Source organism: Syngnathoides biaculeatus, chromosome 4 (assembly GCF_019802595.1).
Source record: "Syngnathoides biaculeatus isolate LvHL_M chromosome 4, ASM1980259v1, whole genome shotgun sequence".
In the NCBI taxonomy this organism is placed as follows: Eukaryota; Metazoa; Chordata; class Actinopteri; order Syngnathiformes; family Syngnathidae; genus Syngnathoides; species Syngnathoides biaculeatus.
In genome coordinates this window covers 34,314,780-34,453,169 of record NC_084643.1, presented here as the reverse complement: position 1 = coordinate 34,453,169, position 138,390 = coordinate 34,314,780, and the positions used below count along the sequence as shown (strand labels likewise).

General features: G+C 42.5%; 3 protein-coding genes across 5 annotated transcripts; all 3 read left to right on the top strand.

Moving 5' to 3' along the window:
* The first annotated feature begins 20,863 nt into the window (after positions 1-20,863).
* Positions 20,864-29,039, top strand: prdm8b (PR domain containing 8b). 2 transcript variants are annotated; one of them, XM_061817528.1, is made up of 4 exons: positions 20,864-20,987; positions 23,441-23,674; positions 25,417-25,648; positions 26,251-29,039. In XM_061817528.1, the coding sequence occupies exons 2-4, from the start codon at positions 23,450-23,452 to the stop codon at positions 27,492-27,494; spliced, it is 1,701 nt and encodes a 566-aa protein (XP_061673512.1). In that variant the 5' UTR covers positions 20,864-20,987; positions 23,441-23,449; the 3' UTR covers positions 27,495-29,039. The 2 variants fall into 2 exon arrangements, with proteins under 2 accessions (XP_061673512.1, XP_061673510.1); XM_061817526.1 differs by lacking the exon at positions 20,864-20,987 and adding an exon at positions 21,842-22,035.
* An 11,291-nt stretch (positions 29,040-40,330) lies between these two features.
* On the top strand, positions 40,331-45,853 carry fgf5 (fibroblast growth factor 5). The gene is made up of 4 exons (XM_061817935.1): positions 40,331-40,513; positions 40,585-40,817; positions 41,384-41,487; positions 45,254-45,853. Exons 2-4 carry the CDS (start codon positions 40,631-40,633, stop codon positions 45,635-45,637), a joined length of 675 nt encoding a protein of 224 aa, XP_061673919.1. The 5' UTR covers positions 40,331-40,513; positions 40,585-40,630; the 3' UTR covers positions 45,638-45,853.
* A 3,151-nt stretch (positions 45,854-49,004) lies between these two features.
* cfap299 (cilia and flagella associated protein 299) lies at positions 49,005-138,178 on the top strand. Of its 2 annotated transcripts, none has more exons than XM_061818485.1 (6): positions 49,005-49,179; positions 53,663-53,787; positions 71,162-71,252; positions 123,598-123,740; positions 133,466-133,505; positions 136,886-138,178. In XM_061818485.1, the coding sequence occupies exons 1-6, from the start codon at positions 49,072-49,074 to the stop codon at positions 136,976-136,978; spliced, it is 600 nt and encodes a 199-aa protein (XP_061674469.1). In that variant the 5' UTR covers positions 49,005-49,071; the 3' UTR covers positions 136,979-138,178. The 2 variants fall into 2 exon arrangements, with proteins under 2 accessions (XP_061674469.1, XP_061674468.1); XM_061818484.1 differs by having other exon boundaries at positions 49,007-49,179; positions 133,376-133,505.
* The last annotated feature ends 212 nt before the right edge of the window (positions 138,179-138,390 follow it).

Below are 138,390 nucleotides of genomic sequence, written 5' to 3'. Positions count from 1 at the left end.
ACTCCTCGAGGGACACGGTCAAATGCCTTCTCCAAATCCACAGAACACATGTAGACTGGTTGGGAGAATTCCCAGGCACCCTAAAGGACCCTACTGGGGGTCCATTGTTTCATGGCCTCAGGGAAAACAATATTGCTCCTCCTGAATCTGAGATTTCACTTCCCAATAGATCCTCCTCTCCAAAACCCCTCAATAGAACCTTCCAGTTGAGGGTGAGGAGTGGGAACACCCTGCCGTTGAAACACACCCTCCTGTCCACCTTTTGAAAAATGGAGACGGCCACCTCAGTCTGACAATCTCAAATAGGAATTGCAACCGGTTACAAATAACCGGTTTTCAGATTTTTTAAAACCGAAACCGTAATCGGACTTTCGAAATTGGTTAAAATTTCCAATCATTTCTTCCGGTACTCCACATTGCGTTATTTTTTCAACATCATTTCCACTTTTTTCAAGTTTCGCTGTTAGAGTAAAGTTGGACTCAAAAGAACATTCAGTTAAATCAAAGAAACATCAAACATGGGATCGGGGAAACGCTCGGTATACTTTCATGCCCTTTCTGAAAGTCCGAAAGAAGAATGTTAACATTAAAACATTTTTACAAAAAAAATAACAAAAATTTAACTTCCACGAGTGCGTTGTTGAAAGCCACATTCAACAAGCTTGTTTGTCGATATTGTATACAAACTACCCCATTACCGCGGAGTAAATTAACGTTCGATGGTGTGGCGCCGGAGAAAAGGAGTCGGAGGCGGAGTGTCGGACACAGGAACAAAACTTTTTTATTGGCAGACATCAAAACACTTCTCACATAACAGGGGGAACTCTGTGAAGTCGTCACTCCGGAAGAGCAACAACAAAAACATTCCGTGCGGAACCCCGCACCCCAACTCGAGGTCCCGCGGGTGAATTACGTAAACACCACAATTGTACCGGTTTTAAAACCGGTTAATCGTTTTTTGCTACAGCTGTTCGGTTATAACAGGTTATGAAAGTAAGCGTTTTTTTTGCGATCCCTAATCTCAAAGCATTGTCCCTTATGTCCATGTGATGTTGCAGAGGCATATCAACAAGGACAGCCCCACAAAATCCAGAGCCTTTAATAACTCTGGGAGAATCTCATCCATCCTTGAGGCCTTACCACTGAAGAGTTTTTTTAACCACCTCGGTGACCTCAACCCCAGAGAGAGGTGAGCTCACCTTATCAGACTCCAGATTGCTTCTTCATGGGAAAGTGTATTGGTGTAATTAGGGAGATCTTTGAAATATTTGGCCTACCGACTCACAATATCCTGGGTTATAGTCAGCAGCCCCCCATGCACCGATACAGTGTTGATGGGGCATTGTTTCCCACTCCTGAGATGTCAGATGCTGGACCAGAATTTTCTCAAAGCTATTCGGATGTTTTTCTCCGTGGCCTCATTGAACTCCTCCTATGCCCGAGTTTTTGCCTCGGTGACCACCAAAGCTGCATTCTGCTTGGCCAGCCTGGACCCATCAGCTGCCTCAGGAGGTCCAAAACTCAAAAAGGCACAATAGGACTCATTCTTTATCTTGAACCCGCTTGTCTCCACCAACAGGTTTGGGGGTTGTCACCACAACAGGCACGGACCAATTTACATGAACTGCTGCGGCTCACTTTGGGATTTTTGAGGGAATGAATTTGGGAAGCGAAAAATAAAAATCTTACGAGAATAAAGTTGTATTTGGGGAAGAACAAGTCAGAATATTACCAATTTAAGAACCCTATACACTGTGGCGACCACGAATGGGACAAGCCGAAAGGAAAAGAAGAAGATTTTTAAAAAAGGTTTTATCCTCTGGTTTTATCCGATCTGGATAATCTGAAAAAAGTAGTTATTGAATTTTTTTTCAAGCAATTGAGAATTAAAGTCATATTTTTATAGAAAACATTTTTACACAGAAAATTAAAACAAAATGTCATGAAAATAGTCATAAAATATGATAAAATATAATAAATATATAAGCATAAAGTCATATTATTTTTTGTTTTTATCCAAGAGTTCTTGAAAGAATAAAAATTTTTGTACTACTGGATATACAATGTTTAAAATTCTCTTTGCTCTTTACTTTGCAAGGGGGGAAAGGAGTATTCAGTATTTTTTTTTAAATCTGTGGAATGTTATATGAATAATATTTTATTTTAAAAAAATAATTCTGCAAATTTAAATCAATGTAGTCCAATTTTTTTTTTCCTTTTTTTTAAAGTTGTAATGGTACACGTATAAACCACTTTTGGAGAAACAGTACAAAACAGTCTAACGCCTTTGGGGAAAAAATATAAAAAACATCTTAATCAATAAATCCCCTTCCCTTTTCCATACCGTTTATGCTCTCTAACGTTGAGGATCTTTGGTCGACAGGCGGGGTATACCCTGACCTGGTCGCTATCCAACCACAACCATTCACACTCATCTTCACACATATGAACAATTAACCTACTATCCATTCTTTGGGGATGTGGGATTAAACCAGCAGTCCTGGAGAAAACCCATGCAGGCACGGGGACAGCATTCAAACTCCACACAGCCTAGGAAGGATATGAACCCAAGTCTACAGAACTGTGAAGCACATGTGCCTCATCTTTAACATTTTTTGAAAAAAAAAATTTGAAAAAAAATGGGGGAAGAAACAATTTAGAATTCAAATACTTTATAAATGTACATAATGTTAAGAAACATAAAAATTGGGTTTAATTACCTTTTGTGTGAAGAGAAGTGTGAGTGACACGCACAGGGCATCATGGAGGATGGAGGAGGAGGCAAACGTTTGACAGCTGAGAGAAAACATACGTACAAATGTATGCACACATACAACTTGATTCTACTGAAGTTACTTGGGGCCCATGGTGAAGAAAGATGAAGAAACTTGTAAAAAACACAAACAAAAAACTCGTGAAAAAGTTGTAGTTTAGCAATGTGTGCTAGCTTGTGACAGCGTGTGAAAGCGCTAACGCGTGATTAGGTGACACTTGACGTTCCTCCTAGCCAAGAACATGCTACGGCGATGGCTAATTGGAGAGCAACTTTATGACGCCATACAAACCAAGATACAGCATGTTTACGTTTGGTGGTGCATATCCAATGCCCATTTTTTCCTTTTGTATCCTGAATTTTCCATAACTTAGAGACAATATTTTTTCTGATGAGGCGTTTCATAACCTGAGTTTTTTTTTCTAAGTAGAGGTACCACTGTGTCATCAAAATGGAACTACTTAAAAAGCAATTCCAAAAATTACATATACAGTAGTTTTCCGATTTTTCTATTATTATTTGAAAAAAGTAATGATCAAAGGTCTTCAGTCACACTCCTAAAAAACTGACATTGTTTATTAGCTCCTTTACGACCACAGTAGACCACTGTTCAGTTTGTGTAATGTGTGGGGTAAAATGGCCTAATTGGACAGCGCAACATATCTCCATATTGACACACATTTGTCCACAAACACAGACCAGCCCAACCCCACCCCCATCAACCCCACACTCGCGCACAGCAACTTGCAGACGCAGGAATGATGGATGGATGGCATTTATGTGCGGACTCAACTCTTCTGTTTTAACTAAACACATTAGCAAGCGATAACCGTTTTCCTCCAAGGAGCTTCTAACAGCCACTCAACTAATTATGAATTATGAAAGTTATTAACGTTGGTCCTCTGCACTTATAATTGTTTTGTGACTCCTCACCACTTGTGAACCCATAACAAATCAATAGCACAAAAAATGGGCAAAAATAGTATTTATAATATTTTCAGAAACATCCATTCATTCATTCCTGAGCTGCTTACCCTCACAGGGGTTGCAGGAGTGTCGGAGAAAATCCCAGCTATCTTTGGGCAAAAGCCAGCGTACACCCTGAAATGGTCGCCAGCCAATCACAAGGGACATAAAAACAAACAGCTATTCATACCTAGGGGCAATTTTGAGTGTCCAATTAATCCATGCTTTTGGGACGTGAGAGCAAACGCACACAGGAACAGGGAGAACATGCAACCTTCACAGAGGCGGGGTTAGGACTTGAACCCCAGACCTCAGAAATGTGAGGCAGATGTGCTAACCAGTCAACCACTCATTCACCCGGCTTGAACAACAATACACAAATATTTGATCAAAAATATTAAATGCATCTGTACAATTAAAATTGAAAAAAGCAAAGAGCTTGTGTAAAAAAAAAAACAATTAATATATATAAATAATACTGAAAATTGCTGCAAATTTAGGCAAAAATATCAGTAAAGAAATGTAAAATTAGGAGGGTTGACAAGTGACCAATTCAGTGACAACTTGTTTTGTCTGTCTGGTTCATTGGCACACCCCACAGTAGAGGGTGACGGGGTGAGCAGTCAAGTCGACCCCCCCCCCCCCCCCCCCCCACAAAGCGAGCTGATGGGAGTATGAAAATTGTGCTGTAATTCTTCCTCCTTGTGCTGTTTTGACCCTTGGAAGTGTTTCAATTTGCAGGCAAAATGGACTAAAACGCCATCCATTTAAGTCCCCGTTTGTCGTCGCAGCGCCGTCCCCCCAAATAATTGCTCTTGATTCCCCCTTTGTGTTTCACGCTCGAATCCCCTCTGACATTGCAGCATATAAAGATGCGGGCGGTCTCTGACAGGTCCCCTCGTGATGAACAAATTAAGGATGGACTTCGCCTTAATCTGTCTGGAAGCTTCTTTTTGCGGCCCGACGTCTTCACCAGTGGCAGTTACGCTTGCCGTAAATTGGACATGAGAGAAGTCGGCGGCATTTAATACGAGATGAGGGCAGAGAGTGGGGGGCCGTAGGGGGGGAACAGGTGATGAAGTCGTCGCCAAATTACCGTCTTCTTGTTGCCTTGGTGACTGATTAGGAGAAACATCCAACCTCACACATTAACAATTTTCTTGCATTTTATCTGTTCAGAAGCTTCCTGAAAGCTCTCTGAAATTAAACTAAAAACGAACAAAAGTGATAAAAACATCATTCTCAGACAAAAACAAATCAAACAAAATTCAAATTAAAAAAAACAAACAAATAATTGAGTAAACCAATATTTGACCCAAAATTAAAAATAAATGAAAATAGTTGGGGAAAAAAACAACAAGGTGAGGTACACCCAGTGGGAAAGAAAAACATGTTTTTAATACAAAATATATTTTAACTCATGACAGAATAATTTAAAAGAATTTCAACAAAAAACTTTTACTTTTGCTTTTTAGTATTTTAGTATTATTTCAAGTTACTGATAATAGAGGGTTTGTTTTTTTATGTGAAATGTTTTGCCACCATAATGCCATTCACATTATAACTTAATTATCTGCATTCCCAAATTCTGTTCACTTTTGATTGACACACCAAATCCGTTTCTAATATTTGAATCCCCTGGTGTTGATAAATTATATACATTGAGTATTGTGTTGTAATTTTCCTAACATGCAGCGACAAGGCTTTTCCCCCGAGGCGAGAAAGTCGCTTATTCCTCAACGGGCCTGAAGTTGGTGAGGAGAGACACACGAAGGGAAGATTTGAGAGTGGGCTTTGCAAACGCAAATGTGGGTTTGACTGAATGAGTACGGAGGAGTCGGGGGGCAGAAAAAAAAGCGGATGAGCTGTGGCTTCACGCGTCAAGAACGCACCACGCTGATGGCGGCTGATTGCTGAGGAGGCCCACCACCACCACCACTACCACCTCCGCTCCCTCCTGTCCCCTGGGGGGCCCAGAAGACTTTTTTTTTTTTTGGAAAGAGAAGCAGGAAGTCTGAGTCGCTCGAATGGGCAGCAAAGAATCCTAAGAAGCTCGTCACCTCCAGTGCGAGAGCCTCGGGCCAGCTTCATCTTGCCGATGTTTTTGCCAGCCTGTCACCAAGTAGGAAGTACTGCATTTTCTCCTCTTGGCTGACCTCGCATTCAACTTCAACTATGTTGCACTTAACTAAACACATGCAGGAACACTAAGCGGCATTTAAATGGAGCCAAAAGACATGGGAAGTCGGCCATTTTGTTTTGTAGCAGCCATTTTGGACTTATTTTGGCCATTTCCTAGGGGAACTTCAAAGACAGATGACTCCTAAACGGGTTTTGAAATGTTCAACTGAGCAATGTGAAACTTGGTAAGCATGACAACTGTCCATCCATCCATTTTATGAGTTGCTTATGCTCACAAAGGTCGCAGGAGTGCTGGAGCCAATCCCAGCTTTCATTGTGCAGAAGGTTGGGGATGACCCTGAACTGGTTGCCAGGCAATCGCAGGGCACATGAAGACAGACAACAGTCGCACTCACAATCACACCGAGGGGCAATTTAGAGTCTGCAATTGATGTTGAATGTTTTTGGAATGTGAGAGTAAACTGGAGTGCCCGGGGAAAACGCACACAGGCGGGGCTGGGATTGAGCCCTGGTCCTCAGAACTGTGAGGCCAATGCTCTACAGCCAAACTAAAACAAGCAAATATTGCAACAGCTTCTTTCCTCTTGCCATCTATCTCATAAAGGGACTCTAACCAGATGTTTTGTTTCAAAATACATTAAATACCTTTGGAGATCAGTGCTGAAAACATATGCAGAGACTTATATGTAGTTCGAGCATCTTTTTCCCTGTTGGAATTTTCCTGATTTTGTGGGCTGGGCAAAACACAGGCTCGTCACATCACATACTTTCTCGTGAGAGTTCCCCGCCTTGTGTGTATTATAAGTCCAGTGACGTCATTTTGCTTGGCTACTCAGTTGTGAGTTGACTTAGCGCCCATAACAAGACCCGTTATCCACTCCAGTTTGCAGTTACCAATCCAACGGTTTCTACACCCAGAAAATACGTCTTTGCTGGATGCTTCAATTTACTGAGAAGCTCTGTTTTTTTCAGTTTCCCAAAAAAGTGAGGATGTGAAAAAAAGCGAGAATTATTTTTTTACCACAACATCCTAACTTCTTTGGAATTGGGTTTATACAATTTCATTGTAAGATGCTGCCAATTTTGTACATCTCTGTTGGGACACGTCCACATTATTTGTGCTTATTATGTGTCACTATTTGCATATTGTTATTGATTATTACTACGCATTAATGTATTTGAGAACTCTGCACCATTTGCACAATCCTCACTGTTCAGGATCATTGCACTATTAGTCATTTTTAATTGCTTGAGGACTGCATAGTTTGCACAATTGTCACTATATCAACTTTATTACACTAGTGGTACACTTTCATTACTCAATGATTTCACATGTTTTTTTTTTTTTTTTTTTATGTCCTGAATGAATATGTTGTCATATTAGAGTGGCTCCAACTACTGAGGACAAATTGCATATATCTTCTGGAACATACATAGCCCAAAAAAAATGGTTATGATTTTGATTGTGGGTTGTAATTAGTGGTTCTGAGGTGCTTTGAATGCATCGCTCTGCACATTGTGAGGAAAATGCGAGTGAAAGAGCCTCGGGGTGAGCTGATTTCTAAGTACTGTACATAGTTAACCTTGCTCGTTTATATTAATTCCATTCCCATTTAATTTTAATATAATTAAATTGAATGTGAGGCAGCACAGTGGCACAGCTGTAGAGTGTTGGCCTCACAGTTCCGAGGACTGGGGTTCAAATCCTGGCCCCACCTGTGTGGAGTTTGCATGTTCTCCCCGTGCGTGCGTGGGTTTTCTCCGGGCACTCCGGTTTCCTCCCACATCCCAAAAACATGCAACATTAATTGGACACTCTAAATTGCCCCTAGGTGTGATTGTGAGTGTGGCTATTTGTCTCTCTGTGCCCTGCGATTGGCTGACAGCTGGCAGCTCGGATAGGCACCAGCACTCCCGTGACCCTCGTGAGGATACGCGGCTCAGAAAATTGATGCATGGAAATTGAAGGTGAATCCCACCGCAGAAAATATTTTTTTTACTCGATTTTTGGCAAACCCTGCATTTGATAATACTGTACTACCCGAAGGGTTGGCTAGCCCTAAGTTCAGGAAAACTGCCATTTTGGTTCCAAGTTACCATTTCACAATGATTTTGGCCATTACAGGTGTCCTTCGAAAATGAACTTGTTTGAAGAAGTTTGGAATATCCAGCCCCTGATGCCGATTTCACTTAGCAACATGAAATATAGTAGCCATGTCTATCATGAGTGAACTCACACAAAAAAGGCTCAAGAAACCAGACAGATGGACAAAGTTCAATTGCAAATACTTTGGGTTTCTGTTATCACAAATCAGCAGAGCAAGGTGGCAGTTTGACAAATCATGATAAAATACCAACCATTATACTCCCACTGATACTGAAACATTGAGTCACATTATGATGAAAATTGTTTACATAAATAGATCAAAAATTAAAAAAAAACTATGTTGGGCAAAAAGAGCCATATGCTGCTTCACCAAATGTAAAGACAGAGAAAAATGCTTGAGGAAGTTGGACTTTAGGAAGTAGCAAATGCTTCCACCTCACACAACTCACACTTCAGCACACTACGCATATTCCCCCCACCCCTGTGTAGTAGTGGAGTGGCATTTGTCGTTGAGCTAACGCGACTTGAGTGTGCGGTGCGGCAGCTCAACGTCCAGCAAAATATTGCTGAGATTGGCCCAGCCGTGCTGGTACCGTTAAGTGCGGCCATTAATCCCTCACACGGGCCAACCCATCAGCACTGTCGCAGACCCTTAATGTGACATTAGCGAGCCTTTGGAGACGAGAGCAGGACCAGCCTAGGAAGGGGGGCACAGAGGGGCGAGCCAGCACCCTTCCATCCATCCGAAGCTCTTATGTTGGCTTTTGGGAAAACGGACGCCGGGGCCGCCTTGGCGTCGTGTCAGCCCCGGTGGTGCATAATCGAATTAAAAGTTGAATGAGATGGGACAAAACTGAGCGAGGTTGGACGGGAGGAAGCTCGTTACGTGATGGAGGACAAACGGGAGACGAGCGAGCGTCCGACAGCCTCCAACTTTAGCATTTGCAAGTCCAGTATTGTTCTTTTATGATGTATAGCGGGAACTTTTCGAAATGTTTGTATGTAAATAGATATTAATTTCTCCGTTTATTAGAATTTGAAAACATCCTTGACTTAACCAGAAGATGTAACACACTCTTGCCATGCATGGATTTTGAAACAATTTTGCAGCAGAAATTGAGTGGAACCTACAAATTTGAACGCAGTAAAGGTTGAACAGTTTTCAACATTTTCTCTGAATATGAGCAAAAGTTACACAAACGGCTGACTTCCTTTGTCTTCATGGATGACTTCTTGAGTCTTTTTTGAATACAATTTCATGTTGCTAAGTTTTATACCAACACATCCAAGTTTGCTTTGACTGCACGTAATGACGAAGATTGAAAATTATTCACAATTTAGCATCATCATTCTGTCTATTATATTTGATATATAACTGAGTAAGACAGGGTTTGGGTTGCAATTTCAAAAAATTCACTAGATGTATGTTCAGTTTTGAAGATGCCTGTAAATGGACAAAATGACCCTGAAAATGTTGCTTCAAACAAAAAAAAAGCAGATCTTGTTTTTTTTTTCAGCCATAGTTTTTTTTCAGTTTTTTGTGGGGCTCCTCATGATAGACATACAGTATCTATAAAATTCCATGTTTGCCAAGTCAAATTGGTTTTGGGGTGTGAATTTTCAAAAACCATTTGAAGTACCACTGCAAATCGTCAGAATAGACATGAAATGGCTATTTCAGTCAAACATGGCAAACTCAAACATGGCTTCCTCAGTCTTTTGGTACTGATCTTCCTTTAACAAAGTCCATTTTTCTAAATATAACATGCTTCAGGGCACACATTTTTTTTTTCCTGTTTTGTCAAAGTACTATCTTCTTCTTCTTTTCCTTTCGGCTTGTCCCGTTAGGGGTCGCCACAGCGTGTCATCTTTTGCCATCTTAGCCTATCTCCTGCATCTTCCTCTCTAACCCCAACTGCCCTCATGTCTTCCCTCACCACATCCATAAACCTTCTCTTTGATCTTCCTCTCGCTCTTTTGCCTGACAGCTCCATCCTCAGCATCCTTCTGCCAATATACTCACTCTCTCGCCTCTGAACATGTCCAAACCATCGAAGTCTGCTCTCTCGAATCTTGTCTCCAAAACATCCAGCTTTGGCTGTCCCTCTAATGAGCTCATTTCTAATCCTATCCAACCTGGTCACTCCGAGCGAGAACCTCAACATCTTCATTTCTGCCACCTCCAGTTCAGCTTCCTGTTGTTTCTTCAGTGCCACCGTCTCGAATCCGTACGTCATGGCCGGCTTCACCACTGTTTTTATAGACTTTGCCCTTCATCCTAGCAGACACTCTTCTGTCACATAACACACCAGACACCTTTCGCCAGCTGTTCCAACCTGCTTGGACCCGTTTCTTCACTTCCTGACCACACTCTCCATTGCTCTGTATTGTTGATCCCAAGTATTTGAAGTCGTCCACCCTCCCTATCTCTTCTCCCTGTAGCCTCACTCTTCCCTGTCCACTTTTCTCATTCACGCACATATATTCTGTTTTACTTCGGCTAATCTTCATTCCTCTCCTTTCCAGTGCATGTCTCCATCTTTCTAATTGTTCCTCTGCATGCTCCCTGCTTTCACTGCATATCACAATATCATCTGCAAACATCATGGTCCAAGGGGATTCCAGTCTAACCTCATCTGTCAGCCTATCCATTACCACTGCAAACAGGAACGGGCTCAGAGCTGATCCCTGATGCAGTCCCACCTCTACCTTAAATTCCTCTGTCACACCTAAGGCACACCTCACCATTGTTTTGCTGCCATCATACATGTCCTGTACTATTTTAACATACTTATCTGTCACACCAGACTTACGCATGCAGTACCACAGTTCCTCTCTTGGTACTCTGTCATAGGCTTTCTCCAGATCCACAAAGACACAATGTAGCTCCTTCTGACCTTCTCTGTACTTTTCCACTACCATCCTCAAGGCAAATAATGCATCTGTGGTACTCTTTCAAGGCATGAAACCATACTGTTGCTCGCAGATACTTACTTCTGTCCTGAGTCTTGCCTCCACTACTCTTTCCCATAACTTCATTGTGTGGCTCATCAACTTTATTCCTCTATAGTTCCCACAGCTCTGAACATCCCCTTTGTTCTTAAAAATGGGAACTAGAACACTTTTCCTCCATTCTTCAGGCATCTTTTCGCCCGCTAGTATTCTGTTGAATAAGTTGGTCAAAAACTCCACAGCCATCTCTCCAAATTGCTTCCATACCTCTACCGGTATGTCATCAGGACCAACTGCCTTTCCATTTTTCATCCTTTGTAGTGCCTTTCTGCCTTCCCCCTTAGTAATCATTTCCACTTCCTGGTCCTTCACTCTTGCCTCTTCAACTCTTCCTTCTCTCTCATTTTCTTCATTCATCAACTTCTCAAAGTATTCTTTCCATCTATTTAGCACACTACCGGCACCAGTCAACACATTTCCATCTCTATCCTTAATCACCCTAACCTTCTGCACATCCTTCCCATCTCTATCCCTCTGTCTGGCCAACCTGTAGAGATCCTTTTCTCCTTCTTTCGTGTCCAACCTGGTGTACATGTCTTCATATGCCTCTTGTTTAGCCTTTGCCACCTCTACCTTTGCCCTACGTCGCATCTAGATGTACTCCTTTCGCCTCTCGTCAGTCCTCTCAGTATCCCACTTCTTCTTCGCTAATCTCTTTCCTTGTATGACTCCCTGTATTATGGGGTTCCACCACCAAGTCTCCTTCTCCCCTTTCCTACCAGATGACACACCAAGTACTCTCCTGCCTGTCTCTCTGATCACCTTGGCAGTCGTCGTCCAGTCTTCCGGGAGCTTCGGTTGTCCATCGAGAGCCTGTCTCACCTCTTTCCGGAAGGCCGCACAACATTCTTCCTTTCTCAGCTTCCACCACATGGTTCTCTGCTCTACCTTTGTCTTCTTAATCTTCCTACCCACCACCAGAATCATCCTACATACTACCATCCTATGCTGTCGAGCTACACTCTCCCCTACCACTACTTTACAGTCAGTAACCTCCTTCAGATTACATCGTCTGCACAAAATATAATCTACCTGCGTGGTTCTACCTCCGCTCTTGTAGGTCACTATATGTTCCTCCCTCTTCTGGAAATAAGTGTTCACTACAGCCATCTCCATCCTTTTTGCAAAGTCCACCACCATCTGCCCTTCAAAGTTCCTTTCCTGGATGCCGTACTTACCCATCACTTCTTCATCGCCCCTGTTTCCTTCACCAATATGTCCATTACAATCTGCACCAATCACAACTCTCTCGCTGTCTAGGATGCTCAGAACTACTTCATCTAGTTCCTTCCAGAATTTCTCTTTCAACTCTAGGTGACATCCTACCTGTGGGGCATAGCCGCTAACATACATTATACATAACACCCTCAATTTCAAATTTTAGTCTCATCACTCGATCTGATACTCTTTTCACCTCCAAGACATTCTTAGCCAGCTCTTCCTTTAAAATAACCCCTACTCCATTTCTCTTCCCATCTACTCCGTGGTAGAATAATTTAAACCCTGCTCCCAAACTTCTAGCCTCACTACCTTTCCACCTGCTCTCTTGGATGCACAGAATATCAACCTTTCTCCTAATCATCATGTCAACCAACTCCTGAGCTTTTCCTGTCATAGTCCCAACATTCAAAGTCCCTACACTCAGTTGTAGGCTCTGTGCATTCCTCTTTTTCTTCTGACGCTGGATCCGGTTTCCTCCTCTTCTTTGTCTTCGACCCACAGTAGCTGAATTTCCACCGACGCCCTGCAGGTTAGTAGTGCCGGGGGCGGGCGTTGTTAACCCAGGCCACGACCAATCCGGTATGGGATTCTTTAGATGAACGCTCATATTTGTTTGGCACAGTTTTTACGCCGGATGCCCTTCCTGACGCAACCCTCTGCATTTATCCGGGCTTGGGACCGGCCTACAGATTGCACTGGTTTGTGCCCCCATAGGGCTGCATTTTTGTCAAAGTACTATAATAACATGAAATACATCCATTCATCCATCCATTATCCAAGCTGCTTATCCTCACAAGGGTCATCGGCCAGCTGGAGCCTAACTCAGTGAGCTTCAGGTGAAAGGCAGACTCCACCTGAACTGGTCACCAGCCAGTCACAGGGTAGACATCAACACCATCACAGAGCAGGAATCGATCCCACACTGCCCGCACCAAAGTCAGGCGTGTGTACCGCCACACCATCAGTGACTGGGTACATGCGATACAAATTTCACAAATTAAAACAGATCGTGATCACATCTCCCGCCTCCCTCAGTGACTCCCAGGGGTCCCTTACTGACGCACTTCCCTTGGAGGAAGCCAAGAATATGCGGGTGATTAAAAGCGGGTCCCGGCGTTTGGCGGCCTTCCTGCTAACACATCTTTCGCCACACCATGCCTCATTTAGCAGGACAAAGGAGACGGCAGGGTGGCGTGGCGGGAGGCGGGACGGCTGCACGTGAGGTAAATCTGCTGTGAAATCTGTCCAGGAATGAGGTCGCGGCGGTCTGGAGTGCCCGGACCCCCAGAGGGTCACGGGTGCCGCAGGGCTATTGCAGGGTTTGTTAAGACTTGGGATGGGGGGGGAAACAATACCCAGAGCACCCCCCCAACACAGAGACACAAATACACGCACACATACTCAATGAAGAAAAGGGGGTGGGAATTGACAGCGATTATCATCAGATGCCGCTATCCATGTCGGCCAGGGTCAGAAGTTAAAGGATCCCTGGTGACTGCCGGCATGTCCCAAGATCCGGAGCACGCAGCCCCCGTGCCACCTAACCTTGCTAGCCCCCATTAAAGCAACCCCGACACCCCCAAATCCCTGAGGATTGACTCGCTTTCTATTAAAAGCATTCAAATCCCATCAACCATGTGCTGACCGGGAAAGTATGTCAGTTCACAATTCTGGCCCAGAACTGACACTAAACCAATTCAAGATGTCCCAAACCAAAAGTAATATAATCCTTTTTTTTTTTTAACTAGTTAACAAAACATGTTTTCACGAAGTACTATGGCTCAGAATGGAAAATATGATATTGTATTGGCCATAATCTTATTAAAGGTGATTTTATGACATGCTGAAATAATACCCAATCACACCACACGTTAATTAATCTTAAAATACCACAAACTACACTGCAAACCACACAGAAATCAATCATAACACACCTCCCATTTTTTGGATAATCAACCTTAACACACCTCAATGCAATCCACAGGATAATCTTTTCGAAAGCACGCCACACTACAGGTTCATAGATCGATATACACCGTGAGATAATGACTCACGATCATCTTTTGAGGCTTTCGGTGGGCTTGGACAAAATCATTGGGCTAATAGAAAAATGTTTTCATTGGTTTGTCAAATCTGAAGTCTTGTTGGTAAAAAGTCAAAACGATGATAAATACGACAGCTATAAAAAATGTAATGTAAGATGGTTGAATAGAAACATGTGGAGCGCAATGGACAAATAAAACATGTCAGCACATCAACAATTAGCTTGTTAACTTGGTCCCACTTGCAGCAGCGTGACTCACATTGACCACGCTAACACAGCTGCGTGTGTGTGCGTGTGTTTGTACACACATTCATGTCTGTGTTGACATCTCAAGAATGATGTGGGCCCGCACTGAACTAAGCATTTATGTCAAAACAAGTCCTGGATGCCCCCGTGCAAAAGCTTCACACAAAGATGAATGTTTGTCACATTTTACAAGAACCTCTCTGCCCTCCCTGATGATTTTTTTGTTTTTCTTTTAGTTTTAATTTTTTTAATTTTTTTTTTTTTACTCACTGTCACGCAGTTGTTTTGAGTCTCTCTTTGTGATCAAACTCACTGACGTGCTTGTGGGAGGACGAGCCTTGCCCAGTCCTGGGAGCCTGGGAGGAGACACACACACACGTATACAAAAACACATTTGTGCAAACAAGACATTCTTCCACATGCACACACAATAGTGGTGGTTAGAAATATTGATTCAGCAAAGCATGGAGATTTTTCATCCTGCAATACGATATCCATCCATCCATTTTCTGAGCAGCTTATCCTCACAAGGGTCACGGCAGTGCTGAAGCCTCTCCCAGCAGGCAACAGGCAGGAGGCAGGGCACACCCTCAAGTGGTTGCCAGCCTATCGCAGGGCACATGGAGACATACAACAGTCGCAATCGCAATCACACCGAAGAGCAATTTAGAGTCTCCAATTAATGCATGTTTTTGGGGTGTAGGAGGAAACTCACGCAGCCACGGGAAGAACATTCAAACTACACACAGGGAGGGACCTGAATTAATCATGGTCTTCAGAACTGTGAGGCCAATGCTTTACAGCTGTGCCACCATGCTGCCACAATATTATATCGATTCCACAAATCTGATGAATAGATTCTCCTCCCGACCACTACGATGCGCTATAGGTGTGGTCCATGGCTACAGACAGCAGCCAAACACAATGGCTACTCAAGCAAACACCAGCTGCAGCAGTGTCAAGTGAGCGACTTCTACTTTTAAATCACATGCAGCCACCTACACACAGATGCCTTTACACCAGGGGTGTCAAACTCATTTTCCTCGCGGGCCACATTGTTGCTCCGGTTTCCCTCAAAGGGCCGTTGTTACTGTAGAACAAAAATATTTAATCATCATCATATTCACATCATCAATTTATGAACTAGTTTTGGAATCAGAAATCAAGGATAATGTGTTTTTCAACTATTCACATTTGGTAACACAAAAATGCTTGTAATATCTCAACTTTATCATGAATGATATATGACCATTTGAAATTTTGGTACAGATTTTTACAAGAATCATGGAAATTGACATGCTAGATGTGTCTTGGCGGGCCACATAAAATCATGTGGTGGGCCAGATCTGGCCTCCGGACCTTGAGTTTGACATCTGTGCTTTACACACACACACACACACACCACACACACACCACACACACACACACACACACACACACACACACACACACATGCAGTGTACAGACACAAACATATTGCTAAAGATGCACATCACACACACAAACACATTTTTCACATATGCAGTAGATGCAGATACTTATACACATGCATTTACACGTGTACCCCAAAAAAATCAGCACAATCACATACACACAGATTTGCTTTTGCATAAACATATTTGCCCACCCCTTTTCACACAAATACACACGCAACACATGCACACAAACAGCTGCACAGAAAAGCATTTAGAGTACACAAACACTGTGTTACGCACACACGCGCGCACACACACACACACACACACACAGCGTAACACAGCATGTGTGTGTGTGCTGGATTTTGTTGTTTTACTGCAATGTTTGCAGAACGTGCGTGGGTTCGAATGAGGGGGTCGGCTACCAGGGGCGGAGTGGCACGAGGGCTGCTGATGTTGTTGTTGAACGTGCGAGGTGTCCGGGGCAGGGAGCCGCTAGCCACTCCCAAAGCCCCGGCCGGCTTCTGGCACGTCAGGTGCGGCCCGGCAACACATCAAAACAAGCCCTGGCGCTTTGGACATGCCGGACACGTTCAAATAAACTTTGTCATGAAAATGAGCGATGTGGAGGGCTACACTAAACGTGCAAAAAGGGGACAATGAGAGGCTGGCAGGTTTGAGCAGTTGTTGTTTTTGCTGCTTCCAGCTCCGATTAATACATCGCTTTCCATTATCCCTGAAATGGCCTACAGCCACGGAACAAACCACTCTGTTCATCAAAAGTCCATTTTCAAAAGGCCAAAAACCTACAACGGCTAATGCGAGGTAATGCTGGGATTGGGAACCCTGGTCGAAAACATGGCGTCCATGAACCATGAAATGGGGGTTCAACCAATGACACAGCAGTGCGGTGAGTTCAAACAGGAGTGTCCAGACTCCGATCATACTAGCGGGCTTTTATTTTGAAGGTCCACTATTGGTCTGACGGTGGTGTCATTGCCATGACTGCCCCAAGTGTTGGTGGGCAGATGGGGGAGGGGGGGTGGGGTGCTTGTTCTATACGTTGTCAAGTGACAGAAGATGTTATAAGTGATTTAAAATGCTAACGTCCATTGTCTAAGACCACAAGAGTCACAAGGGTTGGCGGAAGTGCCGGAGCCTATCCCAGCTAGCATTGGGCGAAAGACAAACTACACCTTGAACTGGTCGCCAGTCAGTCGCAGGGCACATTTCGACACCATCACTGAGCCGGGAACCGATGCCTCACTGTCCGCACCAAAGGCAGGCATCCGTACCGCAACACCATTACTGACCTTAAAATGTTCATGCATGTACTTCATCTGTCCTTTTTATTTATTTCACATTTTACTTTCTCTCCATTAAACTATTATTCTCAAAAAAATATTCATATTTTACCATTAAATTCATTTGCATTGGATCATATGGGGAGTATCACTTTGGTTTTCATATGATTCCATTTTAGTCAGATTTTTTTAGAAGAGATCAATAAATCACAAAAACTGGAGTTAGAGTGTCCTGGAAAAAAAAAACCTTTCCCATAACTCAAAGTATTTGTACTTGGTTACTTAACCCCACTGGTGTCGATCTGAGAAACTGAAGAAGAAACTTTGAAACGCAGTCGGAGCCAATCGGCCCACTTGTGCCAGACGAGTTGACGGCGTGATGGGCGGGGCGGTCCCGACATAGGCAGACGTGCACATTTTGCGTGTGCGCGTGTTTTTGTGTGTTTTATGGAGGACGCCCTGAGGCGAGACAGGGTTGGAGACATTAAGCGTTGCCACGGCGCCTCAGTGGACCCCTCAGCCTTGAGCCGCTCTGGCAGCTGGACTGTGAAAGAAAGGATGGAGGCTTAGGTTTTAGGAAACAAAAAAAGGTTGTCAAAAATGGATGTTTGTTTATCACCCTGAAAGAGGACCTGAGATGTACTATAAACTATTTTGTTTCTCTATTTATTTATCCATCTATCCAGTACACACTCATTTGGCAAAACCTGCTGAACTAATGTCATATATTCATATTTTTCTGATTGCAACGAAATCTATTTCATTCTGTCATGTTTGTTATATTACTTTATGGCTTTTCACTGTTTAAAGGCAACCATTTTTTTTCCTGCGAGAACATTTTTTAAATCTATTTGTGTTTGTGTGGGTGCTGTATGAATTTATTGAAAGATTGTGTCGTATGATTGTGTGTATGTTCTTTTTGCATGCAATGTGTGAGTGTTATGAAGTAGATATTTGGGTTCAATGTGTTGTGCAGTATGTGTTTTGGATGTGTATGTGTTTGTGTGCATCAAGTGTGTGTGCATTGCGTGTTGTGTGTGTACTATACAGTATATATAGCCTTTGAGTGTGTGTCATTATTACACATATGTATGGAAGTATTTTTTTTAACAGTGGTTAACTTCTTATTGCACTTCCATTTCCATATTATTTTCTATGAGGAAAAGCAGGATTCTAAACGCAAAATGACTGGAAGTGGACGGGTTGTCGCGTTCCTGGTGTGCATTTTTTTCTCGGCCCACAATGTAACCATCTTTCATTGCACACCCCGCCTTTCCGATCTTGTTCTTCTTCTGTGGTGATATGAACCCTCGCCAGCCCTCCTCACTCCTCAAGCATCTTCCTCCCCCTCCCGTGTTGGGGCCTGGCTGTGTTTTTGGCAGTTGCCGCTGACCATCACGGACGTCATTGCCAATTTTAGTGAAAAGTGGCACATATGGCAGCTGAAGTGCCATATGTGCCCTACACAATATTTCTTGGCCGCGTTCCCCCTTTAGATAAATTGCCGGTTTAAATGGAGAGAGAAAAAAAAGTGGCTCATTATTAATTCATCTTTTTATAAAATCCCCTTTTTTCTTCCTTCTGAGGTATTTCTGATATTTTCCTCATGATGACTGCCAGTCACGAATGATGGGTTCATCTTGTTTGTGTACTCAACAAAAGCAACTATTTTGCTTTGAAATTGTTGATATTAACATGGACTCATTACAACATCATCGGATGTAAGAACGACAATCATGTCATTAGGGTTCAATTAGTCTTCATCTGTAGACCATATAAGGCCTCTAAGACAGCGCGGGGTTTTTTTGTGTGTGTTTTTTGTGTGTCTTCGTGTCTGTTGTATACATGTTTTACGCTGTATACTGTATGCGTATGTGTCTTGTGTATGATTTTTGTGTGTGTATGTTTTGTTTGTCTGTGTTAGGCTGATGGTTAGGTCAGTTATATATGATGTACTGTAATGTATGTGTGTAATGTTTGGCTGTACTTGTATTTCAATTGTGTGTGTGTGTGTGTGTGTGTCTTATTATACATGTGTTGTTTTATGTAATATATAATGTATACATATATGTGTTGTTGTGTACATTGTGGTGTGTGTGCTCGTGTGCGCGCGCATGCATGTGTGTTTATGTGTTTGCATATGAGTGAATGTGTGTTTTTTGTATGTGCATTGGAAATGTAATTTCGGTGTGAATGTATCGTGCGTTGTATGCATGTTTGTGTGTGTTTTATATCTTTTCATATGGGTGTTTGTGCAGCATGTGTGTTTTGTGTTTGTGTTGTATGTGTGTATACACTATGTATGTCTGTTCTAAGTTAATGTACAGTATGTGAGTGTGTTGTACAGTTGTGTGTGTTGGATGTGTGTGTTTATGTATGAATGTGTGTATTGTAAATGTGTGTTTTTATGTGTACATATGATATGTTTTATTATATTTTATGATATGATATGATTGCATTTCTGTGCTGTATGTATTAGTTTTTTTCTGTGTTATACATTTGAATCTATGTGTGTGTTATGTATGTATTATGAATGTGTATATATTTCATTTAGGAAGTCTATCTGCCCCTCATATTAAATCTGCGTGTTTTGTGTTTGTGTTGTATAAAAGTGGATGTTGCGTGCAGGTCTATTGTGTTTTGTGAGAGTTGTTGCATGTGTGTATGTAATGTTTGTGTATTTCATAATTAAAAGTATCACGTGTTACATGTATGTTGTGGTGTGTGTTTCTAATGTGTATAGGTGCATGTTGTAAGTGCATGTTAATAAAGTGTGCGATGTATGTTTGGTATTTATTTTATTTGTGTGAGTTATATGTTTATTTATCTTGTGTGTCTGTCTGTGAGGTGAATGGGTTGAATGTTTTGCATCATTCAAATGTGCCTTACTAAGGTGTTATTGTTATTATGCTGTTATGTGTTATGTGTGTTATTAGTTACTATTGTGAATACATATCTACATTCTATCTTCTGTTTTTTTACTCTTTTCAAAACTCCAAAGGCAAAAGTGATGATAATCAAAATAATGTAGTCATGGTTAACAGGGACGATTTTACTATTTCATATAACAAAAATACAAACAGAATATTGAGAAATTAACAGGGATTTTTTTTTTTTTTTTAAATAACATGACAACTCTCCTTAGGCCAGCACAGTTTTGTTTTTATTTGAATCTAATAAAAGTTTTCTGGTGCATTCTGTTTGTTTTGTCATTTTGATTTATTCAGAATAATCCAAAAAGATGAAGGTCTTATTTGTTTATGCGGCGCCGCCATTGATCTGATGGATTTATGATGCAGCACAAGGGCAAACACCTAAAAGGACGAGACATCTTCAAATTGTATCATTAGTCGCCTCAAGTGGATCTTGAGTGGAAATTATTGAGCTAAAAAAGTGTGTGATTACACTTTAATACCATCATCAATTTGTCATCATATTCCTGCCTTTAAAAGTGCTTATGAATCATGCACTTGACATCAAGGTAAAAAAAAAAGGTGGAAAAAAAAGGGAAAAAAAGCCTCAGTGGTCTCACGCAGCCGCGAGCATTATACGATGGCGCCCCCTGAGTGCGCCTTGGGGTATTGCTGGAGACTTGACCGCCCCCACGTCACTCTGCCTGGACGCTGAGCCAAGCAAAGCCGCATTAGGACCCTCCTGAGTCGGCTGCATTTCGCGGGCCCCCCGGTGCTCGGAGGTGGATCCGAGAGAGGGAGAAGTTTGAGTCGCAATTCGAGCGCCGACGTGTGTAATAATAAAGGTAATAAGAGCTCAGTTTGGGTTGATATTTACGATGATGTATGAAAATGAATAAATATGCAGGGTAGCATAGCGAGGCCGTCTGAGGAGCCTCCGGAGTCGGCTACTGTTCGGCGGGTGGGGAAGCTTATTGCAATTTAAGCGTCATACGAAATACATTTAGGTCAATATTCCTTAGAATATACGAATAAGTGTCGTGGACCAACAAAACCCGATTAGGATGTGAAGCCGCCTGAAGATGTTTCTGAGCCGGTTGGTGCCATGAAAATAAATAAACAGCACTGGGCATTTGACCACCGTCACGACTGAGTAAAGTGGGGCCACTTGAGGAGTCCCTTGACCCGGCTATATGTGACGAAATGGACCGCTATTCAGAGACGGAACTTGGAGGCGGAGAAGGTTGTTTTAACTTGACTTGCCAGTTTGACGTCATTAAAAGTCTAATGGGTGGCTGAATAGGGACAAGGTAGACCACCGTCATACGAGCGGACCCAGGCCGCCCGAGACGCCACCTGAGCGGCCGTCTGCTCACGTGGCGGCCCGCTGCATGGAGGTGCAAACTGGATGCGGAGGTGAAGATTTTTGGGTCTGTATTCATCATGAAAATCAATAGGACCAATAAGACATTTCCCGGGTGAAATTAGAGTTCAAATTTGATTTGCTCAAAGTGGGTTAGTGAGCACCCAGGCTTTTGATGAGAATTACAATAATAACGAGGGGTGGGCCGGGCCGGGCGGGGAGGGGGGGGGGCGCCATCAGAAGAGCCGTCAAGCGGCCAGTGAAGAGTTAAAAGGAGGAGACACGGACTGACACGCCTCGTTGGAGAGATGATGTGCGGCCAACAAAACGCGCGAGTCCACAGCCCTGGAACAAGTCGTCGTCTCATGCGCGAGCGCCACCGGGCCGGAGCCGGACGGGTCCAGCTTCTCATACACTGAGGAAGCCCCCGCAACCTTCCCTCTTCCTTCTTGCTGTTTTTTCTTCCTTCGCATTCGTCGGTTCTTGCAGCCCCATCTTGTGGAATACTTGCTTCCGATTCTGCACAAGAGGTAGGGGCTGAATACACACTGGGGGTTGTTTATTGGAGTCGGGGGGGTCGGCAGATGGGCTGACTTGGAGCCCGATGAAGCCGGGCACGGCTGCGCTGCAACCGGGGACGGCAGGGAAAGCTTTGCGAAGTCATTTTCTGAAATTTGAAATCTTTCCATTTGATGCACAGGAAAGCTGCTGAAAAGTATGATTTTCATTCTCAACATTTGAAAGTCTCATTTAGTTTCATTATGAATCTATTTTAAGTGAACATATGAGCATCCTGCAGGGAACGAAATCCTCGCACAATGCAAAATTCGAATAGCGTTAACGCGCACGAAAAATGCAGAACTTCTGCAGTTGCCACGCGATTCAAATGAGTTTTATTTAATTTGAAATAACAGTTAAGTCAACAAAGCATCATTTTTGTTTCGTTTTAAATGTTCAAAATCATTCTTGCTGCTTTTATTGCGCGCGTCAGGTGCGAGTTTACGAGATGATCCCCGCGTCAGAGAGAGAAAGAGAAAGAGAGAAAAAAGAAGAAACAAATCATCATCATCATAATGAAGCGCTTGTGCTGCTTTAATTACTCTCTCCCACGGCGGGTGGAAAGTGGCGGATTATGCAAATGAGGCCGCTATAAGAAGCGGGGAAAAGGGGATAAAAGGAGAATGGATGACTTTATGACGGGATCGGGATTAAGATGTATTATTTTTATTATTACACAAGAATTACACTCCCGGACGTGCTTTTGTAAAACCACACGGAACGCCCTATAAACCATATTACACGCATATTCAAAACAAACGTAGAGGATTAAGGATCGCTTTTAACTGTGTTTTTTAATCGTTTTCTTCACTTGAGAAATTCACTCAGAATATCTATAATTGCAATTGTACGCAATTTATTTGAAATGTTACATGTAATAATTATCATTAAGTTTGTGTTACACTGAAGAATGTAAAAAATGTGTGCAACACCAGATCTACAGGAACAATATTTGTTACCATTTATAGGTAGTAAAAAGAAAAATTTTAATCTTGTTCTTTTATTTTAACTGGTGTCCAAATGTGTGAAACGACAAGAAATAATAATAATAATATTTATAATAAACATGCGTGTTCTTAATAGTCAGCAGCCAATGTTGGTAGTTAAAAAGACGCGGTACTTTTTTGTTTCATTAATGTCAGTGCTTATAAAAAGAGGTTGATATCGTCATGAGGTCGACATTGCAGTAACTTTTTTGGGGTGTTTTCCTTAACATCTACAAATCATTTTTGAATGAATATGATTAAATACGGAGAGAAATGAAACCGATTTCAGTTAGTTGCGTCCACAAGATACCATTTACTGAATTTCCCTTTCCTCGAATTCTGCTCATTTCTTTGCAAAATGATGCGATGCGCTGAATTTGTCACCCGTCAGAGGCCGGCCATGGAGGAGTCCAGCTCGCAGCACAAGGCCCAGCTGTGGGACGGCGATGCCAAGGCGGTGCAGCAGTGTCTGACCGACATCTTCACCAGCGTGTACACCACCTGCGATGTGCCCGAGAGCGCCATCTTCGGGCCGTGCGTGCTCAGCCACACGTCCATGTACGACAGCATCGCCTTCATCGCCCTCAAGGCCACCGACAAGCGCACCGCACCCTACATTTTTCGGGTAAAATTATTTGATTTCAGCAGCGATGATATCATGATATAGTCAAAAGCAATATATTGGCTGGGGGGGGGGGTTATAAATAATCTCGTCCATCGATATTTGGATATTTTGCCGTTCCGACCATGGTACTGTACTGCAATAATCTCATAAAGAAAGAAGAAAAAAATCTCTAATCTACAGTACAATGCAACAGAAAGGAGGGGAGAATACAATTCAAATAATTCAATTATAATGGAGGAAATCAACATGGAATTTGTGATATTGCAATATTATGAAGGGAAAAAAAACTAAAATGTACATCATGATATTGATCATATTCAACTTGTAGAAACTTTCTTAATAATAATGGCATATTTTGCCAATGATATCACGATATAACGATGCCCATATTTGTGGGCAGAAACATCACAGGTATATTCTGATGTATATTTAACAGAATTTCCCCAAAAACAACAAAAAGCGGTTGCAAAAATTGTGTTGCATCTGTTAACACAAGACCTGGTGAAAGCGTTGGTATCAAAATCCGATGTTGGTCCCGACTGTGGAGCTGGACCACAAAGAACCAAATCCGCTTTCAATGTGAATTACCAATGTGAACACACAAAAGGAATCTACTCTTGTTTCATTTTTTTTAAATGATGATGATCATTGGAAAGTGTTCTCGATTCAGATGGATGAAGTTGTGCAATGTGCACCCAAAGAGTTCCACATTGATTTAATTGAATTTAGAACAATCAGAACTGAAAGTGGATTACAAATATCGTTTTAAAAAATCTCTCTTTGGAAATTTCGAATTCTGAAAAATCTTTTTGAAATTGATCAAATGTGAAAGGAAGAATAATGAAATAACTTCTCTTTAACGCAATCATTTTTACTATCTGCTATTTTCACACACTAACAAAAAAAACATTTCTTTTGAAGCCTACCTTTATTTATTCAAATTGTAATCTATATATTTTGTACTCTGTGATCAAATAAAAACAGGTTTAACTTATACTACAGTAATAAAAGTGAAGAAAAAAATCTGTATTTTGATTTAAAATGTGATACTTTATGAAGAATTCAACATATATTTGTAAATATTTTTAGACTTGTTTTATACATTTATAAAAAAATATTTAAAAACAATATGTAACTGAAGTTTGCTGTAATAATGAATGACAACTCTTATCGTAAATTAAAAAGGAAAGCTTTTATTTTTGATAAAGCAACTGTTTTATGCGATCTTACCTTTTGTGCTTGTGAGGATAAGCAGCTTTGAAAATGAATGGATGGATTTTGAATTCAAATTTTCTAAATACCTGTACTCATTTTCAAAAGTGTGTCACAATATTTTTTTAAATTTTTCATCATTTTGATGTGTCGGAAGACGTAAAAATAAAAATAATAATCAAAGCCTATTGTAACAAAATAGTGCACCCCTGCTATTCGCGACCACAAATAATGAAAACCATGAATAATTGGAGCCTCCTTATAGATGCCATGAGCATTTTTTTCTGAGTTGAAAAAAATTCAAAACAACACAAAAACAAGCAGAGGATAGGGTCAGAAATATGCCTACCCCCCCCCCCCCCGAAAAAAAACCCTCTGCAAATAAGGAAGTGGCTGGGAAAGAAAACACCAATAAAGGGGGGGGGTTCAAAGATGTGCATTTGCCAATGGCAGAATGTGAATATGCAACGATCAATTGTAGTGAATGGAGACTGTGACTAATGATAACGTGCGTTCGATGCCTTTGACAGGTGGACACGTCCGCGGCCAACAGCACGTCGGAGGGCCTGATGTGGCTTCGTCTGGTGCAATCGGCCCGTGACAAGGACGAGCAGAACCTGGAGGCGTACGTGAAGAACGGCCAACTCTTCTACCGCTCGCTTCGGCGCATCGAGAAGGACGAGGAGCTGCTGGTGTGGTACGGCAAGGACCTGGTGGAACTGCTGCTGCTCACTGCCTCCAGGGTGCCAGCTAAGAGCAAAGGTGACGTCCGGGTTTATGGTAGCCAAATTATGCGGGGAGGTTGCTCATGGTTGTGGTCACCACATGACATTAGTGAGTTTGCTACAACACATCTGGAAGGTCTTAATTCAGCGTCAACGCTTTGGGTCACCGGTTTTTAGTGTTAATACTTTTGGGAGGTCTTCTCCCAAAAGAGCTTTATCTCGAGTTTCTGTTCTGAGTTCAATGACAACTGATCTTTTTTTTTTTTTAAATCTACTTTCCAGTGTTTGCAATTACGACAGTAGATAATGGGGGTCTTCTCTTGCAAAACACAAAAGTTTAAATTAGCTTTTGTTTGTGGTCACCACAGTACATTTAGAAAGTCACCTTTTGCAAATATAAAAATAAACAAGAACAGTTAAAATATCTAATTTCTAGGATTTGTGGTTACTACAGTCCATTTGGAAGCTCTTCATTAGCAAACATATTGTTAAGAGTAACTGGTCTATCGTTTGTGGTCACCACAGTATGTTGTGGAAGTCTTCCTTGGCAAGTGAATCTGAAGATAAATGACAGGTTTGTTCTGTGAAAGTTTGTATCAATAGAAATTAATGATTGTGTCTTTTTCCCTCCCAAAAAAGGTTCGTCCCACCACTCATGCCCGGACTGCAATCAGAGGTTCCAGTTTGAGTTCCCGTTCTTGGCGCACCTCCGTTTCCGCTGCACCAAAAGACTGCAGAGCCTGACGGGGGTGGACGAGGAGCCCAGCAGAGAGCGCAGTCCAGACCGGCCCAACGCAACGCCCACCAGGAGCAGTCCCAAGCATGGCCGCTCCGAGGGCGATGGCAGCAAACCCTCCACAGACTTTCACAACCTTGCTCGGGACATGGAAAACAACCGGACCGGCAGCCCGCTGCGTGACAGGGAGGCAGAGGTGTGCAGCGAGAGCTCAGGAAAGAGGAAGTTCTCCTCAGTGGAAGACCGGGAGTGCCGACGACCCGGCCTGCCGCAGTCCAAGTCCAAGGAGGAGCTGGCGACGTCAGCCCAGAACTACCGAGGAGTGTACGGTTTGGAGGAAAACCACCGCTCACTTTCCTCTTCCAGTTCCTCAGAGACCAAGTGCAGCGCCTTCACCGAAGTCAAGAAGTCAGTTCAAACTCTCAAGAACCATGGCAGCAGCAAAAGCCCATCGGCTGCCAATTCAGAGAATAAAGACCGTCCAACCAACAGCCCCTCGGAGAAGCACCTGAACATCCGACAGGTTCTGTCAGAGACGCAGCCACCCCAAACCCCACCCATGGCCAGCGCCTTCACTTCAGTGAGCCAGGCCAGCGGCGGCGGTGAGCGGAAGAGCGCCTTCAGCCAACCGGCCCGATCTGCCTACTCCCAAATCTCCCCGTTGGTGATGCCGCCCAAGCTGCTGGACTGCCACCCTGCGGTGGGTGACACCATCTCATCCAGCCGCCTCTACCAGGCTGACCACCTGGCCGCCAAGCTGCAGGGAGCCGAGCTAGGCGCAAACTGCACTGTGCCGGGCGGCGTTGCCAAGCAGAGCCCCTTTGTGTACGCTGCCGCCGCCGCAGCCGCCACCTTCTGGCCCAAGAATTCAGGCGGCGTCCAGTTGCAGATGCCCTCTGCACTCACACTCCTGCCGCCCTCCTTCACGTCCTTGTGCCTCCCGGCGCAGAACTGGTGCGCAAAGTGCAACGCCTCATTCCGCATGACTTCGGACCTGGTGTACCACATGCGCTCGCATCACAAGAAGGAGTACGCCATGGAGCCCCTGGTCAAGCGGCGGCGCGAGGAGAAGCTCAAATGTCCCATATGTAACGAGTCCTTTCGAGAGCGCCACCATCTGTCACGTCATATGACCTCACACAATTGACTTTTGGGCCCTGGACCTGACGCTGGGGGAGCTGTCGGGAATTACAGGGATTAGGAGGCCCTGCATCATAAATGCCGCAAAATAACTCAAATCTTTAAGGGCCACTGTCAGTCATGTACTCTTTGAGTAGGGGTTCTCAAACTATTTGGGTTCTTGTGAGATTTTTTAAATGTATTTATTTATGTATTTATTTATTTGCAAGAGCAGCATTTGATTTGATTTGGAAAAATACACTTAAAGTGTGTGTGTATGTACATCCAGCAAATAATCTTTGTAAATTCTCTCACTAACAACCCAGGCTAAACCTAGTTCCTTCCAGACAAACAAAACTTATCAACCGATTGAGATGTATTACTTCAACATACTTATTTGGAGCAATTACCGCACTGCTTTTTCTAAATAGACAGACCTTCAGTTCCATATTGTGGCATCACAGTTGGTTTCATAAAAAGCAAAAATCAATAAAAAAAAATAGTGACTAGGTGAATGCGGAAATAGCACACTAGGCGGGTGCGTTTTCTACCACGGCATGGTGTTTTTTGTATATTTCAACCTAGATATTCATGAACGGAACAATTACATGTGATATTTATCGATCGTTGCTCATTGACATGCACTGCTTGCACTAACAACATGGCTCCAAACACAAAGGCACAGCCAAAGTTTCCAATTTAGCCTTTGGTCATATATTTAGCCATTTAGCTTGCCGACAAAAAAAAAAAAAAAAAAAGACTATGCTGTACAAACCAGGATTAAATAATGATAATAATAATAATAATAATATAAAGTGGATTACAGTTTTTACTTCAAGCAAAAATATCACATGAAGACTTGACCTTCCAAAATTTGTTAAAATAAATAAACATAGCTCGCTCACTGATGTCTTAAAGCTTAGGTGTTTATATGTCTTTGACCTATAGGATTATGTTATATGTCATCAGAGGGGTTTTTGTTCTTGTTGTGAGTGGACCTTGCTTTGAGGGCTGACTTTTAATTTTTATTTTTAATTTTTGCTCTTCATGACTACTTCACCTGTAAATGACCAAAATGCCCCTAAAATAGCCACTTGAACTGAACATGGCAGTCTTCCTGTGTCATTTCAGTCTTGGATTTTTGAGACGTTTTGGTGGCTCGACTTGTTAAATGAAACTGGCAGTGGGGGTTAAGTTTTCAAATACGTTTTATGACAAGTTTGAATTTGATAACATTTTATATTGGGGAGGAGTCAAGTTTCGCTTGGGTCGTTAGCAGAAGACGTTTACGAGACTCCAAAAATTTGAGAACCAATGCCTTAGACTCATCATCACTGACTTCACCCCCCACCCCCTTTGCGGCGTCACTGGCCGCCCCCCCTCCTCTCCTCTTTGCACTCCTTTTCTGGAAGGTTCCTTTTTGTGTACAAAAAACAAACAAATGTCACGTTCGAAATGAATATATTTATGAAGCACTTACACGTCTAAGAAGGCAAAATGGAAATCTGTGTAAATGTACAGTGAGTTGTATTTTATATCCTACATGAATATAGACATAATGTGTGTGTGTGTGTGTGTGGTGTGTGTGGTGTGTGTGTGTGTGTGTGTGTGTGTGTGAGAGCGAGTGCATGCACTACTATCCACTCCACATGCGGACCATGTGTAAATACAAAGGGTTCTGATTTGAAATACAAAGTGTGATCATGGTATTGCTAATAATAATCATCATATTTTGTGTGTGTGTGTGTGTGTGTGTGTGTGTGTGTGTGTGTGTGTGTGTGTGTGTGAGGGGTGGGGTGGGGTGGTGTTTTCCATTTGGAGGGGAAATTTACTACGTATGACAGTTGATCTAATCATGTTGGATGCATTGACAATAAAAATAGCTTTATTTTCAAACGGCTCCCTGCTCTTTTGTCCTCTTATTCATGATTTCACAGGAATAGTAATACGGTTTATTCAACTAAACCTCTTTTTTTTTGTAACTCATCGCAATCATTTTCATTGAAAACAATTTAATTCAATATATTAAACGAGTAAATATCAGTGAATGGTTGTTGCCTGTAGATGCATAATTCTAGGTAATCATGCTTTCCATCTGCAGGCAGGCCTGATTAGAAAATGTTACATTTAATTTTAATTGTTCATTATGTGTAATTAGATGTAATTAGGGTGCTACAAGCTAGAAACAGCATTTTGAGCTACTCTATGCCTTTCCTAAAAAAGGATTACATTTAAGAACAAATGGGTAAAATGCGCTTTCATAAAAAAAAAAATATATATATATGATGAATTGCAATTGTACATGCACAAGATGCTACAACCATTTTGAGATTTGGATTATGTATTTAATCATTCAGAATATTAAAAACAATAATATTTAAAAATAATTATATTAAATAATGCTACAGCCAGAAACAGTCTCGTGATTTTTATTTCTTGCAAAATATAATCTGTGGATCTAAACATGGAAAACAAATGTGCATTTACAAACACTTGAAATTATTGAATGTGATTATAATTCTGAATAATTATATAAGTAAGATGGAACACCCATTTACTGAATGCATTTGTTACTAAATCATGAAATGATCAAAAATTATAATACATGAAAAATAGTACAACTATTAAATGCAATCCGGAATACAGTAATTACAATTAATTACCTAACGCTTGCAAAAAAAAACAAAAACAGAGATTTGTACCTAATACAATATATACACTTAAATATAACAAAATAACGTAAAAATATTATTACACGTGATTATAGGTATGAGCACTAAACAGATTTTTTCCTCTAGATTTAATGATGGAATAAAATTTTCAAAATATTAAAAAATATATATACATCATGGTATAATCTACAAAGCACTTTTATCTCATACAAATGCAGTAATTTATCGTGAAACGTTTTTAATAATAAAAAATAACTGCGAGTGAAATATCTTTGTAACATTATTAACCAAGTTTATTATGTTATGTGTATGTCAAAAATGCAAACTGTAGCTTGCACATCTTAATGGCACAACTCCTTTTGAATGTTGTTGTGCTTATTTATAGCAAAAATGCAACCGAATCCAACAGGACGCTTTCTATACACTTGTTTTTTTTGTTTTGTTTTTTTTTTTTTTTTTTATAGATAAAGAAAGCAAGGTGCATCGTGTAAGCGTGATGAACGATGATATCACAAACATATCCCTTTTGAATTCACTATAGAAAATACAGCATCTAGGAGCAAAAAGATAAACAAGACAGTTTTATATCGAGTATTTCAAAAGCAGTGTCGACGTATGCGAGGCGCATAGCACGGGAGGGTGACCTTTAGAAAAACAGATCGACAGCACCATCAAGTGCTAGAAAAAGGAAAGTGCCGCCCAGGAACTGGAAGGACTCAAATGAAAAATGGAGATCTCATACTGTACAGGCGGAACGGTGGATCAGCTGATAAAGCGTTGGCCTCACAGTTCTGATGTCCCAGGTTCGATCCCGGACGCGCCTGTGTGGAGTTTGGATGTTCTCCCCATACCTGCGTGGGTCCCACCGGGCACTCCGGTTTCCTCCCACATCCCAAAAACATGCAACATTAATTGGACATTCTAAATTGCCCCTCGTTGTGATTGTGAGTGCGGCAATTTGTCTCCATGTGCCATGCGACTGGCTGGCAAACAGTTCAGGGTGTACCCCGCCTCCTGCCCGTTGACAGCTGGGATAGGCTCCATCACTCCTCACGACCCTCGTGAGGATAAACGGCAAAGAAAATGGATGGATGGCCATACTGTAAACATAAACCACCCATAAAAAGTCCCAAAAAGTCAGTACTTTTTAAAATTTTCAAACTTTTTTTTTTTTTTTTTTTTTTTACTGTATATTTATTTCCTGCAACGGCCTGGCGCGTGAGAAAGGAGAGCTACAGTCGCCCAGGTACCTTCTAGCCATTTACTGACAGCTGGGAGATGAGAAATCCACACTCCAGCATGAGCTCCTGTCACCCACTGCTCACACTCACACGGAGAATTGTTGATGTCGCATGCAGTGTCACCAGCATATGTAGACAGACGCTATAATACTTCACATATTTCCTATACCAGACTGGTTGGTTGGGACCCAAAAGTGGTTCAGGATGGGTTGTAGGCAGTTGGTAAAAAAATGCATGTACAGTATTCATATTCAGATTTATTTATTTATTTGGGGTGGGGGTACGGAACAGAGGAGGACAAAGTTCCCACACTGACTTTACATATTCAGTAAATGACAGGAAATGTTACACCCTTGCTCTCTAGCGATTGCAACTTTGCAAACATAGAAAATTGTGCATTCGAAGATGAAAACTGTTGGGATACACTGTACTACATTGGATGATTATAGTTGGTATTTTGCATTCAAAGAGGATTACAATGTGTTTCATACTTTTACACTCACTCACTCACTCACTCACTCACTCACTGACTCACTCACTCACTCACTCACTCACTCACTCACTCACTCACTGACTCACTCACTCACTCACTCACTCACTCACTCACTCACTCACTCACTCACTCACTCACTCACTCACTAACTCATTCACTCACCGAGATGCGTTTAAGCTGTGTGGGAATAATAAAACTTTATAGTGTTTAAACGAGGATTGCTATGGTGTTTGAATATGGCAGATTTTCACCTCCAGTGAACTCCTGCTATTTGCCAGGGATGGGGGGGGGAGGGGGTGTTTATAGCATGGGTCACCAACGTGGTGCCAAGTAGCCCCCAAGCTCCACATGAGTAGCGCATGGGCCCGTTCTAAAAATAGCTCATCGGTGATGGGCAATATTGCAGAAGTGATTGTTTGTAAATGCAAACAAGCGGAGATCAAGAGAAGTGCTTCCTTATCATAGTGAAAAATGATGAACATGATCAGTGTTTTCACATATTGAATATATATATAAATATACATATTGAATGGCATTTGAGAACATTTGTTATTTCAGAAGTGTGGATCAAACTGGCCGCCCTCGGGTGTATTGAAACGTATTGATGTATTTCTGTCCTTTACCAGTGGGTCTGTAACCTATCGCCAGCGACGGGGGGCCCATCACGCCACCTTTGCAAGTCACCAGCGACACACCTGCGGGAAGGTGATAAGAGGCCACCAGAGAAGAAACGAGGCCAGGCCGTGGCAGTCACAGAATGATGAATTACTGCAGTGGTGCGCACGTCGCTGCGGTTGCATCTCATTCCATGTCAACACGTGCCAAACGTGTTAGCAATCTAAGCCGGTCACACATAGACACACACACAAACTTAAGCACACTGACACAAAACACACATGCACACACAAACACACTCCAGGACACAGTTTTTAGTGACCTCATATCACTGACACACACATACAGTATGCAGCAGTGATATTTAGTGACCTCATGCTTTCTCACTTGTGTCATGGTGCCCCTGCCCGCCATCACGAGGACGACACTTTATATGTGTGCTAAGCTGGCACTTCCATTTGGCCCCTGGCCCCGGTGGTCACACGACATTTATACCCCCGTTTTGCTGACACGGCCCCGCGGCTCTAATCCAGCAGGTAGTCAGGCCCCAAAACATGCTTCATGCCTGATTCTGGAATCATTAAGGAGAGCTGCTATGCGGTGGATCAATTCGATTCCCCTTATATATATACATATGCTATCATTTTATGCTATGACATCATACTGACGCTCCATGATGATGTCACACCATCAGACGATGTTATAGTATGATGTCATCATAAAAAGTGCTATTTGGTGTGAATCTGTTTGTTAGTGATATAAACCTTCGTTTCTGACACATTTGCGTTTTTCAACATGCACTGGGTCAAGCTAACCTACTTTAACGCTCAAGAAAAATATAAATAAATCAGTTGAAGGTAGGTGGCACAGTGGATCAGCTGGTAAAGCATTTGCCTCACAGTTCTGAAGACCAGGGTTCACTCCCAACCCCGCCTGTGTTGAGTTTGCATGATCTCTTCGTGCCTGCGTGGGTTTTCTCCGGGCACTCTGGTTTCCTCCCACATCCCCAAAACATGCATTCATTGGAGACTCTAAATTGTCCTTGGGTATGATTGTGAGTGTGACTGTTTTTTCTATGTGCCCTACAATTGGCTGGCGACCGGTTCAGGCTTCCTGCCTGATGATAGCTGCTATAGGCACTTCTGCAAAACTCTTGAGGATAAGCAGCTCAGAAAATAAGTGGATGGATGTAACTTTATCGGTATGACACTGCCTCTGCTTTTTTTTTTTTTTTTAACCATTTCAGACACTTTTGTCTCAAAACACACTTTGGGGCATGCTGACCCATTTTAAGTGCACACACACACTCACACCAAAAGTAAAATATCAGTTTGGGGGTATGCCAGTGAATATTTGTTGTGGTTTTCTTTCAGTGATTTTTGAATCAACTAAATACACACAGCCAGTATCAAATTGACCCATTTTTAGTTAAAGTCAGAAGAAGAACCTATTCTGCTTGGCTTTAAGTAATATTTCATGCTTATTTGGATTTTTTTAAAGGTTTGTAGTAGTTTTACTACGGAGCCCCTAAAGGGACATGGTCGAGGACCATATATATGTATATTCCTTGTTTTGAGAAAAGGGACCAAGTCCTCTTCTTTTGCCATTCTCTCAGCTGACGTGTTCTGGAAGCAAGTTGCAAAGAAGCTACTGTGCAGCTTCCTGAACACAGGAATGTACCACAAGCAGGTAGATGTTTCCCATTACAATAGGAAACTTTCTCTTTCTAGCGAGAAACTTTCGTATCGTGACGAGAATGTTTCTCATTACAACGAGAAACTTTCTCATTGTAACGAAAAAACATTTTCCCTCCCGTGTCCCTTTAGGGGCCCTGTATTTTACACTATGAAACATCTTTTGTTGCATTTACAGTAACAATGACTGCCCGTTGAGAGCTGGGATAGGCTCCAGCACTCCCCGCGACCCTCGTGAGGATAAGCGGCAAAAAATGGATGGAAGGATGGAAGACATCAATGATTTTTTTCTCTCTTTTGCTCTAAACAAATGAAATCTTCTTTCTTTGAAGTAAAAATAGACTGTGTTCTATTTTTAGATGCTGAATGATGTAGCCATCATGGGCGAGTGACGCTAATGCTACCTGTCTTCGCCACACTTCCGGCTCTGGAATTCTCGGCGCGTGGGAGATTTATGTCACAGCTGTTTACGCCGAGTGCGGCAGAAATCGACAACCCTCGGACAAGGACATTTTTATAATTAAGACGCAGCAGGAGACGACGTGTGCTGATTGTTCGAAAAATCACGTTAAGAAAAACATCATTATTACTATTGAAACATCCTTGAATAAGCTATTCAAAATAAAAAGGATAAATAGGATTCCTGTTTGTGTGATACAACGATATTCCCCAAAGGTTCTTCAAGATAATTAGGTCTCTCTTATGCTAGGAGACAATATTTTCCAAGAGTTTCTCAAGCTCATTTGGTTTCCTTTTTATGTGATGGAACAATACTCTCTTTAAGTACTTGAGTATCATTGGAATTATTGAAAATTATTCCCCAAAAGTTCTTCAAAATCAAGAACATACTTGTTCAAGTGCTTTGACAGACAATATTGCCCAACAGTTCTTGAAAATTAATTGTGTTCTCATTCATGCGATTGGCTAATAGTTTTTTAAACATAAGTAAGGTCCTTGTTCATGTGACACAACAATAGAACCTAAGTCTTACAAAAAATAAGTTTGTTTTCTTTTTCTTTTTCTTTTTGAAGCAAGCTTTTTGATTAATGTAGCCCGACGGGGGGCACAAGCCAGTGCAAACTGTAGGCCGGTCCCAAGCCCGGATAAATGCATAGGGTTGTGTCAGGAAGAGCATCCAGCTTTAAACTTTGCCAAACAAATGTGAGCATTCATCCAAAGAATCCCATAATGGATTGGTGGTGGCTCCTGGCATCATTTACCTGCAAGGCGTTGATGGAAATTCAGCTGCTGCAGGTCGAAGATGAAGAAGAGGTGGAAAGCGGACTCTTCGTCAGAAAGACAAGAACAAAGCACACAGCCTACAACTGAGTGTAGGGACTTTAAATGTTGGGACTATGACAGGAAAAGCTCAAGAGTTGGTTGACATGATGATTAGGAGAAAGGATGATATATATATATATATATATATATATAATAGCAGGTGGAAAGGCAGTAAGGTGAGAAGTTTATGGGCAGGGTTTAAATTATTTTACCATGAAGAAGATGGGAAGAGAAATGGAGTAGGGGATATTTTAAAGGAAGAGCTGGCTAAAAATGTCTTGGAGGTGGAAAGAGTATCAGATCAAGTGATAAGGCTGAAATTTGAAATTGAGGGTGTTATGTACAAATTAGCAGCTACGTCCCAGGGGTAGGATATGACCTAGAGGTGAAAGTACTACTAATTTTGAATACTTGAAGGAGTTGATGAAAAAATAAAATAAGAGAGATGGAAGAGGAGAAGAGGCGAGTGTGGTGAATGAGGAAGTGGCAATGATGAGTAAGTTAGAAAAGCACTAAAGAAGATGAAAAATGGAAAGGCAGCTGGTCCTAATGACATATCTGTGGAGGTACGGGAACATTTAGGAGAGGTGGCTATGGAGTTTTTGACCAACGTGTTCGACAGAATCATGCCCGAAGATTCCTGAGGAAAAGTGTGCGAGTGCCCAACTTTAAGAACAATGATGATGTCCAGACCTCTGGGAACTAGAGAGGAATAAAGTTGATGAGCCACACAATGAAGTTATGGGAAAGAGTAGTGGAGGCTCGACTCAGGATAGAAGTAAGTATCTGCGAGCAACAGTATGGTTTCATGCCTAGAAAGAGTACCACAGATGCATTATTTGCCTTGAGGATGCTAGTCGAAAAGTACAGAGAGGGTCAGAAGGCGCGACATTGTGTCTTTGTGAATCTAGAGAAACTCTATGACAGAATACTAAGAGAGGAACTGTGATACTGCATGTGTAAGTCTGGCGTGACAGCGAAGTATGTTAGAATAGTGCTGGACATGCATGAGGGTAGCAGAACTGTGGTGAGGTGTGCCGTAGGTGTGACAGTAAAATTTAAGGTGAAGGTGGGACTGCATCAGGGATCAGCTCTGAGCCCCTTCCTGTTTGCAGTGGTAATGGATAGGCTGACAGATGAGGTGAGACTGGAATTCCCTTAGACCATAATGTTCGCAGATGATATCGTGATATGCAGTGAAAGCAGGGAGCGGGTGGAGGAACAATTAGAAAGATGGAGACATGCACTGGAAAAGACAGGAATGAAGATTAACTGACATAAAACAGAATATATGTGCGTGAATAACAGGGTGGAGGGAGAAGAGTGAGGCTACAGAGAGAAGAGATAGCGAGGGTGGACGACTTCCAATACTTAGGGTCAACAATCCAGAGCAATGGTGAGTGTGGTACGGAAGTGAAGAAACGGGTCCAAGCAGATTGGAACAGCTGGCGGATGGCGTCTGGTGTGTTATGTGACAGAAGAGTCTCTGCTAGGATGAAGGGCAAAGTTTATAAAACAGTGGTGAGGCCAGCCATGATGTACGGATTGGAGACGGTGGCACTGAAGAGATAACAGGAAGCAGAGCTGGAGGTGACGGAAATGAAGATGTTGAGGTTCTCTCTAGGAGTGAGCATGTCGGATAGGATAAGAAAAGACGTCAATGTCAATCTTTACCCATAATACTTTTCGTTTCGCTTGGACTGTCCCCGAATCACGCTAACAATGTCACACACTCGAACACATTGATAAAGTACAACTTTTTCACGAGTTTTTCCTTTTCGTTTTTGCAAGTATATTAATTTTTCTTCACCATGGCCCCAAGAAACTTCAGTGAAATTAAGTTGTGCACGTGTGTACATTCGTATGTATTTTTGGAACGTATTGTTGTATGGTTTGGAATGGATTAGGTTATTAGAAGTGCTTCTAATTACGAAAAATTCACGTTATGAAACGACTTCCGGAATGAATTGGTTTCGTAACTAGAGGTACCTCTGTGTATTCATTTTTTAGCTGAGTTGCCACAGGCGTGAGTATAAAGAGGCCTTTAGTGTCCTCACTTCCCAAACATTTATTGAATGTTGTAAAAGAAAAGGTGATGTAACACAGTGGTAAACACAACGCTGTCACAATTTTTTTGGAACGTGTTGGATCCATAAAATTCCAAGTTACTGATTATATACTAAAAACAATAACGTTTATCAATTTGATCACTTAATCTTGTCTTTGAAGTTTATTCAATTAAAAACAGGTTGAACATAATTTTTAAATCATAGTATTCTGTTTTTATTTGTTTAACACAACTTCCCAACATTGTTAGAATTTGGTTTGTACTTATTGCATTTAGCATGTCAAGTCTGCACTAGATTGGCCCTTTAATGAGTACAGTTAACAGTTTTTGATGCTGTGGATCAGAGATATTCCTGTCATTTAGCAGCTGATGAAAGAAACTAAAAAGTAATGTTTTTCTCTCTTAGTTTTCAAATCAATTAATCAGTTCTTTAAAATCAGTAGGGTCCTTGTTCATATGACAGAATATCCCCACACAATCCTTCAAAATCAACAAAATTGTTGATCTATCATGAAGCAATATTCCTAGTTCTTCAAAGTCAATAGCTTTCTGGTTCAAGTGGCAAAACAGAAAACTCTTCAAAATCAAGAGGGGTCCTCAGCACATGGTAAAACAATATTTCTCAAGAGTTCTAAATCAGTAAGAATCTTTTTAATCAAGTCGATTATTTATGTCCAAGAGTTCTTTGAAATTCATTAGGATGTTGTCCATGGAGTTTATTAAATTTTTTTTATGAGTGAAAAATCAATAGTGTTCTTGTTCATGTATTAGAAAAAGCTTCCTCGAGAGTTCAGCAAAATTAATGATTCCTGGTCATTCATCCAGACAATATAAGATACTGTATCCTCAAAACCGTCTTCAAGACAATAGGATACTTGACACTCTCGCTGACACGTGTCTTCTGGAATAGCCATACAATAGTAACACAACGACAAAGCCAAAGAAAAAGCAAAATGAAGCAACACCGTCATGCCTGGGCTCAGTTGCAGAACCAGGCGGCGCGGGTGTTAAAAGCCAGGATCACGGAGGGACGCCGCTCCTTGTTTGTACGGCCAGGGAGGGATTAGCTCGTCGGCTAACGGGATGGCGCTACGTTAGGAACAGTGGCGCTCTGTTTACACAGCGGCGACGCCGGCCCTGCCCTGCCCGAATGGCTGGCTCGACCTCAGCTGGCTGCAGACAATTAGCTTAGTTTTGCGGTTCGTAATCCGCTGCAGGGAGAGCTGGGTGCCTTTTGGCGACTGAAACATGTCTGAAAACAATAAAAGTGCTGATGTGACCCACTTTGAAGAACTCATGTTTCTAAAAATATGTTTTTAGGGTGATTCTATACTCAAATGCTGTGTTGTTTCCAAAATAACGACAAATTCACAAAGCATTCGTCATTGTCTTTAGTTTGAGATATAAGTTGATGTGGTTTGTCACATTTTTTTTTACCTGCTTCACACCTAAATTGCATGCCACCTATGAACTGCTATTCCAACCAAGGACCATTGTACTATAAAATCCCCAATACTTCTTGTACAGGTTTCATTCTTCACACTAAACTAGGGAATGAACCTTCTTTGTTATATCTACGTATCCACTTGTGCTTTCTTACAATTCCATTTACTGTTGAAAGGATATGACGTTAGGTTTTGCTTCGCTCTGAGCTAATATTTAGTTGCACAAGGACTGCTTCACAGCTGTGTTGCTAGCGTACTTGGGGCTTCATTCTAAACTCCAACAATAATTGCATAAAGTTAAAAATAGTGTGTAGATGTATTCCTGTGAACTAACATTTAGTCATATAGTCTTTTATGACAACATGCTTCACAACTGTGTTCTACCGAGTGAATTTAAATGAACTCAAACATTGACTACAGATGTTGAAACTATGTTCTTGTTGTTGTTTTGTATGTACTTTAGTGGGATAGCTAGTTAAACTTATATTTAGTCATATAAGCACTGTTTCTTTGAAGCACTTCACACCTATGCTGTAAGCCACATACAAAGTGTTATTCTAGCTCCAGGACATTTGGGTTCAGGTATTTTCCGTTTAACGTGAAAAATGCTTGCTATTTACTACTATTTAGTCGTATAAGCGCTTTCTGACAACTGTAAACTGATCTCCAGGACAATTTTACTCAGTCTTTTACTGTACATAGTGAAAAATGCTAATAGATGTGGATTTCCTGTAAACTACAATATTTCAAAGTTTCTGGTATGTTCGTCACACCTTTATTTCATTGAGTCTATCTAGCCATTTGGCCACAAGTTCCCAACAAACGTATTTGTGATACAAACTGAAAAATGTTTACAAATGTTAATTTCCTTTAATTTAATATTTTGTGATAGAAATTGATGTTCCTTACATCTGCTTTACTATATACATAGAAATAATGTTGAAAATGTTGCTTTCTTAACTCATAAGTTGTAAGCAGACTTTACATCTGTGTTGCATAGAGGAACTGTATCCATTACCCTTCTGGTGTTAACACTTGTTAAATGGATAAATCATTGAAGATTCAACATTCCTCCAAACTAGTATTTACAAAATTTAGCACTGTTTGTTTCAAATGATTCATACCTGTGTTGTATGAAGTCAATTTGTCCACTTGTGCATTTGTAAAATTCACTGGTGAAACTGAAAAATGCATGAAGACTTTTGCCTCCTTGTCAACTATATAGTTGCGTGAGGATCCTCTGTGACAATTGCTACACACCTGTGTTGCATTGCGTCTCGAGTCCTTCGTTCTACTATGCACTTTATAGGTAACGCATCAGACCTGTAGGAGTGGACACACTGAACGGAGCGGTCTCGACCCCTTCTCACTGGCGTGCGCAGAAAACACACTCTGCGTGTGCAGAAAACACGCTCTGCGTGCGCCCGGGCTGACGCGCGGGACCTAGACTTCAGACGCGCGGCGTGCGTCGCTGCAGCGGCCGCCGCCAGTGGTGGTGGTTGCGATCCGGGAGTGAGGACGGAGGCATGCCCGGAGCGGTGAGATCATCTGCGGTATAAATATCCTCCGGCGGCTCGGCAAATGTGCGTGCATACGAGCGTGCGTATAGGATTTCAGATGGAAATGTGAGTGGTTCGACTGGCGGGTGGTCGAGCATGAACGTCCCGCTTTACCTGCTCACCGTCGCGCACTTGGTGGCCGCGGCGCGTCGCAACGGTGAGAAACAGGAGGTCCGCTCAGGACGCAGGACGTGCCGGCTCTACTGCAGGGTGGGCATTGGCTTCCACCTCCAGATCCACTCGGACGGCAGAGTCAACGGCAGCCATGAGGCCAATCGACTGAGTAAGTTGCAGATTACGTCCGTCACCTCGGGCTGTGTTACGCGCAGAGTGAGTGCACGCGTATCGGCTCGCGTGGGCTACACCCACGTGGTTTTCATACGTGCAAGCGTGTGTTGATTTTTTTTTTTTTTTTTTTGCTTGAAACCCTGTTTTTAAAGTTTTCAAACTACTTAACCCGTCCTTGAAACCTACATTTGAAACATTAACCCATTTATGAACATCTTCTCGAGCACAGTAACTCTAATAACTTTTACCGGTCCAACTTTGTTAACTTGACAAGTTTAATATTTTTGCATTTGTCCCCATCATACAAGTGTAACAAGGCAGTCTTTTTTTGTCATAAAATGGAAACAGCAAGATGTTCACAAAGCAATGTGTTAAGTCGACATAGTCAATTTCCAAAGAAACAAATTAACCTTTATTTGCTAAAATTTCCCATGACTTCATCATCGGTATGCACATCTTCCACGTAATGGCAGAAAAATAGGACATCACAACAACCAGGAAGTGAGTGAGGGGTTCCAAATAATTACCTCTACATGTCAATAAAGCCGTTTTTCTTTGCAGGTGTTCTGGAGTTGTTTGCCGTGTCCCAAGGTGTGATCGGAATCCGAGGAGTCTACAGCAACAGATTTCTGGCCATGAATAAGAGAGGACGCCTCCATGCCACTGTGAGTACCAACCACCCTTTTCTACTAATACGCTACATATAAGTTGTACAGTGAACCCTTGCTAGCGAATACGATGGATTGGTGGGTCTCTTGAAGGTGGTATGTTTGTGATGCATAATTTAACTATCAAATGTAGTCTTTTATGTAACATGGGTTCATGATTGTGTATATGCTAGAGGCATGGTGTCGAGGCTTTTACTATGGCTTTTTTTCCTGGCTCGAACCATAATTTAAAACCTTAATCCTGGTTAGGAACCCTAATAACAAAAACTGAACTTGGTTCAAATTCCTAGTTCTGTCTTGAAACACTAGTTTGAAGCCTTTTTCTGGCCTGAACTTTACTTTGAAATCGAATTTGAAAATTTAACCTTGTCTTGAAGACCTAATGTGAAAATCTAAACGTTTTTGGGTTTTTTTGGTCACTAATTGAGGATTGAAACTCTAATGCTCACCTCTTGTTTGAAACCTTCTTCTTCTTCTTTTCCTTTCGGCTTGTCCCGTTAGGGGTCGCCACAGCGTGTCATCTATTTCCATCGAAGCCTATCTCGTGCATCTTCTTCTCTAACAACCCACTGCCCTCATGCCCTCCCTCACCACATCCATCAACCTTTTCTTTGGTCTTCCTCTCGCTCTTTTGCCTGGCAGCTCCATCCTCACCACCCTTCTACCAATATACTCACTTTCTCTTCTCTGAACATGTCCAAACCATCTAAGTCTGCTCTCTCTAACCTTGTCTCCAAAACATCCAACTTTGGCTGTTCCTCTAATCCTATCCGCCTTGCTCACTCCAAATGAGAACCTCAGCATCTTCATTTCTGCTACCTCCAGTTCATCTTCCCGTTGTTTCTTCAGAGCCACCGTCTCTAATCCGAAAATCATGGCCGGCCTCACCCCTGTTTTATTAACTTTGTCCTTCGTCCTAGCGGAGACTCTTCTGTCGCATAGAACGCCAGACACCTTCCGCCAACTGTTCCACCCCGCTTGGACCCGTTTCTTCACTTCTTTACCACACTCTCTCTTTCTGTATTGTTGATCCCAAGTATTTGAGTGTGAGACCAAAATCCAAATTAGACTTTCATTTTCAACTCTCACTCAGGCGTCAAACACTAACTTCATATCTGAACCCCATCTTGAAACCCAAATTTGAAATGTAATCCTTGTTTAAATACCACAACAAAGGATCAAACCCTAACCCTGGTTTGAAACTACTTTGAAGCCCTAACCTTGTCTTCAAATTCTAATTTGAAACCTTTACCCTTGTTTGAAACCTTAAAATGAAAATCTAAACCTGTTTGACTCCCTACTCCAGGCTTCACACTCTAATTTGACAAACGAACCTCATTTTGAAGCCCAAATTTGAAACCTTAACCCTGTCTTGAAACCCTTCATTGAAACTCTAACCCTCACTTGATACCCTACTTTGACACCCTAACTGGTCTGAAACGCCTCCTTAAAACCCAAGAGCTTTTATAAGGTTAAAACTTTGACACCGGTTTGAAGCCAAATTGAAGCACTAACATAGACTTCCAATGCTAATTGGAAACTTAACATGAAACCCTCATTTAACACCAAATGGATCACATAGAATTGATCAATGTTTTATTGTTCTATCTTTGGCCACAGAGCGAGCACTCCTCCAGTTAGTGCGTATTAGCAGGCAAGGCAGATTAAGTCCTGTCTGGGATGGTTGATAACACACAGTTGAAGGGGAAATCAATACACAGTGAATAAAAGCGATTAGGGGGGCCCCCCCAGGATCTCTTCCGAGGACCCCACTTTTGTTCCGACAAATCCTGTAAGCTGGGAGCTGAGCGTCCACTTCAAAGGCGAAATGAATTAAGTAATTTAATGACAATTCAAAGTCATCAGTTCAGTAAACCAGACGGGGAATTGTCGGACACGCCCACTTGGACAAATTTCATGGACGCAACTTCAAACTTTCTTGCAATATTATTGCTTTGTTTTATGCCGTTTTTACAATTTGAAAAGACAATATTAATCTTCTAATAGTTTGACTTGAAAGAAAAATCTGATAGTCTTCTACAGTTTTATTCTTTGTAATATTAGGAACATTTTTCTATATCAAAGAAATGGAACATAATAGATTCAGAGCTGTGATCATTGTAGAGTTGAAAGCGTGAGTGCAGCCAGAAGTTAGTTCTCATGTGACAGCCATGTTGAAGCTCAGCGTTCATGGCTTCAGTTTCTGCTACGCTGCACATGAGCGCCAAACGTTTGTTTTGTTTGGGAACGGCGGCACAAATTAGCACGAACACCCACAGTTTGGTTTGGTTCTCACCGGAGCTATTTTTAGCCTCCTAGCGAGGAACGCGTAGCGAACATTAGCGTGCGGCCAAATGATTCTCGCATTTTAAGTTAGCAGTTAGCACATGTTAGCATCAAATAGGTGCAGGTAGCTCACTGACATCTCCCAGTGTGCAATTACCTACAGTTTATGATCCAAGATAATTAGGCTAATGTGCGCTAATAACATGGGAAATGTTTGTGAGCGTGTCTGGTAGCTTTCAGACTCTTCCTCGTAAATTTGATCGTCATGACATCGTCTTTCCCTGACTTCATAGCAATTAGCTAAACAGTGAGTTTACGTGAAGATGAGAACAAAAATTTGGAAATCATCATCCATCCAGTCACTTTATGTACAGCTCATCCTGACTCGGGTCATGGGCATACTGGAGCCAATCACAGCCATCTGCGTTTAGGAGGCAGGGTACACCCTGAACTGGTCGCCAGCCAATCATATTAACAAACCATTCACATTCACCTTCACACAATTTAGAAACTTCAAGTAACCTACCATGCATGTTTTTGGGATGTGGGAGGGAACTGGTGTACCTGGAGAAAACCCACACAGGCACGGGGAGAAAATGCTAACACCACACAGACGAGGCCGGGATTTGAACTCCGGTACTCAGAACTGTGAGGCAGATGCTAAACAGTTGCTACGCAGTCTTCCACCATGCTGCCAATACGTAAAGTTGTGTTGTCATATTAAAAGATTCATAGTATTGCAAGACTTAATTCATGATTTCTCACAAAGAAAATGAATTATATTATAAGATTAAAGTACTGTTTCTTTACAGAAATAAAGTTATAGTACAAGATTTCAACTGTAATTTTTCAGTATCAAGAAAAAAAAATAAAAGCATTTCTTTCAGCAAAAAAGTTAAAAAAATGTTGTAAATAGCACCATATAAAACTTTGTTTGCATATTGTTTAGTTCAGTGATTTTATTTTCTTTTTTTTTTGGGGGGGGGGGTCAAGACGGCAAAAACATTTTCTGACAGAAAAGTCCTAGTATTAGAGATCAAAGTCTATTTTCTTCAAGTAAAAATGTTAATGTCAATGTTAAAATTACAAATAAAAGTGAAATCTTTGTAGAAAGTCTCGTAAAAATTCTTTGGATAAAAATCTGAATTTTACAATTCAGACGTTTTTGTCTTAAAATATGGGTTTTAATTGAAATTTAAAAAGTGAGAATTTTCTACAACTAAAGGAAAGATTTTTTTTTTGAAAAATAAACGCCACTTATATCACAAGAAGAAAATGTTTTTTTTCCATCCCCCCAAATGGTTTTCTTGAACAATATGACTTATCTCCTAATATTTAAACTTTTTAAAATCACGTATTATATTTTCCCTAAATAATCCAATTTTGAATCTTGTAATACTGAAGATTTTTTTTCTACATAAAAATCCAAGTGATTATTTATATATGTAATATTATTGGATTTTGTCTTCTCCCATAGAATTCATTTAACGATGACTGCAAGTTCCGCGAGCGTTTCCAGGAGAACAGTTACAACACGTACGCGTCCGTGCTCCATTGGAACCGCCGGACTGGTCGCCAGTGGTTTGTGGCCCTCAACAAGCGAGGCAAAGCCAAGATGGGCTCCAGCCCACGGGTCAAAGCCCAGCATATCTCCACGCACTTCCTGCCCAGAGTCGGCTTCGGCGGCGATGGCAGCAGCAGTGAGCACGGGTTCGCTGTCACGGACGGGAAAAGCGACGAGCAGCGGGAAACGCCGCCCAAGTTGCCACCCGGACCCCCTGCCCGTCCAGAGAAACCAAAGGTCCAGGATGGGGCCCGGCCCAGACAGGTCAAGTACTGGCCCAAGTATCGCTTTGGATAGAATGAGCAGCCTCAGAAATACTTCAGAGCATTCCCGGCACAATCGACCCTCGACGAAAAACTTGTAATTTTCGGAAAAAGTTCTTTTGGATCGCCGATTTATGATGTCGATCCACTAGCTCTTTATGTCGAGTGTTTTGCTGCATTTCGGGAAACAGCAAAGTCAGAACATTTTTTTTTTTCGCTCTGACTGTAAAAATTAGGGAGGGGTAAGCACCAAAACAATTAGGTACCAGGTACCACGTATCGGTAGTACGTCGATTATGGTATTATTTCAAGGAATGAGGTAGTCGTGAAAGTTTTCCATACCAGGAAGTGATACTTAAAGGTCAAGTGTCATTCCTAAAAACATTTTAAAATAGATATTGAAATGAAAAATACATATAACATTATTCACTTCAATATCCATACAAAAAAAAAATATATGAGCAGAGAGCACATCATCCATGCCCAAAGTACTGGAAGTGTCATTCGACATTCAAGTGGTCGCCGTATTGGCTGCATCTCCTGCCAATAACGTCACCCCGGACATTCGCCATTGAAAACACGCGGTGGACCCTACTTTGGGAGACGAATATGCCGCTTCTGACACAGAAGCTCTTTTCGAAGAGGAGAACATCTCACAATCGAGTGAAGTGTCCGGAGCAATATTACCCTATTGTTTCAAGCCATATTTAAATGATATGCAGATCACGTCTAACTAACAACAGACTCCCCGACAGTATGACAATATGTAGCGTACTCAGCCGCGAGCGATTACAACGCCGCGGCCCGGGTGCGATGAGCTGATCACGGCTTCGGCTGGGGTGGCACCAAAGTGGCTCATCGCGGCGCCAACCTGGGCCGCTTTACGGCTTTGTCGTCGCCTGCGGCTGAGTACGCCATTGTCGGCGGTATTGTTTACCCCCGTTGCCATTGGCGTTGTTGTTCAGCGCGGACGGCGGCTATGAACAATGCCGCGGACGGCAGAGTCAATGAACATCACTGCCAGCAATGGCGCACTCAGCCACGTGCGATGACAACGCCATAATGCGGCCCGGCTCGGCGCCGTAATAAGCCACCTCAATGCTGAAAATGAGTCACCACGGCCAAAGCCGCGATCGGCGGATGCGGCACCGAAGCTGTGACCGGCGGACGTGGCGCTGAAGCCATGACCGGTGGACGGGGTGGCGACAGATTCCCAGATAGTATGTTTGAGCCACCCCGGCCTAAGCACCTTTGCACCCCTGTCATACATACGTGGATCTTTTGTTACGTAATAAGAAACGGATTACGTGGTCCGCACCAAACTATTTTTTTTTTTTTTGGGCTGTATACACACCTACCTGTCATTTGGAACCCACAAAGCTCTCGTCCTTTGCACCTGTGCAATCCGTTTTTCACTACGAACCAGGTCTCTTGGAAACTTATGAAGGGTAAAACCATCCTCCCAAGTGTTCGACCAATATCTAGCAACACAACGAGCCGGCATTTTGGCTAATACGAAGGAACAACGAGCTATCTTTCTGCAGGTAAAACTAATAGAAACAAACAAGTCCAGTTGAGCACGCACCTGCCTACAACGTCACTTCCTGCTTCTTGTCGAAAACAAATCCCTTGAGAGGACTTTCATGGCAGGAGTGACAAAAAGCCAAAAACATTAAAAAAAATGGATGGGTCCATACCAGCTGCCACTTTTTCATTAATAACATACTAAACATCATTCATTTCATGACACTTAACCTTTAAGGCAAAAAAAAAAAATTGATAGAGTAAGTTTTCTTGGCCAGGTGTTGGTGGCTTGATGCATCTGTAAATAATTCTGTGCATTAGAAAGAAAACAAAAAATAAGTATTTGGTCACAATTGTATGTTATCGTGTTAATTGAAATTTTAGTTGTCAGAAGTACCAGCGGTATCGGTACTATGTACTGGTATCAGTCTGAAAAAAGTAGTACTATTTTTCTTGAAGACTTGTTTGTGGGTTTTTTTTTCCTTGAAGATGTGACTATTCCTGTAATCTATGAAGACATTTTAAATTATTTTATTCATGTATTAAAAATGCGATTTTAGATTTGTATTATTAAAAAAATAAATTCTCCAAAATACAAAATGTAGTACCCCCCCAAAAAAATTATCTAGTCATGTTATTATTTCCTTTTTACAATATGGCTTTAGTGGTTTAATATTCCATGTCAGTTTCTCACAGATAATATAAATTTAAACTTGTAACGTCACAATTTCAAACATTCCCAGTTCCACGACCTTCCACTAACGAGTTCAAAGTTTCAGAAAAAGTTTCTTTTGATTTATGATTTACGATGTCGAAATGCTAGCGACCGCTTGTCCTTTTGAGTATTTTTGCTCCCTTTCAGGCGGACAATTATTATTAACAAACTAATAACTCAAAAACTCCTGTATACAAAACCTGTCAAAATGTCTGACTGGAAGGTTGTTTCGTGTTTAGATCATTTATATTTCAAAGTGTAATCCTGACTGTCTGCCATAATGTTAACACTTTGTGATTGCACATGAAGTATTTTTTTTGTACTGAAATTTTATAAGAAAAACTTGCAATCTACAGTATGCATGGAGAATTTACATGAAAGATATTTTACGAATAAAGACTTTTAAATGTTGCTCTCTTTTGATTAAAAAACCATGCATGGTGGCTGAGACTTCTGTGATAGAACTCCCCCCCGCCCACCAAAAAAAAAACAATAATACTGTAATCATTATGAGCATCGAGGTGCAAATATTTCACACAGAACAATCAACAGCTGGCCCAAATGAAGCGGGACGACTTTCATTTAAAAAACTAAATAAATATACACAAAATAAAGATCAAAGTTTTGAGCAGCCACCACATGGACATTTATTTATTTATTTAGGTTATTTACGCATGTCGTAGTTAGCTTTTTGCGACTTGACTTAGGCAGCGTGCTACGCACTCGAAGGATAGACACAGCTACAAACTGAACAACATTGTTATAATATTATAACATTTTTGGCGGCACGGTGGAGCAGCTGTAAAGCATTGGCCTCGGCCCAGCCTGTGTGGAGTTTGCATGTTCTCCCCGTATCTGTGAGGGTTTTCTCCAGGTACTCTGGTTTCCTCCCACATTCCCAAAACATGCATTAATAGACACTCTAAATTCCCCATAGGTGTGATTGTGAGTACGGCTGTAACCTGTGATTGGCTGCCAAGCAGTTCAGGGTGTACCTTGCCTCCTGCCCGTTGACAGCTGGTATAGGCTCCAGGGTACCCACTACACTTGTGAGGATAAGCGGCCCAGAAGATGGATTGATTGCTATTCAGTATGCGAGCGAGTCAATTTTTTAAATTTGCTTTCAAAGCGCTGCAGCTTTGATTGGTCCAGCCGAGTGCAACTTCCGCTTCCGTGTGTAACAAGAAGTCTCAGTGGTTGCCACGGAAACTCTACAACACACCGGCGAAATGGAGTCTCACGAAACGAGTGATTTACGAGACCCGGTGAACTGCTTTAAGGACTACGAAGATTATTTGGACTCCAAAGTCACGGCGATGGATTTGTTTTTCCTCAAAGTGAGATGAGTTTTCGTCGTCGCCTTAAAGTAGCCACGTGTGCATTTGTTTAATGTTGGTTTGCTCGCCAAAACTAAACTGAAAATGAATATAAATTTTATGATAGCTATCGCTGCACAAACAAAGCGAACGTTCATTAGATTTAAAAGTAAACATCACTAAAATTCTCAAAGGAATCTGACACTGAGCCTGCTTTCTTAATGTAGTTACTAAAGTTGCACGCGAGAGGGAAGCAACGCACAAGCGAGACCCAAAAGAGCAAAAGAACGTCTTTGAATGGTTCCTCTGTTGGATGGTGCTCCCAAATTCCACTAGATGGCACACTCGTGGATGATATAGTGGTCCACTTTGTTTTAACACCTGTGTCCACACAGGAGACCGACAGGCCAGATCTGACCTGCTAATCAGCTGTCGTCAATCACCGGGTCGGGCCGGGTCACCACCGCCACGACGAATGCCCGAGACTCTGATAAGTCGCCCCGCTGCCCAGACCTGTTTTTCCTGGCCACCGCTCTTTGGGGCTTTTCAGATGGTGGGAGAGGTTGCATTACAAAGTCATCACCTGGGCCGCCAGGATGGATGTTGCGGGTATGCGTCCAGCATAAAGAGAACGAGGTTCGGTGCCAACTTTGGGACTGGGGGATCGTTTCTGCTGAGCTGCATCAAAAGAGCGGTGGTGGGGGGGGGATCTTGAGTTTCCGGACATGAGGCGGCGAGCTGACAGGCTGCAGTGGACGAACTGACAGCTCGGTTTGCAGTTTGGACGCCCCAACGTCAATGACGCTCCGGCCCCAAGAACACCTGCACCAAAAGGCTCCGTTCAAGATTTGAAAGTACGCTTTGTGCAAAATTTAGCGCTATTAGTGCCTGTTTCCCCCCCCCCCCCCCCAAAAAAAAGTTTTTTTTTTTTTATAAACTCAAAAAGTGTGTTTCACATAAATGTATCTGAAGGAAAATAATAAGAAGTATCTGAAAATGGCAGAATATTTTTTAATAGAAGTTCAGATACTGACGATGCTCACCTGGATTTTAGGAACCGGAACACTCTAGCGGACAACATGTGAGCTCTGAAGCACAAAAATGTGCTACTTGCTTGGAAAAAATTGTATATATGTATAATTGTATATGTTTAAAATTAGCTGAAAACAACAGGACGTTTTCCAGAAAATAATTCCAACTATTCAAACTTTGCATTTTGGATGCGGATTGCAGGAACAATCAACTTAAGAACATATACAAAAATAACTAACAAAAGCTATGTTCAGGATTTGGAAGTACTTCTGTAAAAAAAAAAAAAAAAAAAAAGGTTAAAACCCAAACAAAGTCTGTGGAGCACATCTTGAAAATTTGCTGGAAACAGCGTAATGTTTGCCAAAATGGTAGAAGAATGGAGGAAAAGTGTACTAGTTCCCATTTTTAAGAACAAAGATGATGTTCAGAACTGTGGAAAGTACAGAGGAGTAAAGATGATGAGCAACACAATGAAGTTATGGGAAAGAGTAGTAGAGGCTAGACTCAGGTCAGAAGTATGTATATCCGAGCAACAGTATGGTTTCATGCCTAGAAAAATTACTACAGATGCATTATTTGCATGGAGGAGGCTCTTGGAAAAGTACAGAGAAGCTCAGAAGGATTGTATTTTTGTAGACCTAAAGAAAGCCTATGATAGAGTACCAAGAGAGGAACTGTGGCGGAGAGATATGTTAGAAAAGTACAGGACATGTATGAGGACAGCAGAACAGCGATGAGATGTGCCATAGGTGTGTCAGAAGAATTTAAGGTGGAGGTGGGACTGCATCAGGGATCAACCCTGAGCCCCTTCCTGTTTGCAGTAGGAATGGATAGGCTGACAGATGAGGTCAGACTGGACTCCCCTTGGACCATGATGTTCGCAGATGATATTCTGATCTGGAGTGAAAGCAGGGTGCAGGTGGAGGAACAATTAGAAAGATGGAGGCACGCACTGGAAAGGAGAGGTATGAAGATTAGCCGAAGTAAAACAGAATATATGTGCATGAATGCGAGGGGTGGAGGAGGAGGAGTGAAGCTCCAGGGAGAAGAGATAGCGAGGGTGGAAGACTTCAAATAGTTGGGGTCAACAATACAGAGCAATGGAGAGTGTGGTGAAGAAGTGAAGAAACGGGTCCAAGCAGGGTGGAACAGTTAGCGAAAGGTGTCTGGTGTTCTATGTGACAGAAGAGTGTCCGCTAGGATGAAGGGCTAAGATTATAAAACAGTGGTGATGCCGGCTATGATATACGGATTAGAGACGGTGGCACTGAAGAAACAACAGGAAGCAGAATTGGTGGTAGCAGAAATGAAGATGCTGAGGTTCTCGCTCGGAGTGAGCAGGTTGGATAGGATTAGAAATGAGCTCATTAGAGGGACAGCCAAAGTTGGATGTTGTGGAGACAAAGTTAGAGAGAGCAGACTTCGATGGTTTGGACATGTTAAGAGGTGAGAGAGTTGGTATATTGGTAGAAGGGTGCTTCCAGGCAAAAGAGTGAGAGGAAGACGAAAGAAAAGGTTGATGGATGTGGTGAGGGAGGACATGAAGACTGTGGGTGTTAGAGAGGAGGATGCACGAGATAGGCTTAGATGCAAAAAGATTACACACTGTGGGGATCCCTAATCGGGACAAGCCAAAATGAAAAGAAGAAGAAGAAGAACTGTGTGGATTAGTAATGGTTACTTTGTGAGCAAAATTATGCAGTAACTTGAGTAAAAGATTAATTTCTTAGATGAGAGGTAGTTGTTTTCAAGGTGGTCATTTACAGTGTTGTGGCAGAACTGCACATTTTAGTTGATTAAATAATGTAATTAAAAATATATGTAACGGTAATACCTTTCATTGCTGTGAGAAAATGTGCATATTTGTTACTTTGGACATTTCCATGATTACAAGTTTAGTTACATTCCAAAAATATCTGCTGAAGCGCGATTCCCCGCCCCATCTCTTTTACGCCTTCTGAAGCCATGGCTTGTGATTGGCCCTCTCTGGTCAGGTGCCAAACTAACCCAGTTTGTAACATGACAAATTTTTCCAAATATGACCACAAAGCACCACCTTGTGGTGCAATCTATTACTTTGTCTGATATTTGAAAAGGTTAGATTCATAGTTACACTTTTCTAAATGGAAGACTTTTTTCAGGGCACTCCGGTTTCTTCACACATCCCAAAAACATGCACCATTAATTGGATGCTCTAAAATGCCCCCAAGTGTGATTGTGAGTACGGCTGTTTGTCTCTATGTGCCCTGTGATTGGCTGGCAACCAGTCCTGGGTGTACCCTGCCTCCTGCCCGTTGAGAGCGGAGATGGGCTCCAGCACTCCCCACGACCCTTGTGAGGATAAGCGGCTAGGAGAATGGATGAATGGATAAATGGAAGATTCACTAATCTTTTTTTATCGCATGAAGTAATGTCTAAATCGTCCACATTGGTAATTACGTCAACATAGTAAGTTTCTTTCGGCTTGTCCCGTTAGGGGTCGCCACAGCGTGTCATCTTAGATGAACGCACATATTTCTTTGGCACAATTTTTACTCCGGATGCCCTTCCTGACGCAACCCTTCTCAGGTGACATCGTATCATATTTTCCTCATGCTGTACAAACTGTCTTCACAACAGTGGTCACTCAGACAGAAGATTTTATTTTATTTTTTTAATGTGAGCCATTACGTTACAACCAGTTCAGGGTGTACCCTGCCTCCTCCCCATTGACACCTGGGATAGGCTCCAGCACTCCCCACGACCCTCGTGAGGATAACCGGCAAAGAAAATGGATGGATGGAGGGCATAACATTATATTCTCGGGCAGCATGGTGGAGCAGCTGGTTAGACGATTGGCCTCGCAGTGCTCAGGACTGGGGTTAAAATCCCGGCCCCGTCTTGGCCTCGCGGTTCTTAGGACTGGGGTTCAAATCCTGGCCCCATCTTGGCCTCGCAGTTCTGATGGACTGGGATCCCTGCCTGTGTGGAGCTTGCAGGTTCTCCCCGTGCCTGCGTGGGTTTTCTCCGGGCACTCCAATTTCCTCCCACATCCCAAAAACATGCAACATTGATTGGATTGCCATTAGGTGTGATTGTGAGTCCGACTGTTGTCTCTCTCCATGTGCCTCGCGATTGGCTGGAAACCATTTCAGGGTGTACCCCGCCTCCTGCCTGATGACAGCTGGGATTGGCTCCAGCACTCTCGCAACCCTCATGAGGATAAGCGGCTCAGAAGATTGATGGATTATATTCTCAGTTTGTAAACCAGTTAGTTAATTGAGTTTCCTCTGTAAGTGAGCTGGATCAAAAACGAGTGGAAAACTGGTGCTAGTGTCCAGCATGTTACGTGTAACCCAACAATAACCCAATAAAACCTACATCTTGTTTGTCAATTGAAGTTCTGACTTATACTTCAATGCAATCTGCTTGAAAAAACGTTAGCATTTTACTAAATGCAATATCCAAAACATAGAATGTTCCGCTCTTCCAGAACAAGGAGTCGGCCCGCAAGCTGGTGGAGCACGGGCACAAGGGCACTGTGCTGAGTCTGCAGGAATTTGAGCAGCGGAAAGCAGCATCGCCATCAGCGAGCCGTTACCACCAGAACCAGACTACGTGAGTTTTGCTCTGCTCGGAGGCGTTGCCCGCCTTGTGACTAACGCTCAGAAAACCACCCGCGACATATCTGGAAGCACTTTCACGCTCTGAAATCTTTATCCGGCTGTGGCTGACTTCTGTGCGTGTGTGTACAGGAAGCTCCCGGGTATCAGTTTCCGCAACGGTTTCACTTCCAAATGCAGTCGCAAAACATCAAACGTACAAAATGATTTTCACACAAAATCCCCAAAGACCTTAGGACTATTGTATGAACTAAGTTTTGTTAGTTTTATCCATTGTACATTCAGTCACTCAGTCAGATGAAGAGCAAAAAAGTAAAAGTTTTCCCACTTGTTTTTCACAGTTAGTGTATTCATTAGCCATTCAGGTCAATGAATCAGCCCCTCCATCCCCCCACCCTTTATGTGTCTCCTCCTAACCAAGGATGTCTAACAGCTTCTGTCTGAGAAGTACGGGTGGGACTTTAATGTGTTAATTATGATTAGGGTTTGGGTCAAATGTTTTAGGGTTCCACAAGGTTCTGACAGTACTCTGCTGGAATCCTGGCCCATTCCTCCTGACAGAGCTGGTGTAACTGAGTCAGGTATTTTGGATGCCTTGCTCGCACACGCCTTTTCAGATCTGCCCACAAATTTTTGGTGGGATTCAGATCAGGGCTTTGTGGTGGCCACTCCAAGAAATTGACTTTGTTATCCTCAAGCCACTTTTGAACCATTTTGGCAGTATGCTTCGGGTCATTGTCCATTTGGAAGACCCATTTGCGCCCAAGTTTTAGCTTCCTGGCTGATGTCTTCAGATGTTGCCTTAATATCTCCATGTAATGTTCTTTATTCTTGACGATGTCTACAACATGATGCTGCCACCTCCATGCTTCAAAGTTGGTAAAGTGTTCTCAGGTCTACCAGCGTCCCCTTTCCCCTCCAGATCTAAAAGGTCATAAAGGCCAAACAGCTTCATTTTATTTTCATCAGACCCCATGTCTTGTCTCCAGAAGTTCATATCTTTGTCTTGGTGTCTTTCTCCAAATTGTAATCCATCTTTCTTTATGTTTCTTTAGGAGTAATGGCTTAATTCTCGGTGAGTGGCCTTTCATCGTATGCCAGTACAGGACTCATTTCACTCTGGATAATGATACTTTCTTACCAGCTTCATGCAGCATCTTCACAAGGTCTTTAGCTTTTGTTCTGGGGTTGATTCTCACGTTTCGGACCAAAACACGTTCATCTGTAAGACCCAGAGTCTTGTCGCTTTCCTGAGTGATGTGACGGCTGGACATTCCCATGATATTTATACTTGCGTATAATTATTTTAACAGATGAAGGTGGCACCTTTAATCATCTGGAAATTACACGCAAGGATTAACTAGACTTGTGGAGCTCCACGATTTTCTCACTGATTTCCTGGCTAGTTTCTTTTGATTTTACACTTATTTCAAACAAGGAAGCAGCGTGTTTGAAGTGTGGCCTTAAATACATCACCAGGTGTGCCAACAATTAACTCACATGTTGTCAGTTAACCAATAGGTGAGAGGCCCCGTAGCTCAGTTTTGAGAGCACTGGTTTGGTAAACCAGGGGTTGTGGGTTCGTATCCCACTGGGGCCTCCACTCCCTGAGAAGGGTTGCGTCAGGAAGGGCATCCGGCGTAAAAATTGTGCCAAACATATATGTGCGTTCATCTGAGATGACACGCTGTGGCAACCCCGAAAGGGACAAGCCGAAAGTAACCTCCTCGTTGTCAGTTAACCAATAGGGAGCTTCCAAACCCCCTTCCCCATGTTCTTCAACCACAGCATTTTTTGTGTATGTAAACTTTACCCCAAAGAATATAACATAAAATTCTCTTGAGAAATTCTCTCTCATTATTGTGGCATTTGACAAAATTAAATAATTTTGGTGATCCTGAATGACCAAAACAGGAGAGGTTTAGTCTGATTTTGATTTTGGACAGTGAGACAAAATGTGAAATGTGTGTTTTTCCACAGTGTATGTACATTTTTTGTTTCAACTCTATGTTGAGATTATTAGAGCACATGAACCACAGTCTGACCAAAATTGTTAAATACATGATTCTTTTTTTTTTTTTTTTTTACATCTGAATGTGTAAGGTTGGTTTCATTGAAAAAAATCTTGATAAATATAAATCTTCACGAGACTTGAAAAATCCTTGTATGTACCGGGGTGTTTTTAGTTAGTTGGCATAATTTTATCAGTTTGTCAGTCAGTCTGTCGGTTAGTTTCCAGTGTAGCGCCGAAGAAAAGGAGTGGGAGGCGGAGTGTTGAACACAGGAGCAAACCTCGTTTTATTGGAGACATCAACAGAGTGAACCCATTACGGCGGGAACTCTCTAACCCACTAACACCGGAAGTGTAACCAACAAGAACGTCCGTGCGGAACCTCGTAACCTAACTCGAGGTCCCGTGGATGAATTATGTAGACCACCACACCAGCCTCCCCAGAATTCACCCATAGTCAAAATCCCTGTGCCGTGGAGGGACGATGGCCCGACCCCGGCGGGTGTGCACTGCAGGGGCCGAGGCGGGTGCACAGTCCATTGAGTCAAGGGGTCAGGGCCCTGACGGGGTCGAGGGCACCCCGCCAGGTGCAGGGAGTCGGGGCAAAGAGCGCTGCCCCCGGCGTCGGGGGAAGGCCAACCCCAAAGGACGAGGACATCAGTCCTTCCTTGGGGGCGCACCTGAGGCTGAGCATGACCCACCAAGTTGACATTGACGTGGGTGAACCTCGTCTCGGGGACAGTAAAGGACTCCACAGGGGCTTTTGCGTGGCGATGCACCTTAGCACGCTGACAGGCCACGCATGAGTCGACCCAGGTCTGTACCCCGCGGTCCGAGGCCTGGTCCGCGCTCATACGGGAGAAGTCAACATCCAGATGCACAGTGCCGACGACTGCCCTGGAGAGGCTGTCGGCGACCACATTGGATTTGTCGGCGATGTGTCGGATGTCCGTAGTGTACTCCGAGATTAACGACATTTGGCGTGCCTGGCGGGCGGACCACGGCTCGGCCACCTTGAGCATGCCGACACTGAGGGGTTTGTGGTCCGCATTTGCCGTGAACTCACGGCCTTCCAGTGAAGAATGGAAGTGGCGGATCGCCAGCCACCTCTCTATCGAACTGCTGTATTTGCGTTCCCTGGGGACCAGCTGAAGGCGGAAAAAGGCAAGCGGTTGCCAGGCGTCGCTGTCTCACTGTTTGAATACGGCCCCAACGGCGTAGTCTGACGCGTCGGTGGTGATAGCGACGGGGGCTCCGGGTATGGGTGGGCCAGCATAGCGGCCCGGCTCAGCGCAGCCTTTGTGGCCCCGAAGGCTTCCACCCTCTCGACCAATTTATTCAATGTCCTGGTTGGGGGCCTTGCCCTTAAGAGCCTCATACAGCGGGCGTATGGTATGGGCCACCTGGCGGATGAACCGGCGATAGAAAGTCACCATCCCCAGAAACTCCCAGAGCACCCAAGCCTAGCGAGGTCGGGGAAAAGCGGAGACGGCCTCGACCTTTGACGGAAGGGGGGAAGCGCCGTTTTGTCGATGAGGTGCCCGAGGAAGTGGATGGAGGGCACCCCGAAAACACACTTCGCCAGGTTGATGATCAGGCCATGTCGCTCCAGTCTCGCGAAGATGTCCCGGAGGTGCTTCAGATGTTCTTCCTCCGAGGAACTGGCGACGAGGATGTCGTCCAAATAGACAAACACGAAGGGCAAATCTCTGAGCACCAAATTCATTAATCGTTGGAAAGACTGGGCTGTGTTTTTGAGTCCAAACGGTGTGACTACAACCGTCTTGGGAACGTCTGAGGGGTGCACGGGGACCTGGTGATAACCGCGCACCAGGTCGACCTTGGAGAACACGATTTTGCCCCCCAGGTGGGCCGAGAAGTCCTGAATGTGGGGGACAGGGTAGCGGTCAGGTGCAGTGGCGTCGTTAAGGTGGCGATAGTCACCACATGGTCGCCACCCACCCACTGGTCTAGGGACGATGTGTAGCGGTGAGGCCCAAGGGCTATCCGAGTGGTGGACGATCCCCAGGCGTTCCATGTTTGCAAACTCAGACTTAGCGACTGCTAGCTTCTCCGAGTCGAGCTGTCGGGCTCTAGCGTGAATCGGGGTGCCCTTGGTCTCAATGCGGTGCTCGACCCCATGTTTAGTAGTGGCAGAAGAGAAAGTGGGCCATGTCAAGCCAGGGAACTCACCAAGGAGGAGCTGATACTTGGCGCCATCTGAGAGTGAACTGGAGAGATCGCCATAGGTCACCTCGTTGTGGACACAGGCAACCGAGGAGAAAGTCAGTGTGTCTACCAGACAGCCCTTTCTCACGTCCACCAGCAGCCCGTGGGCACAAAAAAAAATCAGTGCCGAGGAGAGAGAACGAGACATCAGTGACAAAGTCCCATGTAAAGCGCCAACCCCCGAAACACAAGTCCACAGTTTATGCCATACGTGGGGATAGGGGAGCCATTAGCGGACAGTATGGGTGGCTCCTGAGTCCCGCCAGGGGCGTCATCCGCAGTGGTGGTCAGGACGTTCCTCTGGGCACCGGTGTCGCAAAGGAATTTGTGCCCGGAAAGGGTGTCCATGACGAAGAGCAGCCGGTTCTTCCCGCCCGCGCTCATGGCCACTACGGAGTGCGGGGTTTGGCATTTCCCCGTCGCGTCGTAGTTGCAAGGAGGGTGGCACCTCTTAGCTTTTGCGCCAAAACGGCGGTGGAAGTAGCACAAGCCTGTTAGCGAGCGCTGTCTGAACATGCGGCGGCATGTGTCTGAGAAACAGTTGGGCTCCTCCGCACCCAGCCGGTTAAGCATCATTTCCATGTGTTCGGAAGGTTTACTCTCCTCCACTCCATTAATAGCCAAAAGACTTCGGGCTCGCTCTGGCCGTGAAAGCTTGAAAACCTTGAGGAGGTGAGCCTTGAGCCCAGCATCTTTATCTTGGGCTGAGGGAGATGTGATGAAACTCACTGCTCTGGCTGCCATTGAGCTCCTGAGGACTGAGACAACGTGGTAATAACGCACGGTATCATCAGAGATCCCATGGAGGGTGAATCAAGCCTCCGTCTGCGTGAACCACGCTGTCGCAGACGTCTCCCAAAACTCCGGCAATTTGAGGATGGCGGTTGGCGGCATGTTCGGTTCAGTCTTGGAAACGCCAGGACTGAGGTCGGGGTCACCAGTGTAGTGCCGAAGAAAAGGAGTCTGAGGTGGAGTGTTGAACACAGGAGCTAACCTTGTTTTATTGCAGACATCAACAGAGTGAACCCATTACAGCGGGAACTCTCTAACCCACTAACACCGGAAGTGTAACCAACAAGAACGTCCCTGCGAAACCTCGTAACCTAACTCGAGGTCCCGTGGGTGAATTATGTAGACTACCACACCGGAATGATTCAATGAATACAGATTTGTTGATTTGAAATGAGATGTAGTTTTCTTTGCATTTAGCTAGCTCGCTGGTTGAGTTATTCAGTTGTTTTGGAGAGAAAAAAGTTATTATATGAAATAAAAGTAAACTATGCATAAATATAAAATACAAATACAGTGCCCTCCCCACTTTATTCAGCATGCTTTGCGACATGGTGGTGTGGCACTTGGGACCTACATAGTGCTGCAAAGCATGCTGGGAGCATATAAATAGAATTTAAAGTTCATGTTTTGTGGCAATTATTACGGGAGTCATTCTTTTATTTGTTTTAGTATTTTTTATGCTTACAAATGTCAAATTGCAATTGTTCCTCACTGCCTAGTGAGCACCATCATATGGTAGCTTGCATAGACACTAAAACACATGCTAGCATGCATGCTAACAATGTAAATACTATGTTTAAGTGTACTTTGTGGACAAGTCACACAGCATCAATTGAACATGCTGGAACTGAGTATGCACGTAAGATGCACTACATTGGAAGGCGCCATCTAATAATGTTGCGCCTGCCGTGTTTAAATGAAAATACGGTAAATTAAAACAAAAAAACTTGGGACACCGAAATCCGTAAATATGGGGGCCACGAATGGTGAACTGCGAATGGGTAAGGGCACACTGTACATACAAATAAATAGCCAAGTCTTTGATTATTCAGTTAACTAGTTAGTTATGAAATTAGTTCACCTATTTTCCCAAAGATTACAGCATTTTGCAAAGTGAGATGCCGCTAGTTAGTTAGTCCTTTGGTTACTTTGCAGAAATGTTGTCATTCTACTTGTGTGAGATTGGATATGGTTTTCGTTTGCAGTTAGTTGACCGCTGGTTCGTTAGTTAAGTGGTTGCTGATTAGATTCTTTTGCAACATGACCATTTTTTTTTGTGCGGTTTTAATTTGCAATTGGTAAGTTTGACTCTGTCTGTTTGTTGTTAGTTAGTCACACTTCAATTTGGTCATCTTTCATAAGGTGGCATGAGAAGCTTGCTTCGCAGTATACGTTCAGCGCTCCTCAGCAAACATCGCAATCAAATGTGCTCAAATTCCAGTCATGCAAAATCTAAATCAAGCTCATTCGTTTATAAAAAGTGTCTGAGAGTCTTATCACGCTCACAGTTGTCTGCATTCATGCGATTTGAAGCTAACATCCCCCACAATGCATTGCGTCTGGTTCGTGACTGTAATCAGGCTGATGAAGCGCCAGATGCTCCCGCTAGTTACAGGAAGTCAATTTATTGCTTCTTTAATCAGCGGAATGGATTACAGCTGCACCTTAACAATCAATTAGCCTTTATTGCCGTTTGTTCAACAAGAGCCGCCATGATGCTCCTTTCCTGTGGTGTGACGAGCTCTCCTGGCGGTTTTCCATCACATTTTGGGCATTTTCATCGGACCAGACAACGACAAGTATGGACTGGTCATGTCTTGCTGGATATTATTTGCAGTTGTTCTGTTTACAGTCCCATACATCACAGTTCATGGTTCAATTCCGTTTTTTTGCTGTCGGAATAATAAACATAGGGAACCACTTCTTAAGACCAAACTTTGAAATCTGAATTGTTTAATAAATCAAGTGTATGTGGCCTCAAAATTGTGAAAAATCAAGCTGTTTTCTTGGAAATGTTGTCGCCGCGTCCACAGTGTCTCTTTCCTCTTCTTTTTCCAGCCTCGCACTTTCGCCTTTCTCTCTGTATTCTGCATGCACTCATGGCCGACAATGAGACACTCGAAAGCAGCCACAATTGTGGGAAGCCCCGGTCCACATTGTTGCCGTCAAATCTGGCTTTTATTTCCTCCACTTATTATCCCCTCCACACACTTTTTCTTAGACATACTGTACGTGCATGCATGGCTTACAATGAGCTACTCAAAAATTTCTACACTGGTGGATGAGACAAAGATAATATCTGCAGCCCCAAGGGGGGCACAATTCCTGTAGGCCGGTCCCAAGCCTGGATAAATGCAAAGGGTTGCGGCAGAATGGGCATCCGGTGTAAAACTGTGCCAAACATATATGAGCATTCATCAAACGAGTTCCATAATGGATAGGTCGTGGCCCGGGCTAACTATGCCCGCCCCCGGCACTGTTAATCTGCAAGGCGTAGGTAGAAATTCAGATAATGTAGGTCGAAGACAAAAAAGAGGAAGAAAGCGACTTAGTTGGCAGAAGAAGAAGAGGAATGCACAGTCCCTACAACTCTGTGTACGGACTTTGAATGTTGGGACTATGACAGGAAAAGCTCAGGAGTTAGTTGACATGATGATTAGGAGAAAGGTTGCTGTATTGTGCATCCAAGAGAGCTAGTGGAAAGGGAGTAAGGCTAGAAGCTTGGGAGCCGGGTTTAAATTATTTGAACATGTAGTAGATGGGAAGAGAAATGGAGTAGGGGTTATTTTAAAGGAAGAGCTAGCTAAGAATGTCTTGGAGGTGAAAAGAGTATCAGATCGATTGATGAGACTAAAATTTGAAATTGAGGGTGTTATGTATAATGTGGTTAGCGGCTATGCCCCACAGGTAGGATGTAACCAAGAGTTGAAAGAGAAATTCTGGAAGGAACTAGACGAAGTAGTCCTGAACATCCCAGAGAGAGAGAGTTGTGATTGGTGCAGATTTCAATGGACATGTTGGCGAAGGAAACAGGGGCGATGAAGAAGTGATGGGTAAGTACGCCATTCAGCAAAGGAACTTTGAGAGGCAGATGGTGGTAGACTTTGCAAAAAGGATGGAATTGGCAGTGGTGAACACTTATTTCCAGAAGTGACAGGAACATAGAGTGACCTACAAGAGCAGAGGTAGGAGCACGCAGGTGGATTATATTTTGTGCAGATCTCAAGGAAGTTACTGATTGTAAGGTAGTGGTGGGAGAGAGTGTAGATTGACAGCATAGGATCGTGGTGTGTAGGATGACTCTAGTAGTGGGTAGGAAGTTGAATAAGACATTGGTAAAGCAGAGAATCAGGTGGTGGAAGTTGAGGAAGGAAGAATGTAGTGTGGCCTTTTTGAAAGAGGTGAGACAGGCTCGAGATGGACAGGAAGAGCTCCCGGAAGACTGGAATACTACTGCCAAGTTACACAGAAAGGCAGGCAGGAGAGTACTTGGTGTGTCTTCTGGTCGGAAAGAGGAGAAGGAGACTTAGTGGTGGAACCGCAAAAGACAGGAAATCATCCAAGGAAAGAGATTAGCGAAGAAGAAGTGGGACATGGAGAGGACTGAGGAGAGGCGGAAGGAATACATTGAGATGCGACGTAGGGCAAAGGTAGAAGTGGCCAAGGCTGACCAAGAGGCATATGACGACATGTACTCCAAGTTGGATACAAAAGAAGGAGAAAAGGAACTCTACAGGTTGGCCAAACAGAGGGATAAAAATGGGAAGGATGTGCAGCAAGTAAAGGTGATTAAGGATAACGATGGAAATCTGTTGACTGGTTGTGTGCTAAATCTGTGAAGTATGGCCCAATTATTTATGGTAATATAGATATTAAATATATATTACAGCTCCATGCATCTACTTGATCACCAACAAGAAATACAGTGCAGGTTTTTATTTGTTTTTTTGTTCTACGCCATTCAAACATTCTACACCAGGGGTGCTCAATGTGTGGAGTTTTGGTCGATCGCGTGACTGCGTGCCTCCCCCCCAAAAAGTAAGACTTCAGCCCATCATCCATCTCATTGCTTGATTCTGGTGTGGCGGATACATCGATTGCACGCACATAAAGGTGCGTTATAGAAAGTTGGCCTCCTATTTAGGGCCTCTCTTTTGCTTTCTCCACGGCAGTTGAGGCGATGCGCGTATGCAGGCTACTGTATACCCAATCAGGCAACAATGTTTATTTTACCGGAGACATATAGAAAGCATTACAGTACTGTACTGTACTGCACAAGATGCGATGCACTGAACCTTCAATAAGTGAACCGAGGAACGACTGTAGCATAGTTTCAGTTTTTCTATTGTGCAAGGTGGCACTTGTCAGGAGTAACTGCTGTTTTTTATCATCCACCCACCAAAGCTCTCTCGTAGCACCTGCCAAGTGGATCACTAAACACTCTCGACACAAAAGCCAACTTTTTCCTGATGGATCTGTTCGTCCACATTGTTGTTGAAGCGTTTTGCACCTGCGAACACCAAAGAGCAAACCCCCCCCCCCCACACACACACACACACACTCCTCGCTCTCCTCCTTCGCCCTGTTGTTCAGGGAACGTCTTTCACCTTCCAGCCTGGTGTCTTTTCTCACCATTCTGTCACTGTTTTTTTTCCTACCCCTCCTCCTCTTCCCTTTCCATCCGTCGTGCTCTCCCGGAGACCTTTAGTGCCTGCAGGTGTATAAATAGAGCTGTTTTCAATTAAGCCGGCCTGTAGCGTGCATCTGATCAATGCATGCTCTCCCCCCTCCACCCTCCTCCTTTTTTACCCCTGCACCTGTGGTAATAAAATACGCGGGGGAGTGGAGACGTTGCCCTGCCGTTGGCCCGACTCGGCTCTCCTCTCATCTCAAGGACGGTACGCTCTCTTTTTTTTTTTTTTGCCAGCACTCTAAAGAAAGGAAAAAGAAGGCAAAGAATAAGAAAGAATGAGGAGAAAAAGACAAAACAGAGAAGCTTCCATTGCAGTGAAATTCAATAGCAGGGAATGGATAGGATGCTTAGTTGTCGTTGTGTGCTTATTTGGTTAACAAAAAAAGAAGAACGGGACGGAAACAAGAATCCAATGTTTCGACTCGGGATGGGAGCCCAAATTGGAGCCAGAATTAAATAAATACCACTGACTTTTTATTCAGGCACGTTCAACCTGGAGACCACCTAGCGTGACTGACGGTTCACATTACTTCCCCAGGAGCTTTTTGCTGTGTAATGGAAATGTAGTTCAGCAGGCTGTTGGATGTGATTAGATAATGATGTCTTTGGGCAAGTCACTGTAAACAATTGCATGTTTGTGATCAAGAGGCAGTTCCATCGTTACATTGAAGTGTGACAGCAGCTGCAGTATTAGGCTGAAGAGCGACTTTACTGCGCATGGCAACTTCTCTTCTGAATTTGCGAGGAATAGACAACAGGTTTCAAATGAGGGTTTCGACCACTGATTACAGTTTCAAATTGGAGATCGTTTCAAAAAAGTTGGTTTTTTAAACAAGGGTTAGGGTTTCAAGGAAGGCATAGGGTTTCAAATAAGGGCTAAGTTTCCAATTTTTCACTTAAAGCCAGAGTTAGTTTCAAAGTAGCCAGTGTTGGGGTGTCAAACAAGGATGAGGGTTCCATATTTGGGTTTTCAAATAGGGTTAGAATTTCAAGTCTGGGATTTAGTTTCAAAGAAAGGTTAGGGGTTTTCAAACTAGGGTTAGGGTATCAACAAGCTTTTCTCATCCAACAATGGGTGGATTGATGGCTAATGTTAGCCCATCCCTCAGTGCTAGGTTAGCTGGCGTGCCGTGGTTTGTAAACTTTCCATCACGACTTGCCCACAAGTCCAAACCACAGACAAAATGGTTTGTCCATTTGTCTTTTTCTTTCCATCCACCTCAAAATTGGTGCTGTCTCCCATTCATCATCAGTCATTGTGCCATGTCAAAGCAGTGGCTTGCACACACCGTGCCGACACGTTTAGCGGAAACAACTATGGCAGCTGACATGACTGACGAGATTGAGGTGATTGACGAGACTGACGCGATTTATGACACGGACGGGAATGTCGTGACTGACGTGATGTGATGTGATTTGATTGATGAGACAAGCGAGACTAACAAAGCTGCCGTAACTGATCAGATTGACAAGATCTTTCTTGTGTGGTTGTTTTGGTTCTTTTGTTGATTGATTTGTACGGTTGTTTAGTTTGTCTTTCAATAATTAGTTGTCATTATCTATTTTCGTTGGTGATTGCTGGTTGTCGGGTTGCTTAGAAGGTCTTAGTCATTTGATTGTTGGGTCTTTCAATTGGTAGGTTGGTTTTGTTGGTTACTGGTTGTTTGTTAGGTTGGATTAGATGGTCTTGGTAGGTTAATTTATGACTGCGTTGATTCGTTGTTTTTATTTTATTTTGTTTACTGTTTTGGTCAATTGGATGGCCAGGCTGAAATGGAGGCTGATTGGGCATAATTTATCACATATGGTGTATACAAGGTTAGTTAAAACAGCATGTTGGGTGGGGTGGGGGATAAACAGCAATAAAACAAGCAGTGTAGTAATTAGTGCAGCTTTCAGATCTTGTCAATGCAAAGTCCTGACAACAGCAGCCTCACTTTGATCATCGCCACTTAGCACCTAAGAGGAGGACGGGAAGGAGAGAAGACTCGGTAGTAAAACAGGCATTGGTGTAATCAGCCCAGTTTTTTTTTTTTTTTTTTTTTGGAACTCAAGCTGTTATCGTTACAAATCCAAACTGTGACCAAGGATGAGTCCATAGGGTTCAACTTGATGTTCCACTACAATCCCCAGCAGACCTGAAAATCTGCCGAAGCTCAGAGAGCAAACCGTCATGATTAACAATACCATATTGAATGGTCGCCAGGATTGTTCCATCTGTGTTTCTTCAGGGTTCTTTGTCATGTTTCCACTTGTCGGTCTCTATTTTTCTCCCCCTCTTTTTCTGTAGTGATTTAGCAGGGATTATTTTTATGACTCTAAAATCCTCCTGCCTCTTAAATCAGTAGAGTCCAAAGCCATGGATCCCCTACCCCCATCCCACTCCACCCCCCCCCCCCCCCACACACACACACATCCCCACGCTGGGCTCAGTGGTCTGGATGAAGGGCAGGAAGTGGTTTCTACATCTTTATAACGGGCGAGCAGCCTGTAGCCTCTTCTGCATTTCTTCTTTCAAGTGCTGCCGATGGCGTATGACGGATGGGTGCCATGTGTAATTATTGCCATCCTGTTATTTTATTGGTTTTAAAGTGTTGGCGTTTGGGGAGGGTGACAGCCAATAAAATTGAGCGCTTTTTAATCAAGATCTAAATGAAATCACGTGCGTGGCCAAATAAGATGATAAGGAGCAAGACTGGAAAGAAAACATTGCGTCACAGCCTCGACATCACTTTGTCATGGTGACACTGAAAATCCTGAATTTGAATCCTATAAATCTGGGAGTCTTTTGTTTCTGTCTTCCCTCGCAACAATGAAATCAAACGGAAAAACCAAATAATTGTTTATTTTTAAGTCTTAAAAGCCACAGCCGCTACACACCAGTGTTGTACATCAGGGAAACAAAGTTACTTTTGATTGGTTGTTTGTATTGTTTTGATCGGACGGTTTCTTTTGCTTGAAGGTTTGGCCGATTAGTTGATTTTGTTGATTGGTTTGTTAGTGGTGAAAGAAAACAATGAACAACACAAAACCTTTGTACAGTGTAAAAAAATAGTATAAGAATTTTCATAAAAATCTGCACATTAGCAGAACAGTGATGCAAAAAAACTTGATATAGTGTAGGATTACAGTATTTGTATTCTATGATGATAAATTGCTTAAAGTTTTGATTGATTAAAAGACTCACTGTTCCAGGGCAGGAAACTCATTGTTTCCAAACATGTGCATCCTGGGATTCACCGAATTTCAAGAATAAATGGATCTGTGTAGTGGGAGTACTATTATATTGACATTACTAAAATAATTTTATATGTAGAATTTGAAATTTTAAAATGTCAACAATTTTGTCATTCATCGTCATTAAAATCATTTGAAATTATGACATTTAAAATGTGAGTGCATAATTTTATTGGTTAAAAGTAATTTTGTTTTAAGGCATTTGTCAAAGAAAATTCTTGGTTAACCCACCACTACCACTTTACAAGCTGCTTATCCTCAGAAGAGTCATTAGTGTAGGAGCCTATCCCAGCTAACTTTTGGTGAAAGGCAGACTACACCCCGAAGTAGTTCTCCTATCAGTTACAGGGCGCATAACAACACCATCACCTAACGGGAATTGATCCCATAGTGGCCGCAACAAAATCAGGCGTGTAAAATTTAGTATGTTAATGGATTTATTGTAAATTAAATAAATCAAGGTGCCACAACTGGTTAGAGAGTTATCATCACAGTTCTGAGGACCAGGATTCAAAACCTGGGCCCCCTGTGTGGAGTTCGCATGTTCTCCCCATGCCTGGGTGGGTTTTCTCTGGGCACTCCGGTTTCCTCCCACATTCCAAAAACATGCATTAAAGCAGGGGTGCTCAATGTGTTGATCGCGAAGCAGTTTTGGTCAGTCACGACAGCCTGCCAAGAAAAAAAAAGACATCAGCCATATTTTTTTTTTTAAACTTTAGCTAACCGCTCATGGGCAAACAACGACAGTATAGGAAAACACACTGGTCGGCGCTTTTTTTTTTTATTTTTATTTTAAGCCCTTGCTTAAGAAATCTTAAACATGAGTATGGATGCTGCAGTAAAGAAGACAAAAACATATCACTTTCATACGGAATGTGTGGTGGACTTTTTTTTTTCATGATGTCATTTTCGAAGTGCGTTTGCCTCATTTGCCAGTGTAGAGAAATGTGTAAGAGCATCTTCGAACTGTTTATGGAAAATACGACACCAACATTCCGCCAAAAAGCAAGCTGAGAATGAGAAAAGTGAACAGACTAAAATTCCAACTGGCCGCACAGTAGTCACTTTTCACACAACATAGTTCAACAGCAAAAGCCGCCACCGAAGCATCATTCCGGGTTCGTCACATCATCGTTAATAGCAAGAAGTCCTTCCAAGACTGAGAGATAGTAAAAGAGCCGTTGTTCCGATCTTTTAAAAAATAAGGCGGAAATATTATCTTCAATAAAATCTCTGCAGCTGTACAGGAGTACAGTTGCACGACACTGTGTAGCCATGGCTGATTTGTGGAAGGACATCGGAAACATCAGAGTGTTTCTCACTGCAGTTGGACGAATCCACTGACGTGAATGAGACAGCCCAGGTGTGCATTTTCATTCATATGGTGTTTAGTGATCATCAATGTGAACTTAGTTACAAAAAAAATGTTTCAAGTTAATTATGTTATGTAATATTGGCTCATACGGTTATGCAAAGCACACAAACATACATTTACAAATAAAGAATCCTCAATATACTTTAAAATAAATATGTTTTGCATTTTTGTAGTGGGTAGATCTTTCATTCTATTTCATTTTTGGTCATTGTAAAAAAAAAAAAAAAAGTCAAACCCCCACCCGTCGATCGCGACAGGCTGGATGCTTGAGAAGTAGATCTTGGGGTAAAAAAGTCTGGGCACCCTTGCATTAAAGGGAGACTCTAAATTGCCCATAGGTGTGATTGTGAGTGCAATTGGTTGGTTGTTTCTATGTGCCCTGCGATTGGCTGTCCACCAGTTCAGGATGCCTGACGATAGCTGGGATAGGCTCCAGCACTCATGTGACCCTTTTGAGGATAAGCAGCTCAGAAAATGTATGCATGGAAAAAAAAGCAATGTTTTTTCAACCCAATGTTATTTTTGTACTACAATAAGTAATTTTAACAATTTCATCTGCAAATCATCTACCTCGGCTACAAATGACCTGGCACATCCATCCATTTTCAAAAATTTAACTCAAGGTCAGCGTACTTGGACTTGATTGAATTAATGCAGCTCATGTGTTCCGGACTGAAATGATCGCAGTTTTAGGGATGGTTTTGATCAGGTTCTCAAGAGCATTTTATTTCTGTTTCTTTAAAAACATCAATCCATCCATTTTCTTAGCCGCTTATCCTCACAAGGGTCACGGGGAGTGGTGGAGCCTATCCCAGCTGTCAACCGGCAGGAGGCAGGCTACACCCTGAACTGATTGGCAGCCAATTGCAGGGCACATCGAGACAAACAGCCACACTTACAATCACACCAAGGGGGAATTTAGAGTGTTCAATTAATGTTGCATGTTTTTGGGATGTGGGAGGAAACCGAAGTGCTTGGCAAAAACACACACAGGCACATGGAGAACATGCAAACTCCACACAGGGAGGTCCGGGATTGAACCCAGGACCTCAAAACTGTGAGGCCAACGCTTTCTAGCAGAGCCACCGTGCCGCCCGGTGAAAAACATTATATACAGATATACCTACATACATACATATATATAGATAGAGAGAGAGAGAGAGAGAGAGAGAGAGAGAGAGAGAGAGAGAGGAGAGAGAGAGAGAGAGAGAGAGAGATAGAGAGAGAGAGAGAGAGAGAGAGAGAGAGCTCTCTCTCTCTCTCTCTCTCTCTCTCTCTTCTCTCTCTCTCTCGAGAGAGATCTCTCTCTCTCTCTAGAGAGATCTCTCTCTCTCTCTCTAGAGAGAGAGAGAGAGAGAGAGAGATCATTGAAATCAAAGGTAAGACAAAAATTTCAAAGCTTTTGTCAATCTTAGAAGCAGAGTTGTTGATACGTCACTGCTAGAAATGTGTTTATTTTGAAGGCTTTATAAAGGGTTGGTGTTTTAAATTTATAAATGTTTTTAAATCCAGGTTTTGTATTTTAAATTAGTCTTATAGATGGGGTTTTGACTTAGCTGTTCTATACAAGGTTAGACTTTCAAACTACAATTAAGGTTTCAAGCCAGGGTTTCAAGACTTGGAACGTGACTTGGAACGTTTTCAAGTTATGATTCAAGGTTCAAAATCAGGCTTTCCAAAAGGGTTAGAATTTTATTTTGAGGGCTTCTAAATGTGGTTTAAAATGAGGGTTGTACTGTCAAACCTGTGTTACTTATTCAAATGAGGGTTCAGGGTTTCAAATTACGATTTCAAAGTACTTAATGTTTTGGACCCAAGATAGGGGATTGAAGAATGGATTAGTGTTTTCAAAGTAAGTTTGCAAGCAAGATTTTGAATTTCAAGACAGGGTCTATGCAAGGGTTAAAGTTTAGAAAGGTTTAGCACTTCAAGTCAGTGTTTTGGGTTTCCAATCAGGAAACAAACATGAGGGTTTCAAGACAGGACTTTTGTTTCAAGACGGGGTGTGTGGTTTAAAGAAAGGTTTCTGGCCTGGGTTACGTTTTCATAGTAGGGTTTCAATACAACACATGGCTTTCAGAGTAGGGTTTCCAACTTGGGTCAGTGTTCTAAATTAGTGTTTCACACAAGCGGTAAGTAGACCACAGACAATGGAAATGACATTTTGCAGCAATTGAAAACTCACTGGCGACACCAACAGGCCTCATGCTGAACATCACCTGCACATTTTTCAACACAAGCAAATGGTGTTCACTTCAGGTCACTTCCCTTTTCCTCCCCTTGTAATAATTTCACGGGCCATCTGCTTTGACAGCACGGCAGTGCGAGCTAATTTGCAAGTCGTTAGCTGCTAATAATGCTAATAAGAGCAACACGAAGAAGAGACGGAGAAAAAGAAGAGGGTGTTTGTGCGCCACTGGCATTCACTGGCCATGACTTTATGAGTGTGTGTTTGTGGGTAACTGGGTAACCCCCCCCCCCCACACACACACACACACCCTCCGTAACACCTGTGTTTACTTTGGGGCCGCTGGAGCACCACCGGGCACACCCCCACCCGCCCCCGTGTGACCCACAACAAGATGGAGTGCGCATGCAGTCTTCAACTATGTGCTGCCCCGGCACTTTTTTTTTAAATCCTTTTTTTAACCAGCTTGAGACTCCCAGCACTCTTAAAAACGTCACAGATAGATGTAAATAAAAGTTCCAAATCTTGCATTTATGTGTGTGTGTGTGTGTGTGTGTGTGTGTGTGTATATTGGGGGATGGGTGGGGCGAGTAAGAAATTTAGAGGATTGGACAATCTGTTCCTCTTAAAGCTTTGTTGACCATGGAAAATTCAAAATTTGCAGCCCCCAAATCTGTCTGCCTCTAAATTAGTTTTTGACATAATTGTTTGCCTGTAACATGGCCTTGGGTGACAAAAAACATACTGTGTCACCAGAAGTGTGAGGATGGGGACCATTCAGCTGTTTAGCATGTTAACTCTCCTAAGTGCATTGATCAAACGGATGCTCACACTTTTTTTCCAGAATGCTTGCGAGCTCAGGATATGACATCCAGGACAACTTCCTGAGGGCGCTGGCGGAGCGTGAGGAGGCCAATCGGATGGGGAAAATGACTGTGAGTGCATTTGTATTATATAGGATGGTCGGTCCGATACAATACTGATACTGCAGCCTTAAGCATAGTCCGATTCTGATATGATATCAGCACAAATCATGAATATGTTTACCCATTTTATGGTATCAAATGTTAGAAGTGTCTTTAATCAAGTGATATTACTCAGACAATAATGGTCAGCCACAGTAGGTATGAGGAAACAAACATTTTTTTAATTAACTAATGAGTTAAGTTAAACCATAAGGACAAGAATATCAAATCAATCCATATGCTGAGCCGCTTATCCTCACAAGGGCCGCAAGAGTGTTGGAGCCGGTCCAAGCCATCTTCAGGTTGACTGTCATAGCCAGAACATCAGGCTGAACTCAAAATGCGCATCTCACGAGACCAAGTACAGTTCGGGGAGCGTCTTTATTCAGTCCAAGGTTGAAACGCATGCGGGCAGTCCAAAGAAGCAGCTGTACCAAAATCAGCAGGCGAGAAGGCAGGGTTGTTAATGAGGCAGGGTTCGGCACACAGAGTAGCAAGGAAATAGACAAAGGGTTGCGGGAACGTGACATAGTAGTACAATGATCTGGCAAGGACTAGACCACATGCGTGGCAATAAATACATGGACTGTAATCACTGAGACGAGACGCAGATGTGCGCATCTGCTCATTGGAGCTAATGAGGGAGGGGTTGACCACGAACTGGAAAGGGATCCACGACCGCTCCTCGGGACCGTAGCCTTCCCACTCCACCAGGTATTACATTCCCCCTCCCCCGACGACAGGAGCCGACGGACAGTGTAGACAGGACACCCGTCTACCATGCGGGGGGGCCCAGTAGGCGGGATCAACGAGGACACTCAAGACGGCTTGAACAGGCTGATGTAAAAGCCGGATTGATCTGCATCGATTTCAGGAGTTTTAGTTTCATGGTGACTGGGTTGATCACCTTTGCAATTGGGAACAGGCTGACGAACCTGGGAGTAAGTTTCCGTGATTCTGTGAGTAGGAGTCCCTTCACTGAAAGCCAGACACCCTGGCCCACTTTGTAATCCAGTGCCGTCACCCTCTTAGGATCCACCGCTGCCTTATAGGAACGTCCCTTGCTCAGAAGCATCTTATGTTCCCAGGTCCGTCTACAGTGTCTCACCACTGCCAAAGCTGATGGGACCGACGAGTCGGAGTCTATATAAGGGAAGAGAGAGGGTGGATAGCTGTGCACGACATGGAAGGGAGACATACCGGTGCATGCAGAGGGAAGGGAGTTATGAGAGTATTTGACCCAACTGTTGACTCCATGAGCTTGGGTCGTGAGAAGCCAGGCTTCAGAGCCCTATTTCTATGTCCTGGTTTACACGTTCGGTCTGGCGGTTGGATTCTGGATGATGGCCTGAGGAAGACTCATGGTGGCCCCCGTTGGACACCACGTCGGTGGGCAAGCCAAGAAACCTGAATATGTTGGTCATCATGAACTCGGCTGTCTGCTTTGCAGAGGGGACTTCAGGTATTGGAATGAAATGAACCATTTTGGAGAAGCGGTCAACCACTGAGAGGACAGCGGTGTGACCTTGCGAAGGCGGAAGCCCAGTTACGAAGTCCAGAGTGATGTGTGACCACGGACGTCGAGGAACAGGCAGAGGGCGTAACTTCGCAAACCGGACTTGCGTTGACATACTCCCTGACGTCCTTTTTTTATATTCGACCACCAGAAATGCTGCTCTATTACAGACTGTGTTGTGGCCATGCCCGGGTGACACACAGTGCGATTGGTGTGGGCCCAGTCAATTACTCTTCCCCTTAGCGGGGGATCGACATATAGCCTGTCATCGGGACAGCCTTCGGGACTGAGAGAGTCCTTCAGCGCGTCTTTGACTTGGGTTTCAATTTCCCAGGTGAAGAATGAGACGAAACAAGTATCGGCGAGAATAGGAGCATGGTCGGACTCTTTCTTTCCCCATCACGCACACGCAATAGCGCATCGGGTTTTTCGTCTGGGGAAAAAAATCAGGTTGTCGTCTAGGTACACAAAAACATATACAGTGAAGAAAATAAGTATTTGAACACCCTGCTATATTGCAAGTTCTCCCACTTAGAAATCATGGAGGAGTCTGAAATTTGCATAGTCTGAAATTTTAGGTGTATGTACACTGTGAGATAATCTAAAAAGAAAAATCCAGAAATCAGAATGTATGATTTTTTTTAACGATTTATTTGTATGATACAGCTGCAAATAAGTATTGGAACACCTGAGAAAAAAAGTTGTTAATATTTGGTACAGTAGCCTTTGTTTGCAATTACAGAGGTCAAACGTATCCTGTAGTTGTTCCGTGCCATGCATGATTTCAAACCATGACGTCTTGGTGTATTACCAACAGTCACCTTGGAAACACTGGTCCCAGATCGTGTAGTCCTGGGCTGATTCTTCACCTTTCTAAAGATCATTGAGACCCCATGAGGTGATAACTTGCATGGGGCTCCACTCCGATTGAGATTGACCGTCATGTTTAGCTTCTTCCTTTTTCTAATGATTGCTCCAACTGTGGACCTTTTTTCACCATGCCGCTTTAATCTTGTCTCTGGTGTCTTTGGACAGCTCTTTGGTCTTGACCATGTTACAAGTTTGAGTCTTACTGATTGTATGGGGTGGACAGGTGTCTTTGTGCAGCTAACGACATCACACAGGTGCATCTTATTCAGGATAATACATAGAGTGGAAGTGGACTTTTAAAGGCGGACTAACAGGTCTTTGAGGGTCAGAATTCTAGCTGATAGACAGGTGTTCAAATACTTATTTGCTGCTGTATCACACAAATAAATCGTTAAAAAATCATACACTGTGAATTTGTGATTTTTCTTTTTAGATTACCTCTCTCACAGTTGACATGTACCTACGATGAAAATTTCAGACCCCTCCATGATTTCTAAGCAGGAGACCTTGCAGTATAGCAGGTTATTGAAATACTTGTGTTCTTCACTGTATGTTAAGCATTTCGCGTAAAACATCATTGACAAAATTCTGAAATACGGCTGGTGCGTTCATGAGTCCGAAGGGCATCACCAAGTATTCATAATGCCGCGTGGGCATGTTGAAAGCAGCCTTCCACTCATCCCCCTCTGTTATCCGCACCAGGTGGTACACATTCCTCAAGTCCAGCTTGGTAAAATTCTTGGCCCCTTCAGAAGTTCGAAGGGCGTGGCAATGAGGTTGTTCTTTATAATGATGTAATTCAGTCCTTGGTAATCGATGCAGGGCTGCAGGGTCTTGTCCTTCTTTTCTACAAAAAAGAAGCCTTCCCTGGCCAGTGACGTTGAGGGTCGGATCAGTCCTGCAGCCAGCGACTCCTCCACGTATGCTTTCATGGCATGATGCTCCGGATCTGTAAGAGAGAATAGTCTCCCGCGAGGGGGTGAGGAGCTGGGCAGCAGGTCAATGGCGCAGTCGTGTGGCCTGTGGGGAGGAAGCGTCTTGGCCTTACACTTGGAATATACTTCCCTCAGGTAATGGTAACAGGAGGGGACTGAAGACAGGTCCATCCTCTTCCCTTCGCGTCTCCTGGGACGAGAGGCACGTGCGTGCGCACTTGGCTCCCCAGGACTTGATTTGTCCGGTCGACCAGTCAATATGGGGGTTATGTATTTTCAGCCAAGGACTCCCCAAGATTATGTTATGCCCCACGGTGTCAAAGACATGGAAGCTGATACGTTGCGCATGTTAATCCTGAAATGTCAGGGTGGGCTTTCTGAGTGCAGTGGGTTATTTTGCCGAGGAAACTGCCATTTGCAGCGTAAGTCTTACGGGGGCCCTAGACCCGTGCTTTTGACCAGCTGAGAATTTAAAAGATTGGCATCTGAACCAGAGTCTTATGTACGTCGTTGTCCTGGGTGATTATCCTCCCGAACACAGGGTGACAAGAGGAATTGCTTGGTCCGGAGTGTCCTGAATGAGGATGAGACGCACCCTAGTCAGGGTTCGGGGTGAGGTACCAGCTGGTTTGATCGGACAGCGGGTCACTGTGTGCCCCGACTGCCCACAGTAGAAGCAGAGACCCTCCCTCTGCCGGCATAGGTGTTCCTCAGGTGACAGGCGGCCCAGCTGCCCTCGTTCCATGAGTCTCTTGTTGATTTTCAAAGTGAGAGCGATGAGTGCATCCAGATATGTCAGCAAGTCCAGCGGGATCAGCTGGTCCTTTACTATGGGGGACAGCCCTTGAAAGAATGCTTCTAGGATCACCCTGTTGTTCCACTGGCTTTGGGCTGCGAGAATGCGGAAGTCAATGGCATAGTCGGAGACCCGGAGCTTGCCTTGCTGCAGCGTGAACAAGGAGTTCACCGCTTCGCCTTCATGTGATGCAAATTGGAACACTTGCGCAATGGACTACACGAAGGCCACCCATGTCCAACACGTGTCCACATCACAGCTCCACTCAGTAGTCACCTGTGCTTCCACACGTCCCGTCAGGTGGGAAATGACGAACACGATCTTGGCTCTGTCGGAGGAAAAGGCAGCTGGCTGCAGCTCGAAGTGGAGCTCACGCTGTGTGACAAAAGGCTTGACATTAGCAGAGTCCCCTGAAAAACGCTCTGGACGGAGAGTGGAGAGCAAAACCCCAAATGTGCGCTGGGGACTGACGGGGGGTGGCTGGCTTGGGGACACTGAAGGCTCCCGCGGCAGCTGCCGGTTCTGGACTGGCATGTGCTCCGCTGAGAAAGGACGCGGGCAAGGAATCGAGCCGGGCCATTACCTCCCGCAGCTAACAAGCAATTTTATGGAGAATTCCTTCATGATTGGCGAGACGTCGACCTTGAAACTGGAGGGTGTTGCGCACCGGATCAGAGTTGGCTGGATCCATGTCTGGCCAGATCGTTTTGCCATGACCAGAACACGAGGCTGAACCCAAAATGTACAACTCACGAGACCAGGTACAGTACAGGGAGTGTCTTTCTTCAGTCAAAGGTCAAAACACAGGCAGGCAGTCCAAAGAAGCAGCATTTCAAAATCAGCATGCAAAAAGACACGGTCATTTATGAGCCAGGGTTCGGTACACAGAGTAGCAAGGACACAGACAAAGGGTTGCGGGAATGTGATATAGTAGTTCAATGATCTGGCAAGGACCAGACAGCACGCATTGCAATATGTGCATGGACTGTAATCACTGAGATAAGGCATAGGTGTGCGCAACTTGTCATTGGAGACACACAGATGATAGCGGACTACAGCCTGAACCGGTCACCAATCAGTAACCATCGACACCATCAGACAAGTGTACCACTACTCTATCAATGACTGGACAAGAATATATTAAAACGGAATAAATTAAATAGCGCTGTCAATTATTTTAAAAGGTTAAATACACTTTTGAAATTTGATTGTGGCACGGTGGTGCAGCTGTAGAGTGTTGGCCTCACAGTTCTGAGGACCCGGGTTCAATCCCAGCCTCGCCTGTGTGGAGTTTGCATGTTCTCCCGTGTCTGTGAGGGTTTTCTCCAGGCACTCTGGTTTTCTCCCACATCCCCAAAACATGGAACATTGACTGGAGACTCCAAAGTGCCCCTCTGTGTTATTGTGAGTGTGACTGTTGTCTGTCTGTATGTGCCCTGCGATTGGCTGGCAACCAGTTTAGGATGTGCCCCGCCTCCTGCCCGATGACAGCTAGGATTGGCTCCAGCACTCCCGGGACCCTCGTGAGGATAAGCAGCTCAGAAAATAGATGGATTGATTGACTTTTATGGATTATTTGTTGTCACTGTTGTACAGTTATCAATTCATTCATCCATTCAGCTTCCGTTCCCCTTATTCTTACTTGGGTCCTGGGTGTTCTGGAGCCTAACCCAAGTTTATTTCAGGTGAGGGGCAGGGCACACCCTGAACTGGTCATCAGCCAATCACAGTGTTGTAGACTTACTCAGTTATTATTACTAAGCCCGTTACTACCACTGGAGCATTTAGTTCACGAGCTAGCTATGCCGACACCCCAAAATTCATCTATCCATAATGCCACAATTTACAGAACATTTCAGTGTTGTAATTTCAATTCCCAAATGATGACATGAAAAGCCCCGCAATGATAGTCATCTTTCATCATATCACAATTCTTATTTTTTTTTGTGGTTTCACTGTATAAAATATTTTTAAATCATTTTTTATTGTATGTTTCTTGCCCTGTCATGACTTGTTGCAGTGCTAGTTTTTCATGAGCCAGAAGGAAACAGTGTGTAAAAGACTGAGAATTTTGAAGGTTGGGGGCTGTTTCACATTAAAAAAAAAATAATTGTAATCACTCCACAGGTGCACACTTCATCACTTTATTGAACAAATCATAACAAAATGAACATGTAACATGCACATTCATCGTTTTGTAGCCACACACATTCAGTCATAGATCCAACAGTTGGACAAAAATAATACTTGCATCTCGTGGATATTTTGTCATGGTTTTATGGAACAACTTGAATAATCAATGAAATGATTGGTAAAATAAGTGATTCTAAAAACACTTGAGTCTGGGGAGTGGAATGTGTTGACAGAAGGGAGGCTCTGTCACCAAAGCATCTGGTAAAAGGAAACGCTTGTGGCGCACCACTTCTGGTGCACCGCTGTCGAGGTCCAGGATGTGTCCAACTGGAGGAGAAGCCCCAAACGGAATGTTGGGTGCGAGAGGCTGGGGAGGCGCATATTTCCACGCAGCCAATAACAACAGTGAAAAGCTGCTGTTGAGACAAGGACAAGCCACAGGACATTCAAGGTTGCCTGCCTCTTATTGGGACTCTCCGCACATTCCGGAAACATTCCCGCATGTCGGGGTATTTCCTGAAGCTCACACGGTCGAGTGTTGCTATCAACTCAGCATGCGAGATTTTCTTTGGCCGGGGTGATTTACGTGTCCACATGAACTTTTTTTAAAAAAAAATCTGTGGATTATTCGTACTAATTTCTTTTTTTCCTTTCTGTTCTGAAAGGTGATGTAAGATGAAGTGAAATCATTGATTGTTTGTAGTAGTTGTTTATTTCTGTTGTTTTACTCCTTGGATTATATCTGCCGTTTTGAATTTATTTTACTGTAAGTCATTTTTAAGTCCATTTTCTCATTTCTATGGTCTAAGGGGGCCGTTACCACAGACATTTTTGTCTTTGTTGATGATTGATTTGGTTATGTATTACTCTCGGTTTGCGAGCAGTCTTGGTATGAACTAATGGAAGGATCTGTTGTGCTTCTACTTGGGCTGACGATCATTGACTTTGCTTAACGTTTAAGTGTAAGGTGAGCGCTCCATCGCGGTGATGTCGTTTAAAAAAGTGTTTCTTTCTGCGTTGTTGTGTGTTAGTCTCTGATGAACTCAAACACAGAAATGTTCAATGTATTTTAACTATAACTTCAGTGGCACACTTCATGCAGCCAGTAATTGACGACGGCAAACATCAATATATATTGGATTGACAGGTGAAGGGTTCTTTTTCTCTGTAAACCACAAATCATGGTTTTGTAGACTGGTCGATTTAATTCTGCTACTACCATGATGTAGTTACATCATCAATAAAGACTCTTCAGCAAGTTCCAGAAGCAGTCATCCAAGCCTAAGCCAGGTCACTTCCTCCACCACCACCAACACAAAGCAATTACTTTGTCATGGAGATTCTTTTGGAGGGAACTGTATATGCAGGATTACATGGCGGGAGAAGGCGTGTGTATTAATAGGGAGTTGTATCGGCATAATTTTGAATCTCTGGGGAAGTGTGAGTACCATTTGCTTAATACTGGTTTACAAACGTAGTTATACGGTATGTTTACACAGAGACATTTGCATCATATTTAATGGTCTGTAAAGTGTAATATTTACATTTAAGGTATTTTATTTCCTGTGTTGCCTAACTGTGGGTGTGTTGCCCTCCCTGGAAATCTCATCAGTGAGTCTGAGGGAAACACTCATGCTTATCTTCACAGAATTCCTGCTAACAGATTCCATCTCCTCATCCCCATTCTCCCTGATGATCTAATGCAAAGACAGCAAAAATAGACACTCACTATTTCTACCATTTTTTTTACTTGGCAATGGTGGAACAACTTTGGATGTTTCTCACAAATATTATTTGTACTGGGCCAAGTTTAAACCATAAACTTGGCTGGCTTTTGTTGTCAAAACAGCAAGCACATCGATGGTCCAGTCCATCTGTCACTCAGGCAGACAAAAGAAAAGGAGCCTTGATTGCAAGGCCCATAAATGATAACTTTGATAATCTGACATGATATGTGGTGCCGAAGCAAATACGTGTGTGTGTGTGTGTGTGTGTGTGTGTCTATATATATATATATATATATATATATATATATATATATATATATATATATATAACAATACAATACATAACAACAAAATTACTATTCAAGCATTACACAATCATAGACAAAACAGTATGTTTATTACATTCAGATACAATGGTACTTGGATGAGAACTGAAGTATTAAATTGCAATAATTTCATAAAGAATTAAAATTAAATGGGAAAAGCACCCTCACAATGGGACAGCCTGCAAGTAAACCAGCACAATCACTGATTCATTTATTCGATATTATTAAACATTGATGAACAAAATACAAGACTTAGTTCAGCTTGAAAGCAAGAAACACTGTAAAGATAAAATCGACAAAAATGCATGCCAAGGATCCAAATAAAAAAACATGGTAAAATGTATCACATGGCAAAACAATGAAAAGGTTTGCTACTGACTGTACTGGATATTTTTCAGTGTAAACAAAAACAATCTACAAAGATCAAAAGTCTTTATTTTCTTTCAATTCATAAGTAGAAAAGAAATATTACTGATTCACACATCAGTAGATTCTATGAAAAATAGAATTAATGTAAAAGAAAATCCAAATGTGATAAAAAAGGAAACAATAGGTCAACTTCACAAAGAGAAAAAATAGGGTCTACTATCATAGCAAGCACTTCTTCTTTTCTGACCCAGTTTCCGCTGGGTTTCTTTTCCTTCCCAGCTTCATTCTCTCCGGTGTCTCGTACATAAAATCAAACTTGGCATTAGCATCTCTCTCAAACGTGGGCGCAGCCATTTTGGATGATGATGTGGAAGATACCGGAACTTCCCTCTAGACGAATTCTGATTGGATGCTGCTTGCTTCAGCAGCGCACGCTGATTGAACGAAATTATGTCGCATTTTGCTCTAAATAAGATCTCGATATGTCGCATTTTGAAATAAAACGCGATCTTCCTTGGCTGATATAGAACGATATGTCGCACTTTCAACAAAAATCTGAGTATCCCGATAACTACCATTCGGAGCTGGATAATTTTGGCGCGAGTTTCGTAAATCTGAAAAAAATGCCTATGTCGCGTTTTGAAAACAAACTCTTCATATATACATACACACACACACACACACACAAGCACACACAAGCGCACACACACACACACACACACATTTCCATTTAGTAATTTTTGGATTTCACAGTTCTTGTTTTGTCTGTAATTTTAGTAATTTCTTCATTCATGTATTCATTCATTTTTATTTTTGTGTCATTATCGTTAATCATTTCTAAACTTTTTTTACTATTACCTTGTTTTCATCGATTGTAATATTATTTTGAATTTTTTATCATTTTGATCATTTAAAAAATAACTTGTATTCATTTTCTACAATCTTTTGTTGTACAATTTTTTTCTATTTTAAAAATTTTGCTTTTTCATATTTGCACCATTTGGTTAGGATTTTGTACAATTTATTTAGTTAAAATTTTTCAGATTCTTTTGTTTTCATTTGTGCATAATTGTTTTTTTTTTATCTCACCTCCTTTTTAAAAGATGTTTTTACAAGTTTCATAATTCTTGATTCATGATTTAATTTTTTCAAATCTTTTTTTGTTTATTATCATTCTCTTTTTATCCCTTTTTAAATCCATCCATTTTCTAACCCATCTTTCCTCACAAGGCTCATGACAATATTTTACATTTTTCTTTTTTTTTTGATCTTTTTTTTAAAAAAAAACGTTTGTTTACAATTGTTTTTAATTGTATTTTTATACATTTTCATTTTTGCACCATTGTCTTTTGTTTTTTCTATGAAATTGTATTTTCTTGGGCGGCAGGGTAGCCGACTGGTCACAGTTCTGTGGACCCGGGTTCTCAGCCTCACCTGATTGGCATTTCCAATTTCTCCCCGTGGCTGTGTGGGTTTTACCAGGTACTTCATTTTCCTCCCACAAATCATGCATGGAAGAAGAATATTAGTTGCCCATCAGTGTGAATGTGCGTTTCTATGTGCCCGGTGATTGGCAACCAGTTCAGGGTGTACCCCCGCCTCTCACCCAAAGATTGCTGGAATAGGCTGTGGTATTCCCACGACTCTCGTGAGGGTAAGCAGCACATAATGTGCATGGATGGGTGGATATTTTCTTGAATTTTCATTTTTACAACTGTTTTCATTTATCATCTTTTTTTCTCAATTTCTCAATTTTTTCATTTTACATTTGATTTGAACTGGGCCACTGTATACTTGTCCATAGCTCGCAAAAAAAAAAAAACCAGCAAGCGTGTCAAGTCTCCAATCCATCCGTCACTCTCGGGAATGACAGAGTGAGAAGAAGCCTCCACTTGAGTGCCCACAAAGGACGAATTTGAGTCACAATGATTGTATTTCCTCGCAGCGGCGTACATTTCCTTTGTGCCGCTGTGTGTCATTCATTGTGCTTTTGTTCCATTGCCTTTCAAAATGTTGGCTTGAAATTACACGTCAGTTCACCTGTTGCTTCAGTTCACCCCTTGTACCCTCTTCCTCAATACTCCATGAAAGCGCCATACAATCCCAACTGCTTAATATTAATGCACCGTAATCGCAATTGTGTTTATTCACATCATATTTAATGTCCATGATCCGAAATGGACATGTTGACATTGTATTTGATGTTTTATGGTCTCCACCAGAAAGTCACAGACAAACAAAAGCTGCACCTGGGCAACATCCTTTTTATTTGTGCAAGGTTCGAAGTTACTTCTACGTTTTTTTTTTTTTTTTTTTTTTTTTTTTTTAACGCTGCTGAAATCAATTCAGCTCGCACCTGCACAAAGCGCCCGAGGGGACATTCATTGTTGGATGGAGGTGGGTGTGTGTGAGACTAAATGTGTGCTCGTCGACCGGCGGGACAGAGAGACGCATTCAAAGCTGGTGAGGCTCAGTAAAGTGTAATTGACACATGTAAATTGAGCCCCAAATACCCGCATTTCTATGGCTTCTTGAGAACTTTTTATGATGCTTACCAAAGTTTCATTTGCTACGTGCAACAGGTTTCAGGGTTGAGTTTTCAAACACTCTCTAGGAGGAGTTTGTCTTTGAAAGAGACCTGAATATGGCCAAAATTAGTCGGAAATGTTCACGTCAAACCAAAATGGAGGACTGTCTTTTCATGCATGGTAGATGTTGCTTATACATTTTATATTGCGAAATGAAAGTCTCCAGGTACTGAATTTTTTAAAACTCTCTTGAGTTCTCAATGTTCACACTGCAACTCAATTTCTGGCTTTTTTTTTTTTTTTTTTTTTTGCCCTATGTGACATACAACTGATTTTTTAATGTCGATGTGAAATGGACAATTCCGATTTTTTTTTTCCATAACCGAATTGAGCACCTTTTATATGTAGATATAAATCAGAATTGTAGCTGACACTAGTGCAATATGGACGCTCACGGCATCCTCATATTACCTTTACCTCATCAAAAGACTGCAAACGTCACAATTATTTGATAAAACAGCCAAAGAGCAGATAAAGAAAAGAGTCCGTCGTGAAAAGAAGATGCTCTGCACCTAAGTAAATAAATATTAAATAAATACACGTTAGAAAATGTTGGCTCCAACTTCCCCGAATCCTTGAAATTGTCAGAAATATCTCATGACGAGACCACCTTGAGGGGCCCTATTTACCTTTGTGAACACGGTGCCTCGGGCTTCTGCACATGCTTGTGACGTCATGGACGCATTCCATCCACAATACTAGCTGCATTATTTTTCGAATGAGAAAGATTGAACAAAAAATCCAAATTGGGCATCATGCCATGCAGTGTGAACATGGCCTGAGAAGGACTCCTGGAAAAAGCTTAAAAAAAAAAAAAGACCTTAAAGTGGTGACTTCTGGTGCTGTGAGGCATAGATTTTTTTGTGGGTGCATTCCATTTTCAAGCAAATTTCTGTGGGGAGTGAATTTCCAAGACCTGTTTGAAATACCTAAAACGACCAAACCTGAAATATTTTTTGTGGGTGTCCTCACGATAGACCTGCCCACCAAATTTCATGTACACTAAAATGAGTGCTTCAAACCAAAATGGCAGACTTCTTGTCTTTTCCGGCTCGTCTTCCTGAGACTTTTTTGGGGGGAGTCTAATTGTTATTTGAATTCTGCCAAATTTCATCTTACCAAGTGAATGATGCTTGTGGGGCTGAATTTTCAAGAACTCTCATGAAGGAGTTTCTGCCCCAAATGACCAAAAATGACAGACTTGCTACGCGTTTTCAGGCATGAGTTCTTGACTTTTTTTTTTTTTTTTTTTTTTTTTGTGGGTCTACTCAGGAGAGACATTCTCGCAAATTTCATGCTGCTGAATGAAACCGGCATCTTGGGCTGAATTTTCAAATAAAATCCCAGGTACCAAGACCAAGCCAATTTTTCTCTAGTTCTAATCACTTCTAGCTTTGTTCACACTCCTGACTTTTTGTGTTTGTTTTTTTTTTTTCTTTTTTTTTGGGTCTCTGCGAGGAATGTGTCCGGCGGGCCTGCGCGGGGCGTCCTGTGCCCTGAAGGGACGCAGCGCATAAAGGAAGTGTTTGTCTTTGTTGGAGGCTGTGCGCCCAGCAGCCAGTCGTGTATTGATAAGCTCCTGTCACTATAGATAATAAGCTGTTCGCTCATGCAGCCCACAGATCAAGTGTAGCATTGAAATTAAAGAGGAATTCCCAGCGCTATTGCGTTACACGCTCCTCCGTGGGTGTGCACGTGTATGTTCATTCATCCTTTGTGGTGGCCATTGGGGAGTTTAAAAAAAACAAAAAAAAAAAACAATGGCAAGTTTGATTCCAAAGGCAAAAGGGTGCCTTGCTATCTTGTGACCTTGACCTGAATGGGATCAAGGAGTCTTCATTGGAAAGGAAAGGCCAAAACTCCACTAGTCGATATCTGTTAAATTGATTCATTTGTTCAGCTTTTGTAACACTTAAACATTTTTAAATAAGTTTTAGTTTTCCTTTAGTTTCTTTTGTTTTCAGTTCTGATATTTCCATGTATTTTTTTGTTTTTTATTATTGTACTTTATAATGGAATATATATTTGTTATATGGGATCTCGTTTGATGTGCTTCCTGTCTCAGACAAACAAAAATGAGCAAGGACGCATCAAGTATGATCTGCATCTTCTGACACAGGGCTTAGTTCTCAGACGTAGCGTTGTACATCCCGTGATGTGTATGATGTTTTTGTTTGGAAAGGACTGCGACTAATTTCTAATTGGTGCGGCAGAACAAATAGACTATGCATAGTGGTGCCCAGTAATTTTGAGGAAGTCAAAAACTTGAGATCAGACACACGGGTCTTGAAACCATTCAAAGATGGTAAAGAGCAGGGACCTGCTGTGTGTGTGCACACCTTTGTATGGGCTCACGTGTATTTGTGTCTACGTGTATACATTTGACTTTGGGGGTGTTTGTGTGCAGTACCTGCACAGTTAATAGAATTCAGGGAATTGGGTCCAAAACCTGACTTCACTGCAACATTTTGGATTCAGGCCAGATGAACGCGGCCATCCCACTAACACCAACGAGCTGGGTTGTCATATTTGTGTGAAGTTGCAACAATGACAACAACTTCAAACCTGAAAGTGAAAAAATCAATTTTGAACACAACCATCCCACCCTGTTTCTTCAGATTGGAATAAAAAACACAGTGCAACATCTTTTGATTCCCATCCGCTTGCAGTGATAGAACCCTTGGTCCAACAATGCAAATACATAAATGAATACGGCACACATTATATGTATATATCTTATAAACAGCATAGATATAGTACAGAACATCAACATGTTGACAACAGTGGTTAATGAAAGGCCACAGACTTAAAAAAAAAAAAAAAAAAAGTAGAAGTCCACATCTTGGATCAAAACAGGTTGTTTTGATTGACTTATGTTGTAACCATCTGGAAACTTGATTGGCAGTAAATTGCCCATAAAGCCTTTGTTTATATTATGGTACCATTATTTAATGTTATCAGTAGAGCCATTTTGAGTAACACAACCCGAGTCTAAATATATATATAAATATATACCATTATTTATTGTCAATGTTCATTATTCTTAACATTTTCAAAGATTTAAGGTGAATTGTTCTTTATAGTTTATTTTATTATTATATTATTATTATTAATAATATTCTTAATATTAATATCTCTATGGCATAAAAAAACAATGATCATATGTTGTGGTAGTTTTCGGGAAAATATATAATTCTTAAAAAAATTGCTATCACAACAGGCCTAAACTAATACAATGTACTGAGAGAGAGCAATAGCAATGGATAACACAAATATGTTGTACAAACAGTATGAAAAATAGTGTAACACCTGTAATAAAAATCTGCAGTACATCGGGTCCGCAACACAAGAACCATGATTTAGTGTTAGATTACTGTGCAGTATCTGTATTGCGTGATGATAAATTTCAGGGACTCATTGATGTCAGGTTGGGAATCATTGTTTCCATGACATCTGCATCCCCGAGACTCACATAGCCTCAAGTGTAAAATGATCTATGTTTGCGTGTGTGTGCGGTGCATGCGCGCGCGCGTGTGTGTGTATAGATGCTAACGTGACTTAAAGCATTGCTTTACTGTACAGTTAACACAGGTGTTATATGGCCACAGTTTGACCGTGGATTGAATGATTTTCATTTCCACAATGTCATACGGGCGGAAACTGTTTCGTGATTGTGGATTATATGTTTCCACCTTGAGGGATTTCAGTCGACTTGACGCGTCTCTGGCTTGGAGGTTTAGGTGTCCCGAAGAACTGAAAGGAAAATGGAGGCCTGCCCGCAATGTGTCTTTGGCGGAATGTTTTCCTCTGACTTGTCAAGGTCACGTGCAGATGTAATCTTGGAAGTTCCGACGGTGCAGTTCATCATCATTTGCGCTCGCATTATCTTTTGCATTCCTTTCAAAATGGTATTGATTAGCCTATGATGACAAAGATGGTGCTACTTTCATCAACAGTAATGCTTTGGTGCCACTTTAGGCTTGTGAATGGTTTCAGGATGAGCCCTCTCCTTGGTGTTCCACTTTGGTGAACCCGGAAGTGCCACGTTGCACTCCTGAATGCGTCGTTTAGCACTCCTGGATGCACAACTTTGCATTTCTGGCTATGCCCTCTCTCTCAGGTGTTGCTTTGCACTAATGAACACATGACTTTACACTACAAAATTTGCAATTTAGCGCTCATCGGTGTGCCGTTTTGGTCTTCTGGACGCGTGGCACGTTCCTGTCCTATTGGACAACATCCTTGATGTGCTGCTTTGTTCACTTTCCTGGACGTGCTGCTTTATGATCCCGGATGGGCCATGTTCCACTATTAGATCAGTTGCTTGGCGCTTCTGGATGTGTTGCTTTTGTGATCCTGGACAGCCCAGTTTGCACTTCTGGGTGTGCTATATGGTCCTCCTGGATGTGCCATTTTGCATACCAGGTTGCTTTGCTATGCACATGGAGGAGCATCAACATTCAGGTTTGCACCCCTAGATGTATTTCTTTTGGCTTCTCCCATTAGGGGTCACCACAGCGTGTCATCTCAGATGAACGCTCATTTCGTTTGGCACAGTTTTTACGCCAGATGCCCTTCCTGACGCAACCCCTATGCATTTATCCAGGGAGAGAGCTGGAGCCTATCCCAGCTAACTTTGGGCGAAAGGCAGACTACACCCCGAACTGGTCACCAGCCAATCACAGGGCAGATATCAGCACCATCACTAGATGTTCCGTTTCGTGCCACGTTTGGCTCTTGGATTTGCCACTTGACACTCCTTGATCTCCTGGCTGCACTGTTTCCTGCCTGCGCCACTTTGTGGTCCTGGTTGTGCCACTTTGCTCGCCAGGGCGCGCCACTTCCCACTTTGGGATACTTTGTGTTCTTGGATGACCTTGATGAACATATTATTTGTTATTCTCATATGAGAATTATTTTTTAAAATGTAAATAAATTGAGCACAAAGTGTAATTAAGAGTTCATGTAGATAATAGATCATTGCAAAAAAAAAAAAAAACGAGGGAATGTCCTTTATTTATCAGTGGAGCTTAACCATCTGCCTCGCGGCCACATGTTACCGTTCATGACGGTGACGCACAAACACGCCGGGAATCTGAAAGCTAAACCATTAGCTCAAATCCTTGGTATTTCACCATAAGTGCACCGACATTCACCTGACAGCAGAGTAGCCATCAGTAGCAGCTGTGTGTGCATGTGTGTGTATGCGTGTGTATAAGTGAAAGTAATGCTGTGCACTATTTATTCAGGTGGAACACTCTACTGCGTGTGTGTGAGGTTATAAAACAAAAGAGGATTCCGAAGAATGCGCTCCATATGTTGTCCACAGCGGATCAGCAGCGGCTTAGGTGGCAGATTGGATGTCGGTGTTTTCACCCTAAATTGATTCCTTCACGGGATTCTACTTCCTCAGCCAGCACGGTTACACTACGAGCCCCAACGCTGGCCATGGTGGAGCGATGCCGGGATAAAACACAGCTAAGATGGGCTAAAGTGCAATCAAACTTGTTTTTGTTTCTCAATATTTAAAGTGTTTGAAGATAAGTGATGAAAATGTACAAAGACTGAGTTGTTTGGGTGCTGGGGTACATAAATGATTGGGGTTGCCCTGCGATTGGCCGGCAAGCAGTTCAAGGTGTAAACTGTCTCCTGCCCAATGACTGCTGGGATTGGCTCCACCCTCGTGAGGATATGCAGCTCAGAAAATGGATGGTTGAGTGGATTTTTGGTGGTGGTCGGAGTGGCCACAGTTTGGGCAAAGTTCATTTTCTATGCAAACCTGGACAAAGTTCAGTTCATCAAGCCATATATGAACTACTTCAGTGTAGTTCAGTTGTGTTTTCAATATGTTTCTGACAGAGTATTAAATACTGCCATTTTATTTCCTCATTGTTGCCACCCATTCAGTCCACAATAGCTGCCAGTCACAGCTTTGACCCTAAAATCTTGAAAACATGAGAAAAACTTGGTGCTTGAATAGATGCATGCATGAATGCATTTTTATATCTGATAAGAATATTTTGATGACCAGTACAGTTATGCGCACAGTTAGTACTGTGGTTGCTGTGGTTGTGTAGGACTGTGTAGTCCATTGTGTCACTTTAGGTTGTGGGTTTTTTTTTGTCATGCGTTGGCACGCAGGCCAGTGGTTAGCCTATTCGCCTCACAGTTCTGAGGACCTGGGTTATAATCCGGTCTCGCCTGTGTGGCGCTTCGATGTTCTCCCAGTGCCCGGAGGAGTTTTCTCCAGGTACTCAACAAAATCCTTTGCGCACAAATGTAAAGTGACACACATGAATCTGGTGCACTTTTAATATTTTCAGTGCATGTTACCATTTTGTTCACACTAACCCTTTCTCAATGTTTACAGTGAGTTTTGTTTGTTATGCAAAACTTCAACTAATTAATCTTTATTAAGCTTTCGTAGTTGTGTTTTCATCTACAATTTGCCACATGTTAGCTTTACTTAGCTATGGTAGCCTCTGCCATTGTTTGGATTGCATTTGAGAACAATGGACATTCGCCTTACAGGTTATCTTTGAAGTAGAGCTGTTTAATGAGCTGAACTTTAAATGAGCTGGGAAAAGGGCACAATAGCACACGCCTGTATTTGTCAGAGCAACAATGTGTCACTTATTTATCTTAGCTGTCAATACCAAATCATGTGAGAATTCTCTATATCAAACAGTGGCGCGTGGGCCGGTGGTGTGTTTCAGACCTGGCCCTTTCAATGAGCTAACCCACCTCTTCACACCATCACATCCCAAAAATAATGTACAAATACGCAACATAACAATGGGTGGCTTTAAAGAAGAGGCAGATGCATTTCACATATTTGAGGATGAATACTGTTACTGGTAAAGTAAGAAACGATTACCGTTATTGTCCGATAAACAGCAAACAAACAGTTTTGTGTGGCCTAAAACACCCAGTGCAGTACAAAGTAATTATAAATATTTTTTAAAAGCTTGAAAACACAAATCGGCCCTAGCGAGGAGAAGCGGTACATAAAATGAATGGATGGATTTTTGAAAGTTTCACATTTTATTCAAATTCACCACACCGCTGTGCTTGGACATAGTGATAATGTTCAGATCCGGTACACCTCATAGGCAAGTCATTTTCATGCGCTGCTGGGAGTTTGTGTGCTTTCTAATACCAAACCTGTTGCCAAAGGTGAATAATGTGGCAAGGAAAAAATGTTATTGTCGCAAAAATAGCGTGTTCCAGAGTCCAACGACTTGTTTTGTACTTTGCAAAGTTAATGGTGAAGCCATGGCATCTCTCCTTCTCTCTCTCTCTCTCACGACACAAACACATATTTGTAAAACAGGCAATTAATATAACCATCATTACATGGCTGCTACATTAATGTGCCACATTCAACACAGCCATCATGCAGGTGTAAGAGGACCCAGCATTATTGTATATCACTACTTCAGTCCTACTTTCTGCCTTTACTGTACACCACTGATATTACACTGTAACAGACCACAAAACCAATAGTTTTTTCCTTGAAAATGGTTACTTATTTTTTACTGTATTGAGCTAGTTTCTGGTATAAATTTCCCTTAAAATAATATATTCGTGGGCAAAACTATTTGGTCTATGTTTGATCACAGCAAAACATTTTCCCTCAAAAAAGTATCGATCACCATTAAAAAATATTATTTTTTCTTGGGCTCAAACATGCTCGTTTTTGTATAAATGTAAAAGATGTTTACAGAAGGTCATCTTCTGCCACCAAAAAAATTAACACATTTGGCATGTTTGCCATTCAAAAGATTATTTGTTCAGAAAAAGGCTGTTTGAAATGATTAAAGTATAGTTTAGTACTTAAAAGCTGGATTTTTCTTTCTGTTTTAATATTTATTTTTTGGAGCCTAGAGCAGCAAGTTTCTGGCATAAATACCAATATTACCATTAAAACCCTGTTTGCTCACAAAACATCTAAATGAGACCACCAAAAATGATATATTTGCATTTGGTGTATCAACACGGCGTGTCCAGATGCTCTCATGTGGTGTTTACGGGTCGCTCCAAACACATCCTGTCAGGAATCCTCAAACAGGAAGTGTTGTACCTTGGCGTAATCTTGGACATTTGCATGAATATTTGGACCACTGCTCTAGCTAGCCGCTCCTTTGATATTCCTCACTTCTGACCCACTCACCACCCCCCCCACTCCAAACGCTGCAAATTTTTCCTTCCACAAGCCACCTGCTGCTCCAGATAAATCTCCGAGCCCCCCTCCACCTCTCATCCATCCTAGTTCCATCTTGTTTATCAGAGGCGTAGGTCCAGCCACCATCTGGGCTCGCTGATAGTGTGACAGTGGCGTCCGTTCATGGTTTGGAAATCCGGAAGCTTATTTCACTGTGATGCTTGGCCCGTCTCAACACGGATGAAATGTTTAAAAATTTGTTTACGCCTTCAAAACGTGTACACCTGGTTTACGAAAAGATAGTAACTGAAGAAAAAAACTGTCTGTGATGGTTATAAAAACAACAAACAAAAAACAGACCAAAATCCACATCAGGGTTTACAAAATAGGTAAACAAGGTCACTCCTTGAAAATGAATTGAAATCACGCTTGAAATTATCTTTGATGTTCAAAAATGTTCACAAATACTAATGTTCACATTTGATTCTTTGAAAATCCTATGTACAGTTCAAAGACCCTATGCAAAAACACATTTTATTTTATAGTTAAATCAGATGAAACCTTTCCTTCATTCATTTCATTTCGGACCAAAACATATTCATCTCACAAAGCCCATCCATTTCCTGAGTGATGTGATGTGTGGACATTCCCATAATGTTTATACTTGCGTATAACTGTTTGAAGAGATGAATGTGGCACCTTCAGGCATCTGGAAATTGCACCCAGGATGAGCCAGACTTGTGGCACACCACGATTTTTTCTCTAATTTCCTGGCAGATTTCTTTTTATTTTTCAATGATTTAAAACACAGATGTAAAGTATTTGAGGTGGTACCTAAAATGCATCCCAAGGTGTGTCGTCAATTAACTCACATCTTGTCAGTGAACCTATCAGGAGCTCCCAAAGCCATGACCGCATCATCTTGGCTTCCCCATGTTCTTTAAAGACGTAGTAGTTTTCGTATATGTAAACATTTAACCTCAAAGAAAATATCGATTTCTCTCTCTCGCATTATTGTGGCACATAACAAAATTACCTAATTTTGGTGATGCTGACTGACCTGAAACAAGAGCAGTTTAGTCTGATTTCTCTTCAGACAGTGAGACAAAAAATGAAATGTTTTTGCACAGTGTATGTAAAGTTCTGGCTTCAACTCTATATATATATGTTTATAAGAATGTTACGTGAAAATGATGAGTTTTTTGTTACGTTTGTTGAATTGTAATGTTTTGTGTTCACATATAATAAAATGGGATATGGTCTGCAATAAATGCAGTCCTATGGGGGCACAAACCAGTGCAATCTGTAGGCCGGTCCCAAACCCGGATAAATGCAGAGGGTTGCGTCAGGAAGGGCATCCAGCGTAAAAACTGTGCCAAACAAATATGAGCGTTCATCCAAATAATCCCATACCGGATCGGTCGTGGCCCGGGTTAACAACGCCCGCCCCCGGCACTGCTAACCTGCAGTGCGTCGGTGGAAATTCAGCTACTGTGGGTTGAAGACAAAGAAGAGGAGGAAACCGGAGCCGTCGTCTGAAGAAAAAGAGGACTTTGAATGTTGGGACTATGACAGGAAAAGCTCAGGAGTTGGTTGACATGATCATTAGGAGAAGGTGGAAAGGTAGTAAGGCTAGAAGTTTAGGAGCAGGGTTTAAATTATTCTACCATGGAGTAGATGGGAAGAGAAATGGAGTAGGCGTTATTTTAAAGGAAGAGATGGCTAAGAATGTCTTGGAGGTGAAAAGAGTATCAGATCAAGTGATGAGGCTTTAATTTGAAATTGAGGGTATTGTGTATAATGTCATTAGCGGCTATGCCCCACATATAGAATGTGACCTTGAGTTGAGAGAGAAATTTTGGAAGGAACTTGACGAAGTAGTTCTGAGCATCCCAGAGAGAGAGAGAGAGAGAGAGAGAGAGTTGTGATTGGTGCAGACTTCAGTGGACATGTTGGCGAAGGAAACAGGGGCGATGAAGAAGTGATGGGTGAGTACGCCATTCAGCAAAGGAACTTTGAGGGGCAGATGGTGGTAGACTTTGCAAAAAGGATGGAATTGGCAGTGGTGAACACTTATTTCCAGAAGTGACGGGAACATAGAGTGACCTACAAGAGCAGAGGTAGGAGCACGCAGGTGGATTATATTTTGTGCAGACGATGTAATCTCAAGGAAGTTACTGATTGTAAGGTAGTGGTGGGAGAGAGTGTAGATTGACAGCATAGGATCGTGGTGTGTAGGATGACTCTGCTAGTGGGTAGGAAGTTGAAGAAGACATTGGTAAAGCAGAGAATCAGGTGGTGGAAGTTGAGGAAGCAAGAATGTAGTGTGGCCTTTTTGAAAGAGGTGAGACAGGCTCTAGATGGACAGGAAGAGCTCCCGGAAGACTGGAATACTACTGCCAAGTTACACAGAAAGGCAGGCAGGAGACTACTTGGTGTGTCTTCTGGTAGGAAATGGGAGAAGGAGACTTGGTGGTGGAACCCCAAAACACAGGGAATCATACAAGGAAAGAGATTAGCGAAGAAGTGGGACATTGAGAGGACTGAGTAGAGGCGAAAGGAGTACATTGAGATGTGACGTCGGGCAAAGGTAGAGGAGGAAAAGGCTAAACAAGAGGCATATGAAGACATGTACACCAGGTTGGACACGAAAGATGGAGAAAAGGATTTCCGACAGGTTGCCCAGACAGAGGGATAAAGAAGGGAAGGATGTGCAGCAGGTAAGGGTGATTAAGGATAGAGACGAAAATGTGTTGACTGGTGCCTGTAATGTACTAAATAGATGGAAAGAATACTTTGAGAAGTTGATGAATGAAGAAAATGAGAGAGAAGGAAGAGTTGAAGAGGCAAGTGGGAAGGACTAGGAAGTGGCAATGATTAGTAAGGGGGAAGTCAGAAAGGCACTACAAAGGATGAAAAATGGAAAGGCAGTTGGTCCTGATGACATATCAGTGGAGGTATGGAAGCAATTTGGAGAGATGGCTGTGGAGTTTTTGACCAACTTATTCAACAGAATACTAGCGGGCGAAAAGAGACCTGAAGAATGGAGGAAGTGTTCTAGTTCCCATTTTTAAGAACAAAGGCGATTTTCAGAGGTGTGGGAATTATAGAGGAATAAAGTTGATGGGCCACACAATGAAGTTATGGGAAAGAGTAGTGGAGGCTAGACTCAGGACAGAAGTAAGTATCTGCGAGCAACAGTATGGTTTCATGCCTAGAAAGAGTACCACAGATGCATTATTTACCTTGAGGATGCTAGTGGAAAAGTACAGAGAAGGTCAGAAGGAGCTACATTGTGTCTTTGTGGATCTAGAGAAAACCTATGACAGAGTACCAAGAGAGGAACTGTGGTACTGCATGGGTAAGTCTGGCGTGGCAGACAAGTATGTTAAAATAGTACAGGACATGTATGATAGCAGCAGAACAATGGTGAGGTGTGCCTTAGGTGTGACAGAAGAATTTAAGGTGGAGGTGGGACTGCATCAGGGATCAGCTCTGAGCCCCTTCCTGTTTGCAGTGGTAATGGATAGGCTGACAGATGAGGTGAGACTGGAATCCCCTTGGACCATGATGTTCGCAGATGATATTGTGATATGCAGTGAAAGCAGGGAGCATGCAGAGGAATAATTAGAAAGATGGAGACATGCACTGGAAAGGAGAGGAATGAAGATTAGCCGAAGTAAAACTGAATATATGTGCGTGAATGAGAGAGGTGGAGGGGGAAGAGTGAGGCTCCAGGGAGAAGAGATAGCGAGGGTGGAGGACTTCAAATATTTAGGGTCAACAATCCAGAGCAATGGTGACTGTGGTAAGGAAGTGAAGAAACGGGTCCAAGCAGGTTGGAACCGCGGGCGGAAGGTGTCTGGTGTGTTATGTGTGTTATGTGCTAGGATGAAGGGCAAAGTTTACAAAACAATGGTGAGGCCGGCCATGATGTACGGATTCGAGACGGTGGCACTGAAGAAACAACAGGAAGCAGAACTGGAGGTAGCAGAAATGAAGATGCTGAGGTTCTCGCTCGGAGTGAGCAGGTTGGATAGGATTAGAAATGAGCTCATTAGAGGGACAGCCAAAGTTGGATGTTTTGGAGACAAGGTTAGAAAGAGCAGACTTGGATGGTTTGGACATGTTCAGAGGCGACATGGTGAGTATATTGGCAGAAGGATGCTGAGGATGGAGCTCCCAGGCAAAAGAGCGAGAGGAAGACCAAAGAGAAGGTTTATGGATGTGGTGAGGGAAGACATGAGGGCAGTTGGGGTTAGAGAGGAAGATGCAGAAGATAGAAGATGGAAAAAGATGACACGCTGCGGCGACCCCTAACGGGACAAGCCGAAAGGAAAAGAAGAAGAAGATGGTCTGTAATACAGTATTAGGTTACTGAGTTGGAAAAAAAAATATTGTCTTGAAGGAAAAACAGGTATGTTGGGTGAGCATGTCTTTGTTTGCAATTTTTTTTGGTCGGATTTTATTTATTTTGTTGTAGAAATCAGCAGTTTGCTAGTTCTTGTTTGTAGTTTTTGCAAAATCTTTGCATAACGTTCACTTTTGTGCTTGGTGGTGGTAAACAACTTTGAACACAAAACTTTCGACGAAGACACTCTTCCTGACTCGCTTATGTCTCCATCTTAGATGCTACTTTTCCGGTATCAAGATGTCAACACGCTGCCAATAAGCAGCGAGCAAACAGTCCATGTCCTTTTGCCTTCCATGGGGCATTGGCAGTCCAAGAGACTGCCGCCCTCCCCAGTCCCCCCTTGGACATGTGAGGGCGACAATATTTGTCTTGGCAGCGTTCCGGGCGATGAGGCCCTGCTGCAGGCCCCCTGGCACGTCATGCCCTAGTGCTCCAGAATAATGCCGATACGTGCTCGGATCCACTGCTCCTTTAACTTTTTTTGGGTTTCTTTTTTTATGACTGTGCACATCTCAACTCAGATGAAAAGATGGGAAAGCAAAATACCAGTTTATAAACGTCCTCAACCAACTTGTTTTATCAACTTCAGACAATTTAGAACATAGTTCGAGTCCTTAGAAAAGACAAACATCAAAGACATTTTTGTAAACAAAATTTGGAGACAAAAAAAAGCTCATTGCCCACGTTTTTGGAAACATTTTTATTTCAACATCAAATACAACTTATATGGCAAACCTAAAGTGCATTTTCGTAAACAAATATGATCATCTTAAATAAATGTAAGCATGTTTTTGTCAACATTTTTTTTTTTTTTACCAATTTACTAACTAACAGTCTGCAAATACAATTCAGAGGTTCATTACATAATGTAAATGCTTTATGTATCAAAGCCAATTGACACATTTGTAAACATCAAACAAAAGCACAAGCTTTTGAAGCCCAAAAATACAATGTGACTGTTGAAAATTCCTGTGCATCATTATGGAAAATCTGGATTAGCAGACACTTCCTCATGTTGGTCATCAAAGAGCGACGCTAAGCATGTTGAGCAGACCCGCCGCGAAGGGCATGCTTTCCTTCCTGACACACGTGTAGCTGACAATTATTAGCCTGCTCGTAGCCAATCATAGAATGACACTGGATGGTCGGACGGGAGAATTTACGAGCGTGTCGGCGTTGAGTTGAGTCAAGACGCTCTGCTTTGTGTCGCGCTGCGGGGCGGCCATCTTGTGTTTGCTCAAGAGGTGGGACCACTTGACACTGCACCCTCAGGTTAAATCCCCAGAGAATTTTAAGCCGCTCATTAATGGCCGCCGCGCGTTTGTTTACGCTCAGTTTACGGCCGTCCGTCAGTGGATGTCACTCAACGGTGTGAGCGGCATAAGTTGCTTTTCTCATTGGTTTGCTCGGGATTCATCACATCCACAATAATTTTAAAACACATTTTAGAGGGATCAACAATCCTCAACTCTGCATTTTGAAAAAAAAATCAAAGGCCTTTTGTAAACAAGAAAGACCATTTTGAGTCTCCCACAAACCTAATATTCACCCCAAAGAATCTAGTCTTCAATTAAACTGTGGTTGTTAATCATTAAAGACAATCCGGTCTTCCGCTAACCTAATGTATGCATGCAGTTTTGTAAACATCAAAGGTGATTCTGTAACAGGTCTATTGTTTGCATTGTGTTTTCCAAGATAATTTTTTTAAACCTCCAAAATGATTTTGATTCTTCAATAAACCTAACTGATGTGTTTTTGGAAATGTCAAAGATCGTGTTTTCCAAATCCAACATGCATTTTGTTAAGATCAAGAACGATTTTCAACTTAACCTAGCATACACTTTTTTTTCAAACATCAAAGATGAATAAGAGTCATTTTTGAATAATCAAGGATGAGTTCACATCTTGAACAAACAATAAAAAAAGACCAAGACTTCTGCAAACCCATCATAAAATTCATGTCATTGACATGCTATCAAGCATCATGAAATACTTTTTCACATTATTCTTATTTTGTTTTAATTTTGAGCTCATGTTGTTTTGTTTTTTTTTTTCCCTCCGCTGACTTCAGGCTGCGAGGCGTCACTCGAATGTGCAAATGTTTGTCACTGGCCGCTTTCACTTTTCCCCGTTAACGTAAACAAAGATCCAACGTGGCGTCCGGAGAGCTCAAGTTCATTTTCGCTCTTGCGGCGCTTGTTACACAAATGTTTCCGCTGCAATTTAAGCCCCGTGTTAAGAGGGAGCTCATCCAGCCATGTAACGTTTTAACTCGGGAGAAGAGGGGGCCCGCTCGGGTAAACACGGCTAATAGTGGCTACTCCAAATAAACACTCCTGCCACTGCTTTAAAACAAAATGGCGTCACTTGCCGTAGCTAAAAGGTTAAACTGACTGATGTGAAGTTCCATGAGACACGTTTTACTCTTGTGGGTAAAATTGCGTTTAAAGCACACAGGTGTGCAAGTGTTGAAAACATCAATGCGTTTTTGTGAACATCTAAAGATCAATAATGCAATGATTATTTACGTTCACATCAAAGTCGATAGACAATTTAGTCTTCACTGAACCCAAACTATGTTTTTTGTTCATGTCAAAGACCATTTAGAATTTAAAATAAACCTGATGTCCACATTTTGTAAACATTAAATGAAACCAATGTGTGTTTTTGTAAATCTCAAACAGGTTAGTCCTCAGTTGATAACACATTTTGAGAAAGATTTAACAACTTTTTTTTTCATTAAATCAAGATACAATTTGTAAACATCACAAATATCAAATTTAAAGTCTTAGAACAACCTAACATATATAGTCGTGTAGCTATCCAAGACCCATTTTTCCAAATGTATCAAAGACAAGGTAGCTATCAAAGCAACCTGGGCCTCCATTGATTGCCTCCATGCCATGTCGCATTTATGTAGTAATTCATGCAAAAGGAGGCCCAACCAAGTATTAAGGGGATAAAAATAATGAACATGCAGTACATTGAGAGCCTGACATTTCTGCTTTAAAAATCTTTTTTTGATTGGTCTGTCATGAGATATTCACTTTTTCTGAGTCACTGACTTTTAGGTTTTCATTATCAGTAAAATTACAAGAAACAAAGGCTTGAAAATGTTCACTCTATGTGATGAACTTACATAAAATAGTTTAGTTTTCTGAAATGACTGAAAAAAAATGGATTTTTTTCACAATATTCTTTTTTATTTTTAGATGTACGGCAGCATGGTGGGACCTGGTTAGAGCGTCTGCTTTGCCATTCTATGGATTGTTCAATTCTAACTTTGCCTACGTGGACATTGCATGTTCTCCCCAGGCCTGGTGGGTTTTCTCTGAGTACTGTCCGCTTCCACCAGATGTGAATTACACTCTTTGTGCAATGTACATAGAGAGCCAATGCAAAGGCACAAGTCCATGTCTAACGTAAACATTTTTTGCATCAACTTCATTGAAAATTTTGTGTCCAAAGAGACTAATTTCGATGGAACCAAACCTACATTTTTTTTGTTGTAAAAAGTGCACGCCCATTAAGGTCGTGGGCGTGCTGGTGCCAATCCCAACTAACTTCAGGCAGGTGGCGGGTACACCCTGAGTTGATCGCTAGCCAATCACAGGGCACCAATAAACTAACAACCATTTGCACTCACATTCACACAGACGGGCAATTTAAAGTCTTTAATACACCTACCTTACGTTTTTGGGATGTGGGAGGAAACAGAGTACCCACAGAAAACCTACACAGGCACGTGGAGAACATGCAAACTCCGAACAGGTGGGGGCGGGATTTGAACCCTGCCCCTCAGACCTCTGGGGCAGATCCGCTCCCTAGTTGTCTCACCGTGCCACCTGTTGAAAACATCTAAGACAATTTTGTGTACAAACTGTCAAATTAGCATTGTCTATGAAATATGTTAAGCTGACAAAAGAACAGTGGTCATCCAAGTATGGTCACATTATTCCAGCAATACAGCTAATGGTGTTAAATATTATTCTAACAATGTGTTGAGTAAATATGCACCTGGATATAAATATAAAAACATCAACAGACCTTTTGTCCTCTACATTTTGGTGGTGTGAATGTTTGTGATTGTTGCAACTCGTTTGCTCCGTAACATCGTTTCAACCAAAGCTAAAACCAAGGCAAAAATCATCTGTCAACGCAGGTGTGTGTGTCACCTTAGCAGCGGGTCAAAAGAATTAACCTGAAGCTCACGACTTTTGTTTTGAGGCGCCGCCCACACTTTGGTATGTTTGACATTTGCTTGTTTGTCCACAAAAGGGACACTTAGCATTCTTTCCCGCTTTGTTTGCTTTTGTACTTTCACCGTTGTCCCCGCTCTGCAGGCTGATGTCCGATTTGCTTACCTTTATTTTGAAATCCATATTCTTTTCTCTTGTTTGACCACAAGTTATGGTGCAAAAAGTTAGGACACATTTCTTCTGAAATTTCATGCTTTTAAGCTGAAATTATCTTTTTTTTTTTTTGTTTAAAGGAGAAAAAAATATGATGCTTTTTTCCTGAAATTCCATTTTTGTTTTTGCCATTGTGATTTGTTGTTTTAAAAAAGATGCTCAGTGTCAGTGTACTTTTTTTCTCTAAAAACAACTTTTATTCTGAAAATCAAGGGTGAACTATACTCAAGTTAGAAAAAAAGAACAAATACTAATTTATTTATTATTAAGTAGACCTTTTTTCTGAAAAGTGTATGCCTTTTATTGAAATACTTTAAATTATTATAATCAAGATTACATGATCAATTTCTTCTGCGATATGCTGCCAATCTTTGTGAGGATAAGCGGCTCAGAAAATGGATAGATGATGGATCTTGACCCCTGTACCACTTGAACCTCACGGGGGTCATATGTGTGCTGGAGCCTATCAAAGTTCTCTTCAGGCCAAAAGCGGGTTACACCTTGAACTGCTCGCCAGCCAATCGCAGGGCACGTAGAAACATACAACAAATTACACACCTACAGTTGAAGCCAGAAATGTACATACACTGTGTAAAAACATACCTTTTGTTTTTTTAATCACTGACTGAAGTCAAATCAGAATAAAAGCTCTCGTGTTTCAGGTCAATCAGGAGCACCAAAATTATTTAATTTTCTTAAATGTCACAATAATGAGACAGAGAATGTATTCTTGAAGGGATTTCAAGGTGAGAATTTGCTTTGTTAATGGCAACTTTGAAGAAGTGCGTGGTTCATCTGGCCCAGCCTACTGCATATGTCCTCCTTCAAAGCATCTAATCATAACCATCCCTCATTTCACCGTCTTTTGCTTTTACCACTGCTCGATCTTAAATTAGCTTCACGTACTGCCAATAAATCTCGATGGCAAACTGCAATGAAATTTGAGCATGGGAGTCTGCAGGTCCTGCGATTGGCTGGCGACCAGTTCAGGGTGGACCCTGCCTTCTGCCAGAAGAGAGCTGGGATAGGCTCCTGCACTCCTGTGAAACCTTATGAGGATAAGCAGCTCAGAAGATGGATGGATTGAGTGATTGATTACTAAAGACTCTATGGTTGGGTACATTTTTGCCCCAAAAGATCAGTCTTTTTTTTTTTTTTAGACAAAACAGTTTGTCTTTAAACCACATCTTAGTCTTAGTTGCTGGATCAGATGTTTGTTTTTGGATCGGAAGATTGTTGTTTTTTTTTTTTATCCCTAACTGGTTTATGACAAATGGAGCGCGTTATGTGTGTCTGTGCGCATGTGCGTGCGTTCGCCAGTCCACACGCATGCCTGCTTGTGTCAGACTTTCAGTAGGGTGAAAGTTAGCACATGCTAAGCTAGGCACTTTGATGTGTTCATGATGTTTTGGTCAATTTGAGATCATCAGGATAATCCTCAAAACATTCAGCAGGCAATTTGACCAAGCCCATGTTCTTTGAAGTAAGATTTGTTTTGGGTCACAGTAGGATTAACAAATCCAACAACTGGTCTTTAGATCAAGGGGATCAGCATTTCGACCAGAGGTCTTTGGACAAAACTGGTAGTTTTTGGGACTGCAGGATTGCTGTGTAAGTCAAACAAAATGTCGTTCGGCCAAACGGTTTATTATCGGAGCTCGCAGGTGGTCTTTGGATTGTAGGCTTTTACTGACTGTACAGGCATTCTCTGGCCCAGAGAGGACACAACCTTGGGGTGCCCCTCACTTGGCCGTAGAAGAAGACAGTGCTAGTTTCTGGTGCCGTGAAAGCAAGATGCTGCACGATACTCCCGAAAGCAAAATAGTTTTTTTTTTAATTTAATTAATTTAACAATATTTCACAGGAGATTGTAAACATGTGGCGCAGCATGAAAGAATCTACTGTAGCGCCGAAGAAACAGTCGGAGTGTTGAACACAGGCGCAAACCTCATTTTATTGCAGACATCGACAGAGTGAACCCATTACGGCGGGAACGTTCTAACACTTTAACACCGGAAGTGTAACCAACAAAAACGTCCGTGCAGAACCTCGTAACCTAACTCGAGGTCCTGGGGGTGAATTATGTAGACCACCACACCAGCCCCCCCAGAATTCACCCATCGTCAAAATCCCTTTGACGTGGAGGGACAATGGCCCGACCCTGGTGGGTGTGGACTGCAGGGGCCGAGTGGGGGGCGGGGCCGCACAGTCCATTGAGTCAAGGGGCCAAGGCGGGTCGAGGGCACCCCGGCAGGTGCAGGGAGTCGGGGCAAAGGTCCCCCGGCGTGGGGGAGGGCTAACCCCCAACCCCCAAAGGACGAGGGCATCAGTCCTTCCTTCGGGGCGCACCTGAGGCCGAGTATAACCCACAGAGTCGACATTGACATGGTCGAACCTCCTCTCGGGGACAGCAAAGTACTCCACGGAAGCTTTTGCGTGGCGGTGCACCTTAGCACGCTGACAGGCCACGCACGAGTCGACCCACGTCTGTACCCCATGGTCTGAAGCCTGGTCCGAGCTCATACGGGAGGAGTCAAGACCCAGATGCACAGTGCCAACGACAGCCCTGGAGAGGCAGTCCGTGACCACATTGGATTTGCCGGCGATGTGTCGGATGTCCGTCGTGTACTCCGAGATGAACGACAGTTGGCGTTGCTGGCAGGCGGACCACGGCTCAGCCACCTTGGACACGGTGAGAGTGAGGGGTTTGTGGTCCACATATGCCGTGAACTCACGGCCTTCCAGTAGGGAACGGAAGTGGCGGATCGCCAGCCAGAGGCCAAGGAGCTCCCCGAACGTGCTGTATTTGCGTTCCTTGGGGACCAACTGACGGCTGAAAAAGGCAAGCGGTTGCCAGACGCCGCCGACCCACTGTTCGAATACGGCCCCAATGGCGTAGTCCGACACATCGGTAGTGAGAGTGACGGGGGCCCCAGGGTATGGGTGGGCCAGCATAGCAGCCCGGGTCAGCGCGGTCTTCGTGGCCCCAAAGGCTTCCACCCTCTCGGCCGTCCATTCAATGTCTTGGTTGGGGGCCTTGCCCTTAAGAGCTTCATACAGCGGGCGCATGGTATGGGATGAACCGGTGATAGAAAGTCACCATTCCCAGAAACTCTCGAAGCCCCTGAGCCGAGCGAGGTCGGGGAAAAGCGGAGACGGCCTCGACCTTTGATGGAAGGTGGGCGGTGCCGTTTTTGTCGATGAGGGGCCCGAGGAACTTGATGAAGGGCACCCCGCAAACACACTTCGCAGTGTTGATGATCAGGCCACGCGAAGAGGTCCTGAACGTGCTTCAGGTGTTCTTCCTCCGAGGAGTTGGTGGCGAGGATGTTGTCCAAATACACGACCACAAAGGGCAAGTCTCTGAGCACCGAATCCATTAAACGTTGGATAGACTGGGCAGCGTTTTTGAGTCCAAACAGCATCCTCAGAAACTCGAACAGGCCAAACGGTGTGACTACAGCCGTCTTGGGAACATCTGAGGGGTGCACAGGGACCTGGTGAGAACCGCGCACCAGGTCGACCTTGGAGAACAGGATCTTGCCCGCCAGGTGGGCCGAGAATGGGGGACAGGGTAGCGGTCGGGTACAGTGTCTTCGTTTGTACACATGGTCGCCGCCCGCCCGCTGGTCTAGGGACGATGTGTAGCGGCGAGCCCCACGGGCTATCCGAGGGGCAGACAATGCCTAGGCGCTCCATGTTGGCAAACTCGGACTTAGCGACAGCTAGCTTCTTGGGGTCGACCTGTCAGGCTCTAGCGTGAATCGGAGGGCCCTTGGTCTCGATGTGGTGCTCGATACCATGTTTAGTAGCAGCAGAGGAGAAAGTGGGCCGTGGCAAGCCAGGGAACTCACCCAGGAGGAGCTGATACTTGGTGCCATCTGAGAGTGAACTGGAGAGACCGCCATAAGTCGCCTCGTTGCGGACACAGGCACCCGAGGAGAAGGTCAGTGCGTCCACCAGACGGCCCGTGGGCACAAAAAAAAATCAGCGCCGAGGAGAGAAAACGAGACATCGGCAGTGACAATGTCTCATGTAAAGCGCCGACCCCAAAACATAAGTCCACAGTCTTTATCCCATACGTACGGATAGGGGAGCCATTAGTGGACAGTAGGAGTGGCCCCTGAGTCCCGCCAGCGGCGTCATCCGCAGTGGCGGTCAGGACACTCCTCTGGGTGCCTGTGTCGCACAGGAATTTGCTCCCGGAAAGGGTGTCCATGACGAAGAGCAGTCGGTTCTTCCCGTCCACGCTCACGGCCGCTACGGAGCACGGGCGTCGTAGTTACAAGCGGCACAGCACCTCTCCGCTTTCGCGCCAAAACGGGAGTGGAAGTAGCACAAGCCTGTGCCAGCGCGGCCGTCGGTGGCAATGGGGCCCCTGCTTGATGGCAATTTTAGGATGCCGGTTGCCATGTTCGGTTCAGTCTCAGAAACGCCAGGACTGGCGTCGGGGTCACCAGTGTAGCGCCGATGCAATATTTTACAGGAGATTGTAAACGTGTGACGTAGCATGAAAGAATCTACTGTAGCGCCGAAGAAACAGAGTCGGAGGCGGAGTGTTGAACACAGGAGCAAGCCTCGTTTTATTGCAGACATCAACAGAGTGAACCCATTACGGGTGAAACTCTCTAAGACTCCAACACCGGAAGTGTAACCGACAAAAAGTCCGTGCGGAACCTCGTAACTGAACTCGGGGTCCCGTGAGTGAATTATGTAGACCACCACACTACTATCATTAACAGATTGATAGGCTGGACTGCTACACTGAGGAAAACAGCACAACTTCAGTTGTAACTCAAGATGAAAATGACAGCAACTGAGAGACTGAAATGATATGTGATACTTTCTGAGGCTGTTCAACCCCAATACTTTCGTCGTTTCAGTGAACAGGAGGAGAATGAATAAAAACAATGACTTTTCTGTTTCGTTTGACCCGTTTTACTGCTGTGTTACACCCACTCTGCGGAAACAAGGTATGTAAATAAACATTTACAAAGTCTTTCTGTGCGGATATCTAATTTTTACAATGTGCCAGTTCGTACAGTATATCCACGACGTATGGTCAGACACAGCTCATGTATAGAAAAAAAAAAAATGCAACACTGAGTGGGTGTGGCGTATTCACCAGTGCGGCCTGCCATCCGGAAAATACAGTAAACTGGAATATTCACACGCACGCATGCACACACAACAGTACAGTAGTATATAGTGCTGATGCCTTTTAAGGGACAAGGCCTAGTGAGTGAAATTAGGAGCTCTAATTCCAGCTATTGACTAGCTATTTTCAATGTGTTGCTCATTTTGTATTTGTGTAATAAGATGCTTATCCTGTTCAATAAACGGCTGGAACTGCATCAGTGGCTGAGATTTATCTCTTTACTTAAGCTGTGGTGTATCCAAAGCTCGTTTTTAACCCAAATGGCGTTTCACAACACAAAGCAAAAAAAATTAACCAAAATAAAAAATCCATCAAGCAATGATCATAATAAAAAAATTAAAAAAATCATAAATTGGGGTACTCAAAACTCAAGCTACTGCTGAGTAATTGAAAATATTATAGGCCCAAGTTGTACTTCAAAGTAATCAGCAAAGTCAAAACAAAGTGAACGAAAGTCACAAAATCTTTAAAAATCATGACTCGCACAAAATGCAGTCCAAGACAAAGAAGAGCACCTTGGTGAGCTTTGCAGCGCTCGTGTTAGAAACAGAGGTAAACCACGGGTCAATCGTGGGTCAACTCCTTCTCATCACAGCTGCTGTTTTTTTTTTTCTCTCTTTGGTCTTTGCTTCTGTTTTCCACACCTGAGCTCCAGGGAGGATTTTTACACCTTGGCTGCCGTCCTCGTGTTGTTGCTCTGTCTTACATTTTCTCACACAAACTGTTGTGGTTCGCCTACACTGGCCAACATTTTGGAGGCTTTTGCACCTCTGCTAAAAAAAAAAAAAAAATGCTGCCGTTGTAATAACAGTGTCATCAGAATATCATCATTGTGATGTCCCACAAATGTGCAAGACCATCATGTTTGAGAGATGAATGATCACTGTGAATAGCAGTCATTGCTAACACTAACAGTATACATTGAATCATCGTTTTTAGCACAATATACAGTAAAGACCTACCTGTGTTAGATGAAAATAGAGGTGTATGGTCTAGTAGTTGGATAAAGCTAATGCTAATCCATGAAATATTGAGAGGTTCACTTTGGTCTTGTCAAATAACTAAAGCTAACTTTTTATTCAAAAATGTTGTGCTGTGCTCATGTTACCTAGAGAGCTTGCAAAGATGTACATAATATAATGGTGTGCTGTTGTTGTTCTAGTTTACTAACACCATGTATAAACCAGATGTGTACTGTCATCATGCTATCTTGCTAAAGCTGTCACTGTCAGTTTATGTAAAACAGAAGTGCGTGCTGGTCCTATCCGCTGACTAAAGATAACATATATGAAATAGCGGTATGGCACGCTGTGGTCATGTTGTCTGGATAAAGCTAACAGGGTATTTAGTGTGACTGAAGTGTATATAAAATGGAGATGTACTGTGGCTGTGTTAGCTGCTTTAGGCTAACTGTGTATGGAAAACAGCTTTGCTTCACTTGATTGATTTGGATGAAGCTAAGACCATGTTTATTTTGTAATGTTTTGAAAATGAAGAAAGTGTCTCACCTTTCACCCTAGCTAGACACAACAGTTACCACGGTGACAAGAAGTTTCTGGCAAACAATAGTTTTGTGCTTGGGAGAGGACATTTTGGGCTGTCCATTTATGGAGGGCTTGAGATATGTTCACACACTTTTACTTTTGATACGGCTTGCAAGCAAGTAGCAAAATGTTATGTAGCCTAGCGTGCTAGTGCTACCACTAATGTTTGTATTGAAACATGCCGGGATTCTGTCAAATCATGCTCAACCCCCCCTGTAAACATTGAGCTCTCTGTTGGCAACCAAGTATGTTGACGAGCATGAGCGCTAATGCGCCAGTCTTAAGTAATTGGTTGACGTCAAGCTGTAACTGTCGGAGAGGTGTCATTGATATGTCACACTGCACAGAAGATATCCCTAAAAAATAAAAAAAAAAATAAAAAATTTTTCATTTTGGGGTCTAAAAGATATCGTAGGGCCAAATCATGGATTTTGTTACACTGAAAGACGTTTTGTTTTTCAACAAAATATGTCAGGCCGGGGGTAGCCCGGTGAAGCAACTGGTTAAAGCGTCTGCCTCACAGTTCTAAAGACTGGGGTTCAAATCAAGGCCAGGCCCGTGTGGAGTTTGCATGTTCTCCCCAATCAATGCCTGCGTGGCATTTTTCGGAGCATTCCGGTTTCCTTCCACGTCCCAAAAATGTGCATTCAGTGGACACTCAAAATTGATTTTGATTGTGAGTGCGAACGGTTGTTTGTTTCTATGTGCCCTGCGATTGGCTGGCTAGCAGTTCAGGGTGTACCCCGCCTCCTGCCCGATGACAGCTGGGATAGGCTACAGCACTCCCATGACCATTGTCAGGATAAGCGGCTCAGGTAATGGATGGATGGATAGATGGATGTCGGGCCCGATTGGGAAATCTTCCACGATAGCAAATCACAACAATATTTAGGCAAAAATCCTGTAGTCTGATCTAGGGATAAACTGGTTGACGCGCAAACTAATGCTAACATGCATGTACTGTACCGTGCACGTAGTTGACCAACGCATCCTGGTTTTTAATTGGATATTATTTGCCATATCCGAAATTCGAATTCCGTCATCCCACGATTGCCAAAACTTCCTGAGTTGCGGCGACTACTCCCAGATGACTTTCCTGATTGGAGTTCCTCACTTGATAGGTCACCCTTTTAAACGATTCTTGGTCACAGATCGGAATGTGTTTATATTTAAGTTGGTGTTAGCAGTGTGGCTAACAGTCTAGAGGCTATTTGTCTGCCTTGAAACATTTGCTACTGCAACAACAGGAAGGGAGTGCACTGCTTGCGGTTGTGCGTGCATGTGTGTGTGTGTGCGCAGCACCTTGTAATTTGTGCCCTGCTGCATTATGGGTAAGTGCCACTGATGGCTTTATGAACATGTTCTCCACGAGGTGACACTTGATAAGCCCACAAAACAAAATGTTTCAGGTTAGTTCTTTCTGGAACTGAAAAGATACAAAAAAAACAGTAAACTTATTTTTAATATAGTCATAGATGACATCAGGTTAAGATTACGCATGACAAGTCTTAATTTTTGTAGGTGAGAGTTGCTTGGGAGGTCACCAGCACCAGACAGTGGTGAAAATTATGCTGTTAATAAGAGTAGTTATACAGTATTTTAATGATATCATAGACAACGTGTAGTTGGTGAGAATAGTTGAATCGCATGGAAACAGACAGCCCTGAAACTAAACTTTAGCATAACTCAAGGAAAGAATGTGTAGGAAAAGACTTGAAACCCTCGCAGGATCAATAAAGTCGGTGAGCCAGGAAAGACGACTTCTCTCTCTTGGAGCGACCGTTCTTGTCAACCACGTGTGCTGGGAATTTCAGTCCCCGGGATGACGGACGATTCTGGCAACGTCGTGCAAACAAGTTGCGTTGGAGTTGGCAGTCGCGGGCGGTGCGGCGGCGTCAAACCACGGAGCGACACCTACCTGGTACGCCCCTTTTTTCACACACACGTAGTAGCGGGGAAGAAGCCAGAAAAAAAAACTTGTTGCCCGCAAGTTTTTTGAGCCTGCCAGAATCTGTGCTGATTTTTTTCTTTTTTAACAAAAGCAGGAATTGGAACACTTGTAAGCTTGAATTCAGATAACAAAAATGTTGGAATTTAGATTTTAATTAAATTTAAATAAATTGTGGGGTGGACATTTTCTAATCACATTAGATAACTTCCTGCACCACTTATGGGCAAGCTAATTTCTATTTTAAGTTATGGTATTGTATTTAAAAGTCCACTGTCATGAAATGCATGATTTTTAGTATGTTATTAATGAAAAAAATGGCAGCTGCTATGGACCCTTATGATTTTTTTCACCGCAAAACATGATTTTGAAATATATGGCTTTTTGTAACTCCCACCATGAAAATCCTCTCGAGGGTTGTTTTCGAGGAGAAGCAGGAAGTGACGTAAAGGGCAGTAGCGAACTCAAGCGGTCTCGTATGTTTATACTAGTTTTACCTGCTGGAAGGTAGCTCATTGCTCCTTCGTGTTATGCCGGCTCATCGTATTGCTGGATATTGTTCGAACATTGTTATACATGATATTGTTCGAGGATGGATTCATTCTTTATACTTTTCAAAAAGACCCGGTCCGTCGTGAAAAATGGATTGCACGGGTGCAAAGGACGAGAGCTTCGTGGGTTCTAAATGACAAGTAAAATAATAGTCGGGGGGGGACATAATCCCTAAATCAGAGGTGCTAAATGTGTCGATGTGCCACCGAAGCTGTGATTGGCAGATGCGGCGCCGCGGAGGTGGATTGGCAGGGAGGTGGTTTGGCTGCATGTGTTTTTCCCATGATCTGCATATCATCTAAATATGGCTCGAAACGATAGGGTAATATTGCCTTCACTTCACTCGGTTGTGCAATGTTCTCTTCTTCGAAAAGAGCTTCCTTGTCAGAAGGGGCGTGTTCGTCTCTTACAGTGGGTGGCACAGAGTGTTTTCATTGGCCAATGTCCCAGTGTGACATCACGGACAGAAGATGCAGCCAATATGGCGGCCACTTAAATGTCAAATAAAACTTCCACAGCTTTGCTCTCCGCTCATATTTATTTTTTCATATAGACATTGAAGTGAATAATGTTATATGTATTTTTCATGACAATATCTATTTTAGAATATTTATACACATGACACTTGGACTTTCACCAACCAGGTTATGCATTTGAGGACACTTTATTTACCAGGGTGATCTGACTGCTGCAGGGCAAAACAAAGCAAAATAAAAGCAAGCACAAATAAATATGATAAAAACACATACATATACAGTACAGTACATAGTTAGATATTTAATGCATTGCACCAGTTCAGGAGGTCGACTAGGACACCAAGCACCAGGGTCCCTATCGGACCACTCAGCCAGATGTCCATGGAAAGGGTCCCAATGGCAAAGCAGGAACCAAAACACCACCGAGGCGTGGTCAAGAGTCGGCGCCGGGTGCTGCTGGTCGAGCACCACCGACACTTGGCCGAGAGTTGGTGCCGGTGGTGGCAGCTGCTGCTGCTGCTGGTCGAGCACCACAGATGTGTCATCAAGAGTCGGCAGCGGCTGCTGCTGGTCAAGAACCGCCAGGGCGTGGTCAACAGTCAGCAGCTGCTGCTGGTAGAGCACCGCCAGGGCGTAGTCAAGAGTCGTCAGCTGCTGCTGGTCAAGCACCATCGAGGTGTGGTCAAAAGGTGGCGTCTGCTGCTGGTCAGGCACCACCGAGGCGTGGTCAAGAGTCGGCACCGGCTGCTGCTGGTGGAACACCGCCGAGGCATGAGCAAGAGGCAGCTGCAGGTCAGAAACCGCCGAAGCGTGAGCGAGAGTTTGCTGTGGGTCAGGCACCACTGCCGCAAGGGGTCAGGCACCACCGAGACATGAACGAGTAGAGGCCCGGGATAAGGCACGCCGAGATATGAACGAGAGGCGGTTTGGGGTCAAGCACCGCCAAGTCACGAGTGAGAGGAGTTCTCGGGGTCAGGCTCCACCGAGACATGAGACATGAGAGGGGCAGAGTGCACAGGGACTCGGGAAGGTAAACTCCGAAACATGAGTGCTATACAGTGAGTTGACTCACAGGTGGATTTTGCTTGGCGTGCCTTGGGCGGCACGAAGCAGGAGGCATAAAGCTGAGCTCTACTTGGACACCACCGCTGGCCACCACACAGAGGTCCCAGATAAGTGGCCTAACCCTGTTTTAGAAAAGGTCGGAGGAAGAGGACCTGGACTTAGACACATGGGGGTTAGAGATGGGGAGAGGTGACACAAATTGACTTGGACTAAAAATAGGGAGGGAAAAACCAAAATCTATGTCAAAGTCAGAATCAGACAGGTGGTAATATACAGTAAGTCAATGTCCTTATCAAAATCTGAAAAATCAGTAATAAAACATATGGTGGTGAACGGGTTGAGCATGGATAATCATAATACGTGGGGGCGCAGGTGAAAAGAAGGAGAGGACGAAAAGAAAGAGCCCACTCGGAGAGGGGACACTTGGTCAGCAGGCTGAGTGTGCTGGGAAGCGCCATATTTTTCCCGTTGGGTCCTGTTCTAGCCAGTTGGTTCTGTTATGGGGTAGGACCCAAATGCAGGACTCCAAGGCAGTGACATGATTTCGAGGGTAGTTTTATTCCAGGCAGAGGTCATACACCAGTAACCAGTCCAACAAAGGCAAAGGCACAAAAACACGTGGCAAAAGGCAAGGTCCAAAACCATTTAAAACGAGGTCAGATAACTACTAGGCAAAAACAAGACTTAACTCTACTTGGCTATGGTGGCACAGGAATGCAGGGACGTGGCAATGAGGCAAATACTCATGAGAAGCTCCTTACTCACGCCTGACTCACACAGTCTCATGCAACGAACTGGTACCGGAGGCAGCCGTGCACAGGGCAGTGGCCTGAACAATGCCTCTAGCAGTTCTTATCTCTTTTTGTGTTAATCTTAAATCGCGTTATGTTTTGATGTCTTTGTAAAGCACTTTAAACCGCCTTGTTTGTGAATTGTGTGATACAAATAAACTTGGAGTAGGCTTCAGGTTGTAGTCTACCTTTCACCCAAAGTTAGCTGGGATAGTATCTGGTACTCCTGTGACCCTTGTGAGGATAAGCAGCTTGGAAAATTTATGGGTGGATGGGCTTCATGCATGTGAGTGGCTTTTCAGCTCGCATTGGTGCAGGACTCATTTCACTGTGGACTGTGTGATTTCCTTACCAGCTTCATCCAGTATCTTCACCAGGTCTTTAGCTCTTGTTCTGGGGTTCATTTGCACTTTTTGAACCAAAACATGTTCATCTCTGCCACACCGAGCATGTCTTCTTCCTGAGCGGTGTGATGGCTGGACATTCCCATGTGTATACTTGCGTCTCACTGTTTGAACAGATGAACGTGGCACTTTCAAGGATCTGGAAATTGCACCCAAGGATCTCCCAGACATCTGGAGCACCACGGGTCTTTCCCTGTTTTCTTGGCCGATTTCTGTTGATTTCCCACAAGGGTTGAGGGAGTGCTGAAGCCAATCCCATCTATTGTCAGGCAGGAGCGGGGGTACACCCTGAACTGGTTGCCAGCCAATCGCAGGGCACATAGAGACAAACATTAGTCGTACTCACAATCACACCTAGGCGCAATTTAGAGTCTCCAATGAATGCATGTTTTTGGGATGTGGTAGGATACCGGAGTGTCCGGAGAAAATCCATGTAGGTTCGGGGAAAACATGTAAACTCCACACAGGCGGGGGCCGAGATTTGAACCCCGGTCCTCAGAACTGTGAGGCCAATGGTATAACCAATTGCATACTGTGGCCTTTCACCGAATTAAATAATTTTGAAGATCCTGACTGACCGGAAATAGGAGACAATTAGTTTGATTTGATTTCAGACACTGCAACAAAAAATGAAAGATGTATTTTTGCATAGTGTATCTAAACTTCTGGCTTTAATTGTAAAGTACCTGTAAACGAGTGTATTTTTGTAATCCCAGTTTCAATAAACTCAACAATTGTATATTTGTGATACTTGTTCCACATAACTGTGTAAACAATTGTAAAAAGTATTGTATGACTGTGATCACGAGACAGTTCCCATTTATTTGAGGGCCCTGTTACCTCCAAAAAGTGACCAACTGCATGTATTTCAATTGGCCTTGGGCAGAGGTATTTGCACTGCATTTTTGCGGCAGACAGACCCGGGACAAAGGCCCGCTTTTTCTGCCGCGTTCAAAGAAAATGGCACAGTCCCGTCACACGTCGAGAAAATCCATCGAAAAAGCTCCACCATAATTCTCTTCCCTTTTTCACGGAGTGGGTATTTTGGGCCCTTGGACTCATAATCGGCTTCCCACTGGTAATTTAAAAGCCAGCGGAATGTGGGAATGATTGTCAGAGGCGGGGGAAAAAAGATACGGTGGCAAATGGCGTAGGACGCATTTGCGCAGGGACCGCATGCGCTGGACTCGCCTGCTATTCCCGACGCAGGCATGCCACACATTTACCGCAGCAAAGAATCGTTTTCTCCCTCTTTTTTTCGTAACAGCCTACTGAAATGGAAACGATGCCACCTGTCAGCCTGACATCTTTTTTGGAAACCCAAAAGCACTTGAATGGATTGACCAGGTTATCGTATTAATATTTTGTCCTGAAGTGGATTTACAAGATTTTCAAGTGTGGGTTACATGTTTGTCATATCTATTATGTTATCTATCATCAGTGTTGTGAAGATTACTTTGGAAATATACTTGGTTGCAATCACATCCTAGAAAACTCTTAAAAATGTAAAAGTAGTGTAACTATTTCAATTACCTGTACTTCCTCAAAGTTATATAACTCTCTCTTTGATGAAAAACTTTAATTACTTTTCATTATTTTGAATAAACGCTTGAATTTTTCCACGAAAATAAGGTGGATTAAATCTATAGATCATTATTTTCGATGGATTACATATTTGTTCTTTACACTAATAATACACAAAATGAAAAAACAAACTAAAATTGTTGCGTAAAGCATGTGGAAAACCACCAAATCATACGAGGTTCACCCAATGACAAATGTGCACAATTTGGACAGTATAGCTTCATATGACAATCCAGATACAGTGAAGAAAATAAGTATTTGAACACCCTGCTATATTGCAAGTTCTCCCACTTAGAAATCATGGAGGGGTCTGAAATTTTAATCGTATGTGCATGTCCACTGTGTGAGAGATAATCTATAAAGAAAAATCCAGAAATCACAATGTATGATTTTTTTTAACAATTTATTTGTGTGATACAGCTGCAAATAAGTATTCGAACACCTGAGAAAAACAATGATAATATTTGGTACAGTAGCCTTTATTTGCAATTACAGATGTACAACGTTTCCTGTAGTTGTTCACCAGGTTTGCACACACTGCAGGAGGGATTTTGACCCACTCCTCCATACAGATCTTCTCTAGATTAGACAGGTTTCTGGGCTGTCGCTGAGAAACACAGAGTTTCAGCTCCCTCCAAAGATTTTCTATTGGGTTTAGGTCTGGAGAATGGCTAGGCCACACCAGAATGTTGATATGCTTTTTACAGAACCACTCCTTGGTTTTCCTGGCTGTGTGCTTCGGGTCATTGTCATGTTGAAAGACCGAGCAGCGACCCATCTTCAATGCGCTGACTGAGGTAAAGAGGTTGTTCCCCAAAATCTCACAATACATAGCCGCGGTCATCTTTTCCTTAATATAGTGCAGTCGTCCTGTCCCATGTGCAGGAAAAACACCCCAAAAACATGATGCTACCACCCTCATGCTTCATAGTAGGGATGGTGTTCTTGGTGATGGAACTCATCATTTGTCTTCCTCCAAACACAGTTAGTGGAATTATGACCAAAAAGTTCAATTTTGGTCTCATCTGACCACAAAGCTTTCTCCCATGACTCCTCCGTATCAGCCAAATGGTCATTGGCAAACTCAAGATGGGCCTTGACATGTGGTGGTTTAACCAGGGGAACCTTCCATCCCATGTAGGATTTCAAACCATGACGTCTTAGTGTATTCCCAACAGTCACCTTGGAAATGGTGGTCCCGGGCTCTTTTCAGGTTTATTGACCAAGTCCTGTCGTGTAGTCCTGGGCTGATTCCTCACCTTTCTAAGAATCACTGAGACCCCACGAGGTGATATCTTACATGGAGCTCCAGTCCGATTGAGATTGACCGTCATGTTTAGCTTCTTCCATTTTCTCATGATTGCTCCAACAGTGGACCTTTTTTTAACACGCTGCTTGGCAATTTGTCCGTAGCCCTTTCCAGCCGTGTGGTGTCTTTGGACAGCTCTTTGGTTTTGGCCATGCTACAAGTTTGAGTCTTCTTGATTGTACGGGATGGACAGGTGTCTCTATGCAGCTAACGACTTCACAGAGGTGCATCTGATTCAGTATCATACATGGAGTGGAGGTGGACTTCTAAAGGCGGACTAACAGGTCTTTGAGGGTCAGAATTCTAGCCCATAGTCAGGTGTTCAAATACTTATTTGCAGCTGTATCAGACAAATAAATCGTTAAAAAAGACATACATTGTGATTTCTGGATTTTTCTTTTTGGATTAGCTCTCTCACACTGGACATGCACCTATGATGAAAATTTCAGACCCCTCCATGATTTCTAAGTGGGAGAACTTGCAATATAGCACAGTGTTCAAATACTTGTTTTCTTTACTGTATATTCCATTTAAGAAAAGTCCCAACTTACAAAGATGCAAACGTTCAAAAGGCAACTTTATCTTATTGCCATTTTTCATCGAGTAGATTTACATTATCATATGTTGTATTACAGTGGCTTTATGAAGTTGTCTCATATATTATGTTGTCACAAAGTGAATTTACGAGGTTATCGAATGCTTTTCATTAAGTGGAATTACAACGTTGTAATTCGTCACCAAGTGGATTTCGAAAGCTATCATTGATGGGCTTTCATCGAGTGGATTTACAAGATTATTGTATGTTGTCCTAAAGTGATTGCATCTACGTGCTGCTCACTGAGACAAAGTGGATTTACTAGGTGGTCTTTGAAGTTTTTCACATTCACTGATGTCAGTTTGTCACATGAATGCGTTTTCTTGAGAGTTATCACATCAGTTATCAGGAAATGTGATTACGAGGTTGTCATATCACCAAGTGGATTTAAAAGCTTATTATTGGTATCATGTTGTTGGGTCATGACGTTACCATACTGATGCTGTCATAAAGTGGACCCACATAGTTTTTGTATTGCTATGTTGTCATAAAGTAGACTCGTGTGTGTAATTGATGTTATTTTATTGCAACAAAGTGGACTTACAAGGTTACCATGTCTATTACACTGTCATAGATTGGACCTACCTCCTGTCCAAACAAGGGGTGTCGAACTAATTTTGGTCAAGGGCCAGATTGCAGCTCTGGTTTCCCTCAGAGGTCCATTATGACTGTGAAACCACAAAAAATATTCAATCGTATCATCATATTTACATCAATTTATGAACTAGTTTTGGAATCTTTTCAACTATTGTTTATGTTTGGTAACACAAGAATGCCAATAATATCTCAATATTATAATTTATGTAATACGATTCTTTGAAATTTTTGTACAGATTTTCACAGGAATTATGGAAGTTGACAGACTAGACTTCCGTTTGTGGGCCAGATGAAATCATGTGGCAGGCCGGATCTGGGCCCCAGGCCTTCAGTTTGACACCTTTGGCACAAGCTGTCATGAAATGGACTGACGAGATTATTATTGTTTGTCATAAAGTGGATTTCTGAGTGTGTCATATCACAACTTCCGATCTATCATCGAGAAGTCTCAAAGGTGAAGCAAAAAGGCTATGGAAGATTTTATAGAAATTGCAAGGATGAAAAACAAAACAAAATTAAAAAAAAAGTCTTTGAGTTAGTGATTGCAAGTAGCCTGTAATTTGGAGTGCGTGGGTTCAAGTCTCTTATTTTCTGACCGCGACTTCATTGGTCGGTCAAAGGCAAAGACGGAGAGCAGGCCCATCCACCAAAAACCCTTTTTGGGTACGCGCGCAGATGGCCCCGAGGCCTAACTAACCTCAGTGGTCGCCATGAGGATGACACCTGCCCCGCCATATGGGAAGCATCTGTTTGGGCAACCACCCACATGGACTGCATGTGAGCCAAACAAATGCGCTAGTGACAATCACCTTTATGTTGGCATTCAATGGAATTGCCAGGTTGGTTGAATTTGGATGAAAAAAAAAGAAACATTTAGATAGAGATCTGCCCTGCAATTGGCTGGCATCCAGTTTAGGGTGTACCCCGCCTCCTGCCCCTTGACAGCTGGGGTAGGCTCCAGCACTCCCGCGACCCATGTGAGGATAAGGAGCTAAGAAAATGGATGGATGGATGGATGGAATTTAGATTTGTTCAAAGAAAAAAAAAATTGTAAATTTCGTGTCAATTTTACTTGTGTGATTAGAGATAAAAATGTGAGAATAAATTAAATAGATTTAGATTCAAAGCATAAATTTACATAAAAGCATGAGATTTTAGAGTAGATTGCATTTACATAAATAAAATCTTGTAAATCCAGATCTACATACCAAAGATTTGTGAGGGTGTCACTTTTAAGCACAAATTTACATAAGAGTTGCGAGTCTAAATTTAGATGACAAAACATGTGATTTTAGATTATTTTTTTTGAACTGAGCATATAGATAAAGACTTGTGAGCATGAAAACATTGCATAAATTTAGGCTTATACTGTACATGTAAATTTGAAAGTTTGTATTTTAGTTAACAAAGAGTTGTCATCTTGAATCTAGATTAAAAACTTGAATTTAGATAACAAAAACATTACTTTCGGGAAACAAGAATTACAGAAGAATTAAAGATTTATCTAGATTTTTTTTTTATGTGTCATAGAAAAATGTCTGGATTTGGTCTTTTAAATTTAGATAAAAAATGACTTGGTCTTAAATTTAGACCAAAACCTTTAATATTAAATGAATTTTGTTCAGATTTATTTCTAATTTTGTGGATATTGTGGATGTGAAATCAACTTGTGAGCACTAATATTTCATTGAAAATTATGTTAGCACAAATTTAGTGCAAAAAAAATGTCTAAAAGTTGTGAGTTTAGATAAGCACAGATTTTGATGACAATAATTTTGTAAACAGCTTCTTTTTCGACTTCTTTTCCTTGCAGTTTATCCCATTAAGGGAGTGGATCCATGTAGATGAGAATTTGGGCCAAATTTGGATCAAAGAAGACCTTTAGGGTTAAATTCCGTAAAATATAAGCAATTATTGATCTTTTTTTTTAAATTAGATTGAAAAAAATTGTGTGTAAATTTACATTAAAAAAAATGCAAAAATGTTTGTAGTTGCAAGCGCCATTAGGATACAAACGTTTCAATTTAGACAACAAAAGCATATTAGCGCAAATTTGGCGTCGTGAGCTTTATTTTCCATTAAAAATTTTATTTAGATTAAAAAAACTAACATTTAAGGTCCCGTCAATAAGCAGTTGTGTTAATGTATTTGTGCTTTTCAACAAGAGGTTGAGCGTAAACATCGAACAAGCACGTTTGCGTCTACAAAAAAACAAGTTTTACTGTTTTTGTGAGCGCGCATGAAAGGAAGATAAAACGGTTGGCAACCGCAATCCGGAGAGCAACGAGGTCCTTTTGAAGCGTCCATTTTTTTTTTCCCCCCGCATTTTTTGTCTCCGCTGCCAAGACATCTGTCTCCCGACACACCCTGTAATTACCAATTCCCGGATAAAAATGGCCTCCCATTATTTCCACACTGCCGGCGAGCGCACACAAGCCGAATGCGTTCGATAAAGTCATTGAAATACTTGAGTTTTTTTTTTTTTCTTTCTCCACAAGTGAAACAATGCGAACCGCATTCTTGAATTTGGGTGTAGATGGAAAAAAATAAAACCTTTTTTAGACAGTCATGCAAAGGCTAACACAACATTGTGTTGACAAAAGATACACACTGGATTTTTTTTGTGTTGTACTGAGCCCCCTCTTGGTTGTGAGAGCCTGCTCTAACTTTAATAATAAAACCTTGTGAGCCTGAATTTTGATAATAAAATTTGCATTATTTTAGGGAGAACAAAAAGTGAATTTAGATGCCTAGATTTAGATAAGAAAATGTCAGTGTGCATTTAAATAACAAATGCATCCAATTTCAGATAACAAAAAAGCGTGACCATCAATGGAGATGACAAAAAGCTGTGAATTGAAATGACAGACGTGAGGGTGCGTTTACATAAATGCTTCGTTTGAGGTCAGAGTTTAGATAACAAAAGTTATGCCTGCAAATTTAGACAACCAAATCTTGAAATTTGCGAATTTAGGTAAATGCATCATTGCGAAATACAAAGATTTGTGAGCATGAGTTTACATCAAATGTAGTAAAAGGTTCAAATTTAATTGCAGAAGTTTCAATTGTGAATTCAGTTAACAAAAAGTTCTGGGCACAAGTGTAGACAACAAAAGGCTATCAATTTTGCTAAGACTTGTGAGTGTTAGACAAAAACTTGCAAGTGTGACTTTAGATAACAAATTAGCCAATGCAAATAAAAAAAACAATGAGCAAAAATTTATACAGGTTGTGAAATTCGATAACAAAGACTCATTAGGGTGAATTTAGTTAATGAAAAGATTTTGCCTGCAAATTTAGAAAATGAAATCCAGTCAAAACTTTCTAACCAAAAAAAATAACTGCAAATTAGATACATTTTGAATTTGGATAATAAAAACTTGCGTGCACATAGAAAAAAAACAAAACTTTGACATTCTGGAATGAAACTTGGGAATTTGGCTAAAAACCTCAAATAAATTGAGAATCATGAATGCATGAATTTCGATCGAATGAATGACAACAAATTTACATGATAAAAACTGGAGGCTGCCTGCAATTTTAAATCATACAAGCTTGTGAATTGAGATAACCACAAATTGATGAATTTAGATCACAAAACATAAAGAGGCGTTTGAGCTGGAATTTAGATGGAACATTAATTTTGATAAAAAATTGAAAGATAATGCTACATTATCGAATCAATATGTACAGTGAAGAAAATAAGTATTTGAACACCCTGCTATATTCCAAGTTCTCCCACTTAGAAAACATTGAGGGGTCTGTAATTTTCATTGTAGGTACATGTCCACTGTGAGAGAGATCATCTAAAAGGAAAAATCCACAAATCATAATGTATGATTTTTTAACGATTTATTTGTCTTATAAAGCTGCAAATAAGTATTTGAACACCTGAGAAAACCAATGGTAATATTTGGTACAGTAGCCTTGTTTGCAATTACAGAGGTCAAAGTTTGCGACGGGGGCAGCTCTGAAGAACCCAGCCGAGAAGGCGTTACGAATGCGACTGTGTTGCTTAGTACTGCGGCGTCTGTGAGCACCCCCCTAAAGCAGCACCGCTCCGCTCTGTCATAAGCCACACCGGCCGGATGCGATGAGCCATTGCGGCTCATCGCAGCCGCGGAAGTGGATTGGACGCGGATGTCGTTTGGCCGTGATCGCGTATCATCTGAATATGGCTCGAAACAATAGTGTAATATTGCCCTGAGGGATCGAAACAATAGTGTAATATTGCCCCAGTAACTTCACTCGGTTGTGGTGTTCGGTGTCAGAAGGGGCGTCGGAAAAATCTGAATATCTCTGTTGTTCGGCTTCCATAGTAGCAGGCACTGCGCGTTTTCAACGGCGGAAGTGACGACGTCAAGGACGGAGGACGTGACTAATATGGCGACCACTTGGATGTCGAGGGACACTCAATTGTGCAACTTTGCGCATGGATGACGCACGATCCGCTCACTTTATTTTTTCCCCTATAGACATTGAAGTGAATACTGTTATGTATTTTTCATTACAATATCTATTTTAGAATGTTTATAGGGATGACAGTCCCACCTTAAGCAGCATACCAACTCTTAGCTTACCTAACAAATATTTGAGTGCACTCATTTGGAAAACACAAATTTAGCAATCTTGATCATTCAGATCACCAAAAGTTTAACAACAAAAACTTAACATGTACATTTGGATAACAAAGAGTTGAGAGGCTGAATTTTTGATTGTGTGAATATAGGTGACCGAATTTGCAAATTTAGATCGCAAAACTTGTGACGTAAGATAAAGAAGCGAGCGTGAATCGAGAGGTCAAAGGCGCAAATTAAGCAACCATTTTTAAAGTCGCCTTTCAAGAATGTGGGAATGTTTGGTTTGGGTGGTAAACGTGGATTTATTTTGCATGATGTTCATTTTTGAGCACGTCCTCTATTCCGCAAGATGAGCATCGGAAGCAACTTCCAAGTGCAATAATCATCTGGCGCCAAAGTGGAGGTTCCCCAACCCCCCCCCCCCCCCCCCCTCACACACGCACACACACATTAGTGCAGTGTAGGCAGGTGTCTGTCAGTGTTTGTTTGCCATCACTAATAAAGTGTCTGCCACTCAGCATTTTGCTGTTGGAACACAAATCAATTACAGTTTTTAGATCACATTTTTAAGCAATATTATTATTATAAGAAATAATTGTTATTTAAACGCTTATATTTGACTTTAACAAGACACACACATTGTATATTGATTTATACAATATATTTAATTAGATAATGTTGTGTCAATTTACAATTTTTATCTAAATTTAGGCTCATTGTATCTAAATTTATAATTTTTTTAAAATTTGAAATACATGCTTACATGCTTTTCATCTTTACTCACACTGTTATCTGAATTAATGTTTTATGATGTAAATTCAGTATTTGTCATCTAAGTGAGTGTTATCTATGAAATCCTGCTCATACATGGTGTCTGAATTCCCAAGTTATTGTTTTTAAAGGGTTTGGATCAGGTTTATGTAAATTCACAAATCGGTGTGATATAAATTCATGCTCAACCTTTTATCCAAATTCACAAGATTTGATTTAACTTCAGTGGCACAGTGGCTCTGCTGGAAAGCGTTGGCCGCACAGTTCTGAGGTTGCGGGTTCAATCCCGGAACTGCCTGTGTGGAGTTAGCATGTTCTCCCCGTGTCTGCATGGGTTTTCTCCGGGTACTCCGGTTTCCTCTCACATCCCGAAAACATGCAACAATAATTGGACACTCTAAATTGCCCTTAGGTGAGATTATGAGAGCGTCTCTATGTGCCCTGCAATTGGCTGGCAACCAATTCAGGATATACTCCGCCTCCTGCCCGATGACAACTGGGATTGACTCCAACACTCCCGTGACCCTCGTGAGGATATTCACAAGTTTTGATTACCTTTACCTTTGCACGTTTTAACCTAAAGTCTGTAATGTGAATTCACAGCTTCTTGCAATTGAAAATTTGTGCTCACAAGTTTTGTTTTTTTTTTTTTAAATCTGAATTGACACCCTTTGTGTTGTCTTAATTCCCACTTGCGAGTCAGCAGTTTTCAGTGTTTGCAATGTTCAAAGGGGCATTCTGGGCGGTTGGGCGGTCAGCCGGGGACCTTTCCCTTTGGTTTACGTAACCTTCATCTTGAAGGTCACAGGCCCGTGGCATGTAAACCGAACGGCCATCTTGTATTGGGTGTCACAAAGAGCAGGAAATCCTCTTCGCCTCGGGGGTGGGGTGGGGGGGTCTCTCTGTGAGGTCACTGCACCTGTTTGGGTTAATTGCTGGCAGGTGACGTAAGGCTTGTTGGGGGGCGGGGGGTATACACTTTAACCTGTTGTTATCCTTTTGCAGACCTCAGCCAAGACTGCACTTTTATTTGGGGGCGCCGGGGCTGTTATTTTACTGTCAGGTTGTACAGCTCGGGGTCTAATTTAGTTAACAAAACATTTGTAAGCTTGAATGGATGACGAAATCACAAGTGTATAAATTTGGAAGCCGGTGCGTCTCCCGCCCGCCCTCACCTTCACATCTGCCGATCGCGTCACAAAGCCCAGCGACATCAGCCGTCCGTCTGCCTTCAGACTTTTAAAACAGATGCGACCTATCAGCTTAGCGCACGGAGGGCCGCTGGCGTCTTGAAAAGCAATCAAAGATGATTGAGAGGGACGGGAGTGAACGTTATCCCGAGGAGCTCGAAACGCCATCCCCGAACACCTTAAAACACGGAGAGCGTACAAGACGCAAAACTGTTACCTCATGACATTATTCTGAGGACCTGACCTACATTCTCCATACTCAAACCTAAACCCAGACTTGAAGCTGTGGAAATCACAATGTCCCATCTGTGGTGAGCGAGGTTTTTTTTTTTTTTTTTTTGGTGGTGGGGGGTGGGGGGGGGACAGGCACATATGCTCATCGGGTTTTTGGTCCTTGGGGACTACCTGGCTCCACCATGTTGGTTAATGCCTGCCCTAAACCGTGTTGGAAAGTCTAATTCGGATTTGAAACGAGAATTTCAAAGCCAAAACCTTGAAACCCCGACCAGACTTGAAACCGTATCCCTTGTTTGAAACCCTTTGGGTATGGAAATCCAGAGTCACTAAATGTTTCTTTGGGACTTGTCCCAAAGGGCTTTCTTGCGTCCATTTGCGGGTCATTTCCCTCCCCGTTTTGTCTTCCTGTCCTGGGCTTTGTGGGTGTATCGATGGGAATGAACGAGCGGGATCTTTTCCACCGTGGGGCCACGCGTGCGACGTTGTACGTTTTGACCTTGCAGGTTTTCTCTCACTTGTGATTAGTAACACAGACACTTCTTTTTCCTCTCTCACATTTTTCCTTTTCTCTCATACTGCTTCTTTTTTTTGTCCTTTTCTTGTCCCATCTGATGTCCTTTTTTTATTTTCTTCTCCCGCAACTCATCTCTTTTGCATTTTTCTTATCCCGTCTTTCTTTTACTTTTGTTTCTCTGTCTGCCATTTTTCTTTCTTGTACTTTTCTCATCCCGTTTTATTTATCCTTTTTTCCCCATCCTTCTTCCGTTTTCCTCGCCTGCACTTTTTCTACACTTTTTTCTTTTGTCTTTTCCCTTTTTTGCCTCCTACATCTCATTTTCTTCTCCCATCTTTTTTTATTATCATCACACATTTGCCTTTTTTCATCTTTTCTCCTCCTACCTTTCTTACTCTTTCATGTTATTCTTCCATTTTCCTTTCAATTCTTCCATATCTAATCTTTTTTTCTTCATTTTCCCTCATTTTCCATATTTGTTATTTGATCCTTCTTTGCTGCCGCTTTGTTCTCTTCTTGTCCTTGTTTCGCTTGTCTTTTCTCTTCTCTTCATCTATTGCTTCTCCCATGTTTTTCCTTCTCCCTTTCCTTTTCACTTTATGCATTTCTTCTTTTCTGTCCTATTTTCTCACTTCTTTTATTATTTCTTCTCTCATCTGACACCTGTCCTTTCTTTCATTTTTTTTACATCTCCCCTTTCCACTCCCTGGGTTCCCTCTGTTGTCCTTTTCTCATCCCGCGTCTCTGCAGTCGCTGATCTTCATGCGCGATGCTAACGCTCTCGGACAGGAAGTGTCTGGCTATCTCGACTACGCCCACAGACTGCAGACGCAGGACTTTGCGCCATATTTCAGTGGGAGAAAGAAGCTGGTGCCAGGACCCTCAGATTTATGGTGAGTCCTCCTTGGACACAGATCGGGGGGCCGCCGAGGCTGGTGGGTGGTGGAGAAGGAAATCTTACTATTTGGAATTAAATGTGAGGAGGGATTGACAGGAACTCTACCGTAAATGCCTTGGCAGGGACGACCCTGAGAACTGAGAGCTGTTCCTAAAAATTTGACCCTCTCTGTCGCCAAATAAAGTGAAATACTGTACTGTAAATATTTTTTGAAACACCAACCTTAAACCCTCTTTTGTAAACCAAAGAATCCTCTCTTACTGGGCGGTAGACTATTTAGCAACCTACTGGCCGCTTGAGTGTCCGCTAGTTCCGAAGGTGACGTGACATTTCCTGGCATCTTCTGGAGACTGGCTGGGTTGCCAAAGAGACGTGATGAAATCAAACTTTTGATTTCATCGGAGACCTTTTGGAGACTCACGTACACGCTCACTAATCAACATTTATGCTGACATCGCTACCTACGCCAACTTCAACCTTTGGAAATATCAGTACGATTGCAACAACATTTTGGATTTTAAGTACATTTAAAGAGGAAATCCCGTGGTTTGCATGAACAGTGTATCCAATAGGTCATGTAATATGTACTCTATCTTGACAATGTGACGTTAAATCTTCTCTCATTTAATAGTGTTTTTGAGAAGATTTTTATCGCCAAAAACGAATTTTCAGGGGCGCTGCAATTTTCGCTGGTCCATGACCTACTTGGGCATATGTGACGTGTTACGTGCCGTTCCAAACGCTCGATTACATGGTACACCATCATGCCCAGTGCTGATTTCTCGGATTTATCCTCAACTGATGAAGAAATAGCAGTATCAGTTGATTGGGAAGACGGAGGAATACTTCCATACGCAGCCGTGAGTGGCACGGTCGTGAGCAGCTCGGCCGCTTGGTTGATCGGGAAGGCGGAGGAATACTTCCATACAGATATGAACCTGTGGCTGTAAATAATGCCGGCAAGCGGCAGAGCCGTGAGCTGAGCTCACTCCCAGGCTCCACCGCTCTGTATGGAAGTATTTCTCTGTCTCCCCGATCAACCGATACTGCTATTTCTTCATCCGATGAGGATAAATCCGAGAAATCAGCGCTGGGCATAATGATGTCCCATGTAAACACCGAATTCAAATCCGACTTTGACACTCTAAACGTTTCTTGAAACCCTACTTTGAAATCCCAAACCTGTCTTTAAACCATACTTTTAAACCTTAGCCCTGTCCTGGAACCAGGTTTGAAACCCTAACGTTTCTACGAAACCTAAATATTGCTTTGAAGTCCTATTTTGAAACCCTCTTCAAACCCCGATTTGAAACCCAAACACTGACTTGAAACCTTTTTAAAATCCAAACCCCACAATGAATCCTCCTTTGAAACCCTAACACTGACTTGAAACTTTCCTCCGAAACCCAAACCTTGTGTCGATCCATACAACCTCGTTTAATGGAGTCCCATGTGAGTTCATGTTGAGTTCATGGTTGTTTTACAGAGTAAAAGCAAAGGAGCACTCGTGTCTCAGCGTGACGTGGTTACCTCATCACGGCTCTCTGCTCTTTTCATTCAAGGAGCCGCGGCAGGTTGCTTGCTTGCACGGCGAGGTCGCACAGTCGTCTGCTTCCAATTTGGTGCTGGAGCACGGCAAACGTTAAAGCTAAGCTGCAGCTAATAAGCGCATGAAACCAAAGAAAGGCTCCCATTGCTAAATAAACCTGCCCAAATTTTACGGGCCGCCACTGGATACCTGCTGGGTCGCCTACAATGGAACCAAACACACATTTGTTTCAATGACCCCCCAAAAATGCTCCAAAACACCCCTGAAATCCCTCAAAATACATCCTAGGGCACCAGTACACATATCTCCACAACACTGTAAAAAAATCACCAGCTGTTTTTAAAATACACGGAAGATAACTGAAATTTACCCAGAAAACACCCCCCAAAATTATTCCCATCCAGCTCAAACAAAAAATACAATAAAATACAAAAACCCTCACGTCACCCTGAAAAACCGCAAATGCCCTATAATGCACCATCCCATCCAAAACATCATCTCTGAAAAGACTCCAAACACCACCTGTCAAAACGCCTGGGCAACATTCTTAAAACATCTCCAAAAGCATTCCCGTCAGACCTTAAAAAAAAAAAAAAAAAACACCCCAAAGTACCAGCACAAAACAAGACATTTCTATGCATCCCTCCAAAACAACCCTAAAAACACCCAGATTACATCCCCAAAGCATCCCCACATAACCCCCAAATCATCCTCAAAGCACCCCAAAAAAAATCCCAAACCGCCCCAAAAAATCCCTGAAAACCACACAACACACAAGGACATCCTCAAAACACACCCAAACACAATGTCCTCAAAAATACCCCAAAACATTTGTGCTAACATGCCCAAAATACCCTTGAGGACATCACCAAAGCAAAAATCTTACAGGCAGGAAGGAAAAAAAATATCAGCCCAAAACACCCAAGAAAACACCCTCACAATGCTCCAACACAACTCCTACACCAACCATGAAAAAACATAAACATCCTCAAAAATTACACAACATATCTTAAATAACATAACCTAAAAAATATTCCCAAATATTTTCACCAAAACATCCCTAAAATACTCCAAAATACTCCCAAACACCCCCTTTGGCACCAATGAGGTCCAGGGTGCCTGTAAAGGAAATAACCTGTTGCTTTCTGGACCGCTGCCATCTTGTTTCATCATCTTTGCACGCCCAAATTTGTTTCATTTCAAGAAAACTATGAGTCTCCGGCGGACAATTTAAGGATTAAACGGTTCTGCTCCCTCACGTCCCTTTTATGATCTTGGACCCCAGAAGGAACTTCTCCTTAACATCATTGGCTGCACAACACAGGGAGCAACAGTGATCACAATTTCGACACTCCACCCACTGCCCCGAGAGACATTTTGCCCAGATTCAATAAACAATGTGAAATTTGGTCGGCATGTCTATCGTGAGTAACCAGTGGGAAGCTGTCATTTTGGGATATTAGCTGAGGTTGTTCAACGAAAATTTCCTCCAAGAGAGATTTTGAAATGTCACCACCAAGAGCACCTGTTTCAATTACCAACATGAAATTTTGTAGGTGTGTCTTCCATGACTAGATACACCAAAAAAAAAAGTTCAAGAACCACTCCTGAAAGAACAGGAAGTCTGCCATGTAAGGTGCTGTCATTTTGGTCATTTTCCTTTGGCCTTCAAAATAAAAACTGTCCAATTGCTAGCAAATTTAAAAAATGTATAGTAGACAAATGGTTAAAAAAAAAAAAGAAAAAGGTTTTTGTCATATTTTGTGGGTGGAGCACGGTGGTGAAGCGTGACGACTTCCGATCATACCTGAAACTCCAACAAGTCCATTTCACACGGTCAAGCTTGATCAAATTCCTCCACCCAGTCAAACTCCAAGCAGGCTCAAACAGAACATTAAAAGATGGCAAGAAAGAAGAATGCTGACACAGCACGCTGATGCATTAAATTATAAGCTAGCAAAGGTTGGCTCAGCCTGTGCACTCGCTTGGGCGGCTTGAGAATAGAATGCTTGCACTGCACTGGCCCAATTGTGGAATACCAATTAAGGTTTTTCCCCTTTAAGGAAAATTATATTGTCTGTGACTGGTCCACGGATGCATGCATACTTCCACACCGAATCCGAAACGACTAAAATGTCACATTTCTCTGGTGGACTACTTTCATTTTACGGTCAACCACTTTGGCGATGCAAGGCATTTTGATGGACAGGGCGTTGCCATGGCAACCACCCGAACACTCCGCCAACTGGGCAGCACCACACCCGACACACATGCACCAGTTTAAAAAAAAAAAAAAAGTGTGTTGGGACAGATTTGGCGTAAACATTGACGCACTATTGCTTCTATCCTTTTAAGTTTGTTATTGCTAATGTCTAATTTAGCACAGTGAATGGCTGAAGAAAACATTTCATGGTGTAACTCAATTGAATAATAGTTGGAGATACTAATAATACGAATACATCGGTTCATATTGCTCACGTGTTTGACCGGTGCCTCCAAGCCTAAGAATGGAGGGAAATAATTGATTTGATAATGTAGCAGGCACATCTAGCATGAGTAGACCCACAAAAAAAGTGCCCAAAATCACTTGGGGAGTCTGACATTTTGGTTTGACATAACCGTTTTAGAGTTACACTGGCCTGTCATTAAAAACAAAGCCCTTCTTGACAGTTTTTTAAATTTTCAGACCCTGAAGCCATTTCAGCAACATCAAAAATTTTCCCACAAAAAAAAAAAATGCCTGAAAAGACAGAATGTGTGCCGTTTTGGTTTGAAGTGGCCTTTTTGAATCAAGTCCTTAAAGACGGTATCACATCTACACACGAAATTCCGTATACCTGTCTTTTATTTGTAGACCCACAAAAAAAACTTCAGGAAACTAAGCCTGAAAAGACACAGGATGTCCACCATTCCTGCTATAAGTGGCCATTTTACATTAACTTTGGTCATTTAGTAGAACTACAAAGACAAACTCCTCCTGTAACCCCCAAAGCTGTTCTCACTTTTGAAGAGGAAATTTGGGGGGCATGTCTAACATGAGTAGATCCACCCAAAAAAATCTGAAGAAGCCATGCCTAAAAGGACTGCACTCATTTCAGAGGCTGCAGCCAAATTTTAATCTTTCCATACTAGAAAGATAGACAAGGCTAAATTACAAAGAGAAAAACTGAAATTTTTCTCACGTCATGTGGACAGAGCACAGCCGTGAAGTTTGAAGACCCGCCTTCAAACACAAAAGTCATACACTTCTCTGCATGTGGAATATTTCCACCTTCCCGGCAAATATTTATCAATCGGGGCCACAAAGTGGGCCACAAGTTCCCATTATGCCACAGCACAACGCCAGAGTCCCGTGGGATCTGGGATCGCTTGCAAAACTAATGCGAGAGGACAGCGGTGCAAATGTTTTCACAGCACGGAATGAAGCCAGGCACGCAGGTGCACTGCGGCCATGTGCTGTTTGTCAGTGTCCAAGTTTCACGCCGAGAGCAAGCGAGCAAGCTGCCTTCCTTCCTTCTTTTTTTCCGACCCCCTCTCCGATAACTAGAGGTGCCAAAAGAACCCCGCTCGCTAAAACAACCACTTTTTTAGTGAATGTTATGGTTGTCTAATCTTTTTGTTAAGAAGAACATACAATCTGCCCTTAAAATTACTTATTTATACTTCCTTTATCTATGAAGAAGCCTAAAACAATAAGTCATCATACTCATTTATAAAGATGTCTTTTCGGCGAAATTACACAAGCTTGGTGACAATATTCACAAAATTGTCTGACACATTGGCACGAGCAAGGAAAATTCCTTGATGGCTTTAGGAGTGACTTCCAACTATTTCTGATACGTAATGCCGCAGTTAAAAATAACTCGACTTTTGAAATACTGGTCCGATAATAACAGTTTTCATGATGTCAGAGCTTTTAGAGCTAAATGTACCCTTAAATTAGACAGAGTAAAGTACAGATACCAAAAAAATCTACTTCAGCACTGCATTACTTTGATTTGAGTTTTTGAATTACGACCCATGCCTTGGTTGATTTGTTTATTTATTTATTTTTGGGGTCAATGTTGCGAGCCAAAACTTGATATATGACTGAACTTATGCCAATTCTTGAATGAATAAAAAAAAAAAAAAACATGAGCAATTAACTTTCTCTAATACCTCATGTGGGACATGAGAGCTACTGCTGTTGACAGTTTTTTGACTTACAATCTCTTTATTTATGTCATGTTGTTTATGTACATTACAGCCCTATGTGTCTTTCCAAGGATTGTTCTTGAGACTTTTTTCGTGGGGTTACTCATGGTAGATGTGTCCGCCATATATAATGTTGATCGATGAAACTGGCTTCAGGGCTTGAATTTTCCCAAGATTTGAAAGATACGTGTAAATAGCCGAGATGACCCATAAAAGGTCGTTTTAAACCAAAATATCAGCCTTTTTCATTTTTCATGTAATTTCACTCATGGCTTCTTGAGTTTTTTGGGTTTTTGTTTTCATACCTACCAAATTGCGCGTTCCTAAGTGACACAAGGCCTCGTGGAAATGGCTAAGATGACAGCGAAATGGCCTCTTTAAACCAAAATGGCTGCCTTCCTGTGTCTTTTCAGGCATGGCTTCATCATAATTTTTTGAGTCAATTGATGTTATACATATCTCCTCTGCGAAATACCTAACAGAAAATTGGGGGGGGGGTTTTTGGGTTTTTGGTGAGGTGGAACGGATTAATGTATTTTCAATTCATTTCAAAGGGGAAAACTGATTTGATTTCAAAAGTCAGGGTACCACTGTACAGTAACACATTTTTGTACGTGGTTCCTTCTCACCACTGCTGACGAACCACAGATCCGTGGAATCTCAAAGCGCTCGCTTTTCTTTTCTTTGCTTTGCTTTCCTTTGCTTGCTTGGCGGAATATCTAGCGAAAGACCAAAATACCCGGCGGGACGATTGTTTGCCCAGAAGGAAATGGTTTTAGGTTCGACGCGACCATGTGGGCGTGACCCACCGTTCACTCACTCGCTGGCTGGCTAGTGGGCAGCGAGCACATAAACAGATGGTCAGAAAACACCAAAGACAGCACTGATGACAGACACATACAAAGTCATTAGAGGTACACTTCGGATTGACAGGCTCTTCACAATATGGCTGCGTCTTTGATGTTACAACATTTAAAAAAAAAAAGTTTGCAAAAATGTGACACTTAAGCACTGGATCTCTTTCATGTCTGTTTCATAAATAATTTTTCTGGAGAAAGGACTGATCTGGTTTAAAAGGGGTTTGTTTTGAAAAAAGATGAACAAATGACTCAAAGAAACACTTTGAGCGACGTACTGATTTGGATCGGAAGCGGCCGGTCCCGAAAGAAACATTTTTTTTCAAGCACTTTGGATCTCCTTTGATTGGTTCTGAAAGAATCACATTTTGTGAGCAAAGAACTTTAATTTGCATTCTCTGTAACTACTTTTTCAGAAAATGTTTTTTCTGAAGGCTTCACAACTAGGTTCGTTTTTGTTTGCAAACCAAGAACTCTGATTTGGATTAATCATAACTGGTTTTGAAAGAAACACGTTTTGTTAACAAATGACTTGTATGGGCCTTCTGTAACCGGTTTTGAAAGCAACATTTTTTGTCAACAGCATAATTTAATTGGGTTCTTCCTTGACTGGTTTTAAAACAAGTAGGTCTTGTAAACAAAGGAAATTGATGTTGATTGTCGGCAACTGGTTTTGAAACACTTTTTTTTAATCAACAAAGGTCTTTGTTTTTGGTCTTCCATGAGAGCTTTTAACAAGAAAAACGTTTTGTAAATTTTTCACTCCACGTCGTCCGAGACGTTTGACGAGAAGGAGCAACGTGTCAAGGTAGTTTCTCAGACCAGTGACTTATAACAGAGTTCTGAGCATCTGGAGCAGCTTTTTGGAAGCAAAGAACTTGGATTCAGTATCCTTTACAACTGAATTTGAGCATATTTTGGTAGGTTCCTACCACCTCTTGTCTTGAAAAGACTGTCAGGATAGAGGAGCTTTTTGTGCGCAAGGGACTATGATTTGGATCTCATGCAACCAGTGTGGTGCATCCATGATATTAAATAATGAGGAGCGCTGAGTTCGCCACTTACAACAAGGACTCAAAGCTAGTGTGTTGAGCAGCTTTTTGTAGACAGAGAAAGTGAATTGCGAGATAGGTGATGATTGTCAAGAAGCAACACCTAGTGAAGTCGTAAACCAGCACGTTACGCGCTTTCTGTAAACAAAAAAACAAGCTGGTGTGGATCTTGCGCTGTGTTCTTAGTGACAGGAGGAGGAGGGACAGTATTGTGAGTGCATGTGGTTTAGTGAAGTTTAGTGCAGCGAGTGGGCAACAGATCCAGCAGCATCTGCTCCCTCTTAACACCAACCACACTGCCTGTTATTGTTCCCCACAGAGGAGGGATTGGGGGGCCGGGGGTTGGGGGTGGGGTACATGGGAGAGGTGGAAAGAGGACAGAACACAAGGTGAAGAAGAAGAAATATTGACTAAATATTTCCCACAATTACCCTCTGTCAGGAACAATCAAGTTAATCAAATCAACAGAACATTTGAGAAGTTTCTGCTGTCATCACCGCAATCACTTGGGGGATCTCACGGTCCGGGTTTGAAGACTGCGCTAAATTAGGATCTATGGTCGTTGTAAGGATTCAAGTTGTTGTTTTAAGAATGGGGTATGGTTTCAAACTTGCGTTTGAAGACAAGATTAGGTTTTGAAGTTAGGATTGTCATCCCTGGGTTTCAAGCAATGGAGAGGGTTTTAAAGCTTGAGGGTTTCAAACCTGGGTTAAGGTTTCAAGTCAGGTTTTCGAACTAGGGTTTCAATTCTGGCTTTTAGTAGTCACTGGTGGTGTAGCGGTACAGACTCCTGCCTTTGGTGCAGGCAGCGTGGGATCGATTCCCGCTCAGTGATGGTGTCAATATCTTCCCTGCAACTGACTGGCAACCGGTTCAGGTTGTGGTCCGCCTTTCGCCTGAAGCCAGCTGGGATAGGCTCCAGCTGTCTTGCAACCCTTGTGAGGATCAGCGGCTTGGATAATAACATGACATGGCATACTGGGTTTCAAACAACGATGAGTGTGTTAAATCTGGGATTAAGTTTCTAATTGGTGTTGTGAAATATGATTTCATGCCTTCAGTGGTTTTAAAGTAGGGTTAAATGTAGATTAGGGTTTCAAATTAAGGTTTTGAGACGAGGTTTGGGTTTCAAAATGGGATTAGGGATTAAAACCAGATTTACATGTTAGGGTTTCAAGACAGGGTTCAAGCATAACATTTGGGCTTCAAGTCTAAGTTTGGGTTTCAAATTAGGGTTTTAAGACAGGTTTCAGGTTTTAAATGAGGGTTAGGGTTTTCAACCAGGGTAGGAAATTAATTTAGAGTTAGGTTTTCAAATTAGTGTTTAAGATTGGGATTATAACTAAAGGCTAGGGTTTCATATTTGTGCTTGAAGGAATTTGTTCCACACTAAAAGTTGTACAGTAACTCTGAGATAACATGATGTACCATGTTGGATAAAACTCAACAGGGTTCTTGCCTTGCCACAGCAAGCTCATCCAAAATCAATAGAGTTCTGGCTAGCAGCTAACTGCTAACTGTGTACGTTTGTATGAGTGTCGTCTGGCTGAACTCTTGAGCCGCTAACTGGCACTCGACCTCAGTGGGATTTTTAGCAGGTTAGCGAGATGTTGGCGTCGGGCAAGTCCTCGTTCCTGTGCGGAATGTGTCGGACGCTTTTTTGCTCGGCCTCCCCAAAAAAAGAAAAAAAAAGACAGAAAAAGATGTTTCGACCATTTCGACATGCCAAGATTTTTTAGCTGACGCATGTGAGGTTAGAAGTTCATGCGTCCTCCGATTGGCCAAATGACACGGGCTTGAACTTGAACCACTTGCACAGAGAACTCTCCCACAAGGTTTTAAACTTGGGTTAGGGTTTTCAATTAGAGTTTCAAGACAGGTTGAGGGTTTCAAGCAAGGATTTCAAGCCCATGTTAGGATTTCAAATGTGTGTTTTTTCAAACGTGTAAACCATTCATTGTTTTGCTTGACTTTTCAGTTACTATAATTGGGCCAATCAGGTTTCATCTTCCAGCTGCAGCTCAAATTATGAACCCATTTATGACCACCCTGATGGTCTTCTGTTCAGGAGGAAGCTGGACAGCAAGATTCTCAATGTGGACCCCAAGGTAAGAGTCACCTTCCCCTCATGTAAAAACATCGACAACATTGAGACTACAGACAAACGCCAAACTGTTCAAGGTCCAGATGTCAAATAATTGTCTCGATGTGTGTAATCTCCCGCATGGCCAAAACAGAGGTCGAAGTTTTACGGTTTGGAAAAATTGTGTCTTTTACACATCATGTTGAAATGATTTATACATTGTTGCAGCAAAAAGTGCACTTTTTTCCATACAAGACAAAAGGGCAGGTTCATGGGCACCACTTTTGATATATGTGTGCAGATGCCTGGTCTTTGTCAACCCTGCTAATGACTGGGCAGCAAATTAGAGAAAGGCTTTTAAACGTATGCCTTACATTCACAGATATGAAGGTGAAGTCAATAACTATTCTTCCTAACTAGGTGGTAATGTTTGATGTAGGTTATTGACATTTTAGTTAAGAATCCTGGTTTGTGATGGTATACTGTATGTGCACTGTTGAGAAGGAACCAATCAGACGCAACTAAATGGTATGTTATTTAATTTAAAAGATGCATGATCATGAATGTGAGTGCGGTTGTTGTCTGTCTGCCCTGCGATTGGCTGGCAACCAATTCAGGGCGTACCCCACCTCCTGCCCGTTGAAGCTGAAATAGGCTCCAACACTCCCACGACCCTCGTGACGATAAGCGGCTCAGAAAATGGATGGATGGATGCAATTATAATCAATAACTAGGATTGCGCATTGTTTGAATTTGAGTGATTCCGGTGCCTCATTTTGATTCAGGTTCCAAATTATTCTGAATTTTAGGGTGTCAGGTGAATAAAGTCTGCATGGTTTAAATTATGAACGTCCTTTTTTTTTTTTGTATCTGCCAGGATAGACGAAAATGAACATTTGACCCCGAGGTTCTTTATTACCAGTATCAATATCAAACGAATGAACTCAGGTCAAGTGTGTGGAACTAACCTAATCAATTTAATATTCATAAATAAATGTTTCACCTAAAAGTTAAACATAGCATTGTTAAAATATATGTGGGGTTTTTTTTGTCCTAAGCCCTTACATTGGTTTAAAGACTAAAATAAACAACCGTTTGCCTTGTTAGCCGTCTCAGTGTTAGCATAAGCATGCATGTTGTAGGCTGAGGCTAGGAGCTCGTCAGACGCTACACATCAGAAAAAAACTCTAATCTTATTCCAAGTGTTCCAATGAGGTGACTGCTCATTCATTATCCAAAGTTAAAACGCACTTTTGTTCGCCACCACCGGCGTTGGGCATGAGCACGTCTTTATGCGTGTTCTTTTTTTTTTGTTTTTTTGTCTCTTCTTCACTGGTTTTCAGAATTTCTTCTGCACTATTGGAACACCAAGCATCGAAACCAGGAACTGAATTTTTTTACATTTGAACGGTTCCAGGACAACCGGAATGTTTGTCCCGGTTCCAAACGGTTCTTGATTATCGATGTCCTTCGCTATCCATTACATTGCTGTGGGAAAACGTAATCAAAGTTCTGTACTTTGGGAAATTTCCATGATTCCATGAATTTTAGTTAAACTTGAAATTATGACCTCAAAGCTCCACCTTGTGGTGTAATCTATTATTCTGACATTTTGAAAGTGACTTTTCAGCAGTTTTATTTGTAGAATTTCCTGCCAATGTGACTGATAGTGTTGCCTGACTTTGATGCAGGGAGGGTGGGTTCAGTTCCCACTTAGTTATGGCGATATGTCAGTGCAAATGGTTGTCTGTCTCAATACGTGCCCTGCAACCGACTGGCAACCTGTTCAGGATATAATCCGCCTTCAAAAAACTATTGATCACAGATGTTGCCCGTTGACCTTTGCGTACATGACAAGCTGAATGTTCCTGTTCTTCTGAAACGGAGGACACAATGTCCTTAATTTCCAAAAAAACATTTAAAATGTGGACTCATCAGACCACAGACCACTTTTGCATCAGTCCATCTCAGATAAACTCTGGCTACGCTCAATTGTTGTTGATACATGGCCTTGGCTTTGCATGGTAAGGGTTTGGACTTGCATTTGTAGATGCAGTGACAAACTGTATTTACTGACTGGTTTTCTATAGTCTTCTTTAGTCCACGTGACAGGAGCCTTTCGAAAATGATGCTGGTTTTTAATGAAGTGCTGCCTGCTGCAGTGGATTGAAGGTCACTGGCACTCAGTCTTGGTTTTCGTCTGTACAACATATGTGCCGATTTCTACAGATTTTCAGAAACTTTTGATAATATTATGGACCGGATATGACGAGATCCCTAAATTCCTTGCAACTGTGCGCTGAAAAATCTTCTTCAACTCTTGGACTATTTGCTCACACAGTTCTTTCCAAAATGATCAGTCTCGTTGCATCCGTACTTGTGGACAACTGAGCCTTTCAGGGATGCTCCATTGATATGCAGTCATGACACTCACCTGTTTCCGATTTAGCTGTTCACCTGTGGAATATTCCAAAAAGCTGTTGTTCAAGCATTCGTCAATTTTTTTTGTTCCCCAATATTTATATAAATCATAGCTAAAATAGGTGTTCTAATAAAAATGCATTACTGTATTTTGAATAATTTGTGAAATCCACCCATTTATTTTGCAAGCTGTTTATTCTCATATGGGTCATGGGATTGCTGGAGGCTATCCCAGCTAACTTTGGGCGAAAGGCAGACTACCTCCTGTACTGGTCAGTAGTCAGTCGCAGGACACATATTGACACCGTCACTGAGTGCGAATCGATCCCATGCTGCCCACCCCAAGGTCAACCGTGTTTACCACTACACCATCAGTGACTTTAACAATCCAGCCAGCCATTGTCTGACCCATTTATCCTCACGAGGGTCGCGGGAGTGCTGGAGTCAATCCCAGCTGTCATCGGGCAGGAGGCCGTGTACACCCTGAACTGTTTGCCAGCCAATCGGAGGGCACATAGAGACAAACAGCCGCGCTCATAATCATTAATAGAGGCAATTTAGAGTGTCCAATGAATGTTGCATGTTTTTGGGATGTGGGAGGAGACCGGAGTGCCCAGAGAAAACCCAGGCAGGCATGGGGAGAGCATGCAAACTCCACACAGGGAGGGCCACAATTGAACCCGGGCCCTCAGAACTGTGAGGCCAATGTTTTCCAGCTGCGCCACCATGCCGCCCAATTATTATTATTATTAATTGAAATTTGTAGAAGATATATATTTATGGAATATCATATTTTTATAGGATTATTTTTTAACAAATCCAATAATTCCCAGAAGTGTAAATACACTCAGCGGCCACTTCATTAGGTATAACCTGCTCAAGAAATCTATCTTTGCCATCACCAGGCAGCTTCTTGTGTAACATTACTTTGACTGCATACGGTTGCCGCCATGCAGATTCAGAATTCCTGTTTGTGTGTTGCAGTGCGATCCCGGCGAGGACTCAAGGAGGACCATGGTGCAGTCAGGCCTTTACTCACATGTTGTCATCCTGGACCACTACATTACAAGCGTCTGAAATATACACACACCCTATAATTTGATGGGGGCAACAAAGGAAAAGGTCCACTGGAGGGGGGGGCAGACATATCACACATGCCATCTGGGCGGAGGCACATCAACATTCCCTTTTTAACTTTGTTATCATCTTAATCATCAACAGTGTTGCTTCCACAATGTAAGATGTTATAATCGGACCGGACTTGCCTTTCATCATTTTGCCCTTTTTAGCTCAATTAATCTATTTTGGTCACAATCTAAGCCTGTAGAGTTGGGTTGTGTGTTTATTAGCGAGTCATCAAAGTTCCCCCGTGATGCTGCCCTCACACGCAAGGATGAAAAATGTTTTTTTCAGACCGTTTATGTCATCTATCTGTCTTGTATACATGGTTCAAATTTAGTGGCAATCAGATGTAATCTTTGAAAAAAGCTTGTCCTTGAAGGACCCCTTTAAATGGGCACTTCAAACATAAAAAAGGCAGAAAATCTTGTTTCTGTTTGGCAGTAAGTTTTTCTACTCATGATAGACATGCCTACTAAATGTCATGTTGCTAAGTTAGAATGGCTTTGGGGGGGTGAATCACCCCTCCCCCCCCCCACCCACACACACATACACACACATACAAAAATTCAAAGGATCACTAAAAATGGCAAAATTGAGCCCGAAATGGCCAATACCAAGAAAAACTGTAGACCTCAAGTATGTGGCATGGCTTGTTGAGCCTCATCTACTTATGGTAGACATGTCTCCTAAATTTTATACTGCTGGGTTAAAATGGCTTTTGGAGCATATATTATATAGAAACAAAACACCGATATCTGCTTAGAGCCTCGTTAAAAATGTTATTAGCTTTTCAAGTCATCCAATTTGACTGCAAACTTGGATTATACACAATGACAAAAACTCACAAGCTTGCCTATTCAGTGTTGTACATCTGTCTAGTATACCAGGTTCAAATTTGTTCATAATCAGAAAAAAATATTCGTCATGGTATATGGTGTTTGATAGGCCCCTGAAAGACAAACCATAGGATAGCAATGGTGCAACCAAGAAAATAAAGCACGATATATTAATTGCGGGTGCTTTATTTCAAATTTAATGGTTTAATTTTGATACAAATGCAATTGAAATGAATGCAATCCGTGAATTTAAAGTATCTTTTTTTAAATCAACAATTCTAATAAATAACACATTGTATGTGTTACTTGCAAGCACAAACTTTTGTCTCTTCCATTCCATCTGTCATGTTCTTTCATCTTTCGCGAAGTTTATCCAAACAAATTAAAGTCGAAAGAGCTTTGTGAGATTGGGTGAAGTGGGAAGGTGGGGGTCCCTCTGCTTTTATGTCCCCACTGACACACAAGATGAAGAAGAAGAAGAAGCATGTTTAATGAGCTTTAAAGCATTCCGCATGTTCCTAGCATGCACTG

Coding starts and splice junctions, on each gene's coding strand:
- cfap299 (XM_061818484.1), top strand. CDS start 49,072: ATGGAGTCTCACGAAACGAGTGATTTACGAGACCCGGTGAACTGCTTT. Junction 53,788..71,161: donor TACCACCAGAACCAGACTAC/GTGAGTTTTGCT, acceptor CTTTTTTTCCAG/AATGCTTGCGAGCTCAGGAT. Junction 71,253..123,597: donor ATCGGATGGGGAAAATGACT/GTGAGTGCATTT, acceptor GCGTCTCTGCAG/TCGCTGATCTTCATGCGCGA.
- fgf5 (XM_061817935.1), top strand. CDS start 40,631: ATGAACGTCCCGCTTTACCTGCTCACCGTCGCGCACTTGGTGGCCGCG. Junction 40,818..41,383: donor CCATGAGGCCAATCGACTGA/GTAAGTTGCAGA, acceptor TTTTCTTTGCAG/GTGTTCTGGAGTTGTTTGCC. Junction 41,488..45,253: donor GAGGACGCCTCCATGCCACT/GTGAGTACCAAC, acceptor CTTCTCCCATAG/AATTCATTTAACGATGACTG.
- prdm8b (XM_061817528.1), top strand. CDS start 23,450: ATGGAGGAGTCCAGCTCGCAGCACAAGGCCCAGCTGTGGGACGGCGAT. Junction 23,675..25,416: donor CCGCACCCTACATTTTTCGG/GTAAAATTATTT, acceptor TGCCTTTGACAG/GTGGACACGTCCGCGGCCAA. Junction 25,649..26,250: donor GGTGCCAGCTAAGAGCAAAG/GTGACGTCCGGG, acceptor CTCCCAAAAAAG/GTTCGTCCCACCACTCATGC.